The following is a 144,179-nucleotide window of genomic DNA, read 5'->3' as shown; positions in this document are numbered from 1 at the left end:
TAATGAGCATGGTAGAATATCCGCTAAGTACAAGTCTTGAGGTGTATAGAGGCATTTCACATAGTTCAAATTCTGGCCAGGAAGCAGCCATGTGCTGTACATGTTTAACTACAAAATTACTCAGGCCCAACTAAATTATATAGACAGATTTACACCTGGGAAGCATATCTCCAGGGTAGGGTCCAGTAAAGGATGACATGATCTGCAGAGAAATTAAATGTGTAAATACAGAGTTTGTAATATACCATTCTCTTAAAAACCCAACTTGCTTACTAAAGCTGACGTTTGATCAGCCTATTACTTGCCTCTCTGGTGTATCCTTCCCTTCGTCCCCAACATACTATTGAGATTTCTAAGTAGAAACTTTATGTTTTCCTTAATACCTTATTTTAGGCCCAGTGTGGTAATCGCTGGGTTTCTAAGTTTAGTGCCCCAAAGGCTCTGACACCCCAGAGGCAGGAAGACACCTCCAAAGGCAAGGACAGGCTAGAATTTCACTGAGGGCTGAGTTCATGGCTAAAATAGGGGATCAAGAAAGGATATGGGGTACCAGTCAATTTTGTGTTTGTCGGGCACTACACCCACCGAAAACAACAGGATATTATTCTTGCTGCAGTCGCGAAGCAATGCATCGCAGTCCTGGCATGTGTACATCCCCAGGCGTTGCCTCTGCAGCTCAAGGGGGTAGCAGTTGGGGTTTCTATCCCATACAATAGCAAACTAAAACAGCTCAATACATCTGAAATGCTTGATGCAACTCATTGTACAAGTTAAAGACAGATCAAAGCAACTCAAACGCAAGTCAATCCAATTGTGATTCACTTCAGACTTTACTGCATTTGACGTGTGTACAATTTAACATAAGCTTTTATTTGGGTCAGGGAGTCACCAGAAAAATCACAATACAGTAAAACCTTGGATTGCGAGCATAATTAGTTCCAGAAACATGCTTGTAATCCAAAGCACTTGTATATCAAAGCAAATTTCCCCATAAGAAATAATGGAAACTCGAATGACTCGTTGCACCATCGTTTATTCATACGTCCTTCAGTTTATAGTCCATATAAAAAGATTATAGCAATGTGATATGTTGTGTAACCATAAAATGTCCATCTTCAAATGGAAGCCTCCACAAGGGGATTAGAAGCAAAATGCAGCAGGAGCTACAGAGTATAAAAGAGAAGAGAGGCGTCTCTAAAGCCCCGTACACACGAGCGGACTTTTCAACATCCAAAGTCTGACGGAATGATTCCGGCAGACTATTCGATCGTGTGTGGGCTGCAACGGACTTTGGATTCGCAAAAGTCTGACAGACTTTAGAAAATGGAACATGCTTCAAATTTTTCCGACGGAACTCCTACCGAAAAATTTGCTCGTGTGTATGCTATTCCGACGGACTAAAACCGACGCTAGGGCAGCTATTGGCTACTGGCTATGAACTTCCTTATTCGAGTCCAGTCGTACGTCATCACGTTCGAATCCATCGGAGTTTGGTGTGATTGTGTGTGGCCAAGTCCGCTCATTCGAAAAGTCCGTCAGAACTCGGTCGGAACTCCGGCAGAACTCCGGCAGAACTCCTTCGGAAGTCTGTCGGACTTAATCCCTCGAAAAGTCCGCTCGTGTGTACGTGGCATTAGTGTAGCAATATGGTTACATTTAATGAAGGTACAACATATAGCAACTCACATGGTTGATTAAAAGAGGCACATCTAAGTATGCAGGCATCCGGAGTAAAGCTGACCACATAGATCATCCTCCGCATCGCTGTCAGTCTGCAATCATGACCGGAAAGACTACCCTGCAGTAGAGCGATCTAAAAGCGAGGCTTGAACCACTCGTGGTGTGCAGTGTAGAAGGGATGACGTTGATGGCAGTGCGGAGCATGGCGGTGCGTGGACAGCTTTAGGCCTCTTTCACGCGGGGTGGATCCGTGATGATCCGCCCCGTGAACATCCGCTTGCTCAGTGAGGATTGCTCTGTCGATCTCCTCTGAGCAGGAAGATAACAGATCCTGCTCACTGTGCAGGGACGGACCTGTCAGAGCTCCACTCTCCCCTATGGGGGATCGGATGAGGTTGTCACCCGATCCACAGATGGATGAAAAAGTACCACTGATTTCCAACGCTCCATAGAGGTCTATGGAGCATCCGTTCAGGTCCGCCTAAAAAACTAACAGGCAGACCTAAACGGATCGTTCGTCTGAAAGAGGCCTAACCCCAGAAGCCTGCATACTTAGATGTGCCTCTTTTAATCATCAACCATGTGAGTTTCTAAATGTTGTACCTTTATTAAATGTAACCATGACGCTGCACTTAGAGGCGCCTCTCTTCTCTTTTACACTCAGTTGTGACATGACGCTACTTGTATATCAAGACATCGCTTGTATATCAAGTCAAAATGTATTTAAAAATGTTGCTTGTCTTGCAAAACGCCCTCAAACCAAGTTACTCTCAAACCAAGGTTTTACTGTAGATGCCTACCCTGTTTCCAATATAATCTTTTATTATTGTGGCTTCCATCATAATTACTATTAAAAAAAAAAAACTGTCTGCTACAGTCTGTTGTGGTTACAGGCAATATATAAGAAAGCATTTAGAAAGGTAATTAGAAAAATATATAGGCAGACCAAAACCACCAACGTGTAAACCACAATGTGTAATGCTAGCCACAGTAGCTGAAAGTATTCTTTTCTATTACCGATGCCTTAAATGTATGTGAATCATCAAATGCTACAAGCACAAATGTGCTACAAGCCAATGAGACAGGTGTTACAGTTGATTAAACAGCAAAAAAGATAAGGATATAATCATCGGATCTACAGTATCCAACCTGAATTTTTGGGCTAAAAATGCCCAACTCCACTATATGTTTGTTAATGCCGCGTACAAACGACAAGACTTTTCGATAGACTTGGTCCGGCAGACTGGAATCCATCGGACAATTAGATCATGTGTGGGCTCCAACTGACTTTTTCTTCCCAAAAGTCCGGCGGACCTAGAAATAAAACTTGCTTCAAACCTTTCCGATGGACTCAAGTCCGGTCTAAAAATCCGGTCGTCTGTGTGCTAGTCCAATGGACTAAAACCGACGCTAGGGCAGCTATTGGCTACTGGCTATGAACTTCCTTATTCTACGTCATCACGTTTGAATCTGTCTGACTTTTGGAGTGATCTTGTGTGGCCAAGTCCGTTCGTTTGAAAGTCCGGCGGACCTCGGCTGCAGAGTTCGTCGGATTGTCTGCCGGACCAAGTCCGTCGAAAAGTCCGGTGATGTGTATGCGGCATAAGTGTTCCAATTCACAGAGAATACCTTTTTTAAATAATATATATATATATTTTTTTTATTCCTTACTTTTTCTTTTTTTTTTTTAAGGAAAAGGTGTCATGACAGACTGACAGACAAATAGAATGCATTTATTTTGTTATTCGCTTCAAGATTTTTTAAGCCTTTGTTAGGACAGACAAAGGTTGAGTTAAGTTTACAACTGATGATGAGATCTATCAGCTCAGTACAAACAGGAACAATAAAGGCAAACACAGCTCCCCAGCCCCCTTACAAACAAAGAGAATTAAGGAGAATTTTTCACTGCTGGTTTTCAGATAAGGACATCTAAAAAAATAATTAAAAAGCTCCCTTTGACCCCCAACCTGCTGGCAGAACACAATAGCACTCCAGGAGGCATTCCCCCATCATCAATGACTGTTGTTGAGTGAATCATCATCTATGGTCTGCTTTATTTCACCTTTTCAGAAAGAATGAAAAGGGAATCTAATAACATACACACTCCATGCCCCTCCCCTCTGATCCCCAATGTAGTTACCTAGGGTGTAGCGGTCTGGGGATTTGAAATCCCTGCTCTTCTACCTCTTCTTAAAGTGGTTCTAAAGGTAGAAGTTTTTTTTTTTTTTTATCTTCATGTATTCTGTGCATTTTTTGTGTGCAGCAGCCCCCCTCAGCCCTCCTAATACTTACCTGAGCCCATCTCAATCCAGCGATGTTGCACAAGAGATTTAGCAGTTTAGGACTCTCCCACCTGATTGGCTAAGACACAGCAGCCGGCGCCAGTGGCTTTCACTGTTGTCAAAGTCAGTGAGCCAATGATCGGAGAGATGGGGCTGAGCCGTAGCTTCATGTCTGAATGGACACACAGAGCAATGGTTTGGTTCGGATGCCCCCATAGCAAGCTCCTTGCTGTGAGGGCACTTGGCAGGATGGAGGGGCCAGGAGCGCCAGCGAGGGACCCGAAAAGAGGAGGATCTGGGCTGCTCTGTGCAAAACCACTGCACAGAGCTGGTAAGTATGACATGTTTGTTATTTTTAGGAGACTTCAGTATCACCATAATGCAGGGCTTCCAGGGATGCTGCAAAAAGAAGAGGCTCTATGGGCACTGACAATTTATCACCCATGGAGGTAAGTACAGTGTGGACTGGATGGAAGGGGTGTGGAGGGTGTATGCTGTTAGTTCACCTTTTTCATTTTTTTCTCAAAAGGTGAACTAGTTAAAGTTTTACTAAAGAAGTGTTACTAAATCAGCAGTATATAGCAGTCTTGTGACTTCTATCGTGTCCTGCTAAAGCTTGTAGGCATTTTCATTCTTCTCTGATAGTCTTATGAGGCTGCATGACTCCTGACCCTCTGTCTGGACAGTGCTGATTGGCCCTGTGCCGATCGCATGCACCCTCCCAAGAATTAAAAAAACTCTCTAGCAATACACACAAACTGATCATGTGCAGAGTGACTCCAAAGGCTCTGTGCTATCAGCAGATGGATTGGGGACAATGGAAGAAGGGGATGATCAGAAAAGACAGGCTCAAGTGGCCTTTTTACACAAGGCGGAGGATTAATCTCTTAGGTTCCACAGTGAGTATAACAAGCATGCTTTACAGCATAATACAGAATGATTTTACTGTTGTGGTTTTAGTAACACTTTAAGGCAAAAATTTGCTATAGTTATTTTCATCACAATGAGTAAACAGAGCTGTCCATACAACTGCCTGTTTCATTTGCTGTTTATTTAATAGAGTTGGAGCATGCATGATACAAAAATATGTATCCTTCAGACTTTCTTTTTAGCACACGAGGGAGGTTCAAAGTAGGAATGTAAAAAATGTTCACCTGGTCTGTATAGGCAGCATAATATTCTGTTTGATGTGTGTTTAATGCAGAATATTTCATAAGGAGATGGGGAAGAGTTAATATATATATTTTATGCTGTATGCTTTGGAAGGCTAAAAATGTCAGCTATTTTAATAGCCTTATAAGTATTTTGATTCTAATCTTGTGTAGGGAAGCTTTATTCTGAAGACCAGTTTATATCTCATCCCCATCCTCATTTTACAGCCTTTTTTTTTGCATGGAAATTAAAGGGGCAACTTTTGCATAAAACTATAAATAACAACACAAATGTGAAGAAGCAGCTGCACGCAGTTCCTCCGGTGATTGTCTCCCTAATGTGATTGTACTGTGACTGCCAATTTTATGGAAACATTGGTGGAGGCAGCACGAGCATTGATAGGAGGAGAGCACTGGACCATACCATTTCTAGTTGGTCACATCGGGGCTGCAAAGCTAAAATATATACAGTAGCTACAAACTAGACAGCAAATGACATTGAAAACTCCAGCCTATACCATATTATTTTTTGGCAATACAAAAGTATTACATATATAGCACCTTTTGATGTAAATATTACCAATTCTGTACTATAGACAGATAGCTAAATTCACAGTTGAAGCACATGTAAGAATGGGCTTCGTAGTTGGCTGAATTTGGCACCAAAGTCCCTACCCCTGCTCCAGCCGGACTAAAACACTGTCCCTCCTGCTGAGGCCAAACCCTCCGTCATCTTGTGCCCTGCTCCTTGGCACAGGCCCCCACACAACATTCCCGGCCATAGACCTTTACATCCTCAAGGATGGAATGTCCACACAAGAAATAGTTTGCTGCACTTTATTGGTTGTGTTCAGGAGACAGCAATACAGTCACATCACAAGAACATACGGTACATTCCGGAGTCGCTCGACATTACACAGTCAATAACATTCGGTGGATGATCTGCAGTAGTTACAAGTGACAGTACATGCAGCATTTTAGCACCCATATTCCTTTCCTCTGCCCAGGATCATCAGTACTTACAGGACTGTGCTCTCTGTAGTTACCTCTTTGCTAGGTACATATCTCCTTGGAACACTCCAGGCCAGAAGCCTCACACAGGGATCTCCAGATCTTACAATCCACCCTAGCCCCCAACTCCATAAAAGACAGAATAATTACAGCCAACTCCTCCTATGTATAGTCCCACTCCATCCCACCACCTGACCTCCCCAGGGCCTACCCATGCTGGCTGTATTTAGCTCCCACAAACCATGCACCACGTGCCTGTGTGCCCCTCCTCACCTGGCTTATATATGGGTACTGACTCACACCTGACATCCCAGTGGAAGGTCTTTAACTAAAAGTGGCCTAACACCTGGTTTCACTACCTGCTGTACCAGACACTATTCTGCCTAGTGGCAAAATATCTAACTGCACCTGCCTACACACATACAGAATATTGTATGCTATATACTGTAGTATTTTAATGTCTAAAATACACCAATTAGCTATAATATTATGACCACTGACCGGTTAAAGAGAGTGTCCTTGATTATCTCATGACAATGGCACCTGAAAATGGGTGAGATATACAGTATTAGGCAGCAAGTGAACATATTGTCCCTGAAGTTGATTTGTTTGAAAGTAGAAAAAATGGGCAAGCATGAATATTTGAGTGAATTTGTAATGGTTAGATGACTGGGTCAGAGCAACTCCAAAACTGCAGCTCCTGTGGGAAATTCCTGGTCTGCAGTGGTCAGGGCCTACCAAAAGTGGTCCAAGGAAGGAAAATTGGCAAACCGACAACAAGGACATGCGCAGCTAAGGCTCATTGATGCACATTGGGAGTGAAGGCTGGCCCATGTACTCCGATCCAATAGAAGAGCTACTTTAAGTCAAATTGCTGAAAAAGATAATGCTGGTTCTGACAGAAATGTGTCAGAACACACAGTACATTGTGGTTTGTTGTGTATTGGACTGCATAAACAGACTGGTCAGGATGCCCATGCTGACCTGTGTCGACAGTCAAAAGTGCCTACAATGGACACCAGAGCATCAGAAATGGAGCACAGAGCAATGAAAGAAGTTTTTTTTAGGGTGTTGACTTGGCCTTGAAATTTGCCGATCTGCAGATCACAGTCCAATTGAGCTATGGGATGTGCTGGAAAAACAAGTCCAATCCATGGGGGGCCCCACCTCACAAGCTTTTGTTGAAGTGAAAACGTAACTCAGCTGCATGTTTTTACACCCCCTCAATTGTAAGTGTAAACAAGCCCTTAACCATTTAAGGACCACCTCATGCCAATATACGTCGGCAGAATGGCGCTGCACGTACAGGTAATGCCCAGCTGTGGGTCGTGAGCTCCGTGACCGTGGCTGTGGGACCCGCAGACCCGATCACCACCGGTGTCCCGCGATCGGGTCACAGAGCTGAAGAACGAGGAGAGGTAAGTGTAAACAAACCTCTCCTCGTGCTTCCTACTGAGGCTGCCACTGATCGTCTGTTCCCTGTTATAGGGAAAGACGATCAGTGATGTCAGATGCCATGCCACGCCCCCTACAGTTAAAAAAAACACACCACACACTTAACCCCTACACTGCCCCCTAGTGGTTAACCCCTTCACTGCCAGTGACATTTAAATTGAAGAAGACATTTTTAATTGCACTGATTGCTGTATTAATGACAATGGTCCCAAAAATGTGTCAAAATTGTCTGCCGTGTCCGCCATAATGTCCCAGTCACAATAAAAATCGCTGATCGCCACCATTACTAGTAAAAAATGAATTATTAATAAAAATGCCATAAAATGATCCCTTATTTTGTAGACGCTATAACTTTTGCGCAAACCAATCAATAAACGCTTATTGCGATTTTTTTAACCAAAAATATGTAGAAGAATACGTATTGGCCTAAACTGAGGAAAATACTTTTTTTTATATATTTTTGGGGGATATTTATTATAGCAAAATGTAAAAAATAATGTTTTTTTTCAAAATTGTCGCTCTTTTTTGTTGATTGCGCAAAAAATTAAAATTGCAGGGGTGATCAAATAGCACCAAAAGAAAGCTCTATTTATGGGAAAAAAAGGACGTCAATTTTGTTTCGGAGCCACGTCGCACGACCGCGCAATTGTCAGGTAAAGTGACGCAGTGCCGAATCGCAAAAAGGAACTTGGTCCTTTAGCTGAAAAATGGTCCGGGGCTTAAGTGGTTAAAAAGGGACATTTTCTCTCACTTTTTGTTCTTATGACAATTCAATAATATTCGATTTCCCATCACTTTCTGTACTGGAGAAAATGATCATTGGGACCAACAGAGGGGTAAATATCGCCAATGGGGTCATGGACAGCAATGAAAACTACAGGCTACAGAAGATATCCAAGGAAAGCCAAGAAACTACAGAACTAGGTACTGACTTTTCTAAGAATGTATTGAACTTGTCAGGCATTGAACTATTCCAGCACAAACTTTCTGTTTTGTCTAAGGGCTTGTCTTTGCTCCCCAGTACACATTTCTGTCTTTTTTCCGCTATACTGGATGTCAATCGTTTTGTAAGAAATGTAATGCTTAGGAAACATTTCAAGGATATACCTTCTGATAGCTAATCTACAGTGTGTCATAATGTTCAAAATGAGACTACCTCCTTCAGATTTGTTTATCTAGTAGCAAGGTCTGCATTGGAGAACTTACAAGCAGAATCAGAGGGAGGATCTTTTGGGATACAGAAATCAAGCATTAATATGAGGAATAAATATTTTTACCTTATTCAAAACAGAAAATACATTGTGGATTCGTTTCAGAATATTGTGGGATCGGAATTGGTTAAATTGCAAGAATCATGTCAACAACACAATAATAGAAATAAAATTAATCTGACTAAGCAAGAAACCATAGCCCTAAATGCCTTTAAAATTAAATCTGACTTAATGATTCGCCAGGCAGATAAGGAGGGTACTGTATTGATCTTAGATACTGCTAGTTATAAACAGGAAGCACTTATGCCCCGTATACACGAGCTGACTTTTCGACATCAAAGGTCCGACGGAACAATTCCGGCAGACCATTCGATCGTGTGTGGGCTGCAGCGGACTTTAGATTTGTAAAAATCCGACAGACTTTAGAAATGGAACATGTTTCAAATTTTTCCGCCGGAAATCCGCCGGACCCAGTTCCTACCGAGAAATCCGCTCGTGTGTATGCTAGTCCGACGGACAAAAACGGACGCTAGGGCAGCTATTGGCTACTGGCTATGAACTTCCTTATTCTAGTCCGGTCGTACGTCATCACGTTCGAATCCGTCGAACTTTGGTGTGATTGTGTGTGGCCAAGTCCGTTCATTCGGAAAGTCCGTCACAACTCTGTCAGAACTCCATCGAAAGTCTGTCGGACCTAGTCCCTCGAAAAGTCCGGTCGCCTGTACGCGGCATAAGACAGTTGGAAGATCACACTACATATCGCCTCCTCAGTTCTGATCCTACACCACCCATCCAGCAAAAATTGTCACAAAATTAGATGAAGGAAGAAGATGGGTTTTCTAGATCAAAAAACTGTAGATTATCTCATGGTCACACATCCCATTACTCCGGTTTTTCACCATCTCCCCAAAATACACAAGCAAGACAATCCAGTGGACCGTCCAATAGTTGCCAGCAAAGGATCACTATTGGAGAAATTAGGAGAATGGGTTGATCAATTTCTCCAACCGCTTGTTATTCGTATACCTGGGTTTATAAAATATACTGGACATTTGTTAGCCCACATGCAGGAAATATTTTGGTCTACAGAATGTATCTGGATCACTATGTTAGATCTTTGTATTCCTGCATACACTCCCTAGCACTGACAGCCATCAAACACCATCTTTCATGTTACAATATTTACAGTCCTAATGTACGTGAGTTCATTTGTGGAGCAGTAGAACTCATCCTGACACACAACTTCTTCATGTTCGATGAACGGTACTACCTTCAGAGTCCAAATTTTCCCCCTCTTTAGCGAATCTCTACATGGGCTGGTGGGAAGAATCTATCTTTATTTGCCCACGGTAATCCATTTAAAACCAATATCGCCTGGTATGGTCGTTTCATTGATGACCTGATTATAGTATGGCATGGATCGGGTGACGCCATTGGTGACTTTAAGAAATATATTAATACTAATTCTTTAAATTTGGAGTTCACCTGTGTGCACCACCCAACCCAAATATACTTGTTGGATTTTACCTTGATGGGGCATTTAGATAGTAACACAGTGACTTCCAGAACTTTTAGGAAGCCCTGTGCAGGGAATTCCCTTTTACTGGCTGATAGCTGTCACCCCAGTCATACCATTAAGTCTTTGCCTACTGGTGAATTCATCACTTATCAACATTTTCTTTAGAATACAACAAAATAGTTGTGATTCTCAAAGAACATCTTCCCATCCTATATGCTGACAAGGATCTGTGCAGTGCCACCCAGGAGGGTTGTCATTTTTCTAGTAGAAGGACCCCCAGTCTGGGTAGCATGCTGTCACCCACTCTGTTTTGCTCTCAGAAGCCAAACAAACCACAGACCTGGCTCTCCAGTGTAGGTTCCTACATGTGTGGCCTTAATACCCGCAGACAATGTCATAAACATAAAAAAAGCACCTCCTTTTTTCCTTTTCTACTAAGAAAACCTATACCATCAAACAGTATATTAACTGCAATTCTAAATTGATGGTTTATGTTATTAAATGTAGTGCCAGCAGCCTGCAATAAGTTGGGTGTACTCTTTGAGAATAATAATCTCGGAACATGTGAATGACACTACAAATATCAATGCTAAAAATATGTCAAATGTGTCAAAACATTTCCTAGAATTTCATCATGGTAATCTCGATACTTTTTCCTTTTTTGGTGCTGAACAGGTTAAAAAATTCCAAAGAGGAGGTGACACTTATCGTATTTTGCTCAAACGTGAAGTGTGGTGGATCCATACTCTCAATGCTAGAAAACCATATGGCTTGAATGATAGGATGGGCATAAATCTTTTTCTAACACAATCACATTGTTTGATACATTTATTGTATGATCTTGAACATGCTTCATTTGTTCATGATATGTCATTCACATGCCTTCTGTGCTTCTTCCTTTCATCTCGCCATGTGTTTTTAATTGTCTTTGATTTAATTGACTTTGTTTCTGATCAGGATGCACCTGTCCCATTTGGAGTGCTTACTTTGTTATAAATATCAGTTTTTAAATCAAACATGTATGCTTTGATGAAGGCTTCTTAGCCAAAACGCGTCAGTATAGCCTGTACCCGTGTACCCATGTAACCAATAAAGGACTTTTATTCAAGAGCATTCGAATTGCCAGCCCTTTTTTATTCCAGCAATGAAAACCCAACATGGTTTTACTACTTTTCCCCACATTTTGCAAATGCTCTGCTAATAGAACATATACAAACTTTTGGTTTAGACCTGAGGTTTTCTTTAACCTAACAAGTCAAAACCCATGTTGGTTGGTTTTATGGTAACCTTGCACAGAAGTAAAAGTAAGTAATATAGGTGTAGCAAAGCTGACTTGGTGGTATAACCAGAGTATGGGCAGGCTCTAGGCCAGGGGTCTCCAAACCTAAACAAAGAGCCAGTTTGCTGTCCTTCAAACTATAGGGTAGGATGAGTGTAGAAAAGTAAAGTGACACAGCTTGTACTTTCACATCACTTCCTCCCTGTGGTCACTGATCCCAGCACCACCTCTTCAGGCACTGCCAACCTATCTGGCAACAGCTGCCCCTTTTACTAGCCCTCCAAGCTAACTCTTCACCAGCCCACCTGGCTGACTCTCAGGAGATCTCCTGTGGAAGGATGAAGACCTAAGCACACTGCTGTCTTCATAAAGGAATGGCTACATGTGGTAATCTCCCCACTTGTAAGTCCACTTGTAAGTAACCCACTACCTTTATTAGGCTAAGGGTAACAGTCTATTTGCCTTTGCCTTTAGTAAATTAACCACAAACACAGTGCTCAACCACTGGATGCAAGATGTCAAGATATTTTCTTGGCACACTTTGGGTCCCTTAGTACCAATTGAGCATCGTTTAAATGCCATGGCCTACCTGAGTATTGCTGCGACCATGTTCATTCCTTTATGACTACAGTGTACCCATCTTCTGATGGCTACTTCAAGCAGGATAATGCACCATGTCACAAAGCTCAAATCAAATTTCACCACTGGTTTCTTGAACATGGCAATGAGTTCACTGTACTCCAGTGGCCTCCACAGTCACCAGATCTCAGTCCAATAGAGCACTTTTGGGATGTGGTAGAATGGGAGATGTGCATCACGGATGTGCAGTTGACAAATCTGCAGCAACTGCGTGATGCTATCATGTCAATATGGACCAAAACATCAGAGGAATGTTTCCAACACCTTGCTGAATCTATGTCACAAAGAACAGCACAGTGGTGTAGTGGTTAGCACTCTCACCTAGCAGTAGAAAGGGTTGCTGGTTCAAATCCCAACCACATGGAGTTTGCATGTTCTCCCTGTGCCTGCATGGGCCTCCTCTGGGTACTCTGGTTTCCTCCCACACCCCAAAGACATGTTGGTAGTTAATTGGATTCTGTCCATAATTGGCCCTAGTATATGAATGGGGACCTTGGATTGTGGGCTCCTTGTGGGATCCTTGAGGGCTGACTGATGTGAGTGTGCAATGTACAGGGATAGGGACAATTGTAGACACTCAGGATGCACTGATGTCTTTATTCAACCTTACTAACTATGTAATTAAGGCAAGAAGGGGTCCAACCCAGTACTAGCAAGGTGTTTCTAATAAAGTGGCTGGTGAGTATATATATCAAATTATTTATAGTAAACTGTTCTTATTTACATACATCTAAAATGTATAGAGTTTTCAATGTTTTCATTTTTTATTTTTTTTTGCATCTCATTTCAGATCTCATGAAGTCACCGTCTTTCTCATACTAGGCTACATGGTAAAACAGTGTGCCAGTTCTGGGCGGGAGCAGTGTGATGCGTGTTTTTTTCCTTTTTTAACCATTTGCTTAGTGGCCACCTAAGCCCCCCTCCTGCCCAGACCAATTTTCAGCTTTTAGCGCTGTCACTGTTTGAATGACAATTGCGCAGTCATACAACACTGTACCCAAATTCAATTTTTCATTTTTTCCCCCCCAAAAATAGAGCTTTCTTTTGGTGGTATTTTATCACCTCTGAGTTTTTCATTTTTTGTTACAAAACCGTTTTATATTTTGTTAATAAATTTTGCAAACAGGTAATTTTTCTCCTTCATTGATGTACGCTGATGATAGTCTGCACTGGTGGGCACCGATAAGCTACACTGATGGGCACTGATAAGGTGTCACTGATGGGCACTAATAGGCAGCACTGGTGGGCACTGATAGGTGGAATTGGTGGAATTGGTGGGCACTGATGGGTGGCGCTGATTGACGGCAATGAAGGGCATTGATAGGGGGCACTGGAGAGCACTAATAGGTGGCACTGATAGCTGGCACTGTTGGGCACTGATGGGTGGCAGTGATGGGCACTGATGGGTGGCAGTAATGGGCACTGATCAGCACTGGAAGGTGACACTGACAGGCAGCATTGCTAGGTGACACTGGTGAGGCACTGATTGGCACCACTGGTGGGCATTGATAGGTGGCACTTGTGGGCACTGATAGGTGGCACTGATGCACTGTTGGCACTGATTGGTGGGCACTGATTGGTGGGCACTGATTTGTGGTACTGATTGCCGGCATTGCCAGGTGGTACTGGTGGGCACAGAGGCTCTTCCTCTTTGGGACCAATGTCCCTTCAAACAGAAGTTGGCGAACAGCTGTTTTTTTCACACGCTGTCAGCGTGAGAAGAAAAAAAAAAATGATTAGCGACCCTCTGTTACCATACCATGATCAGCTGTCCTTGGCTGACAGCTGATCACGTAGTAAGGGGCCTGGGATCAGCCCCTTTCTTGGATCCGTGATCACCCGATCACGTGAGTGATCACAGCGAGCGACGCGCGTCCCCTTCAGGGGGGCGTGGCCAGGTTTGCACGGCCAGCTATAGCACGGATCTGAACAAGTTAAAACCTTATTTGAATTGTCATGTAGTGACGCTTCATTCATGTCACTGTACAGCAGGGTGGTGCATTGTGCTGCTGTACAGTGCCATGCAGTGTCATCCAGTATAGTGAGGAAAAATGCAGACGTGCTGCATTTTACTGCACATCACACCATTGCTGCGTAGTAAACAGAGCACATTTATACTCCAGGGAAGGCAACCTGGCATTTCTCAGGGCAGGTTTCCTGATGATGAAAACCGAAGACCATAGCTGTGTAATCGATGTCACCATGTGGTAGGTTGACAGCACAGGAGCACAACTGGAAGATAAAGTGTTGTCACACCATAATAGGAAGTGCCTGAACAAGGACCTTTCTTGGAAGATCACCAGGTATTATTTAAATGAATGTTGCAGATTTAAATAGAAAAAAAAAACTACTTTTGAAATTGCATTAACATGCTAAAGCTTATATGAAATTTTATTAACTGGGTTTATATTTGCTTTAAAGCAGTAGTAAACCACATCCCCTGGACAGTTTAAATCATAATGTGCTAGTATGCGATGTGACTGCGCAATTGTCATTCAAGGTGTGATAGCACTAAAAACTGAAAACTTGCTTGGGCAGGAAGGGATTGAAAGTGCTCAGTAGGCAAGTGGTTTAAGAGGAAGGTGGAGGATGCAAACAACCGGAACATCCACTTTTGAGTAAAGGGGACATTCCGCTTGTTTGCAATGAATACTAGCACATTTTGACAGACTTACCTGAAAATTAAGCCCTCCAGTGGTGCGCTGTCATCACTGAAGGCACTTCCATCTTAACCCAATCTTCTTTCCAGGTTCGCGGGCCTTGGCTATCTGATTGACCAAGTAGGTGATGACCTCACTCCCACACGGTATCTAAAGTAAATATCTCCTAAACGGTGCATGTTTAGGAGGTAATTGCACTACCTATAGGCAAGCCTTATTATAGGATTGCTTTTAGGTAAAAATCATACATGGGGGTTTACTCCTCCTTTAACTACAGATCTGAATCCAGGACACCAGTACTGGGAATTTTAACCAAATTTAATTTAATTTAAACCAAATGCAAAAATGGTGTTAAATACTAGATGTGTGTCATCTGGTATTAGAAATATACTTTTTACTGGGTGAAGACTAACTCCAACATGAAACACACAGAAGCCCAGTGGCAAATGAATATGAAGCTCAGCTTCCAGAGGTGAATTCTTCAGTGACAGCTCCATTCTACAAAACTATTTTTGCCTCCAGGTTTCAACTTGGAATGACACTACAGTCCTGTCCACAGCTGGCTCAGGTATTAAAGCGCACCATACCCCTAAACATACAGACATATATTTTAAATGTTACAAACAACTGCATTTTATGAGCAAGGCTTAGTAGTTCTATTTAGGAAGAATGTCCATCTAAAATGTAGTCTTAATGATGGTGACATTTGGGGATTTACTGTATGTTCTTTACTTTTATATATTGAGTGGAAAGCAATTTACATGCTTTAGTTGAAAGACTAAATGTATAAAACTATAAAAGGAAAGATTACACTAACAATTCACATATTGATTGACAAGGAAGACTACTATATGAATGTAATAATTTCTACAAATGGATTTCACAGTGATTCAGCGAGTCTTAGCTTGTTAGCAGATGATTCATTAAATGATCTTCTTGTGTATTCAGTTATGTGGTACATTGTACTGTCCATGTTGTCTATCTGACGCATTGAAGAGACTGGGGTAGGAGCTGGCCCAATGTTCCTGTATTTGGTTTTACCCTACTAGAGGCTCAACAAATCAGTTTAACTTAGTTTTATTATTTGGAAGAAGAGAGCTTCTATTTTGTAGTACGGCATATTCTGTGAGACGCTACTCCTAAAGTGTCAACCAATTTGCAAGTGATATTTTCAATGTAGGTTGAGCCTGATGGGCTGTGTCAGCCCCTGGTTTCTTATATTTATGGTCATTGCCCTATGTCCAAGACAGATATGAATCACATAAACACGCGACAAGACTTACAACATAAATAGACCTGAAGTGTGCCTTGGTCATCATGCCAACAAAAGGGTGCATACCCAAGATAAGTCATGGGTGACTATGGAGAAGGATGTGCTGAGAAGTGCACTGAAAAAGGGGAGGGAGGGAGGGTATTGCGCACTGAAACCATGAAGGAGCATGGGTGAGTGGGCTGCTTAAATACTCCCTGGGCTCCTCCCATAAATTCAGGCCACCATACTGGCCTTCTTATTTATGGTTGTGGCCCTATGACCGAGACAGATATGGATCACATAAACACGTAACAATTCTTACAACATAAATAGACCTGAAGAGTGCCTTGGTTGTCTGGTCAGTATGCCAAGAAAAGGGGACAAAAAGACTCAGATAGGGGAATAACACTTTATTAGTTCTGTGATTATTGAGCCAGCTTTGTGAAGGCCTGTGCCATTTCCACCTGAGGATTTGGGATGTATGTTGCAAAGCGAGCGGAATTCCATCTGCCTAACTTCTTGATCAAATGGTCTGGTACTCCATGCTGGGATGCAGCAGAGGCTGCTCCAAGCTGGAAGGAATGTCCCGAGAACTGACTGGGGTCAAGGCAAAAACTGACTAGAAGGATCCTGATGTGCCTAATAAAACTGGCTGCCACTCGGGGCCGGTTGGAAAGGGTAACAATGGGCTGCCCTCTGATTGGCAGGGTAAATGGTAAAGTAGTTGGTTGAGTAGGGATGCAGTAGGTCTGAACACATCTGAGATGTCTGCTTTGGACAGCTAGGCATCGGGAACTATCTCAGTGATGGCCTGGGTGGCCAAATCAACTGAAGTGTATTTGAGAGAAAATTCCTCAGAAGGAATTAAGCAGTTCAGGCTTGGGGTGTGAGAGGAATAAGGCACAGACAAATCATACACTAAGCGGAGTTTATTGGAGAACTTGCCCTTGACAAGCCCAATAGGGCTGACTCTCCAGATTGGAAAAGATGACTGTGGAAAGGGGCTGATGATGAAGCCTCTGCCTAGTTCCGTCTAGCAGCGAGTCTATGTCCTGTTCTTCGGTAGCCGCCGACTGGAGGTTCCTGCATTCATGAGTAGAGAGGGGTAGAGTGATGAGTCTGGTGTGGAACTCTGCTGTGAAGCCGTAAACCAGAACTATGGCTAGTCAATCTATCCGGCCTAATCATGACTTGTTCAGTTGTTTCAGTTGATAGGTAGCCTTCGGGTGTGCTTTATGGCATGCTATGCAAACATGCAGTAGCCAGCACTGGTTATGGGAGCATCTGCCATAATTATAATTGTTGCATATGGTGGCACATCCTACTGAAAAGATATGCCATCCTAGTTTGTCCAGCTGCCGCGATTGAGAGGGGGCTGGCAAGCCCTGACCGGTGCAGGAGGTGGAAGGGGGGTAGAAAGCACTAGTTCGCTGTGTGGGTAGCAGACTGTCAGATAGTACAGAGTGGGGAGAGGAGGCCTGCAAAGTGGTGACAAAATAGTTCTGTGTCAGAAACACTCCAGTCTGTCTTGAACTGGAACTGCCTTGGCTGTAAATGACTGGTGATAGTCATAAAAAGCATACTCTCTGTACGTGTATCCTAAAACCTGTGACCGTGTGGAGATATAAGTCCAGTTCTTATATCCTGCTGGGGTGGCTGTGAAAATGACATCCCTAAACATCCCGAAGGCCAGAACAAATTCAGTAACCATTAGCTTATGGTTGAGCCTTGGGTCTTTTGACGCGATCACCACTGAGACGTGCCCCAAGACCTATGATCTGTTATCAGCCAAGTCGTGCACTCAAAAAAGAAGGGACGCTAGATTGGGATGTCCTTGCCCTCCACGATGTCCTTCCTGAGGCCAGCTGAGACAATGTGAGCAGAGAGGATGGTAGGGGTGGTCTCTGGTGTACCTGCAGGAGGGGATGCCAAGAACACGACTGGGTCAGGGAGGGTCGTGGGAGGGCGCACCTCCAGTGCTGTCACTCTGGTCTACACATCAGAAACTGCTGCGGATAGGGAGGAGACCATGGAGTGTAGCTGGGAGATGGCCCCAGAGATGGACTTCAGGGATGCCTGTTGGTCGATGGGCCCTACAGTGGCTGTCGGCAGGAAGAGGAGCTTGAAGAGCTCTGCCTTCCTGGCCATAGCAGGGTAGGGAATGCACTTGTGTCTGAGCTCAGTTGTGAGCTTGTAGATGATCCATGCCCTAGGGGACTGCATGCTGCTGCTCTCTGAGCCCGTGAAGGGTGACAGAGGGGTGGGTGTGAAGTCATCACTGCTGGCCTGCGACATGGCTCTATGTGAAGTAAATGTATAGTGAAAGGGTGCTGCAGAATAATGTGCCAGAAGAACCCATGAAATACACACCCGACTGGCACCCTAGTAGTGATGACCTGGTATAGATTGAGACTTGGTCCACCTCAGGGGCGTTGCTAGGTGGCAAAAGGACTAGGGGCTTCAGCCCAGAGTCCAAGCCAGAAACGGGGGGGGGGGGGGTCGGGTGTTGTACGCGACACAGTTTTTTTTTGGCTGGGCCATGACACTGACGGCAGTGACCTACCTACCTGACCTACCTACACTGACAATAGTGACCTACCTACACTCACCTGCCTGACCTACATACACTGGACATATACATACACTAAACGGTAGTGACCTACCTACACTGACCGACCTACCTACACTGACATTTATCTACACTGACCTACCTACACTGGCATTAACACACACACAGACCTACCTACACTGACATTTACATACACTGATCTACCTACACTGACATTTACATACACTGATCTACCTACACTGACATTTACATACACTGACATTTACATACAGTGACCTACCTACACTGACATTTACATACACTGACCTACCTACACTGACCTACCTACACTGACATTAACACACACTGACCTACCTACACTGACATTAACATCATACACTGACCTGTCTGAGCCAGTCCTCAGAGGAGGAGCCGAGGAGGAGAGGAGAGTGGCTCGCCCGAGCGCCAAGCGGGGATGTGGCGCGCAGCCTCTTTGTAATTACCGCCTTCTGGAGCCAACAGCGCCTATGATGGACGTCACACGTCCCGCTGTCCCGGCATTGGACCAGTGGGACGTCATTCATAGACGTGCAGGCTCCAGAAGGCGGGACCTGCTCTGGCTCTCGGCCACGCTCGGCGGCGCTTGGCGGCACTCGGGATCAGATTGGTCCCGGCGCTCTCGCTTACCCTGCAGAGCTGACACTCGGGGCTATTGTGGGACACATTCGGGGGGCCTCAGCCCCCCCAGCCACCCCCTGCCGATGCCCCTGGTCCACCTGAAAACCTGTGGTGAGGGTGACATAAGTTTAACATGTATATTCCTTTTACCTGAAACAAACTGTTACACCCCTGTCACGTGATTGACCCTGATGAAGATGTGAGCCCTATGTTCTTCCTTTTTGTTTTTTGTTTTTTTACCTGGGGAGATAACTTCCAACCTGGTGCAGGATGGAACCTGAACTTGACTGACCTAAGGGAGAAGTGACAGAGAAATAATGAGTGTCTTGCATGTCACTGGAGATGTTTGGCCAACTGAATGTTGCTAAATGTTTGTGTGGGCTGATTGTGTGCCACTGGACTGTGCTTTCAATGACTGCAAGAAGTTAAGCTTGTATGCGGGCTTGCACATAGGTATATGCCACGAGATGTTTTGTGCTACTGGAGATGTGTATGCAATTTTGCAAGTGTCTCAATGATTTGCAAGTGTCTGTGCTGAAGGAGATGTGGTTACAGTGACTGCAAGTGTCTCTGCTGCAGGAGACGTGGCTGCAAAAGTTTGTGAGTGTCTGGGTTGCTGGAGACGTGGTTGGGGTGGTTGCAAGTGTCTCAAGGATTTGCAAGTGTCTGTGCTGCAGGAGACGTGGTTACAGAGACTGCAAGTGTCTGTGCTGCAGGATACGTGGATGCAAATTTTTTTGAGTGTCTGAGTTGCTGGAGACGTGGTTGCAGTGATTGCAAGTATCTCAATGGTTTGCAAGTGTCTGTGCTGCAGGAGATGTAGTTACAGAGACTGCAAGTGTCTGTGCTGCAGGAAACGTAGTTACAGAGACTGCCAGTGTCTGTGCTGCAGGAGACATGGTTGCAAATGGGTTACAAGTGTCTGTGCTGCAGGAGACATTGTTGCAAATGGGTTACAAGTGTCTGTGCTGCAGGAGATGTAGTTGCAATGACTGCAAGTGTCTGTGCTGCAGTAAATGTGGTTGCAATGACTGCAAATGTCTGTGCTGCAGTAGACTTGGTTGCAATGACTGCAAGTGTCTGTGTTGCAGTAGACATGGTTGCAATGACTGCAAGTGTCTGTGCTGCAGTAGACGTGGTTGCAATGACTGCAAGTGTCTGTGCTGCAGTAGACGTGTTTGTAATGACTGCAAGTGTCTGTGCTGCAGGAGACATGGTTACAGCTGGTCACAAGTGGCTGGTAGCAAAGGTGGCCTTTGGCAGGTGAAGAAAGAAGAGATAGAAGAATTTTGAATGCGGAGGACTAAATTGTAACCCTAAGCGGCTGAGGCTGTGCACTTATGGTGTGAGAAAATGAATTAGATACGTATTGTAGTACTGCGGACAGCTAGACTCGCATCAGACTGTAATGGGTATGAAGAGGGACCTGACACAAATTGATTGTAGGGTAGAACGTGAAATCGGTACGAATTGTTTGTAAAGTGTAAGCAATACGAATCGATGTGACTGAATTCGAATTGCACTATGATGAACAAATGGATATGACACAAACGGGTTGTGTAGTAGAATGCAGGGGAGGCTTGTCTATTAAGGGCACACGGGCGTCGCCCCCTTTGTCACGCCACCCATGAATCTATCCATGGCCGCTGTAGCCACCACCTATTCAGGTATCTGACCTCTTTTTGGATTACAGCAGTGGGGTGTTTTTTTTAAGCATCTGATTAGAGCCATCGGCTCTAATAGGCTTCAAAAAAGGTGGACACGTGAAGCATAGCATTGCTCTCGGAGTCCACCCAGGTGTGTTAGGAAAGAAAAGTAATATTTGCTTTGCTAACACCAAACCGCCTCGCCACCAATCAGGAAGCGCAGGTCTAATACCTGTCACCTGATTGTCACCTTATGTCACCCTGTCACCTAAAGGCACATGCGCCCCTATTGGACACTCAGCAGAATGGAAGAAGAGACACATGGAGGACACAGGAGCTGTTGCCTGCTTGTCCCACAGTTCGCCGCCATCACCCGCACCCTGGCCCGCCACCAAGATGGGGTAAGTGCCGTCCAGACTGCGGGCGGGGGTCATAGTGGCTGCATTTGATGGGGCACAAATGGCGGCATTTGATGGGAACAAGTGGTGGCATTAAATGGGCACTAATGGGTGCATATTCTGGGCACAAGTGGCTGCATATGATGGGCACAAGAGGCTACATTTGATGGGCACAAGAGGCTGCATTTGATGGGGCACAAGTGGCTGCATATGATGGGTACAAGTGACTGCATATGATGGGCACAAGTGGTTGCATTTGATGGGGCACAAATGGCGGCATTTGATGGGAACAAGTGGCGGCATTTAATGGGCACTAATGGCTGCGTATGATGGGCATAAGTGGCTGCATATGATGGGCACAAGTGGCTACATTTGATAGGCACAAGTGGCTGCATATGATGGGCACAAGTGGCTGCATATGATGGGCACAAGTGGCTGCATTTGATGGGGCACAAGAGGCTGCATATGATGGGCACAAGTGGCTGCATATGATGGGGCACAAGTGGCTGCATATGATGGGCACAATGGCTGCAATTTATGGCACAGTGGCTGCACTTGATGGGGCACAAGTGGCTGCATATGATGGGTACAAGTGGCTGCATTTTATGGGGCACAGTGGCTGTATTTGATGGGGCACAGTGTCTGCATTTAATGGCACAGTGGCGGAATTTGATGGGCACAATGGATGCAATTGATGGCATCGTGGCTGCATTTGATGGGCATAGTGAGGCTGCAATTGATGGGGCACAGTGGCTGTATTTGATGGGGCACAGTGGCTGCATTTGATGGCACAGTAGCTGTATTTTATGGGCACAATGGCTGCAATTGATGGCACAGTGGCTGCATTTGATAGGCACACTGAGGCTGCAATTGATGAGTTTTTTTATATTTTTCAGTTTGTTTGCGGCCCCCCTCAAAAATTTTTGAACACTAGCCAACACTGGTAGAATGGTAGTTGGGGTAGATGCCTAGGGTAAATGAGGTAGGCCACTGCAAAATGGTAGGTAGTTTAAAAGACACTATCCAATGTAAATAGGTGTGCAAAGCATTTGAAACCGTTGTGCTGCTAGTGCGACTATGTTCGAATTGGACTGTAGTTGGTGAGCAACGTATCCAGTTCGAACTGAGAGAATCGTGGTGTAGCATCTGAAGACAAGTTTGGTTTCAACAAGTAGATGGGATAAGGACATTGTTTGTATGATTCGTAAGTTCCGCTGTGGGAACTGAACATATGACACGGGGGCCACAATGAATGGCAAGGAATTGATATGACATAAAAACATAGTAACGAATCCTACCTGCAGTGGTGAGAAGTGCAACTAGGTTTGAATCGGACTGTAGCAGGTGTGCAACTTAGCCGGTATGAATTGGGAGAAGTGTGGTGTAGGGCCGATCATGATGCACATGGAAACAATTTTGGTTTTCTGGAAAAAGAACCATGCTCGAATGTTTCGTAAGTTCTGCTGCGTGAACTGAACACACACATGGGGGATACAACAAATGACGATTGGGACATGATACGAATACATAGTAAGGATTCCTACCTGTGACAATGAACAAGACTTGATGGAAAACCACAAATAAAGCAACCACAACACACTGTAATTGGGAATAACAGACTCACGAACATGAAGTGAGCTGAAGTGAGCTGGCCTGGTGATGTAACAAATCGCGCACTGGAACCGACAAGGAGCATGGATTGGTGGGCTGCTTAAATACCCCCCCCGGGCTCCTCCCATAAATTTAGGCCACCATACTGACCCTCTTATTTATTTGATGAACCAATAGCAAGAGCTCCCTGCCATAATTCCCAACTCTTTTCTTGTCCACATTTTTATCACATGCATTGTCTGTATGTTTGCCTTTCATTTATTTTGTCCCTACTTCACTCCATAGCTAGGGGATGCTCTGTGTAGTTAGTCCAACCCTTCTTCTTTAAGCTTAAGACCCCTTTCACACTGAGGCAGTTTTCAAGTGTTTTAACACTAGAAGTAGCAGCAGTAAAGCACCTGAAAACTGTCTCCCATGCTGACCGAGTGCGAAAGCCTGAGTGTTTCCACACTGGGGAGGTGCACTTGTGGGACATAAGAAAAAGTCCTCCAAGCAGCATTTTTGGGGCAGTTTGGGAGCGATGTATACAGTGGAATTGGGGTTAAAAGCTCCCGCCAGCGGGCAAAAAGTGCGACTTAAACAGCCTTAAAGCGCCGCTAAACCGAGCAGCACTTTACCACTGCTGCCCAGACGGCCCCAGTATGAAAGGGGTCTTATCCTCCGATTATCACATGTATTGTATTCTGCTGGAGCTAGACACACTGGGGAAGATTTACTAAAACTAGAGCACTCAGAATCTGGTACAGGTGTGCATGGTAGCCAATCAGCTTCCAACGTCAGCTTGTTCAATTAGGTTATGACAATAAAACCTGGAAGGTGATTGGTTTCTATACACAACTGCACCACATTTTGCACTCTCCAGTTTAGTAACTCTTCCCCCATTATTATTTTTTGACCTATCTGATGTTCATCTGTTAAAGTTAAACTGAAGGCAAAACTTTTTTTTTAGTTTTTGGACAGAGTGGAGAGGGTATAGCACAATTGTCAGTTTTTATTGCTGTCTGTGGCCCCCGTTAGGCAGATTCATCCTTTCTATTTGTCCTGTGTGCCATTATCATTAATTTGCAGGGATTTCCTCTCTCTTCCTGTTGGGATAGGAAGTGAAGAGAAATCTGCCCAATTGGACACTGATGGCCAAAAAAAATTAACTGACAGGGGCTATAACCCTCCCTTTCTCTATCCAAAATGGAAAAAAAAGGTTTTGCCCATAGTTCTGCCTTAAGATCTGCACACATTTAAGATGAAAGGTTTCTATGATGTGCAAGATGTATTTTGGATCAAGTCTCTGCTACCGAGACTGTAAGTTAAACTATCTCACCACAACTGAACCAATTATAGGGATCAGACTTTCAGTGCTTACACTGAGGAAGCAGAACAATGGTCCAGTATCTCTCATTGAATTCTCAATAATATATAAATAGAAAATTGTGCTCAAAATTTTTTGGGCGGGGCGCAAACTGAAAAATACTGATAAAAAAAACATCAATAGCAGCCTGTTAACCCCAATTTAAAGGAACATTGAGAACTCTGATGTATGGAGAGGACTCTGATGTTAGAGTAGGAACACTGTGGCCTCTGGTGTAACAGACAACTCTGATGTAAGGGGTTCTCTGAGAACCCTGATTTACCTTAGTGTACTCATTCTGAGGCAGGAGAGAGAAGGGGGAGACTTTAGTCACCTTGGCAGTTAGCCCCTGTTATCCAGATGTATCTCAGGCTGCTGGATTTCAAATTTCTGGACCCTATTTTCCTTTTCTGAGGCACAGCACCAGGGATTGGAATGTGGGCAGATACAAAGGGGTAGGGACAGGAGGAAGAGGAGTAGATCAAGCCCTCTCTCCTCTCCCGGCTGTGTGTGTGGAGGGGGGATTATTAGTACTGGCTTTGGGCTGTGTGAAACAAAGTGTAACAGACACTCTTGGCACACACAACTGCAGCCAGAAACCCTACTGGAAAGGCTTAGTCTGGTCTGAATGCTTAGTGTGAACAGCACCTCAGATCTGAAGCTTTCCGATCATGTGGCCATGGTGACTGCCAATCATCTTGGTCACATGATCTGAATGCCTGCTTCTGCCTACCAGCATTTACAACATCTTCAAGGACCGGGAGGCAGCGGAGGGAAGGGGTTAATGTGTGCTTTGTTATCTGCCGATTTCAACTTGTGAGAATCAAAAGATGAAGGCAGTAAAATGAAGCAATTCCATGCCCCAAGCAAACCAAATCACTATTTACCTTGGCTGATGATAAAAGTTTCCACTTCAGCAATAGGTAATGCTTGTTGTCCAATAAATCATTTAATTATGAGAGACTTCCATTAAAGAGCATATATATATAAAAGAGAAGCAATAAATTGGAGACACAAGGCAGTTCTGTGTAACTCAATGACATCAAGTGAAGAGTTAAAGTGGTTGTAAACCCTTACAAACCACTTTGACCTACAGGTAAGCCTAGATTAAGGCTTACCTGTAGGTCCAAGAAATATCTCCCCAAACCTATACGGTTTAGGAAATATTTGCCCGAAGACGGGCAACGCTATCTACGGCGCATGCGCCGTAGACAGCGGCGCGCAGGCGCACTGAGTGGGGCATCGTCGATGATGGCAATGCCGCGAGTCTCGGCTCCCGTGCGCATGTGCCGGAGTGACGTCATCGCTGCTCCGGCGAATTAAAGCGCCGGAGCAGCGAGACCCACGGAGACCCACCAAGAAGATGGCCGCTCGGAACTACAGGGGACAGCGGTGACTTCGCTGGCTCCTGTGTCAGGTAAGTGACACATAATGGACTACTATGCGATGCATAGTAGTCCATTATGCTTTGCCTTTACAGGGAATGAAAGAGGAAGTAAACTCATCAGGGTTTACTTCCTCTTTAAGATTGCTGGATGTGGGTTTGGATTGATTTACTAAAGGAATAGTGTGGTGCAGCTAAGTGATAATTCACTTTGTAAAGGATACCCAAACATATACAAGAAATCCTCACCACTAAGCTAAGTGAAAATGTATTTTGCAAAGTGAAAACTCATTGTAAAAAGTGAAGAGGCTCTACTCCTTTGGTACATTAACCCCGATGTGTTGCAAAGTATTGAAAAGCGGTTGCGGAACTACAAGTCACATGAGGCATTGCAAGCTGCTGACAATTACAAGCATGACTCCCAACGGCAGATGCATGATGGGAATTGTAGTTCCACAACAGCTGAAGGGCCACAGGCTGAGCACCCATCGTATAAAAACTGACCATGTTTTCAGAAGTAATAGGACATACAGTACATACAATGACATGGGTTTTCATCAATCCCTAAGCCATCCAAAACAAAAAGAGTTGGCTCTGGATATATTTCAGAACCTCTTTCAAAGGAAAAAAAAAACACGCTTAACTACTTGCCGCCCACTGTATAGTAAAATACCTGCGGAGCAGTGCAGCTAACTGTATAGTAAAATTACGGTGCCCAGTTTAGCTGCGATAACATGCCCGTGGGGGTGCATGGTGTGGCGATCATGGGCGTGACATGTTTCTGGGACATGGTGCAACCCTTATCAAGACAAAGGGTCACGGTCTCGGCTCTTTACCCATGTGTTCAGCTGTGTCCAATCACAGCCAATCACATGTAAGCAAGGAAGTGCCGTTTATTGGCTGCCCCCTCCTCACACTGACAGAGAGTGAGGTGAGGAAAACCGATCAGCGGCATCTCCTCAAAGGGAGAACATGTAAAGAGCATCACCTGATTATAATGCAGCACCAACAGTGCTCAACAGTGATGCCACTTTGTGCCCATCAGTGACACCTGTCTGTGCCAGTCTGTGCCCATCAAATAAAATAGAACACTTATTGTGTTCTATTTAATTGCTAGCGTGACTCTGTTTTATATATATGCTTACTTACTGTGCCTCTATCACGCAGTGGAGTTGCCACTTACATCACTTTGTCGCTTCTATTTGTATCTAACATCTTAACCACTTCAATACAGGGAACTTTCACCCCCTTCCTGCCCAGGCCATTTTTCAGCTTTCAGCGATGTCGCAGTTTGAATGGCAATTGCATGGTCATGCAACAGTGTACCCAAATTAATTTTTTATAATTTTCTTCACACAAACAGAGCTTTCTTTTGGTGGTATTTGATTACCACTGGGTTCTTAATTTTTTGCTAAAAAAACACAAATTTTGAGGAAAAAAAAGTTTCTCTCATTTTGTAAATAAGTAATTTTTCTCTTTCGCTCATGTGAGCTGATGAGGCGGCGCTGATGGGCACCGATGGGCACTGATGAGGCGGTACTGAAGGCACTGATGGGGTGGCACTGATGAGGAGGCACTAATATGCAGCACTGATGGGCACTGATATGCAGCACTGATAAGCACTTATAGGCAGCACTGATGGGCACTAATTATTATTATTATTAATAATTTATATAGCGCCAACATTTTACGCAGCGCTGTATAGGGGAGACAACACAATTGCAGTACAATACAAAAGGTACAGGAGGGCCCTGCTCATAGAGCTTACATTCTAAAGGGAGGGGGTGGTACAAAAGATAATAGCTGCAGAGAATGATTTGATGGGGGCGGCTCGGGGACAGTTAGGTGGGTGTGGGATAGGCTTCCCTGAATAAAGGAGTTTTCAGGGAATAATAGTTGGCACTGATGGGCACTGATAGGTGGCATTGCTGGGCACTGATAGGCGGCACTTATGGGCAGTGATAGGTGGCACTGATGGCACTGAAAGCTGAATAATGGCCTGGGCAGGAAGGGGGTGAAAGTGCCCTGTATTGAAGTGGTAAAGCAGTAGATACAAATAGAAGTGACAAAGTGATAAATGACAACTCCACTGCGTAATACAGGCACAGTAAATATCTTGTCATCAATTTTGACCAAATTTCCTGTGCCTTTATAGCTCACACATCCCCACAACATCAGCGATCCATTTCTGTACCTTTCATTATAGGCCTTGCTGACTCCTCTCCAAATGTAGCATGTATGGTTGTGGCCAAAAAGCTAAATTTTGGGCTCATCATTCCAAATGACTTTGTGCTAGAAGGTTTAAGGCTTGTCTCTGTGCTGTTTGGCGTATTGTAAGCAGGATACTTTGTGGCATTTGCGTAGTAATGGCTTTCTTCTGGCGACTTGGCCATGCAGCCCATCTTTCTTCAAGTGCCTGCCTATTGTGCATTTTGAAACAGCCACACCACATGTTTTCAGAGAGTCCTGTATTTCACCTGAATTGACTGGAGTGTCCATGTTGTCAGGCTCAAAGACAAAAGATGCTCCACATAGTGTAAGATCCCATAACACTTTATTTAAAATAGTAGATTTGCAATTAAATTCAGTAGATTAAAAAGCATGTTGTTAATCCAGCCGGCCGGCAAAAAAAACAAACACCCACACTTCCAGGACTCGTGGTATGCAATGACAGCAGCTCGTTGTCTTCCCTGTGCGTTTTGTCACAGACTGACGTTGTCCTGGGGTACTCTGGATTCTGCACTGTGGGATTTTATACTATGTGAAGCATCTAAAGGCCCTGGTAAAAAGAGAGGTCCAGTACTGCTGGTAAGCAGGCATTTTTTTCTCCATCTTAGCCCTTGTACACACGGTCGTAGATTCCGGACAACCAAATCCGTCGGATTTTGTCCGACGGATTTTGTCCGAAACTGTTGCATACACACAGTTGGACAAAGTTGTCGATAAATCCGACGTGATGACGTTATTTCATTACAACGGGATTACGTTCACGCTAGTAGCCAATAGCTTTGGTGTAGGAATTTGATCTGAGCATGCGTGGCACTTTGTCCAATCGGAATTCTCTACACATGATCGGAGTATGTCCGATCGAAGCATTTTGTCAGAAATTTTTACCAACAAGTTGGAAAACTTGGTCCGTCGGATACTCCGATGGAAACAGTCCGATGTAGACCACACACAGTCAGAATATCCGACAAAACGGTCTGATCGGACACATTCCGTCAGAATCTCTGACCGTGTGTACAAGGGCTAAGTGTCTCTTGTGGTCAGCTGCACACGGGGATATATACACTGGCTGCATCACATTCTGATTGGGAATCAAATGTGATGAAGTGTCTCTGAGCTCAACTTTCGATTTCTTTCTATATCACCCATTGAGAACTCTTATCTATATGATATTTCTTTGGATTCTATGTGTGTACCTCTTATGTCCAAGCTGTTAATTACTTATTGTGTTCTATTATAATTGCTAGCGTGACTCCGTTTTAAATATATGCAACCTCTTTTGCAACAACAGCAAACAAACAAGTTGCCTATATAGCCCCCAACAGGGTCTGGTTTCAAAGGATCCAAACATGTAAAAAATAAAAAGAGACAATATTCAATATTTTAAAGTGGAATTCCAGCCCCCCCTTCAAAAATTAAAAGTCATAAGCTACAAATACTGTAGCTGCTGACTTTTAATATTAGGACACTTACCTGTCCTGGATTCCATTGATGTCGGCACCCCAGCCTATTTTCCAATCGGCTCTTGGGTGCTGCCACCCCCATTCGTGGTAAGGGAAAACTTTCAGCTTCACAGCTGGTTACCTACTGCGCGCTGCGGTTTCTAACTGGCCTGGTGGCGGAGAAAGGAGCAGGGGGGGTCGGACTTCCGGGGGGCCTTGCCACATCCCAGCACAGCCAGGTCTTTGGGAAGTGGGGCAGTTACTTGTCAAAAAAAGGTACCCATTCCCCCCCCCCCTGAAAGGTGCCAAATGTAGCACTCCAGGGGGGAGGAAAAAAATAAGCAGAGCTTCCTCTTTTGGGTGGAGCTGCGCTTTAAATATTTTTTAAAGCAGAAATAAAGTATTTATTTTATTGTAATTCAAAAATGTTAACAAATGTGCATGCTTTTATAATTGCAAATCTGTGTTACTTTTTGTATTATCTATATTTCATATTGTCCATATGCTATCTTGCCTCAAAACAAAAAGAAGGCACTTCTATGTGCATCAAAACCAAGACTTTTAATTACCCAAGGAAGATTAAAAACACATACAAGAGATGTAAGAGATGACCGTCATGAAGAAGGAGCTAATGCGCCAGAACCGAAACGCGTCATAGTCCCCATTGAAGCCACATTCGGGTATCTCCGTTCCACTCTGGTCCAGGCAGTGTGGTTGCTCTTCTTGAATTCCAATACACAGCTCCCCACTGCTGGTCAGCTGGAATATATCCCACTGGACGTCCCATACATAGCGATGATCCTGTATACTTTTTATCTCTTGTAAGTGTTTTTAATCTTCTTTGGGCAATTAAAATTCTTGGTTTTATTGCACTTAGAAGCACCTTCTTTTTGTTCTGTTGTCACTATAGAATGGATCCTTTCAGTAGTTGGTTTTCCCTGAGGGATCGTATTGTCAATGTTTTACAGGGAATCTGTGATTTTGATTGATGTGTGTCTGACATGTATTCTCAAACTACACAAGAAAATGTGCTAAAAAAAAGGAATTTATTTTAAGGAAGCCGCACATTACAAGATCTTTCCTCTCCTGAGGTGCTAGAACAAGGACTTCTGAAATATTCAACTCCCTCCTCGTTGGATTACCTTTACATACACTATCCCCCCTTCAGTCCATAATGAATGCAGCTGCAAGACTCATCCACCTTACCAACCATTCAGTGTCCTCCGCCCCTCTCTGCCAATCCCCCCACTGACTTCCACTCACCCAAAAAATAAAATTCAAGGTACTGTACTAACAATAATTTACAAAGCCATCCACAACTCTGCCCCCACCTACATCACTAATCTAGTCCCACAATACCAACCAAGCGGCTCTCTTCGGTCCTCCCAAGACCTCTTGTTCTCTTGCTCCCTTGTCACCTCCTCCCATGCTCGCCTCCAGGATTCATCCAGAGCTTCTCCCATCCTTTGGAACTCCCTACCCCAATCTGTCTGACTGTCCCCTAATTTATCCATCTTTAGACAAGCCAAGGAAAGCTGAAGGATCCAAGGGGGGACTTTTCCAGTGGAGGACCGAGCGCAAGGCTGGTGTCTCTGGAGGAGCCTGGAAACTCAGTTTGAGGACACATCCCGGATCAATATCCTTACAGTATCGCCGGGTCGGCTGAAAGAATCTGGTACTGTATGGTAGTTCTTCCTAAAAACTCTCAAGAATCTCTAAGTTCAGTTAACAAGTCTGTGGCAGAGATTTTGTTGCTCATCTACTTTCAAGAACCACTAAATTTAATTGACAAGTCTGTGGCAGAGACTTTGTTTGGCATATCACCGGCTGCTGGGTCAAGTGAGAGGGGCCTATCCGGTGACTGCTGGATCCAGTCTGTGGAGCTGTTTGTCCTCTGGATCTGACTGATACCTCTAACCCGCAATTACCAAGTGCCTGAACTCCCCTTATCCTCTAACCCTCTATTGATGGACTGTGTCTTGTGTCTTTCTTTGGTATTACCCCTAAATAAATCTTCCAAAAGGACCACGTGTCTGATATATCTTCATTTGGGCTACTTTCCACGGGACCCCCCTAGGATGAAGAGGCGGGCAGAAGAGGTAACGGTAAGCCCGAATAAAACCAGCAGCTCCTCGGGGGTTAGTGCTACACCTGTATAATAATAATATTATTATTATTCATCAGCTAAAAAAGAAAATATTTTCTCTTGTCCATGTTTTGTGTCTGCTTCTCCAAAATATAAACATATAACTAATTACCACAAAGTGTAACAGAGGTAAAGAGGTAATCCACTTCACAGTAAGTGGTTCTCTAATATTTACCTTTCCTTGTAGTGTCCAATCCCTATACCAGTGCAATAAAAATTTGTACCCCAGTTGCCAGACAATGTCATTTTTCCTAGAGCAGAGGCAAATAGACTGTGTACTTTGCAAAGTGCAGTTGTAATCTGCAAGATCAGTTGCTCCAGAGCTTGGTAAATAGATAGTAAAATAAATGTTTAGTTGTCACCCTTACCTGAGACAAAAAGCCTTTGACTTGTCTGCATGCCCATAATATATAAAGGTGCATTGCATGCCTTCTGCTTCTTTTCAATGAGAACAAGAGTTCACCACAGTACAAAATATTTTACACAGTAGTGTCCAATCCCTATACCAGTGCAATAAAAATTTGTACCCCAGTTCCTGATATTTGCTTGCAATGGATTAATAATGAGCAAAATATGTTCTCTCTCTGTGTGGAAGAGAATGCAGTGCCAAGGTCCTTCTCCCATTTGAGTAAGAGAGGGGGGCACAAAGGACTCAAGTAGTGGGCTAGTTGTTGAAGTATCCAGTGGAAGGACGGACATCTTTTGAATTTTCAAAAGCAGTTCTCAGACCCATGTCTGTAATAAAGTCTTTAAGTCTGAATGTTACCTTTTGCATAAGCTGCTAAAACCTCCTGTCAGAGAGGCCAGAGGGAAGCACAGGAACACCAAACACTGGCACCCCGGTGGTTTTAAGAGCAGGTCTTAATGGCCACTGGCACTGTTGAAGAACCCAGAGGGTAGCCCCAATGAGGGGTGACCCATAAGGACTGTGGTAAAATCTGGTTCAATCCAGGGCAGGCAGTGCAGGAGTATATCAGTGCAAGATGGTTCTACCTTAATCTATTGTTTACTGTCAAAATCTTTACACCAGGCAATTGCCCTAGATAGATGGATAGCTGGATAATATTTCAAAGGGTCCAGCATAATATAGCTGTATTAGAGCAAGGCAAGGTCACGTTCAGTATTTCCAAATTATGTAGGTTGATTTTAAAGTTAGACAACACGCTATATTTGTGAAATTTGCTCAAAAGTTTGGAGCGAGTGGTTTCTGGAGTTGTAATAAAGAATAGCACATTGTCTATAAAGGGCACAGCCATCTGGCTCATGGTTCTTGCAAAAAAGCCCTGGATGTCTGAGTTTTGACATACATGCCTCAGAAAGGGCTCTAAAGTCAGAATGAAAATCAGAGGCAGCAGAGGGCATCCCTGCCATTGGGCATCCCTAAAGTTGTTCCAAGTAGGAAGAAAGTGCCTCATTGACATAAACCACTGCCATGGGGGTTGAGTAAATTGTGTCCATCCATTTACAAAAAATGTATAGATACCCGAATGTGTGCTAACTCCTCCTTCAGGAACTGCTAATCCACCCTGTCAAAAGCCTTATCAGCCAGCATCAGTTGAGAGCAGATAGAATATGGGCTAATTGAATCGAATCGAGGACTCATCAAGTTGTTGTTTTCACATCAAGGTGTTGTTTTCACCTCTTTGGTGGACACTTGATCAGGGTGAATGACAGCCTGAAGGAAAGGTAGGAACCTAGGCGACAGGATTTTTTTAATACCTTCAACTCCACCTTTAACAGTAAAATCGGACGATAGTTCACACATTGAGCAGGGTCTTTTCCCTCTTTCAAGATCACCAAAATACAGTGGTGTGAAAAAGTGTTTGCCCCCTTCCTCATTTCCTGTTCCTTTGCATGTTTGTCACACTTAAGTGTTTCGGAACATCAAACCAATTTAAACAATAGCCAAGGACAACACAAGTAAACACAAAATGCAATTTGTAAATGAAGGTGTTTATTATTAAAGGTGAAAAAAAATCGAAACCATCATGGCCCTGTGTGAAAAAGTGATTGCCCCCTAAACCTAATAACTGGTTGGGCCACCCTTAGCAGCAACAACTGCAACCAAGCGTTTGCGATAACGTGCAATGAGGCTTTTACAGCGTCCTGGAGGAATTTTGGCCCACTCATCTTTGCAGAATTGTCCTAATTCAGTTACATTAGAGGGTTTTCGAGCATGAACAGCCCTTTTAAGGTCATACCACAACATCTCAATAGGATTCAGGTCAGGACTTTGGCTAGGCCACTCCAAAGTCTTCATTTTGTTTTTCTTCAGCCATTCAGTGGTGGACTTGCTGGTGTGTTTAGGATCATTGTCCGGCTGCAGAACCCAAGTTCGTTTCAGCTTGAGTACACGAACAGATGGTCGGACATTCTCCTTCAGGATCTCTTGGTAGACAGCAGAATTCATAGTTCCTTTTATCATGGCAAGTCTTCCAGGTCCTGAAGCAGCAAAACAGCCCCAGACCATCACACTACCACCACCATATTTTACTGTTGGTATAATGTTCTTTTTATGAAATGCAGTGTTCCTTCTACGCCAGATATACTTGGACACACACCTTCCAAAGAGTTCCACTTTTGTCTCATCGGTCCACAGAATGTTGTCCCAAAAGTCTTGGGGATCATCAAGATGTGTTGTGGAGAAATTGAGACGAGCTTTGATGTTCTTTTTGCTCAGCAGTGGTTTTCTCCTTGGAACTCTGCCATGCAGGCCATTTTTGCCCAGTCTTTTCCTGATGGTGGAGGCATGAACGCTGACCTTAACTGAGGCAAGTGAGGCCTGCAGTTCCTTGGACGTTGTTGTGGGGTCTTTTGTGACCTCTTGGATGAGTCGTCGCTGCGCTCTTGGGGTAATTTTGGGCGGCCGGCCACTCCTGGGAAGGTTCATGTCTTCGCCATTTGTGGATAATGGCTCTCACTGTGGTTTGCTGGATTCCCAAAGCTTTGGAAATGGCTTTATAACCCTTTCCAGACTGATAGATCTCAATTACTTTCTTTCTCAATTGTTCCAGAATTTCTTTGGGTCTCGGCATGATGTGTAGCTTTTAAGGATCTTCTGGTGGACCTTACTGTGTCAAGCAGCTCCTATTTAAGTGATGCCTTGATTGTGAACAGGTGTGGCAATAATCAGGCCTGGGTGTGGCTAGAGAAATTGAACTCAGGTGTGGACAACCACAGTTATAGTATGTTTTAACAAGGGGGGCAATCACTTTTTCACACAGGGCCATGATGGTTTGGATTTTTTTTCACCTTTAATAATAAACACCTTCATTTACAAATTGCATTTTGTGTTTACTTGTGTTGTCCTTGACTATTGTTTAAATTGGTTTGATGTTCCGAAACACTTAAGTGTGACAAACATGCAAAGGAACAGGAAATGAGGAAGGGGGCAAACACTTTTTCACACCACTGTACGCACTCTCAGAGAATATGTTGGCACAATATGGTCATCTAAGATCAAGTTATAGGTGGTCAAAAATCTAGAAGTTAAAATAGAAGCAATGGCTTTATAGTAGCCGCTGGTATATCCATCATGCCCAGGGGCCTTATGTGGCTTTTAACGACTTAACTGTTGCCAAAAATTAGTTTGGACAGATTTAAGTGTGTTATTACTAAGAACTACAGGCCTACAATATAAAACCCAGAATTTCCATGCAAGACAATGTATCATTTTGAGCCTCAAAAATCTGACATAATCATACTACCAGAGAGGTTAACCACTTGCCGACCGCCGCACGACGATATACGTCGGCAGAATGGCACGGGCAGGCATATGGGCGTATATATAAGTCCCTGCCTGCCCGCGGGTGGGGGGCCCGATCGGGCCCCCCCCCGGTGCCTGCGGCGGTCGGCATTCCTTCAAGAGCGATCCGGGATGAGGGGGCGGCCATTCATTCATGGCCACCCCCTCGCGATCGCTCTCGACGAATGGAAATCCTTCGTGACATCACTTCCTCTCCTGTAATGTAAACACAGGAGAGGAAGTGATGTATTCTCTCCTCCGTGTCGGTATTTTTCGTTCCGGCACCGAGGAGAGAGGTTCTGTGAGTTGCACCAACACACCACACATACAGTAGAACATGCCAGGCTCACTCACACCCCCCCTTTACCCCCCGATCACCCCCCCAATTACCCCTGCCCCCCCAGTCACAGTGACACCAATTGCTTTTTTTTTTTTTTTTTTTGCATTGGTGTCATTTGTGACTGTAATAACTGTTAGGGCAGTTAGGGTTAGCCCCCTTTAGTTCTAAGGTACCCCCCTAACCCCCCCAATAAAGGTTTAACCCCGTGATCACCCCCCGTCGCCAGTGTCACTAAGGCTGGGTTCACATTGCAGCGGTTTGAGAACGGATGTGATTCGCACCGCACTGCAGTGCAAATCACATCCGATCTCTGTGCGATTCGAGTTCAGCCATACAGATAGTATGGCTGAATTTGCGCCGCACCCGCCGCAAACTCGCACGGGACCCTTTTTTTGGTCCGCAGCAGAATCGGATCGCATGGGTGTTCACACCATGCGATCCGAGTTTGCAGATCGCACTGCGATATGCGAACTGATCTGGGGGTGTCATTAACATTTCACTGACACTCCCAGCAGTTCGCATAGGGCAGTGTGAACTGCCGCCGGGAGGCATGCAATGCGGGAACCCGCCGCGGATTCGTGGCGTTCCCGCATCGCTCCAGTGTGAACCCAGCCTAATAAGCGATCATTTTTCTGATCGCTGTATTAGTGTCACAGGTGACGCTAGTTAGGCAGGTAGGTATTTAGGTTCGCCGCAACTTTTTATAGCGCCAGGGACCCCCATATACTACCGCATAAAGCCCCCTGATTGCCCCCTAGTTAACCCTTTCACCAGTGATCACCATATAACTGTTACAGGTGACGCTGGTTGGTTAGTTATTTTTTTATAGTTTCAGGGCACCCGCCATTTATTACCTAATAAAGGTTTAACCCCCTGATCACCCGGCGGGTGTCATTTGTGATTGTAATAACTGTTAGGGCAGTTAGGGTTAGCCCCCTTTAGTTCTAAGGTACCCCCCTAACCCCCCCAATAAAGGTTTAACCCCGTGATCACCCCCCGTCGCCAGTGTCACTAAGGCTGGGTTCACATTGCAGCGGTTTGAGAACGGATGTGATTCGCACCGCACTGCAGTGCAAATCACATCCGATCTCTGTGCGATTCGAGTTCAGCCATACAGATAGTATGGCTGAATTCGTGTCACACCCGCCGCACCCGCCGCAAACTCGCACGGGACCCTTTTTTTGGTCCGCAGCAGAATCGGATCGCATGGGTGTTCACACCATGCGATCCGAGTTTGCAGATCGCACTGCGATATGCGAACTGATCTGGGGGTGTCATTAACATTTCACTGACACTCCCAGCAGTTCGCATAGGGCAGTGTGAACTGCCGCCGGGAGGCATGCGATGCGGGAACCCTCCGCGGATTCGTGGCGTTCCCGCATCGCTCCAGTGTGAACCCAGCCTAATAAGCGATCATTTTTCTGATCGCTATATTAGTGTCACAGGTGACGCTAGTTAGGCAGGTAGGTATTTAGGTTCGCCGCAACTTTTTATAGCACCAGGGACCCCCATATACTACCGCATAAAGCCCCCTGATTGCCCCCTAGTTAACCCTTTCACCAGTGATCACCATATAACTGTTACAGGTGACGCTGGTTGGTTAGTTATTTTTTTATAGTTTCAGGGCACCCGCCATTTATTACCTAGTCTCACTAGCGTACCCCTAAATTTAGGGGTGTCTACTTTCCAAAATGGGGTCATTTGGGGGGGGTTTGTGCCATCTTGGCATTTTATGGCCTTCAAAACTGTAACGCCCTTAGAAAGCCTGAAGGCGGTGCTTGGTTTTCGGGGCCCCGTACACGGCTAGGCTCCCAAAAAGTCCCACATATGTGGTATCCCCGTACTCAGGAGAAGCAGCAGAATTTATTTTGGGGTGTCATTTCACATATGCCCATGGCATGCGTGAGCAATATATCATTTAGTGACAACTTTGTGAAAAAAAATAAAAATAAATAAAAAGTTTGTAATTTTCCCGCAACTTGTGGCAAAATATAAAATATTCCATGGACTCAACATGCCTCTCAGCAAATAGCTTGGGGTGTCTACTTTCTAAAATGGGGTCATTTGTGGGGGTTTTGTGCCATCTTGGCATTTTATGGCCTTCAAAACTGTAATAGGTAGTGAGGAGTGAAGTCAAATATTTACGCCCTTAGAAAACCTGAAGGCGGTTCTTGGATTTCGGGGCCCCGTATGCGGCTAGGCTCCCAAAAAATCCCACACGTGTGGTATCCCCGTACTCAGGAGAAGCAGCAGAATTTATTTTGGGGTGTCATTTCACATATGCCCATAGCATGTGTGAGCAATATATCATTTAGTGACAACTTTGTGTAAAAAAAAAAAAAAATTATTTTTTTGTCATTATTCAATCGCTTGAGGCAAAAAAATAAAATATTCGATGGGCTCAACATGCCACTTATCAATTTCCTTAGGGGGTCTACTTTCCAAAATGGGGTCATTTGGGGGGGTTTTGTACTGCCCTGCCATTTTAGCACCTCAAGAACTGAGATAGGCAGTCGTAAACTAAAAGCTGCGTAAATTCCAGAAAACGTACCTTAGTTTGTAGATGTGACAACTTTTGCGCATACCAATAAATATACAGTTATTGACTTTTTTTTTACCAAAGACATGTGGCTGAATACATTTTGGCCTAAATGTATGACTAAAATTGAGTTTATTGGATTTTTCTAATAACAAAAAGTAGAAAATATCATTTTTTTTCAAAATTTGCGGTCTTTTTCCATTTATATCGCAAAAAATAAAAATCGCAGAGGCAATCAAATACCATCAAAAGAAAGCTCTATTTGTGGGAAGAAAAGGACGCAAATTTTGTTTGGGTACAACATTGCATGACCGCGCAATTACCGGTTAAAGCAGCGCAGTGCCAAATTGTAAAAAGACCTCTGGTCATTTACCAGCAAAATGGTCCGGTCTGAAAGTGGTTAAAGTATAACTAAAGGCAACACTTTTTTTAGTTTTGGATACAATGGAGAGGGATTAAGACACCTGTTAAGTTTTCATTGCTGTCTGTAATCCGTTAGGGAAATTTACCCTCTCTATTAGGCCTGTTTACCATTATCATTGAAAGTGAAAGAAAATCCCAAATTTTGGGTCATCCCCAGAAAAGTAAAAGGGGGGAAAACTTCCAATGGGGGCACTAGTTCTAGTGACCTGGGGGTCACCAAGGAATTCCTTCAATTTGCAGGAATTTCCTCACATTTCCTGTTTTAGCTATGGGACAGGACATGAAGGGAAATCTCTGCAATGGAACACAGATGGCGAAAAAAATCTGACAGGGGTTATAACCCTCCTTTACTCTATCCAAAATGTTTAAAAAAAAGTTGTGCCTATAGTTCTACTTTCTAGTGTTGGCAGAAATATTAAAATGAATTGTCAGAAGGTGCCTGTTGAGCTGGGAGGATTTTATGTTTTACTGGAATTTTTGTGTTATGGATTTTAACAATAACTTTTCTAAATAATAAAACGGATTTTAATTTTATTTAGTTCCACGTATTACAATTAGTACCTTAATAGTTATTTCTTCCTTTCTTTTGGATAAGTCTAAAAGTTAGTCCAAAGTATGGATCTTCAATAAAGTAAAATAAAATTCTTGCAATAAACCTATATAGTTCACCTGAAGAGGTTCTATTTTTCTCAGCACAACTAGGCTTACACTTTAAACTACTTTTGTAGTATGTTTTCAAAATATTATTGATGCTTTTATGATGTGGATGTGTTTTTTTCTTTTGTAGGAGAAGAAGACTATACAAAACTTTGCCAAAAACACACTAAAAACACATGTACATACATTTTACATGCAGTTTTGGTGCATTTCCATTTAAACCTATGGGTCACAAAATCACACTGCATCGCACAGCTGTAGTACATGTACCTTACTCAAAGTCATATCACAGTTGCCTTGCATTGATATGAACAGGCATCATTGAAATGAATGTGATTTCCATCATTACCCAATTCTGTGCAACCCAAGTCGCATCTGAAATCACACCAGTGGGTACCAGGCCTTAATATATTGCATCTTACCATTCCTTAGATATGGTGTCTCCATTATATTTTCAACTGAGGCTTCTGCCAGTAGTACACTTCCGGTAGCAAACTGACAACACCCACATTACTGAATCTATGGCAGAGTAGCATTGTCACCCTATGGCAGTATTTTAGGGTTATAGAACATCTTCCCCTCTCCTTATCTCCATAACATAGGTGAGAGGTATTCTATAGTTGACAGAGCTAAACTGGGCAGGCTAATAACACTGCTTGAAATAAATGTGCACAGGGGAAAAAAAAGGTACTAGAAAGAGTAACCAAGGTCGGACTTTTAAGGCAAGGAAGCAATAAAGAAGTAACAAAAATAATATTTATTGAAAAAAAGTACATTGTATGATTACAGTATTAAAAAAAATGTAAAAATCATATAAGAATGATACAATTTGTACAATGAGCCCTTGTACGTCTACGTGTTTCACCGTAAGGCTTCTTCAGGAGGATCAAGGTTCAGAGATATAACAAATTAAAAAGGGAGGAGAGTGAATCTCACTATCTTTTGGTGGACTAGGCCTCATGTACAAATATTTAGCGGCTGGAGGATTATCAGAGATGTGGAATATTTTCAACAAATAGTAAGTAAATAAATGTTGCTACGACAGGGGCAGGAGTGCATCTCATTGCACTTGAATGTCTAATGTCCACAAGGGGAAAATTGCCATTGAATTTCAGCAAGGCTAGCAGTATATAATATATCCCGGCTAGCAAAAAGTGCCCTTGATAGAGAAATACGGATACTGATATGAACGACTGTGCCCCTGGGAGACAGCCTGGTGCTGTACACTAGCCTTGCTTAAATTCAATGGCAATTTTCCCCTTGTGGACCCTAGACATTCAAGTGCTATGAGAAAATAGATCCCTAACATGTCACGCTTTAAAATTGTGCACACTTGTAGAATGGTGCCTAACTTCAGTACCTAAAAATCTCTATAGGCGACGCTATAAAAATTTTTTTTTACATTTTTTAAAGGTTACCTATTTAAAGTTACAGAGGAGGTCTAGTACTAGAATTATTGCTCTCGCTCTAACGATTGTGGCATATGTAACTTGTGTGTATCTGGCTCTAATACTAGCCCGTGCCTCACCAGCCACTGACCTCACCACACGTCCCTGCTTCAGGAGCTTATAACTGAATTCAGGATACCCAATTCTTATTTTGCTTGCATATCACCAACTCAGACACGTCCCTGCTACACAATTTGTCTTTCTAAACTTCTCAAATAGAACATCTTCTGGTCAAGAATGACCATGCTAAATAATCTCCTATTACTATTCCTTTGTTTTTCTGCCCCAAAGTAAATTTTTTATCTCTGTCTTGAGTTGCACTTCAGTGGAAATGTATTTTAGTATGTAAATTGTTCCTCTAGAGATGATGTAACCAATATTCATGAATAAAGACTTTTGAAATACCTTGAGGATCAGTTTTTATTGGATTCTCATTCCTTAAAATGGGAAGACCCTACCCGCCTGTATATTTGAATACACCCCCCATTAAAACGCTATTTCAAACCCCCTGACTGACAGCTCTAAGTGTGAGCCCACCTCCAGTTATAAGAGTACACTTGTACAACACTTCAGCGCAGATCTAAGAAGAAATAGCTTGCAATAACATGGAGAAGGGACCCTCTGGCTATTAACATCTGCAGTCGGCTCTGCTACAGCCCAAAGTCTGCATTACATTCCATTCATTACAGCTCCAAGTAATCAGGTAATGCCTTTCACAGATTTTACTATAGCAAGTATTATATTTCATGTACACGTGTCTTAAAAGATTTGCTGTAATATATGTTTTCTTTGGCAAATTTCCAAATGTTTAGGGTGGCAATAAATTATTCTACCCATTTAATATACTAGAGGTATACAGGCACTATGCTTAGAGCTCTGATACATGTTTTCAGATCAGCTAATATAAATGACTTGGTTTGTGTGGATATGGTTGCTAATAAAGTAATTAGTGCAATCATAAAGTACTGTAGCTTAGAATTCTATATTGAGTTAAAGGGGGATTCCACTTATGTACTTTTGACTATTGTATGGGTTATGGATTATTATTTGGGCATTACTAAAGGCAAAAAGGCTATTCATTATGCACCTTGCAAGAGTTTTTTCCCCAGAGCTCAGTGAATGTGGCACAATTTCACTTTGCAAAAAATACCCAATCATGCACATTTTTGCTTGCATATAATTGGAAGATGGAAGTGGAAAGAGCTTTACCTCATTCACTAATATCTGGGGAAAATTCCCTGGAAAGTGTACCTTCTATTGCAAAGTAGACAGTCTATTTCTTTGGTAAATTAACCCCATATAATAATTAATCTCAACCTGTTAAAAAGTAGTCTACGAAATAGATCACTGAAAATGCCGATCTATAAGAAAGTTAGAAAACTGCAAACAAACTAGAAGCTCCTGTGTTGCCAGGTCTGTACCTCTCCAATATAGAAGCTCAAAAATAAGGACAGATGGTTGTTAATATTGATTATTAAACCAATCACTTGCCTCAGAACACCTGTACATGCTCGATTTACTAAAGACAAATAGACTGTTCACTTTGCAAGTGCAGCTGCACTCGGCAAGAGAATTATCCCTAGAGCTTAGTGAGTCTGCTGATTTCTATCATCCAATCATGTGCTTTTTTTTTCATTTTCCTTGCACATGACTGGGCATTAGTTGCAAAGTACAACTTCACGGCATTTACTAAACTCTGGGGAAAATTCCCCTGAAGAGTATAACTTTCCCTGCAAAGTGGACTGGTTATTAGCCTTAAATGAAATCAAAAGTCTAATTCCCACTATTGGAATCAATAGGCATATACCTGGTGGGACTGGCTTCCTGCAGACACAAGCATTCCTATAATAAACATTGGGGCTACCATTGCTCGCTTCCCTCTGAAAATGCTAATTTCTAGGCTGTGCTGCTGACCCTTTTGCTTCAGTACTTTCTCAGCCACAGACTTAGGACAGCTCTGCAGAAGTTGAGAATCTTCTATTCATTTCAGTTATCCAAACATGTATAAAGTAAACTCATATTCACTTTGAGTATATGAAATAGTCATAGGGGTTGATTTACTAAAGGCAAATAGGCTTTTCACTTTGCAAGGGTATTTTCCCCAGAACTTATTTGGATGATGTAAGTCAACAAAGCTTCACCTCATTCACTAAGCCAAATAAAAATTCCCTTGCAAAGTGAACAAGCTTTTCTCCATTAGTAAATCCAATAGCTTACTCAGAGACAAAAGAAAGCAACTGATGGGCTTGTGACCTATTCCTTAGTCGTGCAATCGATAAAGACAGTCTCTAACCAGTCTGACATTATTTTGACACATGCAAGCCCTCCATGATAGCCTTTCATTATAGGCGAGCAATTAAAGAGGAAGTAAACCCTGATGAGTTTACTTCCTCTTTCATTCCCTGCAAAGGCAAAGCATAATGGACTACTATGCATCGCATAGTAGCCCATTATGTGTCACTTACCTGACACAGGAGCCAGCGAAGTCGCCGCTGTCCCCTGTAGTCCGCCGCATCCATCTTGCTGGTGGCGTCTCGCAGCTCCGCCGCTGTCATTCGGCGGAGCCGCGATGACGTCACTCCCGCGCATGCGCACGGGAGCCGACACGCGCGGCAGATCCATTGTTGTAAATGCCGCGCTCAGTGCGCCTGCGTGTCGCTGTCTACGGCGCATGCGCCGTAGACAACGGTGCCTGTCTTCAGGCAAATATCTCCTAAACCGTATAGGTTTAGGAGATATTTCTTGGACCTACAGGTAAGCCTCAGTCTAGGCTTACCTGTAGATCAAAGTGGTTTGTAAGGGTTTACAACCACTTTAATGACAGGTTTTTGATACATGCAAGTATCTGTTAATGTTCTGAAATAGTGGATTCCAGAGAAGTTTGGCTATGAATGAAAAGTTTTGTGATTAACAACAGAAAAAAAAAACTTGTACATAATCAAAATGGGGTCAACTGATGTGTAACCAGCAATCAGAATTAAAAAGTAGCCTACCCAATCATCTGATTGCATCTTGTACCATCTGTATGTTCAATTGGATCAAGCCTTAACTGAAGCTATAGATCAGGGATCTCCAACCTCTCAAAACAGGGGCCAGATTGCAGGGATGTGAACTGTGGCCATTCAGGGTAGAAAACCCCCTTGTGTCAGTGGTATTAACCTCCCTGGCGGTATGATTATTTCAGATTTTAGGTGCTGAAAGCGGTACAATCATTTTGCATGAAAATTTGGCGTTTTATATTGTAGTCCTGTAATTCTTAGGAATAACTCACTTAACCTCCCTGGCGGTACGATTATTTTGGATTTTAGGTGCTAAAAGTGGTACCATTATTTTGCATGAAAATTTGGTGTTTTATATTGTAGTCCTGCAATTCTTAGGAATAACTCTCTTAAATCTGTCCAAACCAGAGTCTAGCAGACATCCCGGGTATGATAAAGTTTGAAAAATTAAATCATAAATTATAATATAATAAATAATTATAAATAATTGTACCAAATAATAATATAACAATAATAAAAATTATTCAATAATGTAATCAAATCAAAAACACTGAAATTTGCTCAGTTGCGGAATTGTCACTGTCATTACTTTTCAGTATTTGATGACGGATCTCCCCACAAATCGCTATCCCTCAATTCTGCGAGTGATTCTAATTTATTATCGCTGTTTTCTAGCTGGTCTAAAACCATTTTTGATGTAAAGGGACAGTTTTGGTTGCTATGGACAATCTCCAGTTTCCAGGCATAAAGAACAGTTTTTATTATATAAAACTGCATGCAGGACACTGGGCAGACCACTAGGGACAACGGGGATGTGAAATATTTACATACAGCAATGTAATCTGTAAGATTACATTATACTGTATGTATACTGTTTGTTTCACTTTTTGAATTTGGCGCCGATCTCTGTCCCCGTGCGTCGCAACGCTCGCAGGGCACGGAGATCGGCGATGTGATGCATCGAGCGAGACACAGCTCGCTCGTACAGCGGGGAGACAACGCTGGATCCGAAGGAGAAGGTAAGTAAACCTCCTCCTGGATCCAGCGACGCAGTCCCGAGTCTGACTCGGGGATACCGCTTTTGGTATGAAAAATCCACCCCGAGTCAGACTCGGGAATACCGTCAGGGGGGTTAAATCTGACCAAACCAGAGTCTAGTAGACATCCCGGGTATGATAAAGTTTGAAAAATGGAATCCTAAATTATAATATAATAAATAATTATAAATAATTGTACCAAATAATAATATAACAATAATAAAAAATATTCAATAATGTAATCAAATCAAAAACACTGAAATTTGCTCAGTTGCAGAATTGTCGCTGTCATTACTTTTCAGTATTTGATGACGGATCTCCCCACAAATCGCTATCGCTCAATTCTGCGAGTGATTCCAATTTATTATGGCTGTTTTCTAGCTGGTCTAAAACCATTTTTGATGTAAAGGGACAGTTTTGGTTGCTATGGACAATCTCCAGTTTCCAGGCATAAAGAACAGTTTTTATATTATAAAACTACATGCAGAGTACTGGGCAGACCACTAGGGACAAAGGGGGTGTGAAATAATTACATACAGCAATGTAATCTGTAAGATTACATTATACTGTATGTAATGTGTGTGTTTTACTTTTTGAATTTGGCGCCGTTCTCCGTCCCCGTGCGTCACAATGCTTGTAGGGAATGAAGGCCGGCTCCGTGATAGATCAAGCGGAGGATGGCTTGCTCGTACAGCGGGGGGACAACGCTGGATCCAGGGGACAAGGTAAGTAACCTCATCCTGGATCCAGCGATGCGGTCCCGAGTCTGGCTCGGGGTTACCGCTAATGGTACAAAATTTTCACCCCGAGCCAGACTCGGGAATACCGCCAGGGGGGGGGTAAATAACGCCTCAAGCTTGCTTTCATTGGGAATAAGAAGAAAACATAGCCCCTGTAGTCAGTAAGAGGAAGAATAGTGCACCATCATTGGTATTAGTGGATGGAATAGTGCCCTATCATTGATGTCAGTGAGAGGGCTAATGCCACATTGTTGGTGTCAGTGGAAGGAATAGTGCCCCATTACTGATGTCTGTATAAAGAATAGAGCTCCATCGGTGATGTCAGTAGAAGGAATAGGGCCCCATATCAGTAGTAGGAATAGCGTATCAAGGGCCAGATAAAGGCAATCAAAGGGCCGTATCAGGCCCATGGGCCATAGTTGCAGACCACTGCTATAGCTGAGTGGTCAGATAACATGGGACTTCTTTGAAAACGTAACATTTTATTCCCTTTTCTGTCCCTTCCATGTAGTAACATAAAGGCTTCACCTTCCAGAGACTAGGATGAGTTACAGTCACAGACTTTACCTGTAGAGCTGTTTGATATTGAAATCTAATATCAGGATCATAAAATAAAATGTTCTCCATAAAACAAGTCATAACTGCCAAACTATCACCCTGCAGCTCATTGCAGCCCTAAGTATAACTTCAAATCATAAGAATAATAGCAACATGATGTGTTACATTTTTTGAAAATAAATCTGTTTGCAGCAATACTGCCGGGAGCCTCCTTGCTTTGAGTACAGGGAGGTTGCATATTCAGCTCCAATAGAGAAGGTCGGCTCATCTTAGTGAAGGTCTTCTATTTGCAGACAGCACCTTCTGGTGGTGGTAGCTTATTTTGCAGCTAAAATGCCTGCAAAAACTTGTGGTGGCCATGGCTGCCAGAAATTCAATATATCTTCAGAAATGGTAAATTATTTTATTTACATTTTTCATAGGCTGCCAAGAAATGTGCACATGCCTAAGGTTAAATTCACAAAGCTTTCTCACCAGTATAAGGATAATTTTATTTTCCAAAAAAGTAAGTTATTTTCATCCAACAAGATTTTAAAATTACAATATTATAGCTGAAAATAAAGATATCCTTGTGCAATAGCTTTTTGAATGCAGTCTCTAATATTTGGAGAAAGTTCAATTAATCCTAACAATGAAAGGTCTACTGTGGTGAAACATAATATTGTAGTCTGGTAACTGTGTGGTTAATACATATAAAATATTATTTCATATATAACTGTCTTTTTATTTTACATGCTATTATTTATGTTTTTATGCACCTTTACACGGGGGGCACGGGAGGACAGCTGGGACAGCCAGCTTTCTTCTGCCTCTTGTGGTGTGGATCACAGCGCCAAATATATATAATGCTTGGGGGTTCTAAGTAATTTTCTAGCAAAAAAAATGATTATAACTTGAAACCAACAAATGTCAGGAAAAGATTTAGTGTTTAACCCCTTACAGACCGGACCATTTTGCTGGCTTTAGACCAGACCACTTTTTGCGATTCGGCACTGCGTCGCTTTAACTGACAATTGCACGGTCGTGCGACGTGGCTCCCAAACAAAATTTACGTCCTTTTTTTCCCACAAATAGAGCTTTCTGTTGGTGGTATTTGATCACCCCTGCGGTCTTTATTTTTTGCGCTATAAACAAAAATAGAGCGACAATTTTGAAAAAAAACGCATGATTTTTTACTTTTTGTTATAATAAATATCCCCCAAAAATATATTTAAAAAAAATGTTTCCCTCAGTTTAGGCCAATACGTAATCTTCTACATATTTTTGGTAAAAAAAAATCACAATAAGTGATTATTGATTGGTTTGCGCAAAAGTTATAGTGTTTACAAAATAGGGGATAGTTTTATGGCATTTTTATTAATCATTTTTTTGTTACTAGTAATGGCGGCGATCGGCGATTTTTATTGTGACTGCGACATTATGGCGGACACATCGGACATTTTTGACACATTTTTGGGACCATTGTCATTTATACAGCAATCACTGCTATACAAATGCAGTGATTCCTGTGTAAATGACACTGGCAGTGAAGGGGTTAAACAGCGGGTAGCAGTGTAGGGGTTACGTGTTCCTAGGGGCGTGTTACTAACTGTTGGGGGCTGGGCTTTCTTTTAGTGAACACTGATCTCTGCTCCAATCACATGGAGCAGAGATCAGCGTCACTTGTTGCTAGGCAGAACGGGGAGATGCTGTTTACAACGCCATCTCCCCATTCAGCAGCCCCGTGAGAGGATCGCGGGTATGCCCATGGCGATCGAGTCCGCGGGACCCACGACCAGACTCACGGGGGTCCCGACCAGCACGCGAGCCGCTCGCAATGGCAGGGCGACATTTAAGATTGGATTTACCTGTACGCCAATATGCCTGCCCGTGCCATTCTGCCGACGTACATCGGCGCGCGCCGGTCGGGAAGTGGTTAAACTTTTTTCACTTAAACACAAAGTCTATTCCATTGACAAATTGTTACAATGTTTATACATAAGTTCAACTGATAAAGAATGTTTTAATTCTTGGCAGACTGCCCAGTTATTCTTTTCCTTTCTTTTGATTGCTGTGGCTTCAAAAGAGCAGAGAGAACTATTTGCATAGAAAGAATTGTGAAACACTTTAGTCAAGATCACGATAACGATTCTTGATGATTAATTGTGCAGCTCTACTGCAAGCTGTACAGCTCCTGTACAGTGGTATGCATGAAGCCTTTAAAATATTTTAGTTGTAAAGGTATCATTTAAAAAAGAGAAAACTTTTCTCAGAGATTAGGGAAGGTTAGTTGATTTTTCCCAACACTGGGCTTTATGCCTTTTCTGATCTTTAAGATGGTAATTTATCTGAATTAGGTCCCAAAAGGGTACACAAGTCCTCTCTATAGACTATGTGTAGATATATATGTATATATATATATATATATATATATATATATATATATATATATATACCCCACTTTTAAGTACACAATGGAGTTTATTTACTAAAGCTGGAAAGTGCAAAATCAGGCTCACTTCTGCATAAAAACCAATGAGCTTCCAGGTTTTATTATCAAAGCTTAATTGAACATGCTGGGGTTAGAAGCTCATTGGTTTCTGTGCAGACGGGAGCCTGATTTTGCACTTTTCAGCTTTAGTAAATAAACCCCATTGTGTACTTAAAAGTGGGGTATGCCTGTATATATATTCTCAGAATACACCAAATATACTTGGTACCACTGTTTTCTTGTATCCTTTTTTCCCTTAGTCTCTGCAGGCTGAACGCTAAAATTTTAGAGCAGAGCTTCTTACAAAAAAAAATGTTTTGAACCTTTTTACTGAATAATAGAGAATACTCGGTCTCTGTGCATGTTTTAGCATGCTTTCTATACACAGCAGGAAAGCATTAGCCTGTTTACTATGTTTTTTATTAATACTAATGTTATTAAAAGGGATGCATGGCCAATGCTTTTTGGCCATAATTTTCTTGTGGATCACAGAAGTGCACTTACTTTTACTCTCCTGTGAGCCAGTGTCATCTGAGAGTAGGCTATTGCCCGCTCTTAGCTGATGTAGCAGGGGATTAGCTACAGGATCTGGAAGGATCCCAACAATATTGTCAGGATCCATCAAGATGCTTGATTGACAGCTGGCTCCACCTCTCAGCGCACGGCTGAGAGCCGGAGCCAAATGCTACCACCCCCTCTTCTGTCTGATGCTCTGTTGGCACTGGAAGAGCATAGTGCAGAGCAGTAACTGAAAGCTACTGATCTCTGCTCTGTGCAGATCGGAAACTAAGCGATTTGGAGATTCTTACTATGTTACATACAATGGTCAACAATAGAAAAGTCAGAGTTAACAATTACGAAAACAATTGTATATTAAATGGTAGGTGGACTTTACGAGTAAAAACCTCCAAGATTTCACAAATCCTTTCTAAAGCTCGGGAGCCAGCCCCTTAAAAGTTTGTATCACTAGAAGTGTTACATAGGCTTCCCGGTCATGTGTTCACTGAGATTGGCTGTCACAGTAATCACGGGATGGGGAGCCTGCTCCACAGTATGGACACTCCCAGCACAGAACAACGGCACTAGTCGTATATATATATATATATGTGTGTGTGTGTGTGGCAGCTGTGTTAGAGCCCACTATCATGCTGTCTTATATTCTTATATGCACATAGATGTCAGGAAGGGATCAACATGGATGCAAACCCTAAATCTATTTTTCATTGTAATTAGTATAATTTTTCACTTTTTTTTTAGCAAATTGTTATTGAATCTGTGTTATTTTTTGTTATTTGGAGATCCTGTCATTGACAGCACTTCTTGTTGCAGGCTGACAGTGCTAAGCCTTTGCCTTGCAATTAATAGCAGTCTTGTCAGCATGCTATGTGCTCTTCTTCTGTTGGCCTATGGGCTGCCTTTCAGGTTTATCAGAGAGGAAGGCCAATGGTCGACTGATGGAGCATGGACAGCAGACTAACCATACGAAGTGGGAAGCAGAGGCTTACCATGGTCAGTCTGCAACAGCATGTGTAGGATCTTCAGATAAGAAACTTTTGCAACAAATTCACAAAAAAACGATTTGCCTAACAGAACTGTATACAGTGAAGCAAACCAAACATACTGCAAATAGATTTTGGGGTTATATACTGTACACCTAAACAAATAAGTTGTTTGGCATACAGACCTCAGATATAGATTGGACTCAGGTGACATTGCCCTGGACTGCTTGGTACAGGTAGACAGCCAAGTCATTATATTGTATGATTAGTTGTCGCCAAATGCTCACTGCTGAAGTGACTACCGGGTCCTGGGAGGCTGTAAATGGGGGCAAGTTGACCCACTGATAGTTGAGTCCAATCTTCATCTAAGGTCTATATACCTATTGACCTGTATTTGGGGTGGAGGTGGGGAGCGGGGATTTTGGGTGCGGTGGGGAGTCTTTTTGGAGAAATTTACTTTGGAACACAGCTACACAGCTAAATGTTGACACAATGTGAAAGGCGATGAATCTATGGAATTGATTATATAAGTACTTGTCTGGCACCTAACTGGTCCTGTATTTAATACATGACTTTATATTTTACTATCACAGTTAATAGGAATTTTATATTTCACATTTTTTATATTTTCACATTTCACCACAAGGCATAAAATAATCTGACGCTATATAATCTTGATATGATAAAATGTCATATTTCTATAAGATTGTAGATAATACAGGTTTAGAAAAGTGCTAGAACAGCTAATAATGGATTTTAAAGGCACATCATAAAAATAATAATTTATTGATTTACATTACAAAAAAGATTTTTCCACAAAATCCAAAAAAATAATAGAAAATACACAAGACATTTAAAATGATATAGGACTTCCCGTGATTCCCCTAAAGTATATAATACCAATAATTTGTACGGAATATACATTCAATGTATCCACATATTTAACCCTTCCTGTCATTTGTCCTCATATGTACATAACAGTTCCACTCAACATGTTTTGCTACCTCAAATTCGCTTCTTCAGGAGCTTGAAATGTATATTTATATACGAACATATTCTGATTAAAACAGATATCAAATTATAATAATAACATTGTCAGTAACCTATATGGTAACAACACTCACTTTCACCACAGACCCCAAAACACCAGCACTACTCCCGAAACCCCATAAGGCACCCCAAATCGAGCACAATTGGCTGGAAACTGACTGGTCCTGTATTTTCATGCATGACCTTATATTTTATTATCACAGGTAATAGGAATTTTATAAACATCTATCATATTTCCTTACAAGACATAAAATAATCTGACACTATATAATCTTGATATCATAAAATGTGATATTTCTATAAGATTGTAGATAATACAGGTTTAAACATGACAATGAATTCATCTTTTCAATGTACTCATCCCCCAGCATGTTAGCATTCCTGGTAAAACCTCAAGTTGCCCCAAGACTATTTAAACATGAAAACTGAAGGATTGCCCGTGGGCTGATACCTGAAGATTAAATGGAATCCATTTTATTGCAAGCAGCGTTCCGAAAACCTGTATCATTGTATCACTAAGTGCCTATGTGGCAAATTTCCCAGCCTAAAGACTGTAAAGAAATGCTGAAATATTTTGCCACAGAGGGAATTCCCTATATGACATGATGACACCTAATGATAGAATGGAATTTACACTATTTCAAGTAATATTGTATCTATAAAAAAAAATCAATACTTAAAATAAAAAGTGGCAAATATATGGTTTTATATTTTATATACCTATATTTAGTTACTGTTAATGTAAAGGCCAATAAAAAAAATACCATTTAAATATGATAAATGTTTATTTATTAGGTACAGGTATTTATAAAATGCTCACAGTTAAGCAGCGCTTTCACATCTGCACTAAAAGACCTTACAATCTTAGATCCCTAACTCACACTAATGCATACTATGGTGGTACAGTGGTGTAGTGGAAAAGCTTGCAGTAAAAAGGGTCACTAGTTTGAATCCCAACCACGACACTACCTGCCTGGAGTTTGCATGTTCTCCCTGTGCCTGCGTGGGTTTCCTCCGGGTACTCCGGTTTCCTCCCACACTCCAAAGACATGCAGGTAGGTTAATTGCAGGTAGGTTAATTGGCTTCTGTCCCAAATTGGCCCTAGTATATGAATGGGGACCTTGAATTGTGAGCTCCTTGAGGGTAGGGACCTATGTGAGTGTGCGATGTACAGGGATAGGGACAATTGTAGACACTCACTCAGGTTGAACTGGATGGACCGGTGTCTTTATTCAACCTTACTAACTATGTAACTATATACAGAGGCCAATTAACCTATAAGCAGATCTTTGGAGTGTTAGATGAAACCCACACAAGCACAGGGAGAACATGCAAACTCCATGCAGATGGTGTTATGGGATGGGATTTGGGATTTGTACCAATGAACCTACCACTGCCAGACACAAGTGCTAAACACCGAGCCACGGTACTGTCCTACACATGCCATGTATATCAAAACAAAATGTCTTAGGGTTTATTGTCTTTAGAAAGTAGAGAAGCCTAATAAATAAAAAGAAAAAAGAAAAAATCTGGAAACCTGGAATAGTAATCAGATGGGTGGCGTATATATGGGCAGGATGTATACTCACTGCATATAACCAAAGAGAAACAAAAAATGTATACACACTCAAATGGCTACCGCCTCCAATTTATTAAACATCAGAAAGATATAAGATATATGCAAAATAGCAAAAATACCAGTCCCAGCTAATTCCACCTCCCCCTACTATACAATTCCCCTGTGCACCCACCCACCAATTCCTCTACCCTCTAAACAAATGAATCAGATCCCTGGTATCTCCCAGAGGAACTGACATTGTGCGGCTGTGCCGCTAACCCCTCACAGTGATGGAAAACCCTAGGTGACTACACCTGCAAAAGATAAGTATGTTGAGCGGTGGTGACTCCAGCATCCACCCAGTAACCTGAATGGAGAGCACTACACCTTAGAACCACTGTGGGTGAATGTAGTGCAAGCTACCAATCAGGAGAACCAAAGTTATGGGGGCAGAATGAAACATGCAGATCTGTATAGGAGCAGATCCCCTCACCCCCCGATGTACTGCACCTCGCATCATCTTCCTGCCACCACTGTGCACTGGACAGACTTATTAGAGGCTACAGGTCACTGTGTTACAGGACTATTTTCAGTTATCCTAGCCTGCTGTCCTGCATCTGCTATGTGCTTCACTGGACACACTTTTTTTTCCCTACCTGGGATGTTAGAGGTGTGTTGTTTACCACCGCCCCAAAAGAAGAGCCCACCCACCACCACTGCTGACAGGCCTACTGTTAAGATAGGCCCATAGGATATGCAATCACAAAAGTTCATGCTCCCTGCTGATTGAAGAGGTTTAACTATGACTCAACAGGAGAGTGTTGGATTTCTACAGAGAGACCACTGCTTCCACAAGAGCAAGAGTCCTTCTCTACAACATGCTGGCAGGTGACATGCTTTTCTACTCTGGCAGTGACTGCTTTTTACACAAAATGTACTGTAAGGCTATACAGGATGTATTCAATAGCTGATTTAGGGCTCGTCTACAGGTGCATCAATAACCTGCATGGGGACTAGGTTTGAGGCTAATCATATACCAGTGCTTAATAAGATTAAGGAACATTTAAAACATTTGAGACGTAAACCTCTCTCATGAATAGGTAAAATTAACACGGTGAAAATTTATATTCTACCTAGAATGATCTATATCTTCCAAATGATCCCAATGGCAGTGCCTTAGGAATATTTTAAGAAATTATGATCAGTGGTACTAAAATGTATATGGTCGCAATAAAGGGCCCAGGATTGCATATTCAATACTGGTGAGGGGGAAAGGGAAGAGGGATTAGCAGCACCGGACTTTGAGAAATCTTATCAGGCGATCTCTATCTCCTGAATGGCAGAATGGGCCCATAATAAAGAGGAGAAAAGTTGGGTAAATATAGAGATAACACAGAGTAAGACAGAATTGCGAAAGATGATTTGGATTCCACGGTAATATCGGAACTTAGCAACTAGTACACATTCACTAACTAGAAACACTTTTAAGATATGGGATGAATTAGAGAGTTTGCATCACTGGGGGTATAATTCACCACTTATGTCTATTTTGGGCACAAACTACTTTAAGCCTGGGAAAGAGTAACACATATATTTCACTAGATGGGCTAAAAGAAGAGGAAAAGATTATTGCAAGATGTGATGAAGGGGAATAGGATATATACATATACTGAAATTATATAGAAATGGGTAAACAAGCCACTAGATAAATGGAGGTATGCACAATTAAAGCACTTTACACAATCACTGCCTCAAGCATTGCAGGGAAAAGGGCACATGAGGTTAATAGAGAAACTACTTTGTTGCTCTTTAAGCTTAAATCGAAGTATATCCAAAATTTATAAAATCCTGATTAAAGAAGTAGAATCTGAATTCTAACCCTATTTGGGAAAATGGGAAGAAGAGACAGGCTTTCTTAGAGATGAAGAACATAAAAGTAAAATTCTTGGGACAGTGTAATCCTTGTCAAATGATATAAGGGCAGTGGAAATGGGCTATAAACTGCTGGTGAGATGGTATGTGACACCACAGAGGGCACATAGGTTCGGGGGGAGAAGGCCCCCCAACTTCTTGGAGGGGTTGTAACACCCCAGGGACCTTTGCGCACCTGTGGTGGGACTGTACAAAGATACAACCCTACTGGGGGACAATTAAGCCCTGTACACACGATCAAAAATCCTGCCAGCAAAAGTCCGATGGGAGCTTTTGGTTGGAAATTCCGACCGTGTGTATGTTCCATCGGACTTTTGCTGGCGGAATTTCTGCCAGTAAAAGATTGAGAGCAGGTTCTCTATTTTTCCAATGCAAAAAGTTCAGATCGGAAATTCCAATCGTCTGTAGCAATTCCGACACGCAAATTTCCTATGCATGCTCGGAAACAATTCAACGCATACTCGTGAAACATTGAACTTAATTTTCTCGGCTCGTCATAGCATTGTACGTCATCGCGTTCTTGACAGTCGAAAGTTCAGAGAACTTATGTGTGACCGTGTGTATGCAAGCCAAACTTGAGTGGAATTCTGTCGGAAAAACCATCCAAGATTTTTCCGACTAAAACTCTGATCGTGTGTATCGTGGCATAATAGCAGCAATTTACCAAATAACTGGGGAACGGATCCAAAAAGGCCCCTGGGAATGTTCATGATACAAGAAAGACGGTGGCCCAATACAAGAATACTTTAGTCCCACTTCTTTTAAATGCAGCGAAAGCCTGTGATCCCAAAATACAAAGGAGTGGGTAATTAGAGTGGAAATGGTGGACCCCATAGAGGAAACAATCCGTGCAGCTGAGGACTCATTGGAGATATATCGGAATATATGGGGAAAGTGGATAGATTATAAAAAAGGTGAAGAGTGGATGAATGAGACAGAGGTTTAAGTAGGGGGAGAGGAGAGGAGAGAAGAGGGGGGGGGGGGGGGTTGTTTATTTATTTATTTGAGGTGGGGAGGAGAAGGGAGAACAAATGTGCATTGTAATGATGATATGGAAATGAGAAGGTTTATTTTATTTGTATCGATGTATGTCTAATTGCATAATAAAAGAGAGAATAAATAATAACCTGCGTTTATGCTGCATTTATTCAGCATTTTTAAGGCCTCAAAACCATCCTTCAATGTTACAACTGGTCAACTATTTATTGCTGTCTGCGTGCCCCTTTGGGAGGTTTTCTTTCCCCTCTTGCCTATGTGATGGAGACAGAAACAGCAATAAAACAATATTTCCAATTAGGTGGAAAAGGCCTAGGATATGGTGTCCTATTAAATTTAACCTTGCTGGAGTTCCTTGCAAAGTGTCCTTAGACATGACATAATCCTTTTCCGTTCCTCTGTATTTTCTACATTAGTGGTTCTCAAACACTGTTGGGCCCATCCTCTGGGTCTCCAGCCATCTGTAGACCCCTTAACCTCCCACAGTGCCTCCCACCTCCCATAGTGCCCCCCTACCTCTCACTGTGCCACCAAGCCTGCTGCACAGCCTCCAGGCCTCCATAGCACCCTCAACATTTCCTACAGTGTCTGCCAACATCCCACAGTGTCCCCAGCTCTCCAGAAACCTGAACCCCTACAGAGCCACCAGGTATGCTGCAGAATCTCCTAACCTACTCCACAACCTCACCCACAGGGACTCCTAGCTCCATCCAGTGCCTTCCAGCTTTTCATTACTTTTTGCACTCCCATGCTTTTTGTGTGAGTATAACGTTTGCACCAATTCAGGTGGCATAGTGGTGTAGTGGTTAGTACTCTCACCTAGCAGTAAAAAGGGTCACTGGTTCAAATCCCAGCCACAACACTACCTTCCTGGAGTTTGCATGTTCTCCCTGTGCCTGCATGGGTTTCCTCCCACACTCCAAAGACATGCAGGTAGGTTAATTGGCTTCTGTCCAAAACTGGCCCTAGTATATGAATGGGGACCTTGGATTGTGGGCTCCTTGAGTGTAGGGACCAATGTGAGTGTGTAATCTACAGGGATAGGGACAATTGTAGACACTCACTCAGGTTGAACTGGATGGGCTTGTGCTTTTATTCAACCCTACTATGTAACCCCTGCCTCACCAGAACATTTCGGGGGGTTGTTGTAGGTCACAGCAATATTCAATAGGGGACAAGTGAAAAACTGATAACTTTGCTCCCCTATTTTCTGATCCTGTGCCATTATATGAAGCTGTAGTGCAGATTCTATGAATCGAGACTTGGGCAGGACAGCCCACTAGTTGTATTAACCACTGACTCACTGAAAGATTATGGCAATGGGAGCGGGGGCTGGTAGGAGTTCTACCAAGAACAGAAGAATCCAGACAAGGGACACATCATACCAACTGTAACATATGTCCATTATTATTATTATACAGGATTTATATAGCGTCAACAGTTTACACAGCGCTTTACAATACAAAAAGGGAAAAAGTACAGTTACAATACAATAAAATACAAGAGGGTAAAACCTGGTACACACTAGTCATTTTTTTTTCATTCAACCAAGCAGGGCTGAACTAAAACAATCTGGCAGCTCCAGAGGAGCCGCTGTATTAACTATCCCACATTAGTACAGCGATCTCACCTGCTGTGCTATAGTGTTTTGACAAGGGGGAAGGGCCCTGCGACAGAACACTTTGGTCAGCGAACGGCTGGGAGCGCTGGTCGAGAGCCGAACGTCAGACCTTTTTCAGTCATGCCCCTGTACAACCGGCTGCAGTCAGATGTCGGCCGGTTTCTTTTGAACTGCCTGGTGCCCCCCAATATTCAGTCTATGTGTTATAGGCTTTAAGAGGGCTCTGCTCATAAGAGCTTACAATCTAATAGGTTGGGACAAATGGTAAACAAGCTCATAACTGTGGTGGATGAGCTGACGGAAGTGATAAAAAATTAGTTGGAGGCGTGATAGGCTTCCCTGAAGAGATGAGTTTTCAGGCATCGCCTAAAGGCAGCCAGGGTAGGAGATAGCTAGGCAGATTGAGATAGAGAGTTCCAGAGGATGAGAAAGGCTCTTCAGAAGTCCTGGAGACAAGCAAGAGAGGGGGAGACGAAAGAGCTTGAAAGCAGAAGATCTTGAGAGGAGTGAAGAGGATGGTTTGTGTGATATTTGGAGACAAGATTGGTGATGTAGCTCAGGGCAGAGTTGTGAATGGCTTTGTATGTTGTTGTTAGTATTTTAAATTTGCTGAGCCGACACTGAGCAGTTGGCAAGGTAGATGAGTCTGGCAGCAGCATTCATGTAAGACTGAAGAGGGGATAGCCTATGGAGAGGTAGGCCTATGAGGAGGGAGTTGCAATAGTCAAGGCGAGAGATAACAAGGGCATGAATAAGTAGCTTGGTGTTTTCATTAGTTAAAAAGGGATGAATTTTAGAAATGTGAGGTGAAGTCCAGGACCGGACTGGAAATAAAAACCAGCCCTGGAAAAAATTTCATACCAGCCCCATAGCATTACTATACCAGCCTAGCAGCATAATGTAATTTTCTTGTTCATAAAAGGGAAAACCATGCACTTTAAAGCATTTGAAGAGTGTATTATATATATAGATAAGACAGATATGAAAGCACATAGGGCTTTATATATATAAGTAAGAATACACTAAGGTAAGGGAGAGGGGGGTTACTGCTATAAGGGGCAATCCTTTAGATCAGTGCCCCCTTACATTATTGTATTCACTCCCCCCTTACATCACTGAAAGGACTGGCCTGGAGGCGCTGTCACTGACCTCCTCTCAGGTGCAAGAGATTACTGCAGCCTCACCAGTGCCCATCAAATGCAGTCTACCAGTGCCCATCAAATGCAGCCTACCAGCGACTATCAAATTCAACCAACCAGTGCCCATCAAATGCAGTCTCATCTGTACCCATCAAATGCAGCTTTATCAGTGCCCACTAAATGCAGCTTATCAGTGCCCATTAAATGCAGCTGAGCAGTGCCCACCAAATGCAGCTTACCAGTGCCCACCAAATGCAGTCTGATCAGTGCCCACCAAATGCAGCCTCATCAATGCCCACCAAATGCAGCTTATCAGTGCCCACAAAATGCAGCCTCATCAGTACCCACCAAATGCAGCTTATCAGTGCCCACCAAATGCCGCCTCATCAGTGCCCACCAAATTCAGCCTTATCAGTGCCCGCCAAATGCAGCCTCACCAGTGCCCACCAAATGCACCCTAATCAGCACCCACCAAATGCAGCTTATTAATGCCAACCAAATGCAGCCTCACCAGTGCCCACCAAATGCAGCATACCAGTGTCCACCAAATGCAACCTACCAGTGCCCACCAAATGCAACCTTATCAGTGCCCACCAAATGCAGCCTTGTCAGTGCCAACCAAATGAAACCTTATCAGTGCCCACCAAATGCAGCCTTATAAGTGCCCACCAAGCAACATACATGCTCATAAGTCGGTTAGTAAGTTAGTGTGTCGAGGACCTAAAGAAAGATCTGCTCTGATGAGGAGACCTTCCAGCCATTACTCAACCAGCCTGGAGTGCAGTCTTAGTTATCTGGCACTGTGTATGTGAGATAGTAAAACTATTAGAACATAGAAATATTTGCATAATCATCTCTTCGGATCTGTTACTAGTAGCATGGACAGGACATGTAGCTGAGACCCTTCTCTCTCTCTCCACTTCCTCCTTCTAGGATGTTTTTCCAACGACCCCAGAGTCAGGAAGTGACATACATAATTATACATGACAGTGTGCTACTAGCCACTGACAGTAGAGGGTGGTGGATCCCTACACACTGGCCAATGGATTACATACCACTGGAGCAATTTGTGATATGTAAGTTTTATCAATGAGCGATTAGCAGTGACAGGCTATGTTATACATATATATATATATATATATATGCTGTACGCAAATCAGCATGATTATAGAATATGCCCATGCATGGTCATGAAATACAGTTCTTAGCCAACCTAAAAGTCATTCAGTTACGTGAAATTCAGACATGTTATAATTATTTTATATTTTGGACAATTTGGGGAATACATTCTGTGCTCTCTGCTGCCATCTTGTGGCCAGAATGTGCAGAAAACAGCTTTTAAAACAGCCAATAAAAATGCTTGCTTTTGCAAATAATGTGTAAAATGATTACCCCAAGACATTTGAAATTGTAGCAAGCCACCTATAGTGCCCCTGCATAGTAATTTTTAATCTTAGGAAAAATGAGCAAACAATACAATAACTAAAGTTAAGCTGTCTAAAATGAGATTGACTACTAAATTGCTGTAGAGATGTATTGGTTAAGTGTAAGACACTAGTGCAGAAGACTATTTTGTATTGTGTGAACATACTCTACAGATGTGTTTTTTTTTTTTGTTTTAATCTAGGTCCACCATGTTTCCCCGGATATTGTGGTTCTTGTTCCTATTTGATGTGCAGACATACATGGCACAGAATTCTTTTGGAAGATATAAGTCCCGTGCTTTAACATCAAGTACATCAGAGAAAGCTCCAAGCCTCAGTGACCAAGGTGAAACTTTTAATTTAGTTAATCAATTTAATTTCAATTATTTTGTTTAATTGTTTAACTTTTACTTAATTTTCTTTATAAACAGTAAAGGCCACCAAGACTTGTATAAAGTTCTCGGGTGAATGCCATATTAATGAGCAAGCAAACATTTTATTTGTAAATCAATTTTACAAATCTACTATTGAGGATAGTATCTGAATTATTTTCAAGCACAACTCTACCCATTTTTACAGCTTTAGAAAGATGTTGTGATTATTTAGTAAATAATTCTCTCAATATTTATTGCCATCTGCAATCATGCTGGGTACTTGTGACCTCATTGGTCATCTGGTATGGATATTAAGGTAAACTCCCCCCCCAAATCCGGCCGGGGGGAACCCATGCCGTTTTTTTCTTAATTCTGTCATAGGGGCTTCCCTTTAACCACTTCACTACACTATATTATATATTGTACACTGCACTATATACCCTCGCCTGTATTATATATACTACACTGAGTGCACTATATACTTTGAACTGTAGTGTATATACTATGCCGACTGCACTATATACTCTTATGCCACGTACACACGACCGGACTTCCCGACGGACTTCCAGTGGAGCTCTGACGGACTTTCCGAACAAACGGACTTGCCCACACATGACCAGACTTCCCGGCACACTAGGTCCGCCGGTCTTCCTGAATTTCGACGGAGTTACGACGGACTTCTAAATGAACGGACTTGCCCACACACAGACTAAAGTCTGTTAATTTTGAACATGAGTTACGACGGGACTAGAAAAGGAAGTCAATCTCGCCGCTTTTATCGGGGAGATTGACACCTTGCGAACCCCTTCGCCTGATATGGATTTAAGGGGAACCCCCATGCCAAAAAAACAGCATCGGGGTCCCCCCAAGGTCCATACCAGACCCTTATCCTAGCATGCAGCCCGGCCGGCCAGGAAAGGGGATTCGTTCCGTCGGACCTTTGCTGTCAAAAAGTCCGGTTGTGTGTACGTGGCATTAGGCCTTAGGTGTTGATGGTGGCACAACACCGTACCCGTCACAGTTACTCTTGTTGGCCACAGGAACGGTCCCTGCTGTTAAATATTATTTCAAAATTTTTAATTATATGCCCATGTTAAACTGGGGCAGAAACATTGAGCCTTAGGTGTTGCTGGAGCCAGAACACTGTAACCCTGCACAGTTACTCTCATTGTGTTCAGGAATGGTCCCTACTGTTAAATATTATTTCAGAGGCTGCTTGTCCTCTTTTAGTGGCCTGTGAGCGTCTACCTTTCCTTGGAGGCCTTTCCGGGCATGATGGGTATTTTTATTTATTTTTTATTAACACCGCACTACACTGTATTATATACTGTGTACACCACCTGAAGTTTATTTGAAACTGTACACACTGCATTATATACTGTGTACACTGCCTGCCCTGTATTAGAAAGTATATATAGGCTATGCTGAATGCAGAGTATATATATATATATATATATATATATATATATCAAATACACTGCCTGTACTGACTGAATATAGAGTTTACACTCTGTTGCAGTGCTGATGCATTAATTAGACAACAGTAAATTAATTTAGTGACTCCCCTAATGCCCCGTACACACAATTGGATTTTCCGCCAACAAAACCGCGGATTTTTGTTTGAAGGATGTTGGCTCAAACTTGTCTTGCATACACACAGTCAAGAACGTGGTGACTTACAACACGTACGACAAGCTGAGAAAAATGAAGTTCAATAGCCAGCGCAGCTCTTCTGCTTGATTCCGAGCATGCCTGGACTTTTGTGTGTCAGAATTGTGTACACACGCTCGGAATTTCTGACAAGAAATCTTCTTGACGGAAAATCAAGAGAACCTGCTCTCAAACAGTTGTTGTCGGAAATTCCGACAGCAAATGTTCGATGGAGCATACACGTGGTCGGAATTTTTGACAACAAGCTCACATCGAACATTTGTTGTCGGAAAATCCTATCGTGTGTATGACCCATTAGACTTTAAATATGATCAACTGTGTGTTGCTTTATTGGTTTAGAATTTCTAATTTTAAACATATTAATTCTTATTGTTGGGTTTTATTGCCTCCCTGTCCCACACCTGCCCTCCCCTATTGTCATCCATGTCTAAATACATCATAAAATCCATTTTTTTTTTCCAGATGAAGACTGCATTTTGGAAATGGCATTCCTTCTGGACAGCTCAGAGAGTGCTAAGGAATACAACCACAATCAGGAAAAGAAGTTTGTATTACAAATGGTGGAAAAGCTGAAAGGAGTACAATTGGAATCCAGGCGAGCTTTTAGCTGGAGAATGGCTTTACTGCAGTACAGTAGTACTGTGCTCATAGAGCAAACGTTCAGAGACTGGAGAGGGCCAGATAATTTCAAAGATCGCATTGCTCCCATTTCATATATTGGCCATGGTACATTTACTTCTTACGCTATTACAAACTTAACTCAACTATATATGAATGAAGGAACACACAAGAGTGTAAAGGTGGCCATTCTTCTGACTGATGGAGTGGACCACCCAAGAAATCCTGATATTTTTGCTGCTACAACTAATGCCAAACAACATGACATTAAGCTCTTCACAGTCGGTATGACATCAGTAGCCAGGGAAACTGCCAATGCTGCCAAGCTTCGCTTGTTGGCCAGTGTGCCGTCCACCAGATTTGTGTCTCACTTACAAGAAGCTGACATGGTGGATAAAATTCTCAAAGAAGTGGTATGTATATATGTATATGTATCTATTTTACTATGAAACATCCTGTGTATTATTTCAGTGGATGACCGGCTGGTACATACAAGCTTCCCAACATTCTGAGATGATAAAGATGGACAGCTTTTAGCACAAAGTATGAAGATAAAGGACACACCCGCCCCTAGTTATTTCAAGCATGACTATTTAATATAAAATATAAAAAAATATTGATTAAATAAACCCAGACAGTTTTTTTCATCAACACCTTTAAACTGACTTAGCAAAGGGGGACAATTGTGATGGAAAGAAGGGCAGAAAGACAGTCCCTTTAAATGAAAAACAGTTGGGAACAATGTAAGCATACCAGGGCATACCAAGTACCAACAACATCACTGATGCCAATCTGATTGACCAGCAGAAACGTAAAAAAATTAGGCTGTTTTAAATGTACCCATGTACCCCGCCCCCCCTCCCCACACACACACACACACACACGCATGAGATAAAGGATAAAGTCTTAGGAACCAAGTTATCTTTTTAACGCATGCAGTGTGGGGAGAGCCCAACTGTATAGGTACACTTAAAAGCAGCCTGAAGTTGGTCTTTAGAATTATTATAGGCCATGAGGCATAATCAGGTTATGGATCACACAGTGTACACTATCAAAGTCTAAATACCTACAGAAACATCTTAATTAGAAGATTGTTCCATTGGAATAAAACCCAAGCCATTTATCTCACCTTTGTTTTCCTCTTACTTTAATTCTAATCTCTGGGCAAATATTGATTATTGTATGCATTTACCTGAAAGTTTGATGAAAGTTGTTGGCATGGTCTGTTCAAGTGCTGGTCAAGATTGAAAGGCAAGATTAGAGTACAGCAGAGATCACAAAACCAGTTGCCTGGTCCTTCACACACTTGGCCAGCACTATAGGGAAGGTAAGAACGTCAGGCCTTCTATTACTCTTTATTCATCCTTCCCAGCATGGCAGTTAATATAACTTGATGTGTGGGTTTTAGTATACTGTAGGTCTGTTTTTATAGCACCATAGGAGTTTGCATATAGCCTAGTCTGTTTCTAAAATGTTTCCTGTTAACCCTGGGGACAAAATCTTCTTATGCAAAGCCCACATTTAAAACAATACCCCACCTTTCTGAAAATGCTTCATGTTACACCCATATTTGATGACATTTCATATCCCCCCTCCCCCTTACCTGAGTCATGGGTTTCTTCATTCTGGAGTGCCTTGATTTCATTTGAACTTATCATGCCTGGCTCTGACTCCAGCTACCTTAGCAGATGGACTTGTAGATCTCAATAGAGCACAAGTGCAGTGATTTTACCATCATCTTACTATGTATGTACTCAGCATAAGCAGCCTATCTGTCTAACAGCTCAGCTCATTTTCTAGTGTTAGAATAATCCTTTGTGGTTAACACAAATGATTTTCATAGGAGAAAAAAAAGCAAGGTCTGTGTGTGGGGGATTATCTTTGGCAGACTGGTTTTCCAGTGTGGTACTAAGTGGGTTCAAAGAAGATATGCCTATGTTGTGTTCCTTAACAGACCCATGAACTCCAGATCTGCTCTAGTTTATTAGGTTTATTGCATAGCTGTGCAATTAAATGTTCAATGAGTGTTCAGCTTTGCCGGTGCCTGGATCTATTTCCATTTAGGTGCAAATACACATTTTGCAGCTGTATGAATGTGTAGTAACAGTTTTTGGAAATTACTGGATATCTAGAGGTGGGGGCAGTCTCCTGGTACGTACGTAGTTGGTTCAAGAGGCATCTCACATTAACTTATGAATGCGATCACTGATGTATTTGACCCAGCATTGGTTTCCGTATATTTGGGTTGAGCGTAGAAAGAGTGAAATCACATTTCAAACTGGTTTTCACTGTAAATTGTACATATTGAATCCACCCACTTAGTAAGCAGCAGAGGGGGAGTAAAACACATTCTGTTTGTGGCCAACTTGTTAGTTTACACTAATCTGGTTTTGTTGGGATACCAAAATCCCAAGTTGCTATCTCAGGTAGACAGACACATAGCTCTGAAAACAAATAAAAAGTTCTTCGAACAATTGTATTTCACCCCATATAAAAAATATATATAAATTAAAGATTTGCATTTTTCTTCAACTTTTCTCTTCTCTGTAGATGTTCAGGCTATGTTCACAGTGCTGAGACACTACAACAAGGTCACATATATTTTGTAAAGAGACTACATATCCAAGTTACTGGATTGTCGCACCTCAGGCAGACAGATACACAAAGACTAAATATCTGCAAATTGTTAAAGTGAACTTTTTATCAAAGACAAAAGATTCACTGCATTTATAGTGCCCCACTATTTTAAAAAACATATATATAAAAAAAAGTTCTACAAAAAAGGTTTACTAGTTACTACAGGCATACCCCACTTTTAAGTACACAATGGGGTTTATTTACTAAAGCTGAAAAGTGCAAAATCAGGCTCACTTCTGCATAGAAACCAATGAGCTTCTAATCCCAGATTGTTCAGTTAAGCTTGGATAATAAAACCTGGAAGCTCATTGGTTTCTATGCAGAAGTGAGCCTGATTTTTCAATTTCCAGCTTTAGTAAATAAACCCCATTGTGTACTTAAAAGTGGGGTATGCCTGTAGTTACTTTGGCCTGGCTTCCAAAGCTCGTGAGTGCAGGTGATGTCATTGTGTGTAACTTTCCAGAGTTACTTCTCAGGAAAGTATTCAAATGCCTTCCAACCAATTGCACATTTTTAGATTTTTAAGCTATTTGTATTTAGGAGGTGAGTGCTGTAAGAAAGTTGACATTCCATTTGCATTTAAGGTCCGCTTTAACCACTTCAATACCGGGCACTTAAACACCTTCCTGCCCAGATGAATTTTGAGCCTTCAGCGCTGTCGCACTTTGAATGACAATTGCGCGTTCATGCTACACTGTACCCAAATGAAATTTTTATCATTTTTTTCCCACAAATAGAGCTTTCTTTTGGTAGTATTTGATCACCTCTACGGTTTTTATTTTTTGCGCTACAAATAAAAAAATACAGAACATTTTGAAAAAATATATGTTTTTTTGTTTCAGTTTCAAAACTTTGTAAATAAGTACGTTTTCTCCTTCACTGATGGGCACTGATGGGGCTACACTGATGGGCACTGATAAGGCGGCACTGATGGGCACCAATGATGTGGCACCAATGAAGTGGCACTGATGAGGTGGCATTGATGGACACTGATATGTGGCACTGATAGGTGGCACTGATGGGCACTGATAGGCGGCACTGATGGGTGGCACTGATGGGCGACACGGATGGGCACTGATAGGTGGCACAAATTGGCACTGATAGCTGGCACGGATTGGCATGGGTGGGTGGCACAGATGGCCATGGATAGGCGGCACAGATGGGCATGGATAGGTGGCACAGATGGGCATGGGTGGGCACTGATAGGTGGCATGGATGGGCACTGATAGGCGGCACAGGTGGGCACTGATAGGCGGCACAGGTGGGCACTCATAGGCGGCATTGTATTATGTTATACTGTACTAATGGATGCCAATCAGTGCCAAACAATAATGCATGCCAATCAGTGATGCACATTGTGGGCACTGATTGGCATCCATTATGAGCACTGATTGGCATCCATTGTGGCACTGACTGGCATCCCTGGTGGTCTAGGGAGGATTACCTTCTGCTGGGCATCCCTGGTGGTCTGGTGGCATCCCTGGTGGTCCAGTGTGGGCATCCTCGGGGGGGCTGTGCTGATAATCGATCAGCACAGACCCCCCCTGTCAGAGAAGCAGCCGATTGGCTCTCCTCTACTCGCGTCTGACAGACGCGAGTGAGGAAAAGCCGATCACCGTCTCTTCCTATTTACACTGTGATCAGCCGTGATTGGACACGGTTGATCACGTGGTAAAGAGTCTCCGTCGGAGACTCTTTACCGAGATCGTAGTTGCCGGGTGTCAGACTGACACCCCGCAACAACGATCGCTGCGATGCGCGCCCCCGGGGGCGCGCAGCAGCTCATAATCCTGATCACGTCATATGACGTCCGATCAGGATTATGCAACCACTTTGCCACCGTCAATTGCCTATAGGGCGGGCGGCAAGTGGCTAAGAGCCATGAACCATGTGATTTAAAATTATGAATTATTTAATTTGGCATTCATGTATGACATAGCAGCTGTAATACTATATAAATATGACATTTATTTTTCCTATTTTAATGATAGTGTCAATTAAAAAAAGACTATGGCCAAAGCTTTTGTGGCCATACTTCTCTTGAGGGTCACAAGAGTGCACTTACATCACAGAGCTGCTCCAGACTCTAGATTGATTGAGACAATGTTGGGATCCTCCCACATGCCTTACTGGCACCCAGTGCCGTCTTTAAGGCAGGGCAAAAGGGGCCTTGTCATTGTTGTGGGGCCCAAAACAGCTGCCTCATACTTGCCAACTATCCAGGTTTAAATTCCCTTGTCCCTTGAAGTTTTATTCCTGTGCTGTGTCCCAATATCTCAGTGTGCAGTGCTGGTACTAATGCTGCCCAGCTCTGCCCTATTGTTGTGTGCAGATGACTCACCTGCAGATCCTATGTTTACATGTAAATAACCGGCATTTGTATGTAAATAGCAGCGACAATACTAAGTAAAGAGCTGTGGCCAGCGGCATTGGTATGCAAATAAAGGCGGCATTCCTATGTATATCATGCTCCCCTGCTGTGAGGAGATGATGTGCTGTAACCTCTAGCAACTAATCAGTGAGCCGTAATGTGTGCTGTAACCTCTAGCAACTAGTCAGTAAGCAATAATGATATGCTGTATCTGCTGGCAACCAATATCAATTGCTGCCTGATCTAATTTTAAGTCTAGCTGCTATTTATTGTATGTCTCAGAGTAGGTGGAGAGGGAAATTGCATGGGGGGGGGCAAGAAAAATTTTGCCCAGGGTCCAATCTATACTAAAGACGGCCCTGCTGGTACCTGACTCAGCCTCTTGGCATGCTGCTGACAGCCCGGGCCAGTGGCTCCTGCCCCTATTCGGCCCAGCACTTCAGTAAGCACTGGAGGGTCACAGATTGGGGATTAATAAAGAGGACCTAGGACCTGAGTGAGCAGATGTCACCCGATCGCTCAGTTCTCAGGTTTAGAGCCAGCGGGGGATAGCCGTAGCATTTGACAGATGCTGCAGCCATATAAGTGAGTTTGTATATTTGTTAATTTTTATTTCCCTAACTTCTCTTTTAAAGAGAAAAACCTGAGCAATGCATATCACCTTTCTAGTGTAGGATGCTAGGTAAATTTATTTTTTGTCTCCTTCTGCAATCAAGGGAGCAGTGATTGTTTGGGCATAAACCAGACCTTAAATAGTCTCCATAAGTATCAAGTATAAAGTGCTGCAGTGTTTGGTTCTTCACTTGTGATCAACGCTGGAAAAAAGCATAAAAAAACCCACCACCAAAGTGCTCTCCCCAGTGAATGCTCAATACTCTTACTGGATCCCCATGACCATATGCAATAAATGGCCAACAAAAGTGTATAGGGTTAATTCCTCTAAGTCTCAGCAACACCACAAAGTCCAGACAATAAAGTCCCCCCTATGTGCTCCTTGCTGTTAAGGCCAGTTATAGGTTGGGCCAGTTGCTGTTGGTCTGTACCATTAGTTATTTTGTGAGGGGGCACACTGGACACCTTTGCTGTAATTGTGCTATTTGTTGGGTGTCCAGTGATCCCTTGTGCCTGTAGGGAGGAGTGGGCTGCAGATAATACTGGGGTGCCTTGTTGTGGCCTCTGCAGCTTACATTTGCAAATGGGTGCAAACTGAAACCCTTTTGTTCTTAATGTGAACTGTCAGACAGGACAATTCAGGTTGTTGCAGGCTGGCTGGTAATTTGGGCTGGGAATTTTTATTTGTTTTTGTTTGGCACAATAAAGATGCCCTCAAATATCCCCTTAATCAGGGTACTGTAAATGTAAAGACATGATTTTTTTGAGTGCTTGGCTATGCAGCTAACTAACTGCACTTGTTAACTGCAGGTACAGTATAGAGTATTACTTGAATTTAAAACTGAACTCCAGCCTTACCTTTTACCTTGCTCCTCTATTTCTAATGAAATTGCTTACACTGATTTCATTGCATACTGTGAGCTTCACATGGGAGGTTTTTTTTTCATTTAACCCAGCGGGCTGAATGAAAAACAAAAATTATAGCTCGTTGTACCAATACATCCGATGCTAGTGCTACAATCTCCCCACTGAGCTGTTGTGTTCTGACAGGAGGGGGACTGCCCATACCTACTAGAACACAGTGATCAGTGCTAGCAGCTGTTGGCTGCAAGTGCTGATTGGATGCTGTTTTTTCTGGTAATGGAAGCTGGTTGCGAGACTGTCTTCTGTTAGTCGAAGAGCTGTACACACGGGACCAACTGTTTTCATACATTTTCATGTGTACCCAGCTTGGGCCATACCACTTATGCTGGCCACACCACGTATAGATTTTCGGATAAGAATATTTGTACAATTCTTTGTACATTTCATGAATGTCGTTCAAAAATTCCACTTGCTTTTAAAATTCAATTTTAAAATATAATTTCTGAACGAAATCCATATACACTGTCCGAAAATTTGTTTCTGCTCCTCAGAATTTTCCCATCACTTTGGTTGAAAATAAAATTTGATTTGACCCCACTAACGATCAGAAAATCAAACGGTCGTTCTTAAAACAAAAATTTTTGAATGAAAATCTATACATGTATGGCCATCATTACTCTTAAAATTTTCTCATAACATAGATAACATTTTAAATAACTTGGGTTCAACTTTCTCCCTAAACCTTGTTATCCTATATCTCACCCAACTTACTTGAGATCAGCCAGCAACGGCTTTCATACCCTATGGCCTTCGTTACCTCTGGTGGATCTGCTGTCCTGTTCATTCATCCACCAGCTTCAGTGTACTGCAAAAGTGTGGCTTTCCATCATAGTCCCTAATAGATAGGCCATCATTCTGCAGGATTGCAAGTAGATGGCAGCTTTGTTAGGACCTATGTGAAAAATTTTCAGTGATATCCTCTCACATTAAAATGCACTAAGAAATCCCTTACTAGTAGAATATAATGTCATACCAGTGTTTTACACATGGAAAAACTCAACATTACCTATTAGGACAAGACACAAGAGGGACGCCGATGACTTTCTGGACAAAATAGACAGAATTGATAACGGTATATTGAGCCTGTCTTTGATGGTGGCAAACTACTTGGTTCTCTCAGGATTATACTTGATATCAACCAGACAAAGATGTGCTTCAAATCCTCACAATGTTGCTTTCAACAGTTTGGACACTTGGATATGATCTATAAATGGTGGCAGTGGCCAAAAGGTACTGATTCTGGAATTGGGAGTTTCTCTTTTATAATGTATATAGTGACTCATGAATATCCTGTAACTGGCAATTATCTAAGGATAGGGGGGGCTTGCGGTTAAAAACTTTATCTTCTTGCAGCCCAGCTACCGAAATTTGTTGGTTGGGGAACCATTAAGAGAAAGGATCCAATTCAGGCTCTTTTATCTTATGGATCGATAAATATGAGGGATATTTCTTACATATTCCACTGTGGGATAATGCCTTTTATACAGTATTTGGTAACTTTATAGGCTTCGATGCTTGGTACCACAGAGCATTGGGGTTTCTCTGTCAATTGTGTTCTCAGGATGTCTTAAAGACATTCCAGGAACTGCAAGTGGCTTAACAACTCACCTCCCAAAGGTTTTAGCATGTCTTCAGTTGGCTAAAACAGGAGATAAAGTTTCTGCAAAAGAAAGGAAATATATAGAAGCAAACCCAGCAGGTCCAGGTCTTTTATAAAGTTTTAATGTTTTTATAGCACTGAGCATTTTATTAGCCAAAATCTGATCTTCTAGCAAGTCTGCTTGTATTTGTGATAAGGAGGTGAGAGAGATATGAGAGAAAAAAATCATCTGCCTTAGAGGTATCCAGCTCCTTTTCGGTTGAATATAATGTCGCTAAGTTTGATATAAACTTTTGTAGTATTTTCACAGGGTCATTAGAATATATATCTCTGCAAATTTTCAGGCGTATTGGTTTAGAGGGTTTTTGGTAAGATTTAAATGTACAGGCCAAAAGGGTGTCAGGTTTGTATGCCTTAATGTAATAGTTATGGTGTGATCTTTTAATTGTTTTGTCAGCTATTTCTGTAAGAAATAAATCATACTCCAGTTTGGCCTTGTCCAATATAAGCTTTAATTTTGGAGAGGGATTATTTTGAAAAGCCACATAACTAGCGTAAAATCTGCTTCTAATTTACTACACAGTGTTTTGCACTCTGTATTAAACAGTGCAGCTTGTCTAAAACAAATCCCACACAGAACTGGTTTCTGGGTCTCCCATAGGGTAAGTGGGAATATGTTAGGGGTTGAGTTATGTATTAGGTATTCCTTAAGAGCAGATTCAATATTTATTTTATGTTTCGTATTTTGAAGAAGGGAGTTGAGATACCATGTGGGACCATGAGCTTTAGGAATCATAGAGGCTATGACAGTAAAAACTACATTATGATCAGACTTTGACTGGTATGATCTTAGATGTCAAGATCTCAGGTGCCATTCCTATGGTTAAGAACACATGGTCAATTTGTGAGAATGAATTGAGTGGATACGAATAATGTTTATATTGTCATTTGATTGGGTCCAATTCCCACCATAAAATATTAATTTCCATGGTGAGCCTTGATATCACAAAAAAACAACATGTTAATATAGTGAATGATAACCAAGACTTGCTAGAATTAATGTGAAATTTGTTGATTAAATATATGCAAACTTAAGGGCATGACAACCCATTAGAAGATGGAGGAAAGCTAAGCATGACGGGTTGTCAGAAACCCTGGTCGATGAGGTTGGGGGGTGACAAGTGACAAATTATTGACTACTTATCTTCTATAAGGCTGTGGGGTTGATTTACTAAAACTAGAGAGTGCAAAATCTGTTACAGCTGTGCATGGTAGCCAATCAGCTTCCAACTTCAGCTTGTTCAACTAAGCTTTGACAAAAAAAAACACTGGAATCTGATTGGTTTCTATGCAGAGTTGCACTGATTTTGGACTCTTCAGTTTTAGTAACTCAACCCCAGTGTGTCTCATAAGCAGCTGTATGTATTGTCGATGACTGTATTCAATGCCATAAGAGAATATTATCAAAGTAGTTTGTGCTGCTTAATGAATTCACATTACCTTTTAAAATAATTTGCTGGACAGTTATTTTTACTAATTGTTTTTTGTTTGTTTTACAGAAAGAGCTTGCTGAAGAAGGGGTAAGTGTTTTAAAGATACATTGTCACTTGGAAGAATAATTGCAAACATTTTGATATTTCTTTTACTTTTTCTATTTATTATGGTGCTACCATATAATTTTGGTGCTTTTGTAATGGGTCAGCATTTCAGTTTAGACTAGGTTGTTTAACTAAATTTAAGTTCCCTTTTAAGCTAGTAAAACATTAGTAGCATTTAGTTCAGAATTTTTTGCATCAGATTTTTTTTTTAGATTTTATAATTGGACTACAGTAACAGGAAAATTTGAAAGAGCAGCATGGAAAACTTTTCTCAAACAAATTAATTTCTAAGAGTATATGTGGTTTTTGTTCAGAAAATTCCTTTTATTCCAATGTTAAAAGCAAACAACATTTTGAAGTACTTTCGAATGGCATTCGTCAACTCGTTCTGTCCATTCAGTCATGTTTGTTTGAAAACCTACTATAGGCAGTCCCCGGGTTACAAACAAGATAGGTTCTATAGGTTTGTTCTTAAGTTGAATTTTTTATGCAAGTTGGTACAGGATAATTTTTTAAGTGTAACTGTAGCTAAAAGTTTTATTTTTTTGGATAGCATTGGGAAGGGTTAACACCCCTGTAAAATTTGTTTTGCTGTCTGTATCCCTGTTTAGAAGATTTCATCTCACTTTCTGTCCTTATGACAATTGAATTTAGAAAATTTTGGGTTGTTGTGGAAACAAAGATTGGGTATAAAGCTTCAGTTGAGACACCCTTCCTAGGGGTAGATTTCCTCTCACTCTCTATCCTGTAGTCTCCCTCCGTTTATAAGTAGGACTTGTTTGTAAGTCAGATGTTTGTAACCTGGGGGCCGCCTGTAATGTATTGCTAGAATAGATTGGTACTGTTTTGCAATAAAGTGATTCTGCAACACACATGTTTATTAATCAAACACAGTTTTAATTGTATCATTATATTGTGTGTGTTCACAAATCATACAATGTGTGTGTGTTTTTATTTAAATTAATGTTTTGGTAAATCTGTGCACAACTATGATACATAGAAAATTAGCAATATTATTTTGAATTATTTAGGTCGACTATTTTTCAGAATCTATATTGCCTAGGTGGCTTATTCTGAAGTGAAGTTAGCTTTATTAGTGAATTAAAAAAAAAAAAGTTTATGAGATGCAAAATAGGATTAATCCATTAACCCAACTTTTAGCCCTTGTACACATGGTCGGAGTTTCCGTTGGGTATGTTTCCTATCGGACCGTTTTGTCGGATATTTCGGACTGTGTGTGGTCTGCATTGGACTGTTTCCGTCGGAATATCCGACGGACCAATTTTTCCAACTTGCCAGTAAAATTTTCAGACAAAATGCTCCTATCGGACATACTCCGATCATGTGTAGCCTACTCCAATGGACAAAGTGCCAAGCATGCTCAGATCAAATTCCTAGACCAAAGCTATTGGCTACTAGCCTGAACGTAGTCCCGTCATAACGAAATAATGCGACATCACTTCCGGACCTCTTCCGGAAATTAATCCGTCGGATTTGGTTGTCAGAATCTCCGACCGTGTGTACAAGGGCTAAGACTTATTAGCATTGTGACTTATTCTGACCTTGACCCAATTTGATCCAATTTCATCATTTGTCACTTTCTCTATTTCTTAGCATCTCTAGTAATTTAACCTACAATTGTGAAGGTTTATATTTTATATGTTCTTCCAGTGCCGTCAGTCACCTATCTGCACTTGTGAAAAAGGGGAAAGAGGACTTCCTGGATCTGCTGTGAGTACAAATAATATCATTAAAAACAATCTTTAACTGTTACTGGGCAGGAGTATTGACATTGCTTTTTGTCCATATGAAGCCTGTTTTAAAAATGTGTTTTTAATAAATATTTGCAAGGCTGGGAAGTTATCCAAAGCAATAAATATAGTAAAAGTATGAATAGAATAAATAGTAAATAAACAAATTGTGAAAGTAAAATAGCAAAACCTTTTTTTTTCCTTTTTTATAGGGTAAAAAGGGGCGACCAGGTGATGATGGTGCTCCTGGTCTAAAAGGTGGTAAGGTACGATGCTTTTATTTCTATCTAGAATTTAAAAAACAACAGATAATGCTGGATGATGCTTTTTTATTAAACACTAGGGGGAGATTTAGTAAAACTGGTGCAGTTAGAATGTGGTACAGCTGTACATGGTAGCCAACCAGCTTCTAACTTCAGCTTGTTCAATTAAACTTTGACAAAAAAACTTGGAAGCTGATTGGTTTCTATGCAGAGCTGCACCAGATTTTGCACTCTCCAATTTTAGTAAATCACCCCCATGGAGTTCTGGATAAAAGCCATGTGCTTTCAAGTTTATGTATGTGTTTACAGCAGACTTAGTGCTGGTTCACACTTGTGCGCTGCAAATTCTGTGAGGTTTTCGTACCGCATCCAAATCGCATCCCCTACATGCGAACCACTGAGGGAGTGTATGTCAAGTTAATACCACCCCATAATCGGTTCGCAAAATACACTGCGATTTTCCAGAATCAAATCGCATGGCTGTAAACACCCATGTGATCAGATTCTGGTGCGGGCCAAAAAAGGGTCCTGCGCGATTTTGGTGCAGATTCAGTGAGATTTGTGCCAAACAGAATAATGGCTCAACTCGCACTGCTGAAAAATTGCATGTAATTTGAACAGGGATGGGGTTTACAGTGTGAACCAGCACTCAAAGTGATGGTGAGCCAATGTAAAGCTTGATATAAAAAAAAAACAAAAAGACTGCAAAGGTAATTTTATATGTAGCCATCCCACCACCAATTTCTCAGACTTTCATCCCGTTTAGGGGTTATAGATCTAACAGAGATTGTTGGATGCCTGTTCAGTGTGGTTTTGTCTGCCAGCCCTTATATTATTACTTCCTTGTTCTGTAGGGACATGGGGTTTGTAGATTGAACAAAACCTAGGAGAATCTAGTTGGAGTTGAACTTTAAATTATTTTGAAAATATGTTTGTCTTTAAATACATAATTTGCATGAAATTTCCAGTAAATATAACTCGGCTTAAAATATTTTAAGTTAACAACAATGCTGAAGTAAAGGTATTCTGTGGTTTCTGCATGTACATGTGTTGTTTTCAGACCAATCCTGGTCTCTGTGTAGCGCTCTTTAATCTTAGGCCCAGCTATACCCAGACCCTGGCTCCTGCCGAGATTAAGCCTGGCCCTCAATCCACTATTAAATGACTGAGCTTCTTAAAGCAGAACTTCACCCTAAAAGTGAAGTTGCGCTTTCAACAATTCCCTCCTAACAATTTTGGAGGTTAATTTTTTCGGGTAGCGGGGAGGGAGTGGGTACCTAGTTTTAGCAGGTACCAGCTCCCACTTCCACTGGAATTACTTGGGTGAATCTACCAGAAGTTGTCCCCCCTCCCCTCTGAAGGATCATTCAGAGGGGAGGGGGTACATCATGCAATGATGTTGATCTACCACTATGCACCCACCTCAAGGCCTGACAGGTCGGAACCTAGGCAATCACACTAGCAAAAGCTCCCCAAAAAGGCTGGAGCCAGGTAACACCAAAACGATCTGAGGTTTACAAAAAAAACATTCAAAGAACATAGGCCAATCTAGGGGATCAACAAGATACCGTATATAACAATTACTTATTAGGCAAAATAACAGACAGTACTTAGTCTAAATGACCATAATGAGATGATACAAAATGTTTACGGCTTACATTTTGGTAAATAAAATTATAAATAATATGAAAGTTTATTCTGTTTTAGTCTTGGCAATAAATGTATTTTCTTTTGCCCTAAAAAGTATAGTAAAACATATTTTTTTACATTATAAATCCTTTGTCATAACAATTTTGTACCTTACAGTGAATGATGATTATTTATTCATATATTATTATTAATATTATTATTATTGTTATTATTATTAAGTATTAATTTTTTTCAATATTTGTCTGTTTGCTCATACATTACCATTGCAGTAACACAAACCATATGGATCAGCAGTGTGCAGCATGTGATCTGGAATCTAAAACTTGGCCTCAGATTAAATATCTCTGATTTCTATAATGTTTGTACATTACTTAGTCGATTAATGATAATAGAGATTTTAAGGCACACTATTTTTGGAATTACCTCTAAAATTACGATATGGTGTTTTTACCCTTATTACAGGGAGAATCTGGACTTAATGGCATTCCTGGACGAGATGGACTAGAGGTAACTGAACAAATTTAACATAATATGGATAGGTTATAAATGACCATACACAGTAAATAATATAATGCTTCTAAAGGATCTACTAAACAAAACCAGACCCTAAAGCCTTGTATACATGGTACGATTGTTAGCAGGGGATTGTCTTACTGTTAGTATGCTCCTTTTGACAATTGTTCTCCAACTTTCGGCCAGCAAATGTTGGATGGCAGGCTAGTAAATTTTCGGCGGGCAACGGTTTGACATTAGATTTTCATATGGCCAGTACATAAATCCGTCACACTAAAGTCGAAAGTACAAACACGCATGCTCGGAATAAATGCTCACCAAACACAACATTAACAGAAGGGGCCCAAAGGGTGGCGCTCAAGAGCTGAAATTCCTTGTAGTATGTTATTATGTTCATGTTTGTGGCACGACAATTGTGTAACGTGAGTATGCAAGACAAGATCCTGGCACAGGCCCTTTTGACAAAAACCTGACACTCGGTTGGCCAACTATCGTACCGTGTGTATGAGGCTTTACTACTTAAAAAATATTCTAAGACCCATTTTGCTCCGTAGCAAGCTCAATGGAAGTCTAAGTGTACCCAATTTTTTGCACTACTATCACGCAGCCCAGTTAGCCCAAATGACTCTCTACCATGCAAAGGCAGAAACACCTTTATGGGTTGCCCTGGAAGCAATAGACCTCCACCCTATTACTGTAACCAACTTGCTTTGGCTGCCCACTTCAGTTCGGGGATATATCTCAAACCCAATAACGCAACTCTCTTTAAAATTTGGGACACATTACGAAAACCATTCAAATTAATCTCACCACATTCACCATTACTTTCCTTCCTTGGCCATCCGCTTTTCTACCCAGCCTACACTGAACCCACCTCTTTCATAGCCTGGGCCCAGGCTGGTCTGAGTCGCATATACAACCTGGTCACTAGTGACACTATAAAAACATTAACAGCCTTACAGGCACAAACTCAACTTCCTCAATGAGAGTGTTTCCGATTTCTTCAGATATCTCACTTTGTCCAAACCGTTATTGGGTCAGATAAGGAATTGGACAATTTATCTATCTTTGAGGGTATATGCGACTCGGACCCACATGCTCCGGGTATAATATCCTATCTCTATTCACATCTCACATCCCCTCCTGCTTCACTCCCTTCATATGCTTTACTGTGGTCCAAAGACTTAGCTGTGGACTTAGACATAGAGGACTGGTTGAATATATGGGCAAATACCAAAATCGCATCCCAAAATGTTGTCGCGTCGGAAGAAAACTATAAAGTTGATGACGTGATATTTGGTCCCGGTTAGGATCGCCAAATTCTTGCCATCCTACCTTCTTGCCATTCTTGCCATCCTACCCTCCTGATTGTTTCAGAGGATGTGGTGAAAGAGGCACGCATGTACACATATGGTGGACATGTGCAATGGTGCAACGCTTCTGGGCGACAATATTCCAAATGGCCTCAGCCCTACTCCGAGAAACTCTTGATCCTGACCCGTCCCTTGTCATATTGAACCACTGCTCACAGGACTACACTAGGGCGCAATTATGCCCTCCCCTCCAACTTACTACCGCAGCCAAGCAAACGATAGCGCGAGCCTGGAAGACTCCAACCTTGAATATCACTGAAGTAAAGAATAGAGTCACTCAAGCTATGGTACATAGTAAAATTGAAGCTACAATCCTGGACAGAGAACCCCAGCACCTCAAAATCTGGCGTCCATGGATAGATCAGTTTCTCCCTCCTGATTTTGACAAACATCCCCTTCGAGCCCTGACCTCTCGTGCTACGCTTGAGAGTTCGTACCAAGCCTTTTTGGCCTGTGTGAGCCACCTGAACACTACCTTCTCCTCCTAATCTTTACCACTTCAAACTTCTCCCCACTCTCCCCTCTCTTTCTCACTTCTTTCTCTCCTCCCTCTTCCCAATCCTTCTCCCACCCTAATATACTCTACCGGTAACAAAGATTGCTATACACACTCTATAGCTTATATTACTGCCCCCCTCTTCCCCCACAGAGAACCGTCTTAAACAAATCTGTTTGTGTCAATGGGCTCCCTCCCCCACCAATATGTTAACCAATGAAAACAATCTGATTGCACAAAAAATGTTTGTTATGTTGCTCATATTTCGCTGTACCGCCGTTATCCTACCTCAATTGATTACTCTCTGTTCTATGTACTTGTCTTATGTTAAACTGAATGTATCAGTAATTGTTACTTGATTGTTACCAATAACATTTTCGAAAAGAAAGAAAAAATATTCTAAACTATCTGATCTGTGGTTTTGCACACCTGCAGTGGGCATTATGTTGACCTTATATTTATTTATTGATTTATTTTTTCTTCCTTTTTTTGGTTTAATATATCTTTATTGAAAAGGATGGCATTGTACAGAAAAAAAAGAAAGAGAATTATGCCTTTTGACCTTGACTTAAATAAACATAGGCCAACCAAGTAAATATATTTCAACATTCCCTATTTATGTTGCAACCAACTGAGAAATAGAAAAAAGAAAAAAAGATTGCACAAATGGAGACATGCTATAGAGTATTCGTAATCAATGCCAATTTTTATATAATAATAATAATAAACAGAACAAAAGAAGACAAGACAAGACAAAACAAGACAGGCCAAAACAGAAAAAAAATATATAGTATAACACAAAGGCACCCCAAAATAATAATTATACGACAAGAAAGATAACAGCTGAGGGGATTCTGAAAATTCTACCCACGGGGCCCAGACTTCCCTAAACTTTCGGTCTTTATTGTTTGCTATAGCTACTAGCTCTTCCATCCTCATTATGTAATTCATCTCTAGTACCCATTCCGGTATTGTTGGTGTTATTGTTGATTTCCAATGTCTTGGAATTAAAGCTCTTCCTAGCATCAGGAAAGATCCGAATAATCCCTTTTTAATTGATTCAATTGATCCCGTAATCAGAGATAGAATCACTGATTCCGGGGTCTGCTGCCAGTTCTTGCCAGTGATCACATGACTTAGTTTAAATAAGTGTAATAATGTGCCTCCCGATTTACAACATCTCCAACATAGATCAGACGTGGCTGAATTGATTTTATATTTATTTAATGGAGAATGCAGCAGGAAGAGCTGGAACACACAAAGGTAGACAAGACCACCCACAATTCCCAGGTGGGCCAGAACAGAGTTCCAAAAACAGGTGCAGAATGTTCCAGTTGACCACTCAATCATGAAAGAGGCATTGCTCTAATTTACATTACTACAAAACCCCAACATTTGCCGAACTGTTACATGTTTCAGCACTGGGCGGAGTACAGATATTCTCTGAACCACTCAACATCGATGTACCGAAAACATAAAAGGTTTTGTCTCCACCCCATACTGGCACTTCTTGAATCTTGACCCCCCCCCCAGGTTATGCCATTAATGGATAATCTATATTCTGAGCATTAATGAAGAGTACTGGGAATTAGCCATGAAATTAGCCATGGAAAAAACCTTGAGGATGATTTATTTTTTATTTTTGCATAGCGCTTATTACACTATATCCATTAAACCACAAGGACTACATTTTTCTTTGCTCAAGTATCAGGTGCCTGATGTGTGTTTTGGCACCTAACTCGGGACTGCCCAGTCATGTGTGAATTCTGTGATTGGATAGTATCCTTCAATCCAAAAATTCCCAAATTTCTAGCAACTCACCTTCTCAAAGTATAAAGAAGAATACAACACTTCTAACAATTGCAATTAAAACAATATGACTACTTTACTCATCAGAATTATTTTTCTGACCTTTTGTTTTTTTCTTTTCAGGGCAAACCTGGGTATAAAGGAGAGCCGGTAATGTATTTCATTTATTTATTACATATATTAAATGCAGGGGGAAAATGTACAAGGCGTGGGTTAAGTGAATGCTGTTGAAGAAATATAAATATTAAGGCTTCATGCACACTGGATGTTTGTGCAGCTGCTCCTAGGGGCGTCTGGCTTCTAGGGGTGTCTGCCTCTAAACTCCCCTCCATGTGAGCCTATGTGTCCATGCACACATAGGCTTTTAGCAACGTTTAATGACAGGGGCTTTTAGAGGCAGAAAAAAACCCACTGCCAGTGTGCGATCAGGAGCAGCAGAGTTTGAGCCGTTAAAATGTTTGACGCTTGTACACAAATGTAAATGAATCTAAATGTGTAATAACACTAGGCACGTTTAGTACTTGAGCGTTAATTAATTTCAATGGTCAGATTTAAATGAATGGCCAATGTAAATTAATTAATGCCCAAGCGCTTGAGGCCTCTAAACTTGCCTAAACACTTTTACAAGCGCCATGCATTTTTTCTGCCAAAACAATTCTGTCAGGATGAAAAGTTTCTAGGAGAGTTTACAAAATGTGCTGTATGCATGAGGCCTTAATGTTCAGTGTCCTCCACTATAATAATCAATTTGGAGTTCATTCTCAATGCACATTGTGCTATTTGTAATTGTTCCTTAAAGCTCAAATAATCACCGGAAGGACTAACTAAAATGCACTGGAGTAGTGAAAACATGCTCTCTTTTGAGAATTAAGGTTTAATTTGGCATATTACTTCTTTTTCCTCTTAGGGTGAGAGAGGCGAGTGTGGAATTCCTGGCATCAAGGGTGATCGGGTACGTAAGTACACATCATTGGTGACGTTTGTTCCAACTACTGCAAAATCAAGATCGGCAGTGATTCTACAGTAGTTAACTGTATTTAAAATAGATTTGCTTTGCTTTTGTCAGAAAGTTCTAAAGTGTTAAAATCAGCAGCTGTTTGTGCTGCACTTACAGGTAGTAAACAAAAGTAAAAGTAAAAGACAAAGTAAATAAAATTAGCAGTGCAAATCACATAAGAATCTCTGAAATTGAATGATGATAGACTCCTTATAATTTTTACATATACCAACACCTCCCTACCAATACTATACCAATATTATACCACCAATACATATATCTAATTAACCTATACATGTGGTCTCTATAGAAAATAAAGTGGAAGTGTAAATCCAATATACATATAAATCACAGGTTTCTTTATACAAAAAACTGTTGATGCATAGGGACATCTAATTATCACAAAAATACTTGATTTGTAGTGACATCTAAATATAAAAAACACATATAAAAAACATCCTGAAAAAGTGCACGTATGAATATATTCTCAAACTAAAAGAACATATATTTCATAAATAAGTGAAAAGTGTCCAATCAATTATTCAATCAAAAAAATTATTTTGTATTCCCCAAGAACATGCGTGCAAAAAAAATAAATCTAAAATCCAGATTTCAATCCCCAAAAAAATACATATAAAAAATAATAGAAAGCGTGATCCAACAATTCATATATTCAAATATCCAATGTGCTCCTTCATCAAAAACGTCCTAAAGGGACTAACCAGATGTTGTGGCTGGTCAAATTATAAACAGCAATTGCGCAGATCCCCTTTCCACTCTGCTGACTCAAACGTGTCCTCCCATCAGTCTCTCTCCCGCATTGGACAACAGATTATTAGGGGAAAGAAAGAAGGTAAATCTCCATAGCACGATCTCATTTAAAAAAATTGTTTATTAAAACTTGCTTAAAATACACTCACATTTCTTAAGTGTAAACCCGACACTAGGGAACAATCGCTTGTTAGTATCATATGTTTCCCTGCTCCTGGCTATGATCCAAAGTGCCTCACTTCCGTTATATGCAATGGAACTAATTTATTAAAGGCAAATAGGCTGTTCACTTTGCAGGGTAAGTTTCCCAGCCTAATAAAAAAAAATGCAATTCTTCTGGTTTCCATCACGCAAACATTTGCAAGCAAAAATTTAATTTTGTACAATTTTTCTTGCACATGATTAGGTATTCTTTGAAAACGAAATTTATTCATTCACTAAGCTAAAAGAAAATTCTCTTGCAAAGTGAACATGCTCATTATCCTTTAGTAAATCAACCCTGATATCTCATGCATGCAGTGCCTTATACTTCTTGACTACAAGCATTGAGACATATCTTTAAATTGTACACATTGTCTTATTTATCTACTACATGCGGTGCTTTATACCTATCTTTCACACAACATGCATTTCTTTACCTTGTCCCAAGCTAAATAGAGTTACTCAGCAATTTAAACAGACCCTGTAAGTCTGTAAAAAAAAAAAAATCCCATCCTAACGTTAATGTTTGGTGGCCTATGTCTCCTATCTTTCCTCCACTCCAGCCCTGTAGGCTCTATAAGACTCTTTATCGCTCAACAGTTCTGGGAGTGTTACTTATGCCCCTCACTGTGGATGTAGCTCCATCTCCTGACCCCCACGTTTCTATTGTGTCCTGTATACCTCATGAATTTGGTACAGTTCTGCAGCCTTCTCTATACAGGAGTATCTTCAGTAAGCAACCAATGAGTAAGGCAAGGTATCCAGCTTCTTTCTGTGTGGCCATCACATACAGCTGGGCCTCACATACTGTAGATAAAGGGTATTCAGGTCATCATGCTTGCACTCCTCCCAAACCTACACATTGTTCACGTGCACAGATGCAGGTCCTAAACCTTTTCACCACATCCCCTGGTCACTGTACACTTTAATTCCTTAATGCCCACAGTACTCTTACATAGGCCTATGTTTCCATGATCCAGATAGAAGCTCCAGAGATCCAACCAACCACCCCAGATCCATGTGACATGGGGGCCCAGGCCAGCTGATGCATCATATATGAGGATTTTTTTCTCACTGTCAGGTGGGAGACTGCTTTTACGCCATCACCAACCATTTGTGGGCCAACCAGGCTTGCACCAGTCAGTGTACATAATTCTTCTCCCCAGACAATAGCTGTACTTAACACATTACTCCAGTAGATCACCACACAGAGGCTTCTTGGTTGCAGAGGTAACCTCTTTTCTTGTATCAGCATAAAAAATTGTTCCATTCCAATGGCAATAAACCTTTTTACAAATAATGGCAACAAGGATCATTTTAAACAGTCACATCACTGAGCAATGTTAGAAAGGAGGTGGAGCATTGCAGTACTCATTGACATGCCAAAAGTAAATTTTCCTAGTTCCTGTTCACAGGCATGAGTGCTGTAGTCATTCCGTGCCCTTCCCACAAAGGAGTAAGCACACAAACAATATCCTAGATGTACTCTCCTCTGCGGCTCCAGGTTGTCTCTGCTGCCCTCACTCCTCCAACCTTTTAAAATAGAAACCCATGACATCACAACTCAACCTTTAAGGAGGAGCTAAAATTAAAGGGGAGCCGACCCCTTCCTTCAAATGGACTTGTCAGAGAATGCCCCAGTGTTTTCAGAAGACTAAATTGGGTGTAAATTTGGACTTTTTTATTTTCACTCTATGAATCGTGCAAATGACAGCAATATTTAAAGTATTAACCTTAATCAACCAATCAGATTTATTGGAGTTCATCGACATGTGATTTCTGGTTCCTGTGGGTTACAGCAATTTGTCATTGCTATTTTCTGCCTTATGATTTTACTTCTTTTAGCGCTGGTTCACATTGGTACGATTTGACATGTGATTTGACATTCAATTTCCGGTAATGGCACCATCCTAATCGGTGCGACGCCCCATCAGCGGCGCTGCACTGATTTCAAAAAGTAGTTTCTGTACTACTTTTTGCGATTTCAGTCTGAGATTTACATTGACATCTGTGCAGAAATCTGCACAGATGTCTCTGAAATCACTGTCGAAATCAGGACTGACATGCGCGAGTGAAATCGTGGGAGTTCAGTTGAACTCAATGGCTTCATTCCCACAGCTCAGTGTAAACCTGGGCTTAATTTCCTCTTCAGAAAAGGTGGAAGTCCAGGAAGAATTATCTCTGTGTGTACCATTCTGAATTCATTCATAGTAACATTTTTATTTTATCTTTTAGGGTCCTGAAGGTCCTACTGGTCCCAGAGGATTAAGAGGTGTGCAGGTAAGAACTCATTTTAGGTGATCTAAACCCAAAATGCAGAACAACCATGTTTTTATGATGTTTTGTAGAATTATACTGGAATAACTGGTTGAAAATATGGTAATTTTTCTAAAATTGACTTCCCCACCGTATGGTGGTATTATAACAATTTAGTAAGCTGATTTACCAGAACGATTTGCCGCGAACATTGGAGGGAAAGCAATAATTCTAGCACTAGATCTTCTCTGTAACTCTAAACTGGTAACCTGTAAAAAAATGTAAAGCGTTATCTATGGAGATTTTTAAGTACTGAAGTTTTGTGGCATTCTACAAGTGTGCACAATTTTAAAGCGTGACAGGTTAGGTATCTATTTACTTGGCATAACATCATCTTTCACATTATACAAAAAAATCAGACCAACTTTATTGTTTATTTGCTGCGCAAATACTGTGTGACATAAAAGGTTGCAAAGACCGGCATTGTATTCCCTAGGGTGTATGCTAAAATGATATATATAATGTTTGGGGGTTCAACTTCTGAGTAATTTGCTAGCAAAAAAAAATGACGATTTTTACTTGTAGGAGAGAAGAGTGAGAATTGGCCTGGGTGGCAAGTAATATACAAATAATTATTATAGCAGGTGGCTTAACGGACAAATTACTGAAGTTTGAAGTTATAACTTCAAACCAGTAATTTCACAGTAAATAGGTAAATAATAAATTATTATCTTATAACATATAGCATAATAATATATGTTTTAGCTTGAATAAAACAGTGCTCTTTCAACAGCAGCAGATCCTCTTAACTGTGTGAGGAAAAAATGGGATTGTGGGTAAATCTTATACCCATAAACACATGTTTTTTCCTTGTATTTAAGAGGGCTGGGCTGGAAGGGAGCATTTGTCTTTTAGACCAGTGGTCATAAACCCTGTCCTCAGGGCCCACTAATAGGCCAGGTTTTAGGTATTACCTTGGGGAAATGCAGACTAGAATACTGCAATCACTGAGCAGCAAATTATATCACCTGTGATGTATTTCAGTTATCTTGCAAACCTGGCCTGTTAGTGGGCCCTGAGGACAGGGTTGATGACCACTGTTTTAGACACATGCCCCCTTCTATGACACTGCAGTGAGAGGACAGCCTCCGCTGCAGTATTTTTATTGGACAGCGTGGGCCAATGGTACTTTACCATTGGTCCAAGGCTCCAAGCTATCCATTGGGCTCTGTGTCTCTGACAAGAAGTGAGAGGCACTGTGAGCTCATCCTCTCAGTCTGCTGAGAGTTATGGTTACATTTATTTACTGCCCCAGTAATAGTAGTGAATGAGTCAGGAGCCCTCCTCAATGGTAACATGCAATGCAAAAACACACTTTTAATAGAGAATAATCCAGGCACCTTAAAGGGTCACACAAGAATATGCTAAAACCAAACATTTTTAATACCAAAATCAAAACAGTGCATAAAATACATTGCAACTCTACAGGGCCTTGCCCACACTGGCATTTATATGAATGCTAACTCCACCCATTACATCACAGAGGAGGGATTTCTCTAAAAGGGGAGCTAGCACCTAATTACAACTTTCCCATTACTATACCATATACAGAGCCATCTAGTGGCAGGCAAGCTAACTTCACAAAATTCAGCAGGGGGAGAAGCAGCAATCATTTTATTGTAAAACTGAACAGACTGATGACATGAGGTAAATGGATCACAAGCCCATGCAGGGAGATGAAAGTGTGCCAGTGGGGTACTGTGACTCATGGGTTCTATGGATGACTCTGCTGAGGCTGGTGGAATGAACAGCTGCCTCTAACCCTGGAGCCCCTGGAGTGGGTGCTAAGCCCCATAGATGCCGGACCAATGGATGGCCAGCACACCCGGAGTTGACAGCTGCGTTCCGGGCCCATCGCTACCAGCAGGGAGAAATATCAGGAGTGGGTGGAAGTGCTCCACTATGTAGACAATATTGTGCAGGCAACCAATGAGGGAGAGCCGAATGGTCTGGTTGTCAATCCATGCAGCAGCAGGGCAATGGGGTTAAAATAGAAGAGTTGCCAGAGCTTGGTCAGGATGGACTACATGTTTCAAGGATCAACCCCTTTGTCAGTTCACGTGACTAACTTCACCTGTCTACATACAAGTGCTTTCTGGTTGTTTGTGGAAACCATTGGAGGGTACCCTGTTAGTCAGGAACTGACTTCAGTTTAGTTTGTTCTTTGTTTGTTGTCTCCTGTTTGGTTTGCCACTGCCCCTACCGCTACCATTTAAACCTTCATCCCTCACAAAATATATTGTACACTGTATATAGAATACATTTTTTAGCTGAGGGAGTACAGTAAAGGGTATGGATCACTCATATAATTTAGAACTAACACTTTTGTTAATTTTAATGCCATCTAGGGTATTCAAGGACCACCAGGAGATCAAGGTTTTGAAGGACTGCAAGGACAAAAGGTAAGGAAATATTATAAGTGTGAACATATAGACTGGGCTTAAAGTAATAACAATTTTATGAAAAAAAAAACACTTATAAGACAAATTCATGCATTTGAGTCACATAAAATTGCCCAGTTCTTTGATGACAGAGGAAATATTGTAGTGCTTATAGTAGGACTATACGTAAATTAAAATCCTCAACTATCATTGACAATCCTGCTACAATGAACTAACAAATTGCAAAAGAGCCCATGAAATATTTACCTAAAATTAACCAAACAGGATGCTCCTTCTAGCTACAAGTTACGTGGTCTCTGCTTAAGGGATTTGGAGGGACCAACATTCTTGCTTACCATTTATTAGTTTAACAGAGCAGAATCCTCTTATTTGCTTTAAATAACTCCCCTGAAAAAAAAATCTTACAGATCTGTGTGGACAGATTCCTCTATCCACACAAAAGAGGTGAATGAACAAATTCTAAACCTGCTGGGACAATATATTCTGACAGCAGCACCCTAATCAAGGCAAATTTTCCAATATGTCCTTTTGACATAAGACAAACAAATGATTGGCTTCTGTTGAGTGGGAATAGCCACATATTGATTGAAAAGTATCCGGTCCCTTTTGAGCCAGCCAAACTTCGGTGAGTGCAATTTTAGAGCTTCTGTAAGATTTTTATTACTGCCTGTATACCCAATAAGCAGTTACTCCCCTAATTGCCTGACTGAAGACAAGGAAAAGTGAGAAGAAATCTTCCTAAATTAAAAGGAAAGCCGACCTTTCATAGGTGTCACCAGTAGTATGTCCCAATTGTGTCCAGAGCAGGCTTTGAGTAGAAATCTACTCAACTGAGACACAGATAGCAAAAGCAAAAAAACAAACAAAGGTAGTAAAGCAAAAGTAAAAATGTCAACACCATGTCACCTACTACTATTATAAAGAACATTGTAATTAGTACTGTATATATTGACTGTTTATATTTTTCCATAGGGTGATAGAGGTCTCCCTGGGCCACCTGGATTTCAAGGAGAAACAGGGATAGGACTGCCAGGATCAAAGGTAACAAATAACTGAACCATTTATCTTCTGACCCTCCTAGTCAGAAGACTATTGTTGGACATGTAGAAACACTCTACATCTAACAGATGTGTGTATAGTGTGAATTGCTATGCATTATTAATACATTATATGGATACCCCTTTAGATCACTTTATTGCAGGGAAGCAATCTAATTTGGACAATATAATAGATCCCCTGAGTACCAATGAGTAGGGGTTATTACATACATAGACATTACATGGCTTCATCTTCACATGACTTGTTTTGTTATATATTATAACGCCATGGAATATGATGATGGTATACCAATAATACCAATAATCAGACACTAGGCTTAGTTATGCCATTACTGTGCACTGGGCTTTGGTCCTTTTTCTTTGCTGTAGTTTTTCTATTGTCCAAACAGCACAAAAAAAGAAAAAAGAAAGATACTGAAGATCAATTTATGGAGAATGGAGTACCGACCGGCAGGGCCACTGATAGAAATCATGGGGCCCCGTACAGCCTACCAGACGGGGCCCCCTTCAGCCTCACCCCTGGTCCCTCCCCTATACTGAGAGGCTAGGGTATACATAAAGTCTAAATTGTGGGCGTGGCTATTTTAAAAAATATGCGCTACGCGGAGCTGGAAAATGGACATGGTTTAAATTACGCTTAATTATTAGGTGTGGTTAGTCTAAGATGACTGTGTGTAGGATGCAGATGATACTGTGCTGCGTTCATAACTGCACTGTCCAATTTTTCACAGTCAAATAGTTCTACATGAAAAAGAAGACGCCATGTCAGCTAAGCCCTTTAAAAAAAAAATCTAAACTTTTAATGAGAAGTAATATGTCTAAGGGAACGGTTCACACAATGGCTGCATCTGAATTGCGAAGAAATGTGCTGTGGATTCCTGTAAAATTCAACCTGCATGCAAAATGCACTGCTTTTGTGATGTGCACCAGGTGTCAATAAAAAGTCAATGAAACCTCAAACGCAGGTTTCCAAACGTAGCGTGTTTGCCCTGCCCCTGCCAGCCCTGGATCATGTGATCTGGTTGCATTGCATTTTAAAAAGTAGTGCATACACTACACTACACACACTACACTACTTTTTGCACTACTTTTGGTGCAGTGCAATTTTAGCCCATTCAAAATGAATGAGCTTGAAATTGCACTGCAAAGACCTGCATGTGAATTGCACAGGAACGCACAGTGCGTTCCTGTTTGATTCAGCTCCAGGCATGGTGTGATCCAGTGATTTAAATAGAAAAAAAGTGGGGTTTGCTGACATTGATGGCATCTCCTTTTTCATGCAGCACTTCTGCGAGAAATATGGCAGTGCAGTATAATACCCAATTTCTCACAATCAGGACAGCTGTGCTACATGAAAAGCAGACATTAGACTTTACATTGCAGTTAATGTGACTGGGCTAACCTGCAGTCCCCTGAGAATCCAGATCCACTGCTACCATAATGCAGCTCATGTGTGCACATCAGAAGAAGCCAGGAACGATCATCCTCAAAGCCGACCACACCCCCTCCCTCCCACTCAACTAGGAGATCTCACAGTCAGGCTCCACCTTTCTGCCTCTGAAATGTGTAGCCCCAGTGACAGCTCATTAAAAGCAGTTGAACAGCTGCTGAGGGAGGAGCGGACGGGGAGTTGGAGAAAGACTTTTTTTCTTTTTCTTCTGCAATCTGTTCAGATTGCTCGGGCCCCCTGGTGGTCGGGCCTGGTATAACAGGGCCAGTTGTACTGGCTTATCAGCGGCCCTGCCAACCGGGTATCTAGTTTTCTTGATCCCGGATGATAATAATAATAATAAAAAACAAAACGAAAAAAACAATGTCTTCTAATTCCCTGACTGAGTAAACTTTTACACTTTACTCTCTGTTATTGTAGATGTAATATATAATTGTTTATCTAAAACCTTAAAAAAAGCACTTGAATTCAAACCCCTTCACCAACACTTACCCAGTGTTGCACGCAAGGACAATTATACATATTTCCTAGGTCAATTTACAGCCTGTATCACAACACTACAACAATGCATGTCAACCTTACTTTTCTGAAATAACAATAATTATTTCATATCATATATTTTAGGCTACATACATGGGGAGAAATATATGTTCAACGTGATATATTTTAAAATTTCAACAGTGATTATATTTGGATATGGCTATGTGTGATAGCATTTTTGTTATTATTTGCTCTCTTTATGTATTTAGGGAGACATGGGAGTACAAGGAAGACCAGGTCCAAGTGGTCCTCCAGGAATTGGAGAGTCTGGACCACCGGTGGGTATTTTAATGTTTGTTAAAGTATCTGCATTGGGTTTAGAAATTGCATTTTTTCTGAATATTCAACATGCCTAATCAGTTATTTTATGAAAGCTTAAAGTTAGGAAAATATGAGATACAATGTTTGCCAAAATCTTTCAAAGACTTACAGCATAAGCAAAGATGTCGCAAGATGACCCTCACATCTACAGCTGCATGGATGAAGACAAATAACTGGGCAACAAAAATCCCTGCCAATAGTTACCCAATCTATTTGTATCCTGCTTAATTTTACAATATCATGAGTATGTTGCTCCCCCATCCAAGTCATAATTGAAAGATTTGATTCAACGTAGTTATCGTGGTATCAAGCCAGCCCTTCAACATTTTAATCTGTGTGCCCAGAGGTGTCCGTGGTCTGTTAGAACCCTAGAAATACCCCTGATAGGTTGTATGTATTCTATTGTGTGTATGCCTGTTAATTAATTTTTTCAGATTTTTTTTCCTTTCATGGGATTCAGTACCCACCTGTTGTGCTGTCAGCGCTCATGCCTTTTTCACTCTTCCTTCCAGGTTCTGAACCTTTGGCCGCTTGGTTGGTTGGGCCATAATTATGTCACCTCAGCACATGAGCTCAGGAGTCAAGTCCTCATGGCAAAAGTGGTGTTGTCATTATACACTGCGCTGCATGTACACGTCTTATGCCGCGTACACACGACAGGACTTAAGTCCGGCAGACTTTCGACGGAGTTCTGACAGAGTTCTGACGAACTTACCGAATGAATGGACTTGGCCACACACAATCACACCAAAGTCCGACGGATTAGAACGTGATGACGTATGACTGGACTAGAATAAGGAAGTTCATAGCCAGTAGCCAATAGCTGCCCTAGCGTCGGTTTTAGTCCGTCAGACTAGCACACACACGAGCGGATTTCTGGGTCCGGCAGAGTTCTGGCGGAAAAATTTGAAGCATGTTCCATTTCTAAAGTCTGTCAGACATTTGTGAATCAAAAGTCCGTTGCAGCCCACACACGATCGAATAGTCTGCCGGAATCATTCCGTCAGACTTTTGATGTTGAAAAGTCTGCTCGTGTGTACGGGGCATTTGTGTACATAAATGCTAACAGACAAAGAGAGAGGTTTATGACAGAGAAACCAATAGGGTCCAAGATCATTTTAATTGTGGATAAAAAAAAGTCATATAAAAAGCATCATACAGTTTGAGGGCCACGCTCTTTCATTAGGGCTCAAAACAGGATAAAACTTGAATGGAATCAGAGGGAACAATAACTTCATTACTGAACTAGCATTGAATTCTCCACATGGAGGAACAACTTGGCAGCAGCTGCTGAGCAGCAATGGAGCTTCAGTACTGAGTCTATGCAAGTTTTATAGTGTGCACTGTGTTGAGCCCTGATGAAGGTGGAGTTGTTTTGCCCACGAAATGCTTTAACTGTTTTTATATTCCTTTTTTATTAACAATTAAAGTTGCATTGGACTCTTTTATCCAGTTTTGGTCTGATCCTTTCTGTATTACTATTGTTTAATCTACTGGCGTCTGCCCATGGAGGAAAGCTTTGCTGTGTGGGAGCTGCTTCTCCAGAGCTATTGAGCTTTTTGAAAGTTTTACTTTACCTGACTACACTTGCAAGTCTAAAAGTTTCCAGCGCCTCTTTGAGTATGTTGTTCTTGATCCATGGAAGTTCTCGCTGCAGGCTCTGGTGACCACCTTAGCATTACTTAAGCTGAGTTGCTATGAACATCACAGCATCGCTCTCCTCTGTCTCTTCAGTCAGTGAACCCCAGGGCCTCCCAAGGCCCATTATTGGGCCCCATACGTTTTTCCTGAAAGGACCTCCCTCCAGCTTTTGCTCCCACCCCAAAAAAAATCTTGCTGCTTCGGAGGTCCTTGCTATCCCTGCGGCTGAGTGTCGCCCAGGCTACATACCATATGTGTAATACCCTGCATATGCCTCTGAATCCATGAAAGGAAGGCAGCATAATTACTCCAATTCAAGGGTGGCTATGGATATTATTACAGGTGCCCATTGTTGACTGGTTTAGTTAACGGGTTAACAACACCCAAAATGTATATTTCTTTGCTCCACTACCTTGCTGGACCCATTACACTTGTGGCCTCACTCTAATACTGGATTTCCCATTATGGATAAAGCAGCAATACTATTCTTGGGAGCTTGTTGTATTGTACAATGCAAAATTCCTTATTCATTATTTCCTGTCAATAAAAATACTTGAACAGGTAAATACAAGCAATAATAGCAAATTGATTTAAATTATTTTTCAAGTAGTGTTTCTATGTACTTCCAAAACTATTTGGTCTTAGACAATTTAATTCTTAGGAGTTTGCGCAACCAGTAATGTATAGACCTTCAGTGCAACATTCTAAATGATTGGAAAACACATTTTCGCTTAATATCAGCAATCAGGCCTGCTTTTAAGCTATAACACTTCTGACAGACACATAATTACCTAAACCCAGATCATGTTGGGGCAAGTTTACAGTGGTTTATCTTCAGTCTGACAAATATTAACCAGATCTGTCTGCTGTTATTTTACCTTAAAATAGGGGAAAAATACTTACTATGAATTTCAGCTGAGTGTATCATAAATTTTACTGATATAAAATGATCTTCTGTAAGAAAATCGAGAATGTTCTCTTTGGTTAAAAAGGCATATGGGTCTGTTGTACTTGATTTAATTCTGCCCATATTTTCATCAATACAGAATACAATGTGCGCTTCCAACTATGCGCGCTTCCAACTATCTTTGAAGTTATAAGGCTACAGTACATTATTTTCAAGCAAGTTACAACTAGACAGACTACAAAGAAAGCTGCGTTTTTGTGTTATTAGTCAGTTCAGTGGATTGTATTTATAACATTTTGATATGTTGCAATGATTTCATTCTAATAGGGCCCTCAAGGACTTCAGGGGCTTCCTGGAGAAAGAGGATCTATAGGAGAGGGTCTGCCAGGACCAAAGGTAAGAGCTCCTTATCTATCTATTCCTTACACGTTTTAAAAATAAATTGCCAATTTACCAAGTATCTTGAGATGGAAATATCTTCAGATACCCAATGGTTGGCAGATTGGCCTGTCCAGGTCTTTGTGGGCATCCTCATTCAAAGCAGATTTGGCCATCCACAGATATGATCAGTTTTGTTAGATATGGGCATTTGGGGAAAATGTCAGAGGCTCGTGATGCAGCCTTTAGCGAAACCTGCTAACACAGTGCCAAAGTGCACAGGATTTGAAACCCTCAGGTTTCCCAAGATGCTGCACGATAACAATTTTGCATTGTGGTGAGGGGCCCACCTAATATTACTTTTGAATGGACTTTAAAGAGGACTTTTCTGACTATTTCACTAGAAGTACAAAACTCAAGGCTGCATTCTAATGATGTTTACTATTTACATCATTCTTAACTACCACTTTCCTCACAGTCTTCACTCTTGTCCACTCCCCTCTGACATGTTTCACCCAGATTAAGCTCTTCTGACTTTACGCTAGAAGTAAATAACTCTAGGGCGCCTTCTGATGACGTCAACCACTCAGTTTATTATGAATCACTGGCTTCTGCACAGTCCCTTCCCTTTTCCCTTCCCTTTTCCCTTCCCTTTTCCCTTCTCCCTTCCCTTTTCCCTTCTCCCTTCCCTTTTCCCTTCCCTTTTCCATGCTCCTGTGATGCACAGTGGTGTAGTGGGTAGCACTTTTGCCTAGCAGTAAGAAGGGTCGCTGGTTCAAATCCCAACCACGACACTACCTGCCTGGAGTTTGCATGTTCTTCCTGTGCCTGCGTTGGTTTCCTCCGGGTACTCCGGTTTCCTCCCACACTCCAAAGACATGCTGGTAGGTTAATTGGATCCTGTCTAAATTGTCCCTAGTATGTATGAATGGGAGTTAGGGACCTTAGATTGTAAGCTTCTTGAGGGTAGGGACTGATAGGAATGTACAATGTATATGTAAAGCGCTGCATAAATTGATGGCGCTATATAAGTGTGGTTTTGATTTGTGTACTTTTAGTGAAATAGTTTGGCAAAGGGAAGGGACTGTGCCGACACCAGTGGTTTTAAATAAACTGAATGGTTGAGTTTTGTACTTCAGTATTAGTGTGAAGAGGGATGTGCTCTTTTCTGGGACTGAAATCTAATGTGGAAGCTGAGCTGAGAGGTTGTGCATTTGAGACTTGGCGTGGTGCTGCCCGACTTGTCTTATTTCACTAGAAGGTCCAGAACATACTTTTGTAATTTAATTCCTAGAGAATAGTTTATTATGATCAATGAACAAGATGAGCTAATTAAATTTTTATACATGCTAAGAATAGGTGCAAGGCTGCAACCTAGGGGCAAGTAAGTGTAAGTACATTAAAAAAGCCAGTGAGCAAGCAGAGGTGCCTATAATAGGGTGTAGTCACCAAGGAAACAGGAATGTAGAAATTGTGACAGAATAGGAAGAAGGCGCTTGCAAACAAAAATAAATTGTACTGTGCACTCCAGTGATACAAGTCTGTGTAGTCAAACCAAACACAAAACACAAAGAAGTTAATGAGCTTAATTAACGCACTCTATGCAATCCTTTATTATTACTGTTTAGGATTTAAATAGCAACAGTTGACGCAGCAATGTAAAGAGGGACAGTACGATTACAATACATTTCAATACAGAAAAAATAGGAGGGCCTTGCTCATGGAGCTTACAATCTAAAGAGAGAGGTGGTAGTGGTACAAAAGGTAATAGCTGTGAGGAAACAAAATCAAAAGTGTAGCTGCCCCATAAGGGTGTCTCTAGCCAAAAGTTAAATAAAAGTAAGGCTCTGTACAAAAAAAATAAAACAAAAAAACTTTTGTGTACAAATACATTAGTCCATATTAGGATAAGGCCATAGTGTTCCCACACCGCCAAGAATTTTTTTTTCTTAATAAATAAAATCACAGTGAATACAGATAACAAGATGTCACCAGTTACCACATATGTGAAGAGTGCAAACTCACCAAATGTCCTGGACACCGTGACTCCTGTTTACTGGAAGGTTAAAACACACTCTGGGGGCATATACCCTCAAGAACATTTCCATTGGCATAGGTACACTGCCCTTCAGAATGTCCTGGATGGTCCCTGGGATCTTCCTCCCCCTCAGAGGTAAAAAATAGTTTAGTATTTATTTAAAATTCAATGTGTTCCATAAAAGCCATATAAAATGCACTCACATTTCATTGTGCCATACGTAGGGCACCAATATAAACAGCCTGGGTTTGCATACCATAGAACATCTCTGCTCCACTCCCACCGGATTTGGCACGCATTCCAGACCTCGGAAGCTGCAGGCCAAAGTGACATCAATCAAAAAAAAACTGGAAGTTTTTTTTTGGCTAATGTGCAGCACCTTGCTTTGGTTTTGATTTAGGAATATAGAAATAACAGATCTGATAGAATGTTGTGTTTTTTTAATAGGATATTTATTGTAAAACACCAATAATGTGTTTGATGACAAATGGTAATTTCTTCAGATAACAGGTATTGCATAGACTTATTGCACAGCTGGTTAGTAGGCATTAAGTGGCGATGAAGTATTCATTTTGACATATGACATATTTTGTCACTGCTGAGGGCTTGTTGACTGATCTGTGCATTAAAGTGTTACTAAACCCAGATCCCTGCATTCACTATATCTGGTCTCCCACAGTACACAGAACATGGACAGGCAAATATTTTTCGAAAAGATATAAACTGCTAAATAACCTTTCTCATGAGCAGTACATAGCAGTCTTGTGACTACTATCAGTGTCCGGTCGAGCACTGGTTAAAACTTGTAAGAGGGATTTTCATTCCCCTCTAACTGTCCTATGAGGCTGCATGACCCCTTTTCCCCTGTGTGTACAGTGCTGATCGGCCCTGTGTTAATCACATGCACCCTCCCAAAAATACTCACGGAGCATGTGCAGAGTGACTCCTAGGGCTCTGTGCTATCAGCAGGTGGATTGGGGACAGTAAAAGAAGGGAGGATCAGAGAAGACAGGATCAAACAGCCTTTTTACATGGGGTGCACAGGATTAACCCCTTCGGTTCCACAGTAAGTATAACACGCATGTTTTTTGGCATAAACAGACTGGTTTTACTGTTGTTCCTTTAACCGTTTGTCGCCCACCGGCTGTCATATGACGGCCAGGCGGCGCGGCTCTCGTTTAAACAGGGAATGCGCGCAATCGTGTGTGCACGTCCTTGTTCCGTCGGTGGCGGCATGTCACAGAGGCACCGCTCGCCATCGAAGGGGGTGAACAGCCATTGGGCTGTTTACCATGTGATCGGACGTGATGAAGTCACGGCCGATCACAGGTGGTACCGGCCCACTTTGCACGGCACATGCCCGTAATAGGGAGCGTGCTGTGCGTGCGCGTCGGTGGTGACATGTTCCCGGGAACATTGCTCATCACCGACGGTGGTAAACAGCCATTTGTCAGCGGCTGTTTACCACGTGATCGGCTGTGATCCTTTCACAGCCAATCACTAAATGTCAATAAACCGTGGTAACGAGATGTTACCGGGTTCTCCTCCTCACGCACCGATCGTGGAGATTGTGGTAGCATCTCGTTACCGCCTACAGTGTACACCAACACACACTGATTACCCCCCCAATAAAGAGGACTTTTCACCACCCATCAAAGTACCTGTCACAGTTCATCTGAGTACCCGAGTACCTGTCAGTCCATCTGAGTACCCGAGTACCTGTCACAGTCCATCAGAGTACCCGAGTACCTGTCACAGTCCATCAGAGTACCCAAGTACCTGTCACAGTCCATCTGAGTACCCGAGTACCTGTCACAGTCCATCAAAATACCCAAGTACCTGCCACAGTCCATCAGAGTACCCAAGTACCTGTCACAGTCCATCAAAATACCCGAGTCCCACATGTGTGACTCTATAGTCACATGGGCACATATATATTTGCCCATTTATATGAGGCCCTTGTCCCCATTAACATGGGGACATGGTGCTTTGAGGGGTCACAGTCCCCCAAAGTATCCTCCCAATGTTGAGGGCATGTGGCCTGGTATGGTTCAGGAGGGGGGGCGCTCTCTCGTCCCCCCCTATTTTCCTGAGGCCTGCCAGGGTGCGTGCTTGGATAAAGGGTCTGGTATGGATTTTTGGGGGGAACTCCACACTATTTTTTTATTTTATTTGGCGTGGAGTTCCCCTTAAAATCTATACCAGACCTGAAGGGTCTGGTATGGATATTTGGAGGGAACCCCATGTCATTTTTTTTTTTATTTGACGTGGGGTTCTCCTTAATATCCATACCAGACCTGAAGGGCCTGGTAATTGAATTTGGGGGGAACCCCATGCTTTTTTTTTATCAATGACTGTTCTCTGTATTACGGGGAGCCAACAATTCATTAGAGCCGCGAGTGCTTTTAAATGACTTTTTTTCCTGCAGAAATGACACTTTATTCAGGGACAGTTTTAAGCATGGGAAACATGCGCCCCTTTACAGGCATACTATACACACACCCCAGGTATGAAATTTAAAGGAATATTACACTTTTATTGTTTCACTTTAGGCATTATTAACCACTTAATAACCGCCCTATAGCCTAATGACGGCTACAGGGCGGTTTCTTAACTCTGGGAGGCCGTCATATGACGTCCTCCCAGAATTCCGCTCTCGCGCGCCCCCTGGGCAACACTCTGCAATGCTCTGAAACACCCACCAATACCCTGCAACACTCTGCAATGCTCTGCAACACCCGCCAATACCGTGCAACACTCTGCAATGCTCTGCAACACCCTCCAATATCCTGCAATGCTCTGCAACGCAATACTCTGCAACGCCATACTCTGAGATACCCAGCCATACCCAGCCATAGTCGGTGATACCCTGAAATACCCAGCCATAGACACCCCCCCCTCCCGCCGCCCTCTGGTGCTTCTACCGACTCACCAATACGATCAAATACAGAATCTTTTTTTTTTCAGGCTTCCCAGCTTAGAGATGAGATGCGGGGTCTTATTGACCCCATATCTCACTGTAAAGAGGACCTGTCATGCCATATTCCTATTACAAGGGATGTTTACATTCCTTGTAATAGGAATAAAAGTGATCAAAAAATTTATTTTTGGGGAAAAAAATGTCAAACTAAAATAAATAAAGTAAAATGAACAATCATTTTTTTTTTTTTTTTAAAGCGCCCCTGTCCCCATGTGTTCGCATTCAGAAGCGAACGCATACGTAAGTCCCGCCCACATATGAAAACGATGTTCAAACCACACATGTGAGGTATCGCTGCGAACGTTAGAGCGAGAGCAATAATTCTAGCCCTAGACCTCCTCTGTAACTCAAAACATATAACCAGTAAAAAAAAAATTAAATCATCGCCTATGGGGATTTTTAAGTAGCGACGTTTGGCGCCATTCCACGAGCCTGTGCAATTTTGAAGAGTGACATGTTAGGTATCGATTTACTCGGTGTAACTTCATCTTTCACATTATGCAAAAATTGGGCTAACTTTACTGTGTTTTTTTTTTTTTTTTTTAAGCACAAAACAGTTTTTTTTCCAAAAAAAAGCATTCGAAAAATTGCTGCGCAAATACCGTGCGAGATAAAAAGTTGCAACGACCACCATTGTATTTTGCAGGGTGTTTGCTAAAAAAACATATATAATGTTTTGGGATTCGATGTAATTTTCTACCAAATAAATGATGATTTTTACATGTAGGAGAGAAATGTCAGAATTGTCCTGGGTGCTCCAGAACGCCTGATGGCGCTCCATGCATGTTGGGCCTCTGTATGTGGCCACACTGTGTAAAAGTCTCACACATGTGGTATCACCGTACTCGGGAGTAATAGCAGAATGTGTTTTGGGGTGTAATTTGTGGTATGAATATGCTGTGTGAGAAATAAACTGATAATATGACAATTTTGTGAAAAAAAAAAAAAAAGTAAAAAAAATCTTGATTTTGCAAAGAATTGTGGGAAAAAATGACAACTTCATCATGCCTCTTACTAAATACCTTGGAATGTCTTATTTCCAAAAAGGAGTCATTTGGGGGGTATTTGTACTTTTCTGGCATGTTAGGGTCTCAAGAATTGAAATAGGCCGTCAGTACTTCAGGTGTGATCAATTTTCAGATATTGGCACCATAGCTTGTGGACTCTATAACTTTCACAAAGACCAAATAATATCCACCAATTTGTACTTATTTTTACCAAAGATATGTAGTGGTATAAATTTTGGCCAAAATTTATAAAGAAAAAATTACTAATCTGCTAAATTTTATAACAGAAACGAAGAAAAATTCATTTTTTACAGAATTTTCTGTATTTTTTCTTTTATAGCACAAAAAATAAAAAAAACAGCGGTGATTAAATACCACCAAAAGAAAGCTCTATTTGTGTGAAAAAAAGGACAAAAATTTCATATAGGTCCAGTGTTGCATGACTGAGTAATTGTCATTCAAAATGTGAGAGCACCGAAAGCTGAAAATTGGTCTGGTTATTAAGGGTGTTTAAGTGCCCAGTGGTCAAGTGGTTAAAATCACTGCTCCTGAAAAAACTGCAGTTTTTAAAAGTTTTTTTTGCATTGATACATGTCCCCTGGGGCAGGACCCAGGCCCCCAAACACTTTTTAGGACAATAACTTGCAAAATAGCCTCTAAAATTAGCACTTTAGATTTCTCCCATAGACTTTTACAAGGTGTTCCGAGGCTTTTTGAATTTGCCGCGAACACCCCAAATTGTTCGCTGTTCGGTGAACAGACGAACTGGCAATGAACATGAGTTCGACTCGAACTCGAAGCTCATCCCTATATAAGAAGCAAAGGGAAATCTCCCCAATGGGACACAGATGGCAAAAATAAGCTTACAGGTGTTATAATCCTCCCTTACTCTATCCAAAGTGAAAAGAAAACCAGTTCTGGTTACTGGACCTCACTGACACTCTGATGGGTGGATCAGACTCTACTAGGCATAGGTTTGCTTTGTTCAACTGTATGATTATGCATGGTTCTAGTGCTCTGTTAAGTCATCTGTTGGCCATGTGGGCCTATTTCTTGTTTCCTATGCTGTATTCAAAAATAAAATATTTTGAAAGTAAAAAAAAAAAAAAAAAAAAAAAAAAAAGAAAACCAGTTCTACTTTTATAAAGTTTGCCTGGTCTTTGGTAGTTGCTGTCATTATTATAATATACAGGATTTATATAGTGCCAACAGGTTGCACAGCAATTTACAATATATATATATATATATATAAAGGGAGACAATACAGTTACAATATAATACAAGAGGGTTAAAAGGCCCTGCTCATAACAGCTTACAATTTAATAGGGTGGGGCAAATGCTAACAACTATGAGGGATGGGCTGATGGAAGAATTAAAACTTCAGTTGTTAGAGGTAGAGGAGGGATAGGCTTTCCTCCAAAGATACGTTTTCAGGGACCTCTTAAGAGAGTAGGAGATAGCTGTACAGATTGAAGTAGAGATTTCCAGTGGATGAAAGAAGCTCTGGAGAAGTCCTGGAGACAAGCATGAGAGGAGGAGACGAGAGCTAGAGAGCAGTGAGGAGCAGAGAGGATGGTTTGGGTGATATTGTGAGACAAGATTGTTACTATGCCATTTTTAGTATGATGTAGATTTTGCTGGGGACAAAACCCTTGCTTTGAAAGAAGCTGAAAATCCCAGTATATGTAGGCAATAGATTTTAAGGAATCATTAAGTGGACCAATCAAGGAACTCCAGTCCAGCACTGATCTTGTAAATTGGACTATTCTATTTTAAACATGATGTACTATTTCTCTTGTAGGGTGACCGTGGGTTTGAAGGACCAAGAGGACCTCGTGGGATGACAGGTGCTGGTATTAAGGGTGACAAGGTCAGTGTTATATATGGACATTTATTATCGCTCTGTACCTCCAGGCTAATGGACCCTACAGCTTTCAGCTAATTATATTTAAAATGACTCACTATTACAACTGCTAATATAAGGTCAATGCTGTTAGTTCTTAATAAGAGGTGGTAACACATTTATAAGAACTGAATTGTGGTGAGGTGTTCTCCATAAAATCCAAAATAAAGAGGACCTCCATTCAAATTATATACATTTTTTTCACAGTAACCAATTTTTAACTACCGTAGTTACCTTCACAAAATCACATTTAGGATGCCTTTCTTTTTACAATATATAAAACCACATTTTGAACAATCTGTAAATTATTCATTTTCCTCCTAGGGAGATTTTGGACCTCCTGGTTTCCCAGGCCCAATTGGTTTACCTGGAGTTGGAATACAAGGAGAAAAGGTAATATATATTTTTTTATCCTTCAAATATAGAAAATCATCATTTCGATTTCTGTTCTGTCAGTGTTATGATCCAGACACCTCTGCCGAAAAAGAACAGCTGTGGTCTAGACCTATACTACTGTAGAAGCACACCTTTGTAAAGAACACATCCCAGCACAACGCTTGTACATTGAAGGAGCAGCAGCACACTAATGAGGACAATATGAAAGAGGCTGTGTTTGGAGACTGTCTCTATGCCCATCACCAGATGAATTAAAGCATAAAGTTCAACAAGGGGATTTTAAAGGGCACATAAAGCATAAAAAATTCTAATTAAAAATTAAATACAAAACATATATTTTACAGCTAAAAATCCATAATAACAGCCACAAGCTTTGAAGATACCATATATACTATACACAGTATATTGATTTGTTTTCCATTTCTTTAATAAAGGAAGAATTACATGATAAATGTACAACAAAAAATAAATAAAATAACCTTTGTCCAAATCTGATGCATTTTGAGATAACTCTTCTTCAGGAGAAATCAAATGGACTCTAATATTATTGGCAAAGAAAAAGATAACATATACTAACCATAAACATTCTATCACATTGGTACAGGGTCTAAGCTGACTACTTACATTGTATTGTATAAAACCTGTAAATTACATTCAAAGGGAACACGGTACAACCAAGGATAGTAAGGCCGCGTACACACGGGCGGACTGTTCGCCCAACTTTGTCCGCTGAACAGTGTTTGGGCGGACAGTCCGCTCGTGTGTGGGCTTTCAGCGGACAGTTTCAGCGGACAGTTGGACGGACAAGGTTTTTCGGAAATTCCGTAAAACTGTCCGCTGAAACCTTGTTTCAGCGAACAGTCCGCTCGTGTGTAGGCTTGTTCGTCAAACAAAGTTGCGCGCATGCTCAGAAAGGATTTTCACGCCGAAAGCTATAATGCAGTGTATAGGACGTCGTATTTTTCGTCCCGTCGTACGTGCCGTTCACGTCATCGCGCACGGTTTCAGCAAACTGTTCGTCCGTCGTGTGTGGCCATGTCCGTCCATGCTAAGTTTGAGCGGACTGTTTGCCGAAACTGTTGGACGGACAAAGTTGGGCGAACAGTCCGCGCGTGTGTACGCGGCCTTAGTGTATTTCACCCAAACCCTCCAAGGAGGCAGTCAGGGGAACCAAGCGCTAGAAATATACGCAGATATCCCTTAGTATGCTTAAAAGAAAAACTTTAAAAAAAAAAAAGAAGAAAAAAAATTATATTAAAAAATATTTTTAAATATTTATTTTTTTAAGATATTTTTGTTACTTTTTTGTAAACTAGTTACATAAAATTGTGATAATTCCTTCCTGGAATTTACAAAAAACAAATCCATAAAAACTGAACTGATGAGTGGACCTTGGGTAAATACCTTCTAGCTTCAGGAACTCTAGTCTCAATTAACTAAATTTTAGTTCTGCCCAGTAACGGCTTCTTTCTTACAGCTTTAAAGATCTATGGTCAAAGCAGGGCATGCAAGTTCTGGATGCAGAATTATTTGCTTAATCTTTGATAGCATTTGACATACACCAAGCATAAGTTATAACTCTATTACATACCTAAAATAAGATGCAGAAAGCCTACTCAAGTAAAATATGCCCATGTTGTCTTTCAGGGTGTTCAGGGTCCTGTGGGGCCACCAGGAATGAGAGGTGCACCAGGAGAAGGACTTATGGGACCTAAGGTAAGAGAAACATTTGGAATTTAAATATGGTGGCAAAATCTCAGGCATATATTCTTTGGTCCTTGTGGAAGAAGCTCAGACATTTCCATTATGGCACTGTAGGGCCATCTCAGACACAGATACTGTGACTGGGTGGGGGAGCTCAGACACGTTACTTCAACATGGGTGGGAGGGGTCCAAACATGTTCTTTTGTCATACTTGGAAGATTTCAGACATATGTACTCATGGGACCCAAGGTAAAGTAAAGTACAGTAAAAATAGTGTCTGACTGATGTATTCAGGGCTCATCAATAAACAGGTTTTACCTGGGTGGGAGGATCTGAAAAATGTGTACATTAGCCCTCATCGGTGAATCTCAAACATTTGTATTTTAAATTTGAGGGCAGGATCTCAGACATATGTTCTTTGGCCCTTGTGGGAGAAGCTCAGACATTTGCATGATGGCACTGTAGGGGGATCTCAGACACTTTGTTCTGGGTGGGGCGAGCTCAAACACGTTACTTTGACATGGGTGGGAGGGGTTCAAACATATGTTCTTTAGTCGTATTTGAAAGATCTTTAGTTGTGTTGGGAAACATGTTTCGGGGTAATGGTAGGAGGATCTTAGACATACAGTATGTATTGTGACCCTGGTGGAGGGGGGTGGAAAATCTCAAACACATGTACTTAGGCTATGGTGGGGAGAGCTCAAACATAGTGGAGAGTGCAAAATCAGGCTCACTTCTGCATAGAAACAAATCAGCTTCTAACCTCAGCTTGTTGAGTTAAGCTTTGGTAATCAAACTTGGAAGCTGATTGGTTTCTTTGCAGAAGTGAGTCTGATTTTGCCCTCTCCAGCTTTAGTAATTAATCCCAACAGTATATACTTTGGCACTCTTGGGATGAGGCCAGATATTCTACTTTGGTTAAGGTAGGAGGGGCTAGGACACATATACAATGATTGGAAAAGCTCTGAATATGCACTGTACATTCACCCTGATGGGAGAAGCTCTGAATATTTGTCCCACAAGTCAATCTTTATTTTTTTTTAGGGAGATCAAGGTTTACCAGGAGAATCTGGAGTACCTGGAGAGAGAGGCATTGGAGAAGCTGGGGCAAAGGTACTTTACATTTAAAGTCTATACTAGTCTGATTATATATACCTACACAATGGTGAAATAACAGCTGGAGGTTTGTTTACCATGAAGTTTATTATTATGTTTGTAAACTGAAGACAAAAGAGGAGTGATTAGGCAAAGTAACAGGTTTGCTAGATGGCAGGCCCACAAGGAATAAATACAAACCTTCCTTATGCTCCCATATCATTTCTGCGCCTTGGTAAAAACTTGATCCTTCTTAGGCTGGCCATAGACGGTTCAAACCTTGTGTGGGCAGGCTGCATGTACCGAGCTGATTGATCATCTTGGGTACAACCAGCTTGCCGGATTCACTTGCGATTATCGCTAGCGGCTGCTATAATCACTATCATCCCCCAGCGCGGGCGGCTTCCCACAAATGCTCGGAAGGAGGAATTCCCCTGTCAGCACTATCTGTGTTGATGGGGGTATCGTATTAATTTCTTCCCTGCAACCTGTGGTTGCAGGACAGAAATGTGTAGTTTCTATGACTTGCCTTAGTACAGAAGAATCACGTGACACTCCCTCCTCCTTTACAGATTGTGTGGGTGGACAGATGTTATACCTAAGGGCTGGGGGGGATCAGGAGATACATAGCCCCAAGAACGTTTTGAATTTTACACATTTGGGGGGCTGAAGCAGCAGGTCAGATTTGCAAAATCTTCTACCAAACAATCCTATTACTTTGCTTAAGCCTTTGGGTTGATTTACTAAAGGCAAATAGTTGCACTTGCAGAGTTCAACAGCACTTGCAAAAGTGCACAGTCTATTTGCCTTTAGTAAATCAACCCCCTTTTCTTATAAGGTTCATTTTTGATTGAAGGTGTCCAAACACATAGCAAGGTTGTTGATTGCTAAAGTGCAATCCAACTGTCCTGTTGCACCTGTTGCATCAGAGTGTTCCACAATATGAAGACTCAGAATAAATGGTCATTTATAGTTATTCAACAGATCCAGACAGTCTAAGCCCCTGTACACACGGTTGGAGATTTCGACAACCCAATCCGTCGGATTTTGTCCGTCGGATCTTGTCCGAAACTGTTGCATACACACGGTCGGACTAAGTTGTCGAAAAATCCGATCATTCAGAACGTGATGACGTAATTTCGTTACGATGGGACTACGTTCAGGCTAGTAGCCAATAGCTTTGATGTAGGAATTAGATCTGAGCATGCGTGCCACTTGGTCCAATCAAAATTCTCTACACATGATCGGTGTATGTCCGATCGAACCAGTTGGTCGGAGAATATTTCCAACAAGTTGGAAAATTGGGTCCGACGGATATTCCGACGGAATCAGTCCGATGCATACCACACACAGTCGGATAATCCGACAACACGGTCCGATAGGACACATTCCGACGGATTCTCCGACCGTGTGTACAAGGGCTAAGTGTTCATTCACATGTGCGTTGGTCTCTGAAGATTGCTCTTCGGAGAGCATTTGACAGGCAGTCAGAAGGCATTGTATCACCTCCTCACTGTTTGCTTTAATCCCTTAGACACTAAAAGTGACAGGGGGGATAATTCCAACCACAGCCACAAAGAGAAGCATTGCACCCACAACATGTGTACACTACTGGCCACTGCCTCTGCGGCAAAAGGGGATAGTGTTTGAGTGGACTGTAAAACCATGGCTCAACCACTGGGTTTTACTACCCCCCCAAACCTCACATGTGAACAAGCTCACCACACATTACAATCTGATTGCACAATCTACTCTAGATCTATCAGCCATGACTGGATACAGATTCATTGGATAGATTAGATAGGCCCTCATATTAAATAGGTTTGGTAGATCTAAACCTAGTTGTAGAGAGATTGTATGTTCAGATAATAACATGTATGGTGAGCTTTAGGGACCAAAAAAGCTCAGGACCTAGCCATGCGACACTGCCCTGAGATAAGTCAACCTATAGGAGTTGAGATCTGCAATTTCATGTCTGTGAACAGCTTTAGATGCAATAATTAGTTAATTCCCCAGTTCTTCAAAAATTAAACGGCCAAAATTATGCTTTTCAAAACAAAAAGGAGGGGTACTAAAAAAGTAACCACAAATCAGACTTTAAAGGCATGGAAACAATGAAGAATTAACAAAAATAATATTTATTGAAAGAAGTACATGATATAATCACAATGTTCAAAAAGTAAAAATTCATAGAAGCATGATACATTTTGTACAGTGAGCCCTTGTACTCCTACGCGTTTCGTAGCGTAGGCTTCTTCAGGACACAAACAAGGTTCAAAGACGTAACAAAAGAAGAAACAGTCTCACTATCTGGAAATAAAGTATATTCAAAAATCCAACAGATCACACAGAAATACATTGCATTCATTTAAAAAGCGTATGCTGAACTATCATAGGAAAAACAAAAACAAAACAAACAAGGAGGCAGAAGGGGAAACTCAGTGCTAGAAATTTACCTTTTCTTTGCATCTTAATTCAGAAATATTACAGAAATATTACTAACTGCAATAATGTTGTATGCACAATTTGGGTAAAGATCAAAACATACTGTATGCCATGCAAAAGATTTACTCTAAACATTTTAAAATTATTCTGTGAATTTCAGGGTGAACCTGGATCTTCAGGATTGGCTGGTTTGCCTGGTTTACCAGGTGAAGACGGTGCACCAGGACAAAAGGTAATAAATATACTGTACATTGATCTCCCTTCTTAATTTCGACCTAAAATTGTTCACAAAAATTTTGGCAGAGAGAATGGGTTCTATTCTCCAGCGTATCATTCCCATTGATCAAGCCTGTTTTAACAGCAAGAGAGGCACAAGACAACACGATTAGAACTATTAATGTTATAGCGAGAGACAAGCATCTTAATACACCATTCATTCTACTTTCAACTGACGCTGAAAAAGCATTTGACAGGGTGAACTGGACCTTCCTCCAGGCCACCTTATGACACATTGGGATGCCGAGCTCGGTCCTATCTTGGATTTCTTCCCCGTACTCGATGCCCACAGCCATGGTCAAAAGTGAAAGGCGTAGCCTCCAAATCCCTTGAGGTTGGTAATGGAATAAGACAGGGCTGTCCCCTCTCTCCACTCCTATTCATTCTCTCATTGAAACCTCTGTTGCAGCACAATCGGAATAGCCTAGACATTAGTTGTCTTGAAACTAGTACGTACCATCACAAAGTGGCTGCTTACGCGGATGACTTGTTGTTCTTTTTATCAAATCCACTTGTATCCTTACCAGTTCTCTTATCTGAAATCTGTACATATGGAGAATTATCAGACTTTAACCGCTTGAGATCCGCGCTATAACCGAATGACGGCTACAGCGCGGACCTGCTTTGCCGGGACGACGTCTATTGACGTCGTCCCGTGCACGAGCGGCCTGCGCTATCAGTCTATCAGACTCGCCTGATCACAGATCGGAGCAAGGGGTCGATCCCGACCCCTTACCACGTGATCAGCTGTCAGTCAATGACAGCTGATCATGTGACACAACAGAGCCGGTAATCGGCTATTTTTCCTCCTCGCGCTGACAGCGTGAGGAGAAAAAAAAATCCGATCACCGGCGGCCGTTTGAGGGACTTCAGTCCTGATCACGGCGAACTGGGGCCAGTGCATCAGTGCCCACCTGCCCCCTGCCAGTGCCACCTAAAGATTGGCTAAAAGTAAGACCCATCAGTGCCACCCATCAGTGCCCATAGTGCCACCCATCAGTGCCCACAGTGCCACCTATCAGTGCCCACAGTGCCACCCATCAGTGCAAACAATCTGCCTCAACAGTGCTGCACCTCAGTGCCACATATCCATGCCCATCAGTGTCATCTACCAGTGCTCATAGAAAAATGGAAATCCTTGACAGTCTCTTAGTTTGGCAGATGTATAAAATGAATGGCATGCCACCTCTCTTATATCTCCTTCAAGCTTTGCCATGAGAGTTTTTTCAAAAGATCTGTGCAGCCTTCATCTGATATGTTTGACAAGGTAAACCTTCCCTTCTCAAGCAGGCACTCTTGCAAAAATCTAAGCTCAAGGGTTTTGTCCGACTCCCAGACCCTGCCTTATACTGTATGGAGGTCTATATGACCAGAGTGGTCGATTGGTGTAGACACGCCTCTCACAAACCTAAAGTTTAATTATTTCAACACCAGATAATATGTCTGGTGGAAATATAATATAGCTCACCATCCAAATAACACTATTCTTACAGTAAAGCATGGAGGCTGCTCTGCAGTAAGCTATGAAGCACTTGTCAGGATAGAAGGAAAAATGGATGGGGCAAAATATCATCAAATTCTTGAGAAAAATCTGATGCATAATGCCAGAAAGTTGGCAACGGGAAGAAGGTTTACCTTCCAACATGATAATGACCACACAGTTGAAGAAGAAAAAGGTGAATGTCTTAGTATGACCTAGTAAGAGCCAAGACTTAAACCCCATTAAAAACCTGTGGAATGACTTGACGACTGCAGTCCACTAATGGTTGGTCACCATCAATTTTAAATGAAATTGAGCAGTTCTGCAAAGAAGAGTGGGCACATATTGCAAAGTCTAGATGTGCAAAGTTAGTAGAGACATGTTCCAATGGACTAAAGGCTGTTAATAAAGCAAAAGTTGATTCAACAAAATACTGACACAAGCGGATGGTCCTTTTTCCAACTCAGTGATTCTAAATGAATTATTTTTTTCCTGACATGGTGTTATATCTTTCACTTGGATGTTATAAGTTGCACTGAGTAAATGCAGCTGTATAAAACATAAACTGTATCTACCTTCATTTCAGTCTGCATTCAGGGTGATTATTTTCTATACCCACTGTAAATGATAATTTATAATTATAATGGTGAAAGAAATGATGGTGACAGTAAGGATATCCGCTTGCACAGCGGGTAATCCTAAGGGCCATGATCTTGTGTCACTTTGCAGCAAAATAAACTGGAACCACTAGAGTTCCCGTCCCATCTCCACCATCGGGAGCTCTGATGAAGACTATCTGCACTTCGAATGAGCATCACTTCCCCGGGGGCACCTTAACAAATTGACATGGCAGTGATGGTAAGGAGGAAGGATGATGAACAAAAAGTCTTTGATAATGATGATTTTGATGAGGAAAAACATGACAAAGAAGATGATGAACAAGGTGACAAAAGAGGTGATGAGAAAGAATGAAAGAGAAAACGGCAAGAGAGGATAATGAAGGATGTTAAAATTGAAAGGAAAGATGTCAATGAAGAGATAGGTGATGGTGATAACCAGTGTTGGTCATCTTACTTTAAAAAAGTAATTAGCTAAGTTACAAATTACTTCTGCCAAAAAGTAATTGCGTTAGTAACTCGGTTACTACATTGGAAAAGTAATTAGTTACTCACCCGGTGGCCCCACCCCTTATGACGTCAGGTCCTGAGGCATGTTGGGGCTGTGATGTCATAAGGGGTGAGACCACTGTGTGACATCACCCGGTGACCACACCCCATTCATATATAAGTGATTGCGTAGAGCTCACACGGCATTACAGTGGCAGAGAGCGTTGTGTCAACATCAGAAGAAGAAGGAAGAAAATAGAGAGAAGAGGGAAGAAGGATGGAGGAGACCGAGCGCTTCCGCTAGTAAAAGAGCTGCAAGAAGATAGCGGAGGAGCCCAGAAGAAGAACTGGAGAGAGCGGGAGAAGATGCCGGAGAAGAAGCTGGACACTGGGAAAAGAGGCCGAACAGAGCGGAGAAGTCGGAAGAAGACCCTCGAAGACCCCCGAAATTAACACCTTTCCCCCAGGTGAATGGGTAGGGGTACATCGTACCCCATACTCATTCACATAGGGTGGGGGGCCGGGATCTGGGGGCCCCCTTATTAAAGGGGGCTCCCAGATTCCGATAAGCCCCCCGCCCGCAGACCCTGACAACTAACGGCCAGGGTTGTCGGGAAGAGGCCCTTTTCCTCATCAACATGGGGACAAGGTGCTTTGGGGTGGGGGGGGGCGCAAATGATGATGATTCTGCTGGTGATGATTAAAGACAATGAAAAGTGATGATATAATGATTTTGAAAATTACAATGGGGATAAATATTTTTTCTGACTGTGATGATATCAATGATTATGATGACATTCATGATGTTTGTGTTAGTAAGTTTGGTGGAGACTAACTGATCATAAGAGAATTACATCAATTCATATCTTGCATGTTAAATGTCGCTAATGGGGGTAGATTATACATTTATATCTAATCTGTTCTCTATAGTTTATGATATACGTAGATAAATAAATAAAATATAAACCTAGCTATTATTTTTCTTTGTAATGTAGGGTGAACCAGGTCTTCCAGGTCTCAGGGGCCCTGATGGATCTCCTGGTGTTGGCATACAAGGTGAAAAGGTGAGTGCCAAGCAATCAAAAGCACATCCTGTACCACTTACTGAAATAATTAAAATATTTTTTTTAATAAATGCCCTTTTCCTGAAACCTAAAACCAAAACATATAGCATTTATGACTGCTGAACAAAGTAAAGATTATCAATAAAATTGAAGTCTACAAAGTTTTATTTTTTTACAGCTATTTTAATTTATAATTTTCTAAATATAATTATAAAAAAAGGGATAGTTAAGGGGGTACCCCATCCATATATAAACTGTTAAAAAAGAACAGTTGGGACTTTAAAAGTGCTGAAAACCTCCCTTTGGAATAACTACACCATATAATAACAAAACATTATTTTAATAGATTGGTTCAAAATGTGTCTCATAAGTAGGGATGAGCTTCGTGTTCGAGTCGAACGCATGTTCGACTCGAACATTGGCTGTTCGTCCGTTCGGCGAAATCCGAACTCTTGGTCCGTTCGCGTCAAAATTCGTGTGGCGCGCGCGGACCACAATGCACTGCGGTGGCGCAGTGCATTGCTGGCTCATGATTGGCCAAGCATGCACTGTGACCCCGCATGCTTGGCCAATCGCAGCGCCAGCAGCGAGGAGAGCCATGATTGGCCACAGGCAGGATGCCTGTGGCCAATCATAGCTCAGGCTGTGTAGTGCACGCCCCACACTATATAAGGCCGCCTTTGAGGCGGCCTCGTGTAGTGTGTTGGCATCTGAAGCAGTGGGTGTTCTGTGTACCTTCAACACAGTTACACACCAATCGTTTTTGGCTGATTTCCTATCTTGCTCTTGTGTAGTGGTTATTGTCTGTGCCCTGACCGCAGTATACACCACTATATTCACCTCACCTATATAGCTAGTGATCTAGCTTTAACAATAGAGCTTGCAGTCAGTAGTGTTAGGAGATAGTGCGTGCTGTCTGCGTGCTCTGTACCCAGTACATACCGCTATAATCCACCTACATAGCTGTTCTCTATTTGAGCCCAATTGTCATCTGCAGGAGTTATTGGAAGTTGTGTGTGCTTCCAGCACAGCACAGTATACATCTGTATATACCCCTTTAACTCTGCTGTTTTCTGGTTATTGTCTGCGTGCCCTGACCGCAGTATACACCGTGATATTCACCTCACCTATATAACTAGTGGTCCATCTTTAACAATAGAGCTTGCAGTCAGTAGTGTCAGGAGATAGTGCGTGCTGTCTGCGTGCTCTGTACCCAGTACATACCGCTATAATCCACCTACATAGCTGTTCTCTATTTGGGCCCAATTGTCATCTGCAGGAGTTATTGGAAGTTGTGTGTGCTTCCAGCACAGCACAGTATACATCTGTATATACCCCTTTATCTCTGCTGTTCTATAAAAAAGGCATCTGCAGGAGTTAGTGGGTGTTGTGTGCCTCCAGCTCAATATAAACTACCCAACTACTGTTTTACCCAACTCCCTTCAGGCCATTACCATGTCTGGAAGGCCAGCAAGGAGAGGCAGACAGGCGTGAGCCGATAAAAGAGGGCAAGCAGGCTCTGTGTCTAGAGACAACAGTGCTGGTCGTGGACGCGGTGCATTGTCATCAGCACGTGGCCATGGGACATGCTTGTCCTTCTTTTCTGCAGCTGGACATGTTGAACCGCAACATGCCAAAGACTTGGTAGAGTGGATGACCAAGCCCTCTTCATCCTCCTCATCCTCTCTCACCCAGTCTCAGGGTAGTAGCAAAGCAGCTGCCAACGCATCGTCTTCCCTCCTCTCAATGTCATCATCAGTGACTCCTTCCCTAGACCCACCACGTCCTCCTGAGGAGTCTCCTGAACTCTTTGAGCACAGTGTTGGGTACATGCTCCAGGAGGATGCCCAGTGTTTGGTGGGCTCTGATGATGACACTCAGCTAGAGGAAGGCAGTAGCGTGAGCGCAGAGAGAGGGGATGCTCAAGAAGGACAGCAATCTGGCAGTCATGTTCCACAAGCTGCAGCATACTGCCAGGTTTGCTACAGCGATGAAGAGGGAGGGGATGATGAGGGCACTGACTCCACGTGGGTGCCTGGAAGGAGGGAGGAGGAGGAGGAGGAGGAGGAGGCACATGTCCAACGAGGCAGGATGCCCCCCGGGGGCCAGCTTAGGGGCAGCACACCGACTGAATCACACCGCAGAGCTCCGCCTGCGCAGAGCGCTTCCTCTGCGCGTTATTCTAAAAGTTCTTTGGTGTGGGCCTTTTTTGAGACGAGTGCATCAGATCGCACCGCTGCTATTTGCAACATATGTCTCAAGCGTATCTCACGTGGCCAAAACATCAGCCGCTTGGGCACCACATGCTTGACCAGACATATGTTGACCTGCCATGCAGCTCGTTGGCAAGCGATCCTCAGAGACCCACACCAAAGAACAAAGCGGACCTCTCCTTGCTCCTCATCATCTGGCATCTCCAACCCCACTAGACCTTCAGTCCTCTCTGAAACCTGCTCTGAGAGGAATGAAGGTGTAGAATTAGGTGTGTCACAGCCAAGTGCTTCCGGGAACTCTGCTAGTGGTACATCCATGTCCGATTATAGCAGGCAAATGTCCCTGCCCCAGCTGCTGGACCGGCGGAAGAAGTTTACTCCCAGCCATCCACATGCCCAGCGGTTGAATTCTAGCTTGGCTAAATTGCTAGCACTTCAACTGCTGCCTTTTCAGTTGGTAGACTCGGCCCCCTTCCGTGAGTTTGTACAATGTGGCAGGTCCCCAAACGCCACTTTTTCTCACGGAAGGCGATTCCGGCTCTCTACCGGCATGTGGAAGGCAATGTCCTTGCCTCGCTGGACAGGGCGGTAAGCGGTAAGGTGCATATTACCGCTGACTCATGGTCCAGCAGGCATGGACAGGGACGTTACCTGTCTTTCACGGCCCATTGGGTCACTCTTCTGGCTGCTGGGAAGGATGCAGGACAAGGTGCAGTAGTGTTGGAGGTTGTTCCGCCACCACGCCTACAAAATGCTACTATTGGTTGTGACACACCTCTCTCCTCCACCCCCTCCTCTTCTTCTTCCTCCATGGCCTCTTCCAGTGCTCTGTCCTCAGAACCAGCGGTGCTCCGTAGGCGTTGCAGGGGCTACGCAAGTACGCAGGCAAAACGACGCCATGCCGTGCTTGCGCTGGTTTGTTTGGGGGACAGGAGCCACACTCGGGCGGATGTTTTGTCAGCTCTGCAGGGGCAGGCCGAGAGGTGGTTGACGCCACGCCAGCTTAAGCCAGGAATGGTGGTTTGCGACAATGGCACCAACCTCCTCTCCGCCCTCCGACAGGGACAACTGACCCATGTGCCCTGTGTAGCTCACGTCCTTAACCTGGTGGTGCAGCGGTTCTTAGGCAGGTACCCCGGCTTACAGGATGTCCTGAAGCAGGCCAGGAAAGTCTGTGTGCATTTCCGCCGATCATTTAATGCCTGTGCTCGGCTGGCTGAGCTCCAAAAGGAGTTGAACCTGCCCAAGAACCGCCTTATATGTGACATGCCCATCAGATGGAACTCAACATTGGCCATGCTGCAGCGGCTGCACACGCAGCAGAGGGCCATCAATGAGTACCTGTGCGACTACGGCACCAGGACAGGGTCAGGGGAGCTTGGTTTTTTCTCACCACGCCAGTGGGGCATGATCAGGGATGCATGCACTGTCCTGTCACCGTTTGAGGAGGCCACAAGGATGGTGAGCAGTGACAGTGCATGCATCAGTGACACTGTACCTCTTGTCCACCTCTTGGAGCATATGCTGCGTGGAATAATGGACAGGGCACTTGAGGCAGAACAGAGGCAGGAAGAGGAGGACTTCCTTGCCTCTCAAGGCCCCCTTTATCCAGACAGTGTTCCTGCTGTGCCACCCATCACACAGGAAGAGGGTGAGGAGGAGGAAGAGGAGGAGGAGGATGATTGTGTCAGCATGGAGGTGGAGGCTGGCACTCAGCATCAGCAGCAGCAGTCTTATAGGGATGATTTACAGTCCCAAGAAACACGTGGACTTGTACGTGGCTGGGAGGAGGTAGCTGCGGATCATGTTGTCCTTAGTGACCCAGAGGACTCCGGACCGAATGCCTCAGCTAACCTACGCTGCATGGCCTCCCTGATCCTGCAAAGCCTGCGGAAGGATCCTCGTATTCTTCGGATCAAGGAGAGGGACCATTACTGGCTGGCCACTCTCCTTGATCCACGGTACAAGGGTAAGGTTGCCGACCTTATCTTGCCATCGCAGAGGGAGCAGAGGATGAGACATCTCCGGGAGGCCTTGCAGAAAGCTCTGTGCAACGTGTTCCCAGAGACTGTGAGGTTACAAACTCCTGGTCCTGGACAACGTGTTGCTGAGGCATCGGTCAGAAGGAGCGGTGGAGAAGGTGGCCGTCTGACTGATGCTTTCAGACAATTTCTTAGTCCGCAGCCTCAAGGTATGATTGGTTCCAGCACCCATCGCCAGCGTCTAATTTACATGGTGCAGGAATACCTAGGGGCAAGGTCAGACTTGGACACCTTTCCCACCGAAAATCCTCTGGCTTACTGGGTCTTGAGGATGGATCACTGGCCAGAGCTTGCACAGTATGCAATTGAGCTACTGGCCTGTCCTGCATCCAGCGTTCTTTCGGAACGCACCTTCAGTGCTGCTGGTGGCTTTGTTACCGATCACAGGGTGCGCCTGTCCACCGAATCAGTTGATCGACTGACCTTCATCAAGATGAATCAGTCTTGGATCACCCACAGCTACCAAGCACCTGAAGCTGATGTAACCGAATATTTTTTTTGAAATACCACATCCCTTCAAGACTGCCTATGCTGATGCTGAGTGACTGTCCTGTTATGTTGATTGTCTATCCTCTTCCTCCTCCGCTGATATGTTGGAAGAACATTTTTGGTTCTGGGTGATGCCAGCAGCCCAATTTTTCTGCCCCTGTTTAACAGGGGCGTTTAATTAAAATTTTTGATGCAATGCTTTGCAGCAGGGCTAATTCCTGCAATAAAACTAGAGTATATGGCAGAGGTTGCAGTGTGATGGCACCAGCACCAGTGCCTAAGGCCCAATTTTTCTGCCCCTGTTTAACAGGGGCGTTTAAGTACAATTTTTGATGCAATGCTTTGCAGCAGGGCTAATTCCTGCAATAAAACTAGAGTATATGGCAGTTGTTGGAGTGTGGTGGCACCAGCACCAGTGCCTAAGGCCCAATTTTTCTGCCCCTGTTTAACAGGGGCGTTTAAGTACAATTTTTGATGCAATGCTTTGCAGCAGGGCTAATTCCTGCAATAAAACTAGAGTATATGGCAGAGGTTGCAGTGTGATGGCACCAGCACCAGTGCCTAAGGCCCAATTTTTCTGCCCCTGTTTAACAGGGGCGTTTAAGTACAATTTTTGATGCAATGCTTTGCAGCAGGGCTAATTCCTGCAATAAAACTAGAGTATATGGCAGAGGTTGGAGTGTGGTGGCACCAGCACCAGTGCCTAAGGCCCAATTTTTCTGCCCCTGTTTAACAGGGGCGTTTAAGTACAATTTTTGATGCAATGCTTTGCAGCAGGGCTAATTCCTGCAATAAAACTAGAGTATATGGCAGAGGTTGGAGTGTGGTGGCACCAGCACCAGTGCCTAAGGCCCAATTTTTCTGCCCCTGTTTAACAGGGACATGTAATTACAATTCTTGATATAATATTTCACAGGAGGGCCCCTTCCTGTGCCCACCCAGAGTAACGGTGAGGACTTATAGTGTTGTGGCACCAGCACCACAACCACCAAAGGTCAATTTTTCTACCACTGTTCAACAATGGCATGTAATTACAATTCTTGATATAATCGTTCACAGCAGGGCGCTCCAGCGCCCACCAAGAGTCACTTTGAGGGCTTACAATGTTGTGGCAAAACCAACACCTTGTTCCGCCATTTCTGCAGAGCATATAGGGCAGGCCCCTACTTTCAAACATCCAATTTACAAACATCTCCTACTTGCAAACGGAAGGAGACAACAGCAAGTGAGATGAAAAAAGATGGACGACAAAATAAATTATACAGGGGTGATAACCCTTCCCTATGTTTTCCAAAAAGCTTTAAAATAGTTTTTTTGACTGGAACTACACTTTAAAAATGTACCAGTTGAAAACTGCAAACAGATTCAACTTAACACAACAAACCTACACAGTCCCTGTCTTGTTTGCACCACCTGTATACTGCTGTTCTGAGTATATAGGGCCTGGGGGCCACACGCATTTCCTTTTTTTAATATGGGTACGGGGTTCCCCTTAATATGCGTACAAGACCCAAATAGGCTGGTAATGGGCAGGGAGGGCTACCCATGCCATTTTTCTGAATGATTTTCAACCATATTGCAGGAACAAGATATAACATTAAAACCGCAAGCAGTTTTAAATGGTGTTATTTCCGTTTAATGTAATTTTGTGCAGGGACTGTTCTAAACACGGGAAACACGTGGCACTTCACAGGCATACTACAGACACCCCCCAGGCACCATATTTAAAGGAATATTTCACTTTTTTTTTCACTTTAATCGTCATTAAAATCAGTGTTCCCGCCAAAACGGCCATTTTTAAAACTTTTTTTTGCATTGACCCATGTCCCCTGAGGCAGGAGTCAGGTCCCCAAACCCTTTTTAGGACAATACCTTGCATATTAGCCGTTAAAATTAGCACTTTCCATTTCGAACGTTCGAGTCCCATAGACTTCAATGGGGTTCTAACGTTCGTAACGAACGCGGGGTCCGTTCGAAAGTTCTGGTGCGAACCGAACCGGGGGGTGTTCGGCTCATCCCTACTCATAAGACATAAGGCACTACACTAAAAACATAATGTACCAGCCTAATACTTTTAGACCCCACACATTCTCCCTTGTCTCCAATAGGCAATATCCCCTCTAATAACTGATCATATATAGCATAGATATCAGGAAATACATCAGTCAAGGGAAATTGAGGCCAAGGAGACAACCCAATGCTTTTTGCTTTGTCTGCTTTTTCAGGAGTTTTAAGGGAGGGTAGATGGGTAAGTAGAGATGCTGTAAGACAAATAAACATACATAATATACATTCATAAATAAATCCAAATATACACATTCATTTATTAGTGATAATGGTGTACGTATGAATTAAACACTTACATTCAATATATACTTATGGGGGTGGCCCAATAAGGACAAAAACACACTTCCACCAAAGCACTTAAATGTGAATCAGGTGTCTATCCAACATCAACCTGTGGGCTATTTTTATGTTATCAGATGTCTATTCAATACTTATTAGATGTTGTTACATAGAGTAGTGGGATACTTAATTTAAGTAATTATGAAAAGTTATTTTGTTTTTGCTAACAATCATTGTTCTGTTAGGGTGACCAAGGGCAGCGTGGAATTCGCGGATTAACAGGACCACCAGGACCTGCAGGACCATCTGGACCAAAAGTGAGTATTCAATGCTGTTTCTACTGATATTCATCTTACTGAAAACAAAGTGACCCATATTAATAGCACTTATTTTGTAGGTACAGGCAAGATTGGTATGCCAAAACTTGTATCTAAAGTCAGTGTTTTGTATCCCCAAATAATATGACCCAATACTCCATTTTAAAAATCAATGAACTGAATATTTCTAATATCATATAAAACATGTTTATCATTGTGTCCTATTTTTAGGGTGAACCTGGAGCTGTAGGACGTCTTGGATTGCCAGGTCCTCCTGGTCGATCGATTGTGGGCCCGAAGGTAGTAATTGCTTTTAAGTAAATGAGTAATTGATGGACACCGGTGGCAAAAGTGCCCTGAGGCGTTTCAGTTCGCATAGGTAGCACTATACAAGTCACTCATTCATTCATTGAGGGCAGGGGCTGATGTGAATGTACAATATATTTTGTACATATCTAGTGCTATATATTTACCTGTAATTATTAAATGCATTACTTTAAATTCTGCATATTGCAACGCTTCATTCAAATCAAAGATTCATGTGCAGCTCCCAATTGGGCTAATAAATTGTAAAAAAAAAACATTCATCGAATAGCATGTAGATATTTCAGGAGAATATGTAAATATTTGTTGCTAGTGCCTACAAAAGGTAAAATCAGTATTAGACAGCCTCTGTAATGGCAAACTTTGACTCACTAAATCTTTTTTCAACATTCAAGGGAGACCTTGGACTACCTGGTCCGCAAGGATTGATTGGAGAACCAGGAATTGGCATTGCTGGTCCAAAGGTAAAGTGACTATAAATATTCCAAACATCTCAATAAGAAACAATCCTAATATAACCCAGGATTTTGTTTTTACATACTGTGCACTATTATGTAATGTTGATCCAGCTGGTTATATGTACTTTTACATTTATTGAGGTGTACTCCATGTTTGTTTTTACTTCTTGAGTAGTTTTGTACCTTATTTATGAATTGTCCCCAGATTAGGAATTCAAGATACTACTTCTCACTTCTAACATAAAATAAAGGAGCATAGATTCAATAACATTTGAAGGCTCCCTAAATCTATGGACCTATACAGTATGATATAGTTTTGTTAGACCTTTAGTAGAAATGATAGTTTAACCACTTACAGACCGGACCATTTTGCTGGTCAAAGACCAGACCCCTTTTTGCGATTCGGCACTGCGTCGCTTTAACTGACAATTGCGCGAAAAAAATATAAAAAATATATAAAAAAATGTTTTTTTCCCTCAGTGTAGGCCGATACGTATTCTTCTACATAGCTTTTAAGATGGAGGCGCGTAAACTGACCCTGCTTTCATGGCTCAGCAGCCATGATAAACGTGGTCAGCTCACAGAGAGGAAGTCAGGACCAGACAGGATCAACCGGGTCCTGTAAAAGATAGAAAGGGGCAATTGAAAAGGCAAAAGGCAAAAGCACTATGCTACATCTTGTACCTTGTAGGGACAGGAGCGTGTTTTGTTTTTTTTTGGGGGGGGGGGGGTACCAATCATTTCAAGTTTAATTTTCTGATGTTTCTCACATTTCATTTTTTGTTGTTTTGTAAGTATTAAAAAAAAAATCAACTTACATCATTGAATTGCTAGTAACCAAATTCAAAATTGCAAGTGATTTCTGATTAAACTCCCAATAGCCGGTATTATTTGCTATTTATGTAATCAAGTTTTTTTTTAGAGCAAACCTAGTATCATTTATGTTTTCCCATGTCAATTGTATACACACTATAATGTGTAAGTGTAACATTTGCAGGTATTTATTACTATACCTAGCAGTGACTTCAACTGCTTTTCATTCCAGAAGGACAGAACCATCTTTGTTTAGCCATCATCCAGGGTCAGCATAGCTTCCTGGACTGAGCTGCTGAATCAAAGATGACACAATCATGTCATTCTTAGTTCCTCTGCCATTCTGGGCTGTGTTCTGCTTGACATAGATCATCACATGCTGCAGCCTCTCACCTTATGACTTGCTACAAAATTACAATGTTGCACTCTGAACACTGTGGGAGAGAGAACTCAATTGGGCCAAATTCGGTCATTTACACAGTTTGTTTGTTTTTCGGCCAGTTAATGGGCACATAATCGCTAATCATTGGGAAGTTTTTGAGCCAAAATAATGAAGTTTGGAAATTTTCTGCCGAATGAACGATAAATTGAAAGGTTAATGTGTTTCCTGTCTGAACTGTTTGCACTAGATATATGTTAAAAAAAAAAAAAAATGGATTAATTTATGTCCACCGAACGATATAACGTTAAATACATGATGGCACCATCGTTTGCTCTAGCGGCCGAATGTTCGTTTTTCGAAAATGAGTTCCGACGATTTTTCGTATAGTGTATGTCCAGCATAAGGACAATGCTTCCTACTATCTACAGCCCAACTGATTTAATCATTTCAGCCAAAGTCACTTGACTGGAGCTCTACTACTGCTTTTTAATGATAAATTAGCTTTTTTCAAAATTATTCCATAACTGTATGTATATTGAAACATGTTAGAAATGTATTTATGGAGGCTTGTTGAATTACTAAAATACCATTTTTTCAAAGTGCACTTCTGTTCCTAAATCTGAATATCCTATCTTCTGTAGGGTGATAGAGGAGGTCCAGGACCACCCGGACCATACGGACCAAAGGGCGATGGATTTGCAGGACCACCTGTGAGTAACATATTTAGTTTTGTGTTTGGATGAATTAGCAACAGAATCAAGTCTAGTCTGCCACCACCATGAATGAAACAGCTGGGTTAATTTACTAAAGACAAATAAACTGTGTACTATAATTGAAAAAATGCTCCCAAGGGCCTATAAGCAGCTGAAAAAAAAATTAACTAGATCAAATATATATTAAAAATTCTCTCTATTGCATACAAATATATGTGGAACATTAATTAAAAACTACATGAGCTCTGGTATGCATGAAATTCAAAAAATGAGATGTCAATGCTACAATATGTATTTGCAGGTGCAGTTCCCCCAGAGCTTAGCAAATGCAAGGGAGATAGAAAAAACATAATTTTTGCTTGCACATGATTGGATGATGGAAATCAGCAGAGCTCCCCCTCATTTATTAAGTTCTGGAGCAGCTGCATTTGCAAAGTGCACAATCTCAAAGGGGACGATTTGCTAAAATCGGTGCACACAGAATCAGGTGCAGTGCTTATTAACCTCCCTGGCGGTATGATTATGTCAGATTTTTCATGCTCAAAACGGTACATTGTTTTGCATGGAAATTTGGCGTTTTATATTGTAGGCCTGTAATTCTTAGGAATAACTCAGACCTACAGATGTACTGAAATACACACTGTATATTTTTCCAGAAAAATGGAAATAGGACTTTTCAGCTTATCAACGCTATTTTAAAAAATTAAGTATTTTGTTTTTTTGTTTTTCCTTTTAGCCCCTAAATTTCCCCCCTTTTGTGCTCTACTCCCCTTCACACCATCACAAGTTATTAGAAAATCCTAAAAAACTAAATCTGTCTGCTGCATTCATCTATCTTTACAAAACTTACTTTTAGCACTGAAATCAAAACATTGCTTTGCTGTGACTCACAACAAATTTTCAATATATCTGTCAGTCAACTCCCCTGCAATTAAGTTCCACCCGGTAAGAGTCTCACACACACTGCTTGTTTAATCAGTCCTGGGACAGTTAAACACTTCATGGGCAGAGCAAGTTCAGTATTCACAATATGTCCATAATATAATGTATTGTGGTGAGCAGTGTCCACCTATCACCCTATGACCCTTGCACTAGTTCACTGACATTGGAACCTGGCCAGTGGTCTGACAGCCCACTGTATTGCAAACAGCCCATTAACCACTTGCTTACTGGGCACTTAAACCCCCCTCAGTCCCAGACCAATTTTCAGCTTTCAGCGCTGATGCACTTTGAATGACAATTGCGCGGGCATACAACACTGTACCCAAATGACATTTTTTATCATTTTTTTCCCACAAATAGAGCTTTCTTTTGGTGGTATTTAATTACAGCTCAGAGTTTTATTTTTTGCTAAACAAACAAAAAAAGATGCAAAAAAAAAAAAAAAATCATGTTTAATAGTTTGTTATAAAATTTTGCAAACGGGTCATTTTTCTACTTCATTGAAGTGCGCTGATGAGGCGGCACTGATAGGCTGCACTGGTGGGCACTGATGGGCTGCATTGGTGGACACTGATAGGCTGCATTGGTGGGCACTGATAGGCTGCACTGGTGGGCACTGATAGGCATAGTTAAGGCGGCACTAATAGGCACAGATAAGGCGGCACCGATGGGCACAGATAAGGCGGCACTGATGGGCAAAGATGGGCACAGATAAGTTGGCATGGATGGGTGGCACAGATGGGTGGCACGGATGGGTGGCATGGATGGGCACTGATAGGTACCACTGATAGATGGGACTGATGGGCACTGATAGGTGGCACTGATAGGTGGCTCTGATAGGTGGCACTGCTGGGCACTGATGGGCGGCACTGCTGGGCACTGGTAGATGACACTGATGGGCACGGATATGTGGCACTGGGGTTCAGCACCTTTGTTGAGGCAGATTGTGGGCACTGCTGGGTGGCACTGTGGGCACTGCTGGGTGGCACTATGGGCACTGCTGGGTGGCACTGACGGGGGGTACTTACTTTTTTTAATGTGGCACTGGCAGGGGGCAGGTGGGCACTAGCAGGGCTGGCCATGATCGGGACTGATGTCCCGATCACGGCCGCCGGTGATCGGCTTTTTTTTTTCTCCTCGCGCTGACAGCGCGAGGAGGAATAATAGCCGATTACTGGCTCCGTTATATCACATGATCAGCTGTCATTGGCTGACAGCTGATCACGTGATAAGGGGTCGGGATCGACCCCTTGCACGGATCGGTGATCAGGCGAGTCTCGTAGACTCGCCGATCACAGAGCGCGCAGGGCGCTCGTGCACGGGACTACGTCTATTGACGTCTTCCCAGAAAAGGAGATCCGCTCTGTAGCCGTCATTTGGCTATAGCGCAGATCTCAAGTGGTTAAGTAGCCCTTGACAAAGCTCATAATACCACCTAAGAATATGCATACCTGGGGTTCGGAACTGCTGGTATGTACCATCTGCCAAGCAGCAAGAAAGTCAAAACCCCTTAATGTATTTTGTAAAAATAAAATAAAAATCTGTACACTACTTAGAAAAGTGTTTACCAATACCCTGGTATCTCTCGGTGTAATTGTACTCTTTACACTGGGTTCATGATGTTTGTGTGCCTTAATAGCCAACCACTTAACCACCATGTCTGCTTTATTGTGAAGTCCACACCCACTCCAGCCAGTGTTGTCTAATCCTCAGGTAGTGGCTTCTATTCTCCGCCTTTACAGCTCTGATTAAATGTTCACCTTAATTATTTATTTTATAAATTGTCTTTTGAAATTAGGGAATGCCAGGGCTTCCAGGACCAACAGGTGAACCAGGCCAAGAAGGATTTGGATTACCAGGACCAAAGGTACTGTTTAAAGAATGCATGTGAGTAGCTACTCATTCTCATTTTCCTATGAGCACATCAAGTAAATGAGCCTTAATATCATCCTTAGGGTGATCCAGGTTTCAGAGGTCCTATTGGTCTACCAGGTCCTCCAGGTGAAGGATTACCAGGACCAAAAGTAAGTCATTTTTTTTATAGTTCAGTATAAGGAAATATGGCATCACCTGTACATATTGATTTCAGCAATTCGACATTCTACACCCATATGAGTTTACAGATTTCATTATATCATTTAACTATAAATATGTGATGTCATATCACTTGCTATTAACTATTTTCGCCCTTAGTCTTATATTGTATATTTTAATTTAGCACAAGCAAAACAGATATTTTAATTGTTTTCCTCCAAAACAGAAAACGAATCTAATAATGTTTGTTGTTCTAAAGGGAAATATAGGAAAATCTGGTCTTCCTGGGCCTCAGGGTCCCCCAGGCGAAGGCATTCAGGGACCAAAGGTAAGATGGAAACTTCTACTAAATATTTTTGCTTGTGAAAAGTGATATGTTTCAAGGGCAGTGATCAACAATATATCTGCATGGTTATTAGCTGTTCTGAACATCAATCTGAGGGTTAGCCCTGACCCAGAGATAAAAGTGCTTCATTACATATCATTATTGTACCAACAGAAGCGTCTTACTTTACTTCCTGTACTAAGATGCCTATCCAAAGATGACAGTCATCTAAATCCTGATACCTGTGCAGTTATGTTCTTGTCTGTGTGTATAGTACATGTGTCTAATATAGCAAGAATGCTGACAGCTGATGCATTCTATTTTTGCCATCTAAACACTGAAAGTCTGATAACTGATCCAGCTGTGGTGAGTTAGCTTTACAGTCTAAGTAGCTTGGCAGGCAGTGGCTCCATCCAAATGACAACCTGCAGATCATAGAAAGCTTTAATCCAAAAATATGTGAAGATCATAACAAATGAACATCAAATAGGTCAAAAAATCATAGTGTATCTAGCTCCAGCAGAATACAGCACATGAATGCATTGAATACAGCACACAATGATGAATGGAGACTAAAGCATGAAGAAGAAGAAAAAGGGTAGGACTAACAATATACAGCATGCCCTGGCTACAGACTGAGAAAACAACAAAATTATTTAAAGGCAGACAAACAACAATGCATGTGTAACATGATACTCATCGAAATCTATGGTTACAAATATTAAACCATTAAGAGCCAAGTCCAAATATTAGGTGAGGACTCTTTTCCAGGAACACCTGAAAGAGCAAAAGGGGGGAAAACAAGAGAATAATAATGTAAGCATTAATATACTGTAAAACTTGAAAGTCACTATTTGTGTCTGAAAGATCTCACAAAAGATAGTCCATGATTCTATCTGCAGATGGGGAAAGCAGCAACATGCACTAGTACATTTTATCTTACCTCCCTTTGAATTGAATCATTGGTTTAAAAGACAATTTCTCTTCCTTTGGGAAAAAAAAGTACTAGTTAGTTGATAGGCCTGAAGTAGAGTTGTGCTGATTCTTCCTTAATTACCTTGACTTTTACCTTTCCATTATTACTTGGCACAGTCTTTGTAATGAGAAGATCCATAGACCAATGGCTGCAGTTCCTTTTCTTTCAAGAGGACTATTCCTCACACTTGTAGGTTGGGTTTGCTAGTTTATGATCTGCCATGACTTTTGAAGGTTGCAAAAATAGTCTTTCTCTTATGACGCCAGAAGACATTGGCATGGTGCTGAATTTGATTGTGGTGATGTCAAACCAGCAGTGATGTGATGTTGACGTGTGACAATAAGGGCATTCTGTTTCTCAATGAACAAACTGAACTTCCCTATGCAATCTCCAAATGGAAGTGATCAATCATGGGCTATCCTTAGGAAGGTCAAGTCCCTTTAATATGTTCTCAATCTCTTGTGAATAAACTTCATGTTAAAAACACATTGAGCAATTACTTTTTCTTCTCATAAGTGTTGAGTGTAATGATATTAGCTCTAATTTCCTTATCAGACTCAGGATTAATCAGTTCAAATGTACAACTGGTGTGAATTGTGATGGGTTCATCACTCTTGCAATACCATTGGAACCCGAGGAAGTTTCTGTTGTCTTTTCGAACTATGAAACAGTAGAACAGTTGCGGAATGTCGGCCATAACAGCAACTGGTGCTTCTCTGAAGTGGACAAAACTCCTATAAGGTCTGCCAAGAAGGACATCACTGAGGAAAACACCTTCATATCAAGCTCTTGAGTCCAAGACCACTCTGATCTGATTTAGCTTATGAGGATGGTAAATGCCAAATCATGGGATGTACCAACATTGCTCTCCTTTCTTGTGAGGTGATTCAGGCTCAGCATAATCACTCTCAAACTTTTCTGCATAAAGTCAACAAAGTGTTTTTCATCTCAGGTTTTCTGTTCAGGGTGTGTTGATCATTCTTAATATCTGCAATTCTCCTAATTAACTCATAGATAAAAGAAAATGGAGGAAATGAAACTTTATTTTCTTCCATATTCCTCCATCCAAGTGATGCCATTTTTTCTGTGTACCATAAGGTAACTTGGAGAAAATTGACTTAACAACACAAACAGTATCTAGGTAATTGAGGCTGGGTAAGCAGATATTAGCTTTGGTGAGTTTAGGCTCCAAGAGAAAGGCATTGAGCTCTTGCAACTTTAGAATATCTCTGCCATATATCTTTGGAAGGTTTGCAATTTTTTAAATAAAGCATCCTCAATGGCTTTTGGACTGCTGAAGCTATGCTCAAGTCTGTCTTAAGCAGCGTTAAGATCTATGGCTGGGTTGTCAATGTGAACAGTTTTGAGTCTTCTGATACATTCAGCAGAGTGAAGACTTATGTCGCGTACACACGATCAAATTGTCCGGCGTACTTAGTAAGGCAAATAATCCGGTGGATAGTCTGGCGGACTTTCTACCGAACGGACTTGGCCACACACGGACACACAGAAAGCCCGGACTAGAAAAAGGAAGTTCAATAGCCAGTAGCCAATAGCTTCCTTTTCATACTTGCTTCTGAGCATGCGTCATTCTTAGTCCGCCGGATTAGGATACTGACGAACGTATTGTCCGCTGAAACCCAAGTCCGGCGGAAAGATTGGACTGCAAAAATACTTTCTAAGTCCGCCGGACTTTACGCTGAGAAAGTCCGCTGAAGCCCACACACGATCGAATTATCCGGTGAAATGCGTTTCGGCGGACTAAGTACGCCGGACAATTTGATCGTGTGTACGCGGCATTAGACACCTGATAAGCAGTTTTAGTTCTTTAATAGTTGTGACATCTAGTTCACTAATAGTGTCTTTGAAGGTCAATTTCCAGCCTTTTTGGTTTTCAGGTTTGTCATCAAACTCAGTGAGACCTGTCTTGGCAAGCTCTCTGTGAAGCATGTATTTAGTAAACTATGACATGTCTGTGTTTTTGTACTTTGGATGCACAGCTGCCTGAGGAACAAAGTCAGTTACATTGGCTGGTGGGCTGAGATTGAGTGACTTTGGTAGGATTGGTGTTGCAAAGTGTTAATGTTATTTCATACATGGCAAAGGATTCCCAAAGCACTATGAATTAGCAGAGAAAACAGCACAACAAATGCTGAGTGCTTTGAGGCTTGATGCTTCTTATTGAAACATTATATGCAGCTGTCCAGAAAGGGATAAGTCACTCCTCTTTTTCAAGCGCCAGTGAGTCTGAAATTCTGCTTGAGCTATTGAGTTTTTTCAACAGGGGTGCAAAGACAGAAGAAAACCAAACCTAAAGCTCCCCCTGCTGGCTCAAAATGCAAATATTATTTTATATACCTAACTTAAAACAATCTCACATTTTATTATTTATTTATTATTTGTGCACGACACTTTACATTTCCTTAAACAATATGCAGATTTGTGAAGTTACTGATAGGCCCAATCTGATGCTTAGATCATTGTTATCTTCTGTTTTATAGATTAAGAGTCTCCAAACTTTTCAAACAAAGGGCCAGTTTACTGTCCTTCAGAATTTAGGGGGGCCGGATTGTGGCCAGTGGGGGTAGAAAATGTCCTGAGCCCAACATTAGCGAGAATAAACATTGCTTCAGGGTTGGTGGTCAGTTACATAGCATCTGTGGTCAGTAGGTGGAGGAATAGTGTCCCATCATTGGTATCAGTGAAAGGATTAGTGCCCCATCATTGATATTAGTGGGAGGAATATTGCCCTATAATTTTTGTCAGTGGCAGGAATAAAGTCCCACTGTTGGTGTCACTGGCAGGGATACTGCTCCAAGGGCCAGATAAAGGCTAGCAAAGGGCTGCATCCAGCCCTAGGGCCACAGTTTGGAGACTATAGAGCTATGTGACCATTAAGAGAAAGAAAGAGGAGGAATGGCATAGGGTTCATAGAAACATAGTTACATCAATGGTTCTCTGCAAGAAAAATTTTTTATATATTAATTTTAACAACTCTAATTAACTTTTTAGGGAGAACAAGGAGGTCAAGGTGTACCAGGACCTCGTGGACCTCCAGGAGAAGGACTTCTGGGACCAAAGGTCAGGACATGCTTGATGCATTTAATCATTCTAAATGTTGTCCTAAATAAAAGCTTACAGTGAAAGATAAATGTGTTATTTTTCAGGGTGACCGTGGCTCTTTTGGTGAAAGAGGAAGAAAGGGAGATAAAGGTGATAGTGGAGACCCTGGATCCCCAGGAGACACAGTAAGATATATTGTCTCATAGACCATAGAAGAAGTATGCAACAGTAGTAAACTTTGATGTTAAACATTTATTATGCCTGAGAAATGATAAAACTAAGCATACTTCATGTTTGCCTAGCACACATCTTAGGATGTTATTTCTTTGGACAATCCATTCCTCTTGCTTTTCATGTATATCTATCAGCATTTTGCAATGAGTGATCAGAAAATGTTTGCTCTGCATCAGTCTGGCAAAACACACTCCAAATCTGACCTAAACTATTGAAATATAGTTGGCTGTACAAATGTTGGGGATTGTCCCATTAAAGTGGTTCTAATCTAAAGGCTAAAGTTTTTTTTAATCGTAATGCATTCTTTTCATTGAGGTAAAAATACTTTAATGTTCAGCTCCCCTCCAGCCCTCCCTAAATACTTACCTAAGCCCGATCTTGATCCAGCGCTGTGCCCGAGAGTAGCAGCGCTGCTCTCTCTCCCTCCTTATAGGACATGGGAGACAGCAGTGGAAGCCATTGGCTCTTGCTTCTGTCAATCAAATACTGTAAGGAGGGAGTGTGGGGTGTGGCTGAGCCACACTGTGTGTGTCAATAGAAGCACACAGCCGGGCTAGACATGAAGTCTGCAGATGTGCCCCCCCTAGCAAGCAGCTTTCTATGGGGCACACAAAAAAGAGGGGGAGCCTAGAGAGCTGTCCAGTAACCCCAGAGGGGGTGATTCAGGGCTTCTGTGTGCAAATCCATTGCAGAGAGCTGGCAAGTATAATAAGCTTGTTATTTAACCTCTTCCTGTCCAAACTATTGTAAATTTATGGCTGAGCAGGAGCTCTCCATCCTGGGTGGAGGCCATATGTCATCCTACCCAGACAGATCAGGGTACTGGGCCACTGCCAGTACCATGTGATCACTGTGACCAATCACAGCAGATCACATGACAATTGTACACCATGAATGGCTTTTGTTCATAGCCATTCATTGTGTACTTTTTTGTCGTTTTCTGAGGTTGGTGATAATGATCACATGGTGCAGACAGGGCCAAACACAGCCCATGTGTACCATTTGATTAGCTGTGGCCAATCCCAGCTAATCAGAATAGTATACACTAAATGAATGTATTTCAGGAATTTTAATATATATATAATATATATTTATTCCCTACAGACTAAATAATACACACTGATTTGGGTTATTTTTACCAATGAAATGCAGCAATATACAAGAAAGATGATTTTATTTGCAAAATATGATAACAAAAACAAAGAAAACACATTTTTTTCAAAGTTTTTGGTCATTGTGCATTTATTTAGCAAAAATTAAAAACATCGGTGATGATGAAATACCCAACACATCCAACACATAGAATCACTGTCTTTATACTATTGGAAGACGGGATCGTATAATCTGAAGTGGTTGTGCTGATAAGGCTCTTTCTTGAGGAATTTCTGGTGAGTTTAACCCCCTGTGGGAGTGTGGAGCACCGTGTGGAGGAATTAGTGTGAAGTGCACCTATTTTTCTACCATTTCTCACTGGAATCACTCACTGCGGCCCCCTTTGCTTTGGACTTATTCACTTCCTTAAATCTTCTGTTGCATTCAGAGCACTGGAATTGTTGGACTGATTATTTGAGTCTGATCGATTTATTCACATGTTATGTCTTAATATAGAAAAAGTTATTGTGTTGATGACACAGAACTGATAGAAGCGCTGCTTGGATTATTATTGTTTTCATCATTTACCTCTGTAAAGTGTGAATTATTAATAATCAATTTGTTCATGTTTATGTATATTTTTTAAGTAGCTGCTGTCTCAGGTGTAAACCTGTCCATTTGTCTATTATTATTTTTTCCTTTTTCTTTTTACATTGAGCTTTTAAACCATTTAGCGCCGAGGTGAGAGAATTAGTGGGAGCGCGTTTGTGTTTTAAAATTATTTTTTTCTCTCTTATTGTTTAAAAAGATGATGAAATACCACCAAAAAAAAAATGATAAAGATGTTATTTGAGTACAGAGTTGCATGACCACGCAATTGTCATTCAGAATGTGACAGTGCTGAAAGCTGAAAATTGGCCTGGGCCGGGGGTTGAATATGGCCTGTATTGAAGTAGTTAAAAAAAAAAAAAACAGACTTTACAATCACTTTAGGACAAACTTTTTGTACAAATGCCTAAAATGACCATGGAGTAAATATTTATACATGTCTACTGTACATAGAGACATGTTTAGCACTGTATGCTTTTAAGTAGTAATAACTGTTTTTAATAGGATGGCCTAGGTGGGGCAGGAGGTGCTGGCACATCTTCTTTCAGAAACCCAGTTCAGTACAGAAAGACAGTTATAAGGAACATTCCAGCTCTTTAGACAAGCTAGTTTCTCAAAACTAGGAAATGTGTTTTTCATTAAATTAGCCTCATATAAATATAATTTGAATACTGCTGTACACTGCACACAGATAATCTAGGTTTGGATCTGTTTTTAAAAAAATAATAAAAATGGTACAATATAGTCATATTCATGCATATCACCAGAATGGCTTTATCATAAACTTCATCATTAAGCCATTCTGCTGAAATGTGTCACGGTAACTCTGTTGTACAATTTTTGATATTTTGTACGATAAAATAATTTATGTCCCTGAGATATAAATCTGCAGATCAATACCAGAGCCAGAATGGAGATGGGCTTGTCTACAACGTACCTCCAGGCAACAGGTTTAGGGGTTGATTTACTAAAACGGTGAGTACAAAATCTGGTGCAACTGTGCCTGGTGGCTAATCAGCTTCTAATCTCAGCATTGTCAATTAAGCTTTGACAACAAAATTTGGAAGCAGATTGGTTTATATTCACAGCTGCATCAGATTGTGCACTCTCTAGTCTTAGCAGATCAATCCCTTAGTGCAGGGGTCTCCACATTTTCTAAACAGCGGGCCAGTTTACTGTCCTTCAGATTTTAGGGGGTCCAATTGTTGGTATCATAGGGATGACTTGTGCCCCATCGTTGGTGTCATTGGGATGACGTGTGCCCCATCGTTGGTGCCATTGGGCCCAATTTTTGGTATCATTGGAAGGAATTGTGCCCCATTGTGGAGGTCAGAGGGAAGGAATTGTGCCCTTTTACTGTTCCTAGCATGGGGGGTAATGCCCCATTGTTGGTATTAGTGGATGAAATAGCACCCCAAGGACCGAATAGAAGCAAACAAAGGGTCGCACCTGGTTTGGAGAGCACTGCGTTAGTGTATCTAAGAAAGATGACCTTATAAATTATCTTTACCATTGCTGTATAATCACGACAGCTACCTAAATCAACAACTTTCCAATATTTTCTTTTTATAGGGCAGACAAGGCACTAAAGGAGAAGCTGGGTTAACAGTAAGTATATCTTAGAGTACAAGTGATTGGCCAAGCTGGCAAATGGACCTTAAATGGAAAGTACAATGATTGAATGAAAAGTGCACTAATCTAAAGCAACCAGTAACAATCTTTTTTTCTGACTAACCTACCGTAGATTGCAATTTGACTGGATTTCATGCACTTTGTACAGTCATTAAACTCTGTACTGCCTTATTAAATAAGTGCAAAAGTACTGATGTCAGCTAGTGTTAATGGAATGTACCTTAGATACAGTATGTTGCATGTGGTCATCTAAATATAGTGTATTAAGGAGCTTGTTTTTTTATTACACAGAGAGAAGATATAATTAAAATGATAAAGGAAATCTGTGGTAAGTAAAAATAGTTATGTTAACACCATATGTTACACCACAAGAAAATAGGACCCTCCAATCTCCTCTAAGGAGCTGCGGGTGTCAATAAACATGTGTCTGTTAATACTTGCCGACATCCAAACTAATCCTGTCTAATAAAAAAGATCCCCATTCCCCATCCGTCTGGTGGATCGGATCAGATAGCAGTAGAGTGTAAATGGACAAATTTACATCCGACCGCCCATAGAGGCGAGCGAGCGGTGTCCGTGTCCACTCTGCATAAGTGGAGAGAACACAGACCTGTCATCCGCCTGCTCAGTGGAGATCAGAAAACAGATTCCCTGCTGAGCAGGCGGACTGCAACAGAGCCTGCCCTGTCTGAAAGGGAACTTACAGTGGAAAGCATTGCTATTTGTATTATAGATAATAAAGTTGATGTAACTCTAGAATTCACTTGATTTTAATGCAAACTTATGACTCATTTAGACTCATTTAAACTCCAAATACCTATTCTCTTCTACCACATTATTCTTTTACTTCAATCTCAACCTTTGTTTCACTTGGGTCAACTTACGTCTTGCAGCATCTTGCAGCTACGCTAGTCTGGATTTTCTGTCTTTAGTTATCACAATTTTACGCCCAAACTATCTGTGGAGCTTCATGTCTCCTATTTCTTATGGAGCTTGCCATGCACAGTGCACACTGCAGTATTGCAAAGGTTTGTTAGGCTAATGAATGTGTTTTATAAGATCAAAAAGTTGGGAAGAGCGCTTCTTTTTTTTTTTTCTTTGGTGCATAATAGTCTCTATATTATTAAGTTCTAGGAATTTAGAGTTAACAGTGGAAGAATTTACTATGGTTCTAGAGTTTATTAACAAATTAGCAGAGGAGGCATTTGATTCTAGGCCAATGGCATTGGGAGCTCCAACACTTTTAATTATATAAGAATACGTGTCTCGTCTTTCATTAAGGCAACAGTAGATGTTTAATTCCATGCTGATCCTAAGGCTCTTGTTAATTTAAGGAGTGAGAACATATGCAGTAATCTTTGATAATTGCCTCTACATCGACTTTATCATGACAGCCATGGATATGCATGCAGTAATGACACACCACTACTTAAAAAAATTAGCCTGTTAAGCCTCTTTGTGAACTGATCCATTAAAAGTTTTAGTTATGTAAGAAACAATGGCAAGAAAATAACAGTTGAGAAAAAGGAAAGCAGCTATATAAATCTAGCCTATATCATGTTCATGTAAACATGGCTGTTCTTTTTTTTTTGTAGGTTGTGGTGTTAAATGTAAGGAAATACCTATGGAGCTTGTCTTTGTGATAGACAGTTCTGAGAGTGTTGGGCCAGAGAACTTTGAAATCATCAAAGACTTTGTGACTGCTCTTGTGGATAGAGTGACTGTAGGGCGAAATGCCACCCGAATAGGACTTGTGCTCTATAGTTTAGAGGTGCGTCTCGAGTTTGGTCTGAACAGATTCACCACCCAACAAGATGTGAAGCAAGCCATCAGAAAGATGACGTATATGGGAGAGGGCACCTATACAGGAACTGCTATTCGAAAGGCCACCCAGGAAGGATTTTTTGGTGCACGGTCAGGAGTCAGGAAAGTGGCCATTGTTCTCACAGATGGTCAGACGGACAAAAGAGAAGCTGTGAAATTAGACATAGCTGTGCGGGAAGCTCAGGCTGCTAATATTCAAATGTATGCCATTGGAATTGTAAATGCTACAGATACAACTCAACAAGAATTCATAAGGGAACTAAATCTAATAGCTTCCGAACCAGATACTGAGCATATGTATCTCATTGATGACTTCAACACACTTCCAGGTAATAAAAGAAAAAAATTAACGATATAGTTATTTGAAGTAACAGCTTGTGTATCTGTACATATTTGTTTACGTTTTATATTGTACTAATAAGGGACATGCTGATAAGAAGAGGGAGCAGAGTGATAGAGAGATGAGCTCTTGAGTCTGCTTCTCCTTTCACTGTCCAGTCACAGGCTGGGGAGGGAAAACATTTGTAAATATTGTCTGCAGCAGAGAAAATTCAGATCACCTGCCCCGACAGACAGGGTTTTGCTGTGTGGTTGAACTTTGTAATTTTTAGAACTGGACAGAAATACAGTACAATTTCTTTGTCAGGTAAAATCCTGTAAATGTATTTCACTTGTATATTTAGCTGCTTGCCTGGAGGCAAACTTCAAAACTACCAAACAAAATTATTTCTGCTTTGTAAAGGCTAATTTACACCTAAGCATTACACAGCTCTAAGTTTGAGGCTCTAAAACACTCAACATCCAAAATCTCAATGTTTTCAATTGTGCCTGTTCACACCTGAGCATAGTGTCGCTTAAAGCTTGCAGCTCGAAAAATATTTGAGTTTCTTTTCAACTACAAGCTACAAACTTTTTATCCCCAATAGACTTTAAAAGGAGTGCCTGAAAAATGCTTGATTATGCGTGCAAAAACACGTTGCTCTTCTTTTACCTAGTAACTAACTTTCCATTGGCTTAAAAATAATTAGAAAAGAAAACAAAAAAAATTGAGGAAATTTATTGAATAAACATCAAATGCGTGTAAGTTGTATTATTACTATCTGATTAGAAAAAAAATTATCTTGAAAATTACAATTGCAGCTAAAGCCTAACTAGTGTTAACCCCCCCCCCCCCCCCTTCTAGCACCTATACTAACTAACCTGTGTAAAAACTTTACTGTACTTACCTATTTTTAGCCCGCTTTGGTCCAGTCACGTGATCCAAATCCTCTCTGTCAGCTAGTAGAGACTACAGGGGAGAGTGGGGATCGCCAACAATGGCTGCACCATGGGAGCCTATGGGTGACATTACCGCTCCTGGCTTTCACAGCGGTTTTCATGTTCTCTCTGCATTCCCCTGCAGCTGCTGCTGGCTGACACAGGGGATCACATGACCAGACTGAAAATAGGCAAGTATATACATATTTTTTACACAGGTTAGTATAGGTTTTAGGAGAGACAATTGTTAGGGCTTTAACTGTACTTTATTACCGTTTTAAGAATAATTACTTTTTATGTCTTATTAATTGTATTATCTCTAAACAGCTTTGGAGTCTAAACTGGTGAACCAGTTCTGTGAAGATGAAAATGGTGCTCTTATCTACAATCGAGTAGGAAGCAAAATCAACCCAATGTTCCCTATCAAAGGCTCTTCTTCGATCGCTTATCCTGGAGCTGAAGTGAACAGAGTGAACACAGAAGAGACATTAAGATTAGAAGAAAAGCGTAAACTGGAAGAAAGACTCAGATTGGAAGAAGAGAGAATTCGTCAAGAACAAATTCGTAAAGAAGAAGAAAGACTCCGTCAAGAACAAATTCGTAAAGATGAAGAAAGAATCCGTCAAGAACAAATTCGTAAAGAAGAAGAAAGACGAAGGGTAGCTGAAGAAAAACTCAGACAGACACAAGTCCCGGTATGGCAACTGTAACATGTTGACAGTGGCAAATATTTTATAAACTGTGTGTGTGTGTGAATATATATTGTAGATGCTTGGTGCCTTTATATTTAGACACAGTGGGCACTGGCGTAAGTCAGTGCTATTCAAAATCAGCTTGAAACACCGAACACCCAATCGAAAAGTAAAATTCAACTTTCTTAAGATATGACAACATTTTATTCCAATCATCTTTATTTGTTAAAGCAGGTTGCTATGCAACGCAATGTGAAATGAATTCTTAGGACTGAAGGCAAGTTGCCTTTTCTATGCATCAGGATTGCATTGGCCAAGGCCCCCCCGAGTAGCTCAACGCATATAGGCGTTGATTTACTAAAGGCAAATAGACTGTGCCCTCTGCAAGTGCAGTTACTCCAGAGCTTAATAAATGAGGTAAGGCTTCACTTTCAAAGAGTACCCAATCACCTGCAAGGAAAATACATAACAGATCATTTTTGCTTGCACATGATTGGATGATGGAGTCAACAGAGCTTTTGCTTATTTACTAAGTTCTGGAGCAACTGTACTTGAAGAGTGCAACTGCACTTTGCAAAGGGCACAGTCTTTTTTTCCTTTAGCAAATCAACCAGTGTATTCAGACCCCAACAGGGCTTTGTAAATCTCACTACTGGATGGATAGAAATACAAATCCTTTAGCAGGTAAAACAGCTTTAAACAGAAAAAAAAGGGCATCGCAGTTGTTGTGCATGGAGTCGCGTAGCTTCAGACCGGTCAGGATGCCTATGACCTGTTGTGGCATAGACGCCAATAGACTTCTGAAGGTATGTTGTGGTATCTGGCACCAAGCTGTCAGTAGCAGATCTTTTGAGCCCTGTAAGTTGCGAGGTGGGGTCTGCATGGATTGGACTTTTTTTCCAGCACATTCCACAAATACTCGATGGATTGAGATCTGGAGAATTTGGATGCCAAGTCAATACCTAGACTTCATTGCGGTGTTTCTGAAACCATTCTTGAACCATTTTAGCAGTGTGGCAGGGCACATTATTCTGCTAAAAGAGGCTACTGCCACCAGGGTACACTGTTTCCATGAAGGGATGTACTTGGTCAGAAAAAATGTTTTGGTAGGTGGTACATGTCAAAGTAACATCCACATGAATGGCAGGATCCAAGGTTTCCCAGCAGAACATTGCCCAAAACATCTTACTGCTTCCGTCGACTTGCTTTCTTCCCATGCTGTATTTTGGTGCCATCTCTTCCTCAGGTAAGCGATGCACACACACCCGATGCATTCATGGGTTTAGTCATCCTTTAATATATAATGTAGCAAGAATGTAACCTTATTTTATACTGAGCACTCAAATGAAATCACAAATTGTCCAACAATGGATAAGTGCTTACTTTTACATTTCCATCACTAATATTTGCTGACTGATGATCTTACACCATCAGACTGTTATTTTTACTACTTTGGAATCATTCATTACAATCTTTTGGTAACTGCCAGATTCTTAAAAATACATTGGTATGAAGAAAGAAGGAAGAGGACAAAGCTGTATAATATATGTCTTGCTTGAGGTACCTGTATGGTTATGAAAGGCATGAGAGCTAGCAAGGAGTAGGATCTCTAATTGGAGATCCTTATACCATGCTCACACATGAGTCTAAATGCAGGATTCTGTCATTCATTTATTTATTTATTTATCTATTGCTGTTACAGAGAAAAGAAGTAGTTATTGTACCAAGTGTAGATGAGGGAGAAGATGAAGACGAGGACTATGATGACGGAGATGAACAAATAGAGACACCTCCGACTAATACTAGAGGTAAATGATGTGCTTCATTTTAGGATTTCCTTCAAAGTATAACCAAATAGAAAACATATTTTTTTTAGTTTTTAGATAGAGTGGAGAGAGGTTAAAACACCTGTCAGGTTTTTATTGATATCTTTGCTCCTGTAAGGAAGATTCCCCCTCTCCATTTGTCAAGCTTACTGCTATCACCAAGTAAAAAAAAAAAAATATTTGGGTTTACCCCTAGAACAGGAATAGAGGAGAAATGTTCCTGTGCAGACAGTATCTGGTGATCCTGCCGATAACAAGGGATCCCCTTACTTTTGTGGAATTTCCTATCACTGCCTGTTTGGCTATGAAACAGGAAGTGAATGGAAATCTCCCAAATAGGATACACATGGCCTACTTTAACCACTTAAGCCCCGGACCATTTGGCTGGCCAAAGACCAGACCACTTTTTGCGATTCGGCACTGCGTTGCTTTATCTGACAATTGCGCGGTCGTGGCTCCCAAACAAAATTGTTATTTTTTTACCCACAAATAGAGATTTCTTTTGGTGGTATTTGATCACCTTTGTGGCTTTTATTTTTTGCGCTATAAACAAAAAAAAAGAGCGACAATTTTGAAAAAAGCGCATTCTTTTAAACTTTTTGCTATAATAAATATCCCCAAAAAATATATAAAAAAAACATTTTTTCCTCAGTTTGGGCTGATATGTATTCTACATATTTTTAGTAAAAAAAATCGCAATAACCGTATACTGATTGATTTGCGCAAAAGTTATAGCTTCTACAAAATAGGGGATAGATTTATGGCATTTTTATTAATATTTTTTTTTTAGTAGTAATGGCGGTGATCAGTGATTTTTATCATGACTGTGACATTATGGCGGACACATTTTTGACACATTTATGGGACCATTGGCATTAATACAGCGATCAGTGGAATTAAAATTGCATCGATTACTGTAAAAATGTCACTGGCAGTGGAGGGGCTAACACAAAGGGGGCAGTGAAGAGGTTAATATGTATCCTAGGGAGTGTTCTAACTGAAGGGGGGATGGGACTGTGCAGGGAAACTAACAGATCGCCGTTCTTACTCTGTATTAACAGATGATCTGTCATTTCACTGCTCAGAGAACCGGAAACTGCGTGTTTACACACACAGCACCCGGTTCTCTGTGTGCCCCGAGTGATCGCGGGCTTGAAGAGCAAGCGCCCCCTAGTGGCCGTTTAGGCTACCGACCTAGCATAACGGCTATTCGAGCAGCCAAGCTATGCTGCCGTAGTACAACTGCGGCGGCTGATTGGCTAGCACTTAAGAATATCTTACACCTAAAGCAAGGCCTGTGCATTTAGCCTTTTTAGGTCTTGTCATGTGGCCCTCACACATAGTTTTGCAGACAGAACATGGCAGAGGAGATGGGGTTGCACACTGTGCATAGCGCACCCTTAAATCCTGCACTCTGTACACAGCGCACCCAAACTCTGCACTCTGTACATAGCGTATGCCTGAACTCGGCACTCTGTACGTAACACACCCCTAAACCCTGCACTCTGTACATAGTACAACCCTGAACTCTGCACTTTGTGAATAGGACACCCCTGGAACTGCCCTTTGTACATAGCATACCCCCGATCGCTGCACTCTGCATGTAGTGCACCCCAGCTACAACCGACCCTTTGATAGCAACCATACTGCTGATGTGGCCTGCAATTAAAATGAGTTTGACACCCGTGCCCTAGATAGAAAGTGCTGAGACATCCAAAAATTTACAGTTTCCACCAGAAGAAGAGGTGACAGTAAACCTTCCATGACAGTAAACCTTCCAAAGGGCTTGAATATTTATGTGATTACTATTTAAGAGGGGATTTACCCTCACTTTCTTTGCAAGCGCAGGACAGGAAGTAATATTTAATCTCTCCAATTAGACACAGTCAGAAAAAAAATTAAGTGAATGTGGTTTTAACTCTTCCATACCCTAAAAACTTTTGGCTATACATAATCTTTAGGAAACAATACAATGAAATATAAATGCACCAAATCAATTAGTTTACTTTACTAAAAATATATTTTATTTATGCTCGTTCTTTCCCATAGTGGTTTTGTCACCAGGTGGAAGTTCATCTAAAGAGAAAACATCATCTTCATCATCAAAGACCTCATCTTCACCCATAATATTATCTCCATCAAGTTCAGCTGAAAGAAGTGGGCCGATACAACCATCAATAGGTAAGCATGGACCCTAACTTTTACTGTTTAAACCACACACAGGTGAATATAGGCATTGGTACTATGTGGTAAAGCCAGGGCAATTGTAATAAAAATGGTGAAAGGTCTCAGGAATTAACATATCAGGAGAGACTTCAGGAACATGTACATGTACATTCTGGAGGAAAGAAGGGAGAGGGAAGACATGATTGAAACCTTTCAATACATCAAGGGGGTGAATAAGATACAAGAGGGTAGGATTTTCAATATGAAAGAACACAGGGATTTGACTTCAAACTAACTGGAGTAAAGTTCAAAACTCATTTATTAAAGTATTATATAGTTGATGCTTGGAAAAGATTTCCAGCAGAGATAGTGAGTTGGTCAACAGTTATGCCCTGTACACACGGTTGGACATTCCGACCACAAAATCCGTCTGATTTTTTCTGACAGATTTTGTCCTAAACTTGTGTTGCACACACACGGTCAAACAAAGTTGTCGGAAAATCCGATCATTCTGAACGAGGTGACATACAACATGTACGTCGGGACTATAAACGGGCCAGTAGCCAATAGCTTTCATCTCTTAGTTTATTCTGAGCATGCGTAGCACTTTGTCCGCCGGAATTGTCTACACACGATCGGAATTTATGCGATCGGATTTTGTTGTCATACAATTTTAGATCCTGCTCTCAAACTTTGTGCGTCGGAAAATCCGACAGAAAAAGTCAGATAGAGCCCACACACGATCGGATTTTCCAACAACATAATCCGATCGGACTTTTTCCATCGGAATTTCCGTCCGTGTGTACAAGGCATAAGTGGCTTCAAACATGCTTGGAACAAACTTACATACAAACATATAGAATACAGATACATACAGATACTATAAAAAAATAAAAATAAAAACAGGCAGGCTCGATGGACCACTTGGTCTTTTTTCTGATGCCACTTTTCTATGTTTCTATGGTTCTAATTGTATCGGTATTGTGACTAGCACTCCAGGCAGGGTAAAAAATATAAAAACAACTCAGGCTGCACTAAATATGAGTAATCAGAGATGTTCACCAAAATACTTCTATTCTGCCACAAGATGCCCTCAGTTTCCTGGAAGGCGGAGAACATACTATGAATAAATTAGTGTCATGGCCCCACCCCCGAGGGAGAGTCACTATGGCGTTCTTCTATCATTATCACATCAGTGCCAGTTTCTGCATCCCAGAGGGCTCTATATTCCAAATGTCCTTGTTTCTGTAGCTTTAGTACATCATTGCTCACACCCTTGTGTTCCTCTTTTTTTCAGAGTACATCCAGGATGCCCGGTGCAAGCTGCCATTAGATCAGGGTCCTTGCAGGACATACATAATAAAATGGTATTATGACAAACAAGCCAATTCCTGTGCCCAGTTCTGGTATGGAGGCTGCAGTGGTAATGGTAATCGCTTCGATACAGAAGAAGAATGCAAAAAGTCCTGTGTTTACAACCTAGATGGAGGTAAGTGATCCTGTATCTATATAAGATACAGTATATGACTCCCTGTCATATTTAATGCACATCTATTCCATCTACCATATTCCTGTATCTATCCTTATTTTAGATTTCTTACCTTATCTATTCTTTTAGTATATACTTCTATGCGTTAAAGTGCATCTAAAGCCAATATGTTTTATTGTTTTGGATAGGGTATGGATGGGTTTAGAACCTCTGTTGGTTTTTAAGTCTTTAAGTAAGATTACTATATTTGCATTACCAAGTAAGCACATTTAGGATGTTAGGTGCTAAGATCTAGAGTTCCTAAAACACAGAAGCTAATAGATTATACAGCCCAGCAAAAAAATACACAAAATTAAAAGGGATTCTAAAGCCTTGGTGTTTTTTTTACCTTAATGTACTCCCTGCATTAGGGTGAAAACACCCCACTGGCTACCCCCCCCCCCCCCCCTCCAGACACTTACCTGATCCTGTCAGCGATCCAGCACTGTGTCCAGCTGCAGTCTCCTCTCTCTTCTCCTCCTCTTCCCACAGGGACTTACGCAGCAGCAGGAGTCTCCTGCTGCTGTCAATCAAAACCTCCAAGCAGAGAGCGGGGGTGGAGCTGAGCTGCACTGTGTGTTTCTATAGACGCACGCATGACAGCTTGGGACTGAGCCCAGTGGTGTGCTCACATAGCAAGCTGCTTGCTATGGGGGCATATTGAGAAGAAGAGGAGCCTGGAGCACTAGCAGGGCACCACAGAAGAGAAGGCTCAGGGCTGTTCTGAGCGACACCATTGCACAAAGCAGGTAAGTATAACATGTTTATTCTTTTAGGGGAAAAAATAGTGAATTTGCCATGTTTCATGTGTTCAGTGCTTTACTACATATGGACTTATGGACTGATTTTGAATATTAAGTGTGGACAGCAATAAATTGTATTATTGCATGTGTATATTGAGTAACTGTAATGAAGCATTGTTTGTACATAGTGAGCTATCAATCGCCCACTTTGTTCTCTTGCTAAAAAAAAAAAAAATTGAGCATTTACAGTCACTTTAAGTATCAGGTTTGGGTTAACTGACTTTTTAGGGCTCATTTTATCTTATATTATGTTTTATTATATGTAATTACTTTTTTACCTTATTCTTTTTTCTACAGAGAAATAATGTAGCGCTTATAGACCTCTAATATATGGTGCTACTCTTGAATCTGAAGGATTTGTTTGTAAGGACACATCTTAAACAATCCCTGAAATGTGCCTGTTCTTCAACTCCATTGTCTCTGATGATCGTGAAATGTGATTTCTGGGGAGGAAAGTTTCAGAGAACAATCACCTTCATTTTAATATATCTATATCTCAAGGACATAGGTGCTTTGTGTTCACCAGGATGATGTCTATCATACTGCACATTCTATGACACTGGGGATTATGTGAACCGTGTTCACTAACATCTGGAGAATCTTTGCTCACTCCTCTCTGATACCTACAGAAATTGACTGTTTTCTCTAAGTAAAAGCAACACAAAAGAAGAAAAAATACAACTCTTTTTCTCTTTTTGAAAAAAGGCAACTAATGATGCACGAATAAAAGCTCTCATATGTGTCAAGAATTGGATGGACGTATTAGCATATATATATATATATATATATATATATATATATATATATATATATATACATACAGTATCTCACAAAAGTACACCTCTCACATTTTTGCAATTATTTTATTATATCTTTTCATGTGACAAAAATGAAGAAATGACACTTTGCTACAATGTAAAGTAGTGAGTGTACAGCTGGTATAACAGTGTAAGTTTTCTGTCCCCTCAAAATAACTCAACACACAGGCATTAATGTCTAAACCACTGGCAACAAAAGTGAGTACACCCCTAAGTAAAAATGTCCAAATTTGACCCAATTGGCCATTACCCCTCCTCGGTGTCATGTGACCCATTAGTGTTACAAGGTCTCAGGTGTGAATGGGGAGCAGGTGTGTTAAATTTGGTTTTATTGCTTTTACTCTCTTACTGGTCACTGGAAGTTCAACATGGCACCTCATGGCAAAGAATTCTCTGAAGATCTGAAAAAAAGATTTGTTGCTCTACATAAAGATGGCCTAGGCTATAAGAAGATTGCCAAGACCCTGAAAGTGAGCTGCAGCACGATGGCCAAGACCATACATCGGTTTAACAGGACAGGTTCCACTCAGAACAGGCCTCGCCATGGTCGACCAAAGAAGTTGAGTGCACGTGCTCAGCGTCATATGCAGAGGTTGTCTATGAGTGCTGCCAGCATTGCTGCAGAGGTTGAAGGTGTGGGGGGTCAGCCTGTCAGTGTTCAGACCATACACCGCACACTGCATCAAATTGTTCTGCATGGCTGTCGTGCCAGACGGAAGCCTCTTCTAAAGATGATGTGTAAGAAAGCCCGCAAACAGTTTGCTCAAGATAAGCAGACTAAGGTCATGGATTATTGGAACCATGTCCTGTGGTCTGATGAGACCAAGACAAACTTATTTGGTTCAGATGGTGTCAAGCGTGTGTGGCAGCAACCAGGTGAGGAGTACAAAGACAAGTGTGTCTTGCCTACAGTCAAGCATGGTGGTGGGAGTGTCATGGTCTGGGGCTGCATGAGTACTGCCAGCACTGGGGAGCTACAGTTCATTGAGGGAACCATGAATGCCAACATGTACTGTAACATACTAAAGCAGAGCATGATCCCTTCCCTTCGGAGACTGGGCCGCGGGACAGTATTCGAACATAATAACGACCCCAAACATAACTCCAAGACAACCACTGCTTTGCTAAAGAAGCTGAGGGTAAAGGTGATGGACTGACCAAGCATGTCTCCAGACCTAAAGCCTATTGAGCATCTGTTGGTCATTCTTAAATGGTAGGTGGAGGAGCGCAAGGTCTCTAACATCCACCAGCTCCGTGATGTCATCATGGAGAAGTGGAAGAGGACTTCAGTGGCAACCTGTGAAGCTCTGGTGAACTCCATGCCCAAGAGGGTTAAGGCAGTGCTGCTCACTTTTGTTGCCAGCGGTTTAGACATTAATGGCTGTGTGTTGAGTAATTTTGAGGGGACAGCAAATTTACACTGTTATACAAGCTGTACACTCACTACTTTACATTGTAGCAAAGTGTCATTTCTTCAGTGTTGTCACATGAAAAGATATAATAAAATATTTGCAAAAATTTGAGGGTGTACTTACTTTTGAGAGATATTGTATGTGTATATATATATATATATATATATATATATATATATATATATATATATATATATATATAGGTATATTTAAAGTGTAAAAATAAACGTCTCTTATTTGCTTCCTTATGCTCTATTAAATATAAAATTGGAAGCATTTCGTTATATCTGTTTTATTAGTGCAAAAAATACCTGTTGATTTCTTCTTCAGAAATTCAAGGCTGTGTCTCTGACCTGTGCTCTCTGCCTGTGGCA

At 41.7% G+C, this 144,179-nt stretch overlaps 1 protein-coding gene across 1 annotated transcript; it reads left to right on the top strand.

Moving 5' to 3' along the window:
- Positions 1–41,265: 41,265 nt before the first annotated feature.
- COL28A1 (collagen type XXVIII alpha 1 chain) lies at positions 41,266–142,324 on the top strand. Its single transcript, XM_077447551.1, has 37 exons — positions 41,266–41,418; positions 59,943–60,085; positions 62,247–62,815; positions 72,106–72,126; positions 73,816–73,875; positions 74,108–74,161; positions 76,271–76,315; positions 80,123–80,149; positions 80,907–80,951; positions 84,204–84,248; positions 86,633–86,686; positions 87,659–87,727; positions 89,944–90,012; positions 92,931–92,999; positions 100,808–100,876; positions 101,234–101,302; positions 102,953–103,021; positions 104,054–104,122; positions 106,710–106,781; positions 110,407–110,475; positions 117,811–117,882; positions 118,114–118,182; positions 118,602–118,670; positions 120,501–120,569; positions 123,313–123,381; positions 123,470–123,538; positions 123,808–123,876; positions 127,862–127,930; positions 128,017–128,097; positions 131,420–131,455; positions 131,771–131,807; positions 133,075–133,632; positions 134,888–135,255; positions 136,955–137,060; positions 139,128–139,259; positions 140,542–140,733; positions 141,873–142,324. The coding sequence occupies exons 2-37, from the start codon at positions 59,950–59,952 to the stop codon at positions 141,878–141,880; spliced, it is 3,753 nt and encodes a 1,250-aa protein (XP_077303677.1). The 5' UTR covers positions 41,266–41,418; positions 59,943–59,949; the 3' UTR covers positions 141,881–142,324.
- The last annotated feature ends 1,855 nt before the right edge of the window (positions 142,325–144,179 follow it).

The sequence above is a fragment of the Lithobates pipiens genome, unplaced genomic scaffold, assembly GCF_037356315.1.
Source record: "Lithobates pipiens isolate NorthernLeopardFrog02 unplaced genomic scaffold, aLitPip1_a1.2 Scaffold_22, whole genome shotgun sequence".
NCBI lineage: Eukaryota > Metazoa > Chordata > Amphibia > Anura > Ranidae > Lithobates > Lithobates pipiens.
This window is presented reverse-complemented; position numbering and strand designations above follow the sequence as displayed.

What these genes read in the sequence shown, in the direction of transcription:
- COL28A1 (XM_077447551.1), top strand. Translation starts at nt 59,950, where the DNA reads ATGTTTCCCCGGATATTGTGGTTCTTGTTCCTATTTGATGTGCAGACA. An exon ending in TCAGACAGACACAAGTCCCG is followed by an intron (nt 135,256 to 136,954) that starts GTATGGCAACTG and finishes TTGCTGTTACAG; the next exon opens with AGAAAAGAAGTAGTTATTGT. An exon ending in ACCTCCGACTAATACTAGAG is followed by an intron (nt 137,061 to 139,127) that starts GTAAATGATGTG and finishes TCTTTCCCATAG; the next exon opens with TGGTTTTGTCACCAGGTGGA.